The following is a 141,127-nucleotide window of genomic DNA, read 5'->3' on the forward strand; positions in this document are numbered from 1 at the left end:
CCTTGCTGAACACTAAGATTAAATTCGTACTCATCAGATTATCACTCCTACAGACGCATAGTAAGCTCTAACCCAACTTCTAAGTTCCAACGTACATGATTCATTTACAAAATCAATTAAACATTCCTACAGAAGCATAGTAAATATCCAACGATTATTGTAACGACATGTAAATTAGCTTATCCAAGATTCATATGTTGAACACAATATGAATCTCAAACTCTTTATCTGCGTTTTCACCTTTTAACCAAGTTAAAGAGACATTGTCTAAAAGACAAGATTGAATCATAAATCAGGCCGGAATTATAATTCAATGTAAAAAGCACCGTAGAAAAGATCATAAATTAATACTAATCCATAGAATCCAAAAGTCATTCACATCTTTCACACATTAGGAGCAACGTAAGAGTTTAGTTACACATCAACAACCAATAAACAAGAATCATAAAACTTATGAGATTGATGTGTAGATGGTAGCAAATCTCCTCCGGGATGATGGAAGTTGAATGTTTGCACCTCCAATTTTCCTTTCTTCCTCCTCTTTCTCTGGTAATTTTTCTCGTCCAAAACCGTCTCTCTCTCCGAATCGTCCTTTTCCTTATTTAATTCCTCAAAAACTCCCGAGAGAAAACTGCCAAAATGCAGTTAAAGCACCAAACGCCCGACCGGGCAGAAATAAAAGAGAAATTCGCCCGACCGGGCGAATAATCTGTACTCCTCATGCGTAATGACAATTGCCCGACCGGGCGTTTTTGAATCTTGGAATCGCCCGATCGAGCGAAGAATTTGACCTCCGCATGCATGCCTTCCTTCTTCTTCCTTCATTCTTTTCACCATCCGAGCTTCGTTCCTACACCATAAACATACTTTTGCAAGCATCAAACTATATAAATCATGTAAAGTTAGGGGAATAAAAATGTATAATTTGATTCACATCAGTATGGCCGGTAGCTGTTGCCCAATCCCGTGCCGCCACGTCAGCTGCTCGCTGGCGCGAGCGCGGCGGCGGCGGTGCTTCACCTTGCCAGCGGCGCGGACGGCGGTGGCGACCGTCGCCACCGTTGCGGATGCTCTAACAAGTCTACAGAAAATAATGATAAAAAAAAGTCACCACTGTGAAGCACTAAAAGTGTTGCTCCCTCCCCTACTCTATGTATATTTATATGGAGTATAATTCGTTAGAAATTTGGGCTTCCACGCTACTAATTTAATATGTATAGCTATTTTTTCAAGTGCTCAATTAAAATAATCTAATTAAAATTAAGTTTGGCCTAAAAATGTATTTATACGTTATGAAAATAAGTATAGATACCATATGAGATTTTCTATTTGATGAGGGACCGAATAGAAAATAAGAGCATCTTCAATGGCGGCGAGCGGACAGGCTAGCCGATTCCCGGCGCTGGCCGGTTCGTTCGCCGAACCATTGGAACCGGCGAGCGCCATTTGGGCGAAAAAATCGGCGACCCGACACCGATTTTCGGGCGCTGGCTGATCCGCTTGCCGGTCTGCTGGCCGCCATTGCAGGCTCCCGATCGGCGAGCGATCGGCCAGCTCAATTTTTTTTTAATTTTTCGAAACACTATATATACGCGATTTACACGTCATTTTCATTCGCACCGCTTGTTTTAACGAGTTTTCTCTCTCACTTAATTTCTGTACAAGAGCAATAAAGCAAAATGGAGAACAACAACGTGTCTACTCCAGTGACGAGCGAGTCTCAAACTCCGACGACACCCGTGGGAGGTGGATGGGGTCCGATGGCCGGGTACTACAACATGTACCCTTGGCAGCAGATGATGCCCGGGATGGCAATCGGGGGTAGTATGCCGAGATGGCAGGGGATGCAGGGCGGGCAGGGGGTACCGGGGATGCAACCCGGGATGCAGATAATGCCGGGGTGGGCAGCCGGGGATGTAGCCCGGGATGCAGGGGACGCCGGGGGGGACAATGTCTATCGCCCCAGTCTTGATTTTTTGACTGCTTCTTCGCACACATAGACCCCATCTGAGACGCAGTTCACTGGGTGCGGACACTCCCATTCAAACGGGGGAGTAGGGCGGGGTCGGGGCGCACCAAAGAAGAAGAAGGGCAAGGGGAAGGGCAAAAGGGTGGTCGACGAGTCGTCGCAGTCGGCTGATGACGACAGCCCGACACGGAGGAAGTGGACGGATGCGGAGAACGTCGCGCTGTCCAAGGCTTGGGTGAGTGTTTGCGATGATCCCCTCCATTCGAACAATCAGAGGATCGTCAACTTGTGGGCTAAAATATCAGCAGCCTACAAGGCATTTTGCCCGGAGGGGAGGCCACACAACGGGGAGGAGTGCCGGAAGGGGTGAGACAGAATCAGGGCTGCGGTCTCCCGATTTTCGAGCTTGTACACCAACGCCCTCCGCATGCAGACTAGTGGCCAAACTGACGAGGACTGCAGGAGGATAGCGGAGAAAGCCTTCCCCGTGCCCGGGCTTTATAAGGAGTTCACCTACTGGAACTGCTATGAGGTGTTGATGGACTCCGAGAAGTTTCGGGCAGGTGTCGATGCTGGCTTGCCGAAGAAGCAGCAACTGAACTATGCCGGTGATTACAGCGGTAGCAGCGGTGGTTCCCACGACCCCCCCGAGGATGTTCAGGAGTTCCCGTCCCCTCCATCGTTTACTCGCCGCACTCGCCCTGTTGGTCAAAGACGGGCACAACGGGTAGCGAAGGGGGTCGCCCAGGGGTCCCAGGAGGTCCAATCGGCATCCCCCTATTGGCAAGTCACCAACCGAGCTCGCCTTCTTCGCGCATCAACAAACGCGGGCTCAGATGCACAAGATCTTAACAGAATGGAGGGTGGCAACTGACCCCGTGGAGAAGAGGTTTCTTCACTCAATGGTCGAGAGTATGCGGGTCGATTTGGATGCCGCCTCGGCACAGTTGGGGGGCTTATACGCGGGCCCAGATGCCGCAGATTTGGGGTCCCGGATAGCGGCGACAACGGCGGAAGCGACGGCCACGGCCACGAGGAGTGAGGCGGGGGCGGGGGCTCGTGTGTGGAAGAGGGTTTTTTAATTAATGTAATTATTTTTTAATTAATGTACTTTTTTTAATTTTACTATTATTATTGAATTTTCTCGTATCTGTGTCGTAAATTTAATTCCGTATTTTGTGTGATTATTAATTATTATTTTTATATATTTGTTTATTGTGGCTAGCCTATTGCTTGTCTAGTTGCTTGTCCTGATGATGTGGCAGAAGGAGTTTTTAGTGCTGATGATGTGGCAGAAGGAGTTTGTGGCTAGCCTATGGCCATTGGAGATGCTCTAAAAGGGCTTATAATTCTGTATTCTCTCGGCAGACTATTGCAAAGAACGTCTTTGATCGTCTGGAAGACCTATAGCCGCTGCAAAGCAATTCCGCCTTTCAATTCATTATGAATCAAGGTACGCTTACGCTCTATAGTTTGTGCTCCTTCTTCGTTGTTCTGGATTAATCGTCATAGAGAGCTTTAAATAATTGTTCACTCAATTATTCCCAACATAATTTTCCTAAATTATGGAGTAATTTATATGATAATGATATTATCCTTAAGATAATAACATAATTATAATATCCCCTCAAGAGATATCAAAGGGATATATTCATTCTTCTTATATACAAAAGAAGGACGAAGCTACATGTCCAGCATTTTCAACATTTACTATATATATATATATATATTATACATTTATTATAGCATAAAGTATTGCATTCCTAGTGCAGATGATCCGATTGTTCGTTTTAAGTCTTCAGGTCCTGGTTTTGATCCTTCTCAAGGCATTCAACTATTAATTTCTTTCGCATTTTTGTGTGTGTTTTTTTTACATTTTTTATGTTCTCTATATCTCTTTTTTGTTTTATTTTTTTTAAATTTATTTTTATAAATATTTTTATTTTTCTTCTTTCTGTGTTTACCCTTTTTTTGTTTTTTTATTTATTTTATATTCTTTGCATTTTTCTTTTGTTATATTTTTTCCTACTATTATTATTCATAAAATCTATTGTTTTATACGGTACTAATTAATACTATTTCAAATACTAGTTACTATTATTATTAAATGTAATACTATTATATATGTAAAAACATAATATATCTTTGATTTATATTTTTATCAATCTTATTAAGTTTTGCATGAAGTTCTATTAGTATAGATGTGTAGGAAAAATTATTAAATGAACATTGTAAGAGTTTTCAAATTACTCATCAATTTCGTATCTTCTCACTATAATAAAACAATAATATTAGCGACAAAATTTCTGTGGGTAATTCCTATTTTTTGTGGGTAATTTACATATCGGTAATTTTTTTAGTTGCCGGTCATTCAGTCAGTCATTCTGACGTAACTATTTGCCACTGGTTATCACCGAGGGATTGCCCATTGTCGATAATTCTGTCGGTAATCCACCCTAGGGTTGGCAAATCATGCGGATTGGGTCGTTATCGGGTCAACCTGATAATGACCTAACCCAATAAGGCCTAACCTGAACCCGACATGTTAAGGAAACTGTAAATCCGAACACGAACCCGACCTGCTACCTTCAAATCCGAACACGACCTGCACCCGATACGAACCCGTTATCGACACGATATAATATGGGTTGACACGACACGATAACAACCCGAACCTGATATTGCACGATTAAAACCTAATATTACACGATTAAACCTTAATTTTAACCTAATTTACACAATTAAAATTCGTTTTTTACTATTTAAACCTAATTTATAAGAAATTAAAAAATTAAAGTAATATATATTTTTTTAAATAATAATAAAAATAATAATATTATTTCTTAATGAGTTACCCGTATCCGACCCGAAATTATCTCTTAATGGGTCAACCCGATAAGGACACGGATCCAATAAGACTTGACCCTAACCCAATAATTTCGTGCGAATTCGTGTCAGATTATCATATCGTGTCGAAAATTGCCAGCCCTAATCCACCCTTTTTTGTAGCGTCTATTGTCAGTGTTGCAAATATTTTCGGCAAATACTGATGCTATACAGTAATTTATAACACCGACTTGGACCCCTATCGTCTAAATCTTGGCTTCGATAAGTCTATTAATGTTAGACAGATTATATGGTAAAATACTTTTCGCATTTGTATTTTCGTAATTAATTCTCTATCATTCACGATATCAAATACAGTCTCCTATTTTTATATGATTACCCAAATTCGTCAAATATGAATCATATGATATTTAAATATAGTAGATTTCTCTTCTCCTTTTTTGATTCTAGCTTGATACTTACTATATTTTGCTCCAAAGTTAGATATGGTACATGAGTGAATTTGTCGAGAAACATCATCATTATCTGTGACTCATAAATCGTTTGTAGGACATGTATGTGATTTTTTTCAATGTAGCTTTTGCAATTATTTTTTAACATTTTTGTGATCGAGCTCTTACATGTTACATCAGGTCAAAAACTGATATGCGAATTTATGTACACCCGAAATATAGGAGTCGTCAATTTCATTAAACTTTTAACTTAAAATCAAAATATATTAATTGCAATTAGGAGTACTTATACATCCTATATTAAGCAATCCTCCCATGTCAACAAACATAATTTGGACTACTTGATCAATCTAGCAATTTCTTAGCAACATTAATTAATAAAATGACCTGGACCCAATTCCTATTAATGAACGATTAACTCACTAAAATATTACTCCATATTTGTTGATTATCAAGTTATCTACTGTACTATATATTCCTTGACCAAAGTCATCGTATAGTTCTTTTCTTCCACACATCGTTTTCGTTATGGTCACACGTAATAATATTTGCATTAAATCCCTCTGCCCATGTTATGTATTTCTAGAGAAAAAAAATGTTTGACTCACCCCAAATGAAAACGAAAACAGAAACAATGTGTGAAATTGCATAAACCCCATCTCCAAAGTGTGAAGTGTAATCGCAATCACAAGCCTTCATTTTGACCCATCCACACGCTTGTGTGGTCCAAAACTCACATGATCACCCACTCTCTATATACATTCTTGTCCTACCCATTACCAATTATTACGGTTAATTATTAACTGCTTTTTAATGCTTTTGCTTTTCCACATTCATCATGGCCAGCTCGGCCAGCATGGGTGATGTCAAAGATGCATATTTTCTCTCTTGAATTAGGGTTTCTTCCTTCTCTCTATGTGAGATCTCTGGGTCTCACAGAGCTTGTATTATTGAGTGAGTTTGAGAGCTTGGGAGGGTTTATACGAGTTCGTCGTTATACTCTATGGAATGAGAATGACTTTTGAAGCCAACAGGTGGCTGGCATGTCTGGACGTCATTTGAACCCATCACTGGAATAGATTGGGAATTATATATCCAAACTCTTAATAGGCTGAATATTTGTATCAATTAATGTTCAATTTTGTTGACACCAAACAAGGAATTATTGTTTCAAATTTGTGTCAACATTGAAATAGAAAGAACTAAATTTGCTCAATTTTCGCTGATAATTTGCTGAAGTACTAACATGTAGGATGATTTGAGACAAGTTGTGTAGCCCACCAAAACGAGAAACTGTCTATACTTTAACAATTGGGAAACAAATATGTTCCAAAATCCTATATGCATAAGCATACAAGTCACCTATTTCCAAGGGGTAACAACAATAAACATGTGTGTTGTAACACAAGCAAAACGTCTAAATAAAAAAAAATCGGCCTCTTCAATATTGTGTATTTGGGTCCATTTATGTCTAAAGACACTGACTAGTTAACTTAAAAAACACCACAAATTCACTGCTTAATAACACGTTGTATGACCCATAAAGGGACGATCGTACATCTTTTAGCTTATCAACAAAGCCATGATTAATGTATTAGGGATAGGACCACCAATTTGTGCAGAAGATTGAAATAATTGGAAGGAAGTTTACTGTTTGCATTTAAAGTGCATACTTTTACAACTAGATAGCAACAAACAAATGTCTAGCCCTTATTCAAACAAGCAGAGAGTTGAAGAAGACATGGATCCTTTGGTCTCATTCGTGTCTTTTCATTTTGTTGTTATAAGTGGAAAGAGTTTAAAACATGCCCACTTTTCATTGATGTGCCCTTTCTCACCTACTCATCTTCAAGTTATTTCAAGTGAACTAAATAATGATACATGATCTTTTACTTTCGCACATAAATAGTACCTGATCTTTATTTTATATCGTTTTTGGTACCCCATGACAAAAATAACCCTGGGTACCAAATATGTGATTTTTTTGTTATGGAGGATATTTTTGGAAATTTCAATTAAATAGGACCAAATATGTAATTTTTTTTCTTCCTTTCTTATTTTTTTCCTTCTTTAGTTTATTCTTCTTTCTTTTTTCTTCATTTTTTTCTTTCTTTTTAGTATTTTATCTTCCGTTCTTCTTTCTTTTTTCTCCTTAGTTTATGTTTCCTCTTTTTTCTTTTCTCTTCTTTTTCTTCTTTCTTTTTAGTATTTTATACATACATCTAATTGCACTCATAATATAAATCAATAACAAATACCTAATTAAATTAATTATTTAAAGTAATTAAATCAATTAAATATTTTTAATTAAATTATTTATACTCATTTTAGGGTTGAAACACCTAACTAAAAATATTTAACTCTTTATCATTATGAATACAATTCACAATTTTAAATTTTGATTAAGACTATATTGATTAGTTATTAATTTAATATAAAATAATAATATTATTTATTAATTACTACTAGTTTTTAGTATTATAACAATAATATTATTATAATAATTAAATAGAATTATAACTATAATTATGATTAAGTAAATTTAAATGATATTAAAAAATAAATTAATTATTAATTTATAACATCAAATAATAGTATTAATATTGATTAATAATAATAGTATTAATATTGATAATAATAATAGTATAAAGAGTGAGGAAAATAAGAGAAGATATTATAATATCACTTTTTGGTACTAGTTTTGTTAATGCTCAAAATATCATTTATGACACAAATAGAAAAATAAATTTGTTTAGAGGGTATTTTGGGGTGAAAATTGCATTAGGTACAAAAAATGTGATTTATAGGTACCAAAAACGATATAAAATAAATATCATGTATCATTTATGTGTGAAAATGAAAGATTATGTGTCATTTATGTAGTTCATTCTTTCACTTATTGATCCACTACATCACATAGGTAGCTAGTCCAATTTCTATCAAAACAATACAGCCTTTAGACCCAATTTTGTTTTATGTAACAAGAAGATTTATATATGGGCTTTGGGGAAAACGGCCCAAATGATGCAACAATTCATGTCAATCGGCCCAAGGATTCACAACAAGGCACAAATTTTGGAGACAATCATTATGGTCCAATCCACAAACTTCCATCCAACAAAATAGTCTTAGATAACAAATTCAATGCAATAAATCAAATGTTAATCATGAAGTAAAATTTCTAAGTTCAAGGCAAAAAATTTAGCATTTTCCTCGATCCTCATGTCTACTTATAATTAATATAGCTTTAATTTGTAAGTATGTCTAGAGATAAAGCTTAAAATCAATTCCAAAATGTACAAAAGTTGAGTACATATATATCACAGCAGTCGAACTTTCAACATTCGCCTTTTCTGCATGATTATTATCCTACCTCTTATCATTATTTTGGCTAACTACATATTTCACAACCAAAACAATCCCAAAAAACAAAAGGTCACTTGCTTTTCATATTTGTGACTCTTTTCCACAAACATTTTTATACAAAAGCAGTCAAGGATATATTATAAAACCTACACTTCTTGCATTTAGAAGTGCAATCAATGGCAAACTAGGTCATCACCTTCTTCCAACTCAATCCCTAGCTCAGCCATCCTCTTCTCCTTGTACACATACCTCTTTGCACAAAACAGAAATATTGCCAAATTGAACACACTCAGAATGGCCAATAGCCAATAGAAATCATAAAGCCGGCCTTCGTTAAGGTTATCCGCGAGCCACGGCTTGTTCAGAGTCACCTTGTGGATAATGGTCACCAATGTTGAGCTCAAGAAAAACCCTAGAGATAATGTGCTTAGAAACAACCCTGTGCTCATTGTTTTCATCCCTTTAGGGCACTCCCTTAAAAAGAAATCGAGTTGACCGATGTACGTGAATGCCTCCCCGGCCCCCACCAGGATAAACTGGGGGATCAGGATGAAGACTGTAAGCGGTAAAGTGGCCTCACTGTCATGTGTCAGGCCATGCGACTGCGCTACCCGAAGCCTCTTGACTTCGGTCAACGCAGCTGCCATCATGGCAATTATGGAGAGGACTAGACCGACCGCGATACGCTGGAGGGGGGTGAGGCCGTGCGGGTTCTTTAACACCTTTCGGCAGATGGGGGTGATTATGCGGTCGTAGATGGGGACGGTGATGAGGATGCTGGCGACGAAGAAAACGGTGAGGGAGGCGGCCGGGATCTCGAACGAGCCGATGTGGCGGTCTAGAGTTGAGGCTTGGGAGACGGAGAATGTGGTCATTTGAGCATACACGGTCCAAAACATTATTGTGGTGGCCCATGTTGGTAGCATTCTTATCACCATCTTAACTTCTTCCACATCGGTTAGTGTCGACATGTACCATTTCCCTTTTTGTGTCGAATCAGGATTGTTTATTGCTGCTTTGTCCAAGAAACTACAACAAAAATTAAGTAATTCCATCAACATCTGTTTAATCAAATCATGTATTTTATGTTGCAGTTAAATTATTGCACGGCTAATTCAATTGACAGAGACATCACATATTTTTCTTTATGTACCCCTAACCCTAGCTGTTGCATGAGACACCAAAAAAATTATGCATTTATAGTAATAATGACAAGGGTAAAATTTAAAATTTTGTGCTTAATTTTATCATTCATTTTGAAATACTTATACTACAATTATTTTCAATTAGGACACATGCATTTAGGAATAGGAATGGAGGCAGACAACTTAATTGTAATGTCTCCAGTGAAGTAATTACACTTGTTTATAATTGGCAAAATTTATTTTTATTTTGACTTTTCAACTTAGGCAAGTGACTCAACCGATGTGAAGACAAACTTGGTCCTTTTCAAATTTATTTTCCTCACGGCAGTTGGCTCAATTTTCTTGTTTGGACAAAATAGTCAATATAAAGTGTATCAAATTGTTGAGAACTCCAATTAGATTCTTAACTTTCTTACTTGAGATTCAAAACTCTATGTATAACAAGTTTTTTTAAAGGTTACCACTTATAAACGTATATACTAGTATAAGTTTAATTTCCTATATATATATAAACAGGATCAATCAAGAAATGGAGCTTGACCACACGTTATGTGATAAGCTGCCAACTGGTCCATCGACTCTCAACCCCCCAATATTTTGTCATCTCATGAATTATGTCATTATTTTCTGCTAATAATGCAACACTCCCTACCAAAAGAGATGACTCCTTGCCTCAACTTGATCATTACTAGATACAAATTCTGTAATTTATTGCATATCATATAAAGGGATATTTTATGCTAGACATATTGACCAAACATACATTATTTTATCCCATACTTATAATCAAATGATTATAGACCTTACAAGAAAGAGGGAACATCTCAAGTTAAAACTAAAATCATTCACTCTCTTCAACATCATTATTAACTCATTATGCCATAGACAAAATAAATTCGTTTATTTTCCCTTCCGCCAATCAAATCAAACTAATTATTCACATTCTTCTTTCAATTATGTCAAAAATCTCTTAAATTTTGTGACTATATCATGTCTCATCTGTATAAGTGTTCATAACCATCACCTTACTAGTCTTTTAAGGGTTGACTGACCCATTTCTAATAATTTAAACCTTATTATTATGTTCATATAGAGCAAATTTACTAAGCATGCTAGGAAAAGGTAAATAAATACTAATAAATAAAAAGTAGGACTAAAAAGAACTCACCGGAATTCTTTGCTGTGTGGCAACATCTGTTTCTTCTTCTTGCTTTGCGTTTCCGCGGCGGCGGGGATGTCGTCGACGTTGAAGAGCAGCGAGGGGTCGGAGGGGAGGTCGAGGCGCCTCTTCCTCCAGGCGGCGACGAAGACAGTGGCGATCTGCGTGAGCGGGCTGCCGACGAGCTTCTTGAAGCGGTAGCGGCGGGTGCCGGAGAGGAACACCACCAGCCCCAAAACAATGGCCAAGGCGCAGATCCCATACCCCCATTCTCTCCCGACGTTGTCTTGGATGTAAACAAGAACCGTCACCGCTCCGAGCGATCCCACGTTGATGAAGAAGAAGAACCAGTTGAAGAATTTGATCATCTGCTTCCTCTCCTTGTCGTCCGTCTCGTAGAACTGGTCCGACCCGAACCCGGACACGCTCGACTTGAGCCCCCCCGTGCCGAGGGCCGTCAGGTATAGGGCTAGGTAGAGGATGGAGAACTGCTTCCCGGTCGCCGGAATGCAGGCCTCGCTGCCCGGGTTGCATTTTGGCGGCCGGAGGCTCGGGATTGTGGTTGAGATTGTCAGAAGCGTCACTCCCTGATCATCAATATAGAATTTTGATTATTTGAAAATTAATCAATTCTCATCTCTATTTAATTTATTATGGCTTTTTCCGTTTTCCTCTTCGCAGGTGATGATGAAAACATGGATTTTTTTAGTAGTATATCAAATTATGAAGAAAAAAAGTTGGTCGACGAAACAAACTAGGAATGTTTTAATATTAAAAAAAAGTAAACCAGCAAGTTTCTCACCGTAGCTTGAACTGTGGCGAAGATGCCTATGGTCAAGTACCTGCAAACAAAATGAGGCATGAATGCTTTGTTAGGATTAGATAAGAAATGTCATAATAATATAAAAATAAAATGAAACGAACCTTCCGAGGAAAGTATCAGCGACAAATCCACCGAGCAAGCAGAGCATGAAGGAAGTGCCGAGGAAGTTGGTGACGTTGTTGGCGGCGGCGGCATTGCCCAGATGCATGGTTCCGGTCAAGTACGTGACGAGGTTCACCGCTATCCCCAGCGTCGTCAGCCTCTCAAAGGCCTCAACCCCTAATCACCACATCACAACATACATATATATTAAATAAATGCTACATATATAGTTGTGGTAATGCAATGGTTGTTATATACCGAGAATCATGGCGGCGCTGGTCCAGCCGCCGGAGGAGGATTTGAGAGAGGGGCGGCCCTTGTAGTCCCAGGCGTCTGGGAGCGTGTCGGCGGCGTCTAGATTTGTTTGAGGGAGTACGGACGCCATTTCTTTTGCGTCGATATTATGTAATGAGAGTTTTATCTAAGCAAAGAGATTCCTTGAGCTCTTCTCTTTGAAGATGGGTGGATTCAAAGAGTGTGGAGGTGCTTCCTTTTATAGCAGTGTTCTTGTGCATTTTTTTCTTTTTTAAAGATATTTTTCTTTCATTAATTGGCACGTCACGCTAGCTGATTAGTTGATCATAATATTTTAGTATGTATGTGAATTATCTGAGTTCATTTGGACCAATACGAATTATTGATTCCAGGAGCTGTGAATTTAGTTCGATGTTGTCTTTGGATTTATCACTTTCAAAACAGTTGTGTTGTGTGTCTTCCACGCATAATTATCCATTTCTCATTTCAACAAAATGGGGTATTTTCGCCCCCTAACTAAAAAACATAAGCTAATAAAATACTCCAGTCATTATATTTTTGACTGACACTTGTAAGTTGTAACGGTTTGGCTTGAAGGCTACAATTATAACTATATGAATCTTACAACTCTCTTGAAATTTGAATTAACCATCATGAGAAAAATTAAGAATAAAAATATTTCTCCATTTTTCCTTTGTTATCTCCAGGAAATGTAATATATCCATTTATGAATGTATAGTAAAAGCATAAATTATAGTAGCACAATTTACGGAAAATTACAGCTAGAATAGGATAATGAATTTTGTGATTTTGTCCATTAATAACACGTGATCACATGTTTCTATCATTTTCTCCGTGAAAAGATATTTTCCAGCCACTCGTTATGATACTCCTAATCTCCTACGTATGATACTCCCCCCCTTCAAAATATATATGTGAGACCTTATCTTCTTTTATTTTTAGTATTATCAGTAGTTGATAATGGTATGTATATGTGGATTAACTTTGAGCTCATTCTTTTGACATTGCGAAGATCAAGTATTTAATCTGATTTCATTAAAATGTTCCAACTTCCATGGTCTTTTTATACTCGATTTTCACCCAACGTAGTATTTCATCATCAAAATATTGAGTCAACCTAAAGCTACCCTTTTTAATTTCAAACAAAATTGGACCATTTTCGAAATTCCATCATGTTTTGGAATCAAGGGAGTCTCAATCCATCATGGATTCATGAACTATGCCAAAATTAAATGGAGTGTGCAAGTACTAGTAGTGTTCTTTAGAAAATATAGTAGTAGTACTAAATTTCATTTAAAAGTCGAATTAATTAATACACAAAAACCATTTTTTTAAAAATCAGGTATTGAAAAGACACGACTCACCTATCCTGAGATGGAGGGAGTAAAAGTTTAACCAAATAAGGTGGACTTGCGAGTATGATTAGATTGATTTATAAAACAATAATTGAGTCACACAAGCTCACGGGCAAGATATCAACAACAATTATTGCGTTCATATTTAAAAATGTAATAAGGTAAGTTGCGAATTACTATCTATTTCATCACTACAAGAATTTTGCTATTAGATTTAAATTGCAAAAACTTTGTCGTCTATAAAGATATACTACTACTCTATATGGGGTTCTAACTTCTAACGTGTTTTAGACTATATTATCTCTAGCATAGGCTCTAAAGATATTGGAGGAAAATCATTTAAAATAAATTTTTAGTATAACAAAATTTTGGGACATTTCCCCGGAAAAAACAAATACTACTATAAATAATCGAATTTTGCCAAAACGAGATTAGAGGTATTCCGTACGTAACTTAGGAGTACGGCAGTCACATTCAATTTGTTTTGCAGATTTTGTAAGTAAAATAAAATAAATCTGAAAATTAAAATTTTTGATAATGTATTCATATTCGAGCAAGTAAATGGTGAATTATATTCATGGGTGGAAAAGAAAAGGGCAGCTGCCTGTGATAAGAGAGGGATATTATTGTGTCATGCTTAAATTAAGTTGACTCATTTATTATTAAGGTAAAGCTGAAGTATTTAATAAATTGCTCAAAGTTTGATTTGATCAACTGAATTTATTACAAACACCTGGAGTATTTTTTTAGTAGAAGATAAGATATAAGAAATTATACGCATTTTACTTTGGAGTGGACTGGTGTAATTACCCTTTATTTTTCTAAATTGCGCTTCTACTTACTGCTTGTAAAGAGTATTTTCCAACTATTCTGAATTACTATCTTTGACACCTAAGGTGGTGTTCGGTTTACAAGATAAAATAGTACTTCCTCTGTCCCATTAAATATGCAACATTAGCTTTTCGACACGAGATTTTATGTAGTGTTATTTTGTGAGTTAAGGAAGAGAGAGTAAAGTAAGTGAGAAGAAAAAGTAGAGAGAGTATTGTTTCCATTTTTAGAAACTTTTCATTTTTAATGGGACAAAACAAAAAGGAAAACGTTTCATTTCTAATGGGACAGAGGGAGCACCAAGATATAATCTAGGATTGAGTTGTGAGATTATTTTAGTCATGGGGGGTTAGCAATGACTAATTATCCCATGATTATCCATCTAGGATTGAATCGTGGGATTGTATATCTTAAACCAAACACACTACAAATTTAATATCGAATACAATCTTAACCAAACACTCCCTACAAGTTTAAGGAAAGGATTGATACGCTGGAAAAAAGTTATAGACTACTACAGTATTTTAAAGTGAACGTCATTCGTGAGTATCACTTTTATTTATTCATATATGTTTATTGTCATTTATTTTGTTTAAATATTTAGTTTGATCATATTATTTTAAGATTTGTAATTGACAACATTATTTTACAAAGTATAAAAATAAATAATTTATTTTATTTATTTATTTGAAGTTATACAGAAAATGAATAAATTAAATGGCCACCTTTGTTTTTTATATTCTTTTGTAAAATTAATGATGTGAATGATAAAGAACAAAATAAATATACTAATATGGGATTGTGATCAATACCGAACCACTCTTAAACCTTAAACGCCGAACAACATCATTATATGATAACATGGATTTCATTATAATGAACTAATAACAAACCTATAATGAACTTCAGATTTCTAAATTATGCATGATGATGTCATTGTTTTTAAATCTTAGAATTCCCTATAATGAACTACAAATAAAGTTGTAATGAACTCCGCATTATTATATAATGATGTGTTTGGCGTTTAGTGTTTAAAACTAGTTTGGTATATAATACAACCCTACTAATATGGCCTAAATAAAAACGATGTTCACAGGTATAATGCTCATATCATAACATTTCTCCTACATACATGGTATACCTAAACCATTTAAATTAATATACTATTTGAAGTCATTTCAGCAATAGACATATATTAAAATCGAGGTCAAGTTGAGTTTCAAGTTGAGTTGCAAATTGAGCGTCAACTGTGCCCCTACATATTCAAATTTTAATTATTGCTATGTCATCACTCCAAACAAAAAAAATACTATAGCGATTTGAGACTTTGAGAATCGTTGCCCTCGTATATTCTTTGGCCGACTCATTTAACTTTCAATTTAATTTAATAACGTGTTTGCCTTCTTTTTCTAAATTTGACAGCTGCGAATTGAATAAAATGTCCAATATTAAAGACCTAAAACAATAATGGAGAGCAATTATCTGATGAAAGAGAGTCATAAGGGGGGACGATATTCCCAAAATTAATTCATACACTTCATCTCAAAATTCATTTTAATTAGGTTAATTAAACGTGTATGTATATATAAAGCGTTAAACTTTAAAAGCTAATTTCCTTGCAAAGTTCATTTTAATTTTAAAGCCTTTCTTTGTACAACATGACAAATAGGTAACTTTCTTATAAATAAAAATTCATATTTTCGAATCTATTGAATTGCTTTAATGTTATATCAATAATATAGTAGTAGTAATACGTCCCCTATGTTGTATTATTTGTTTTTTCTTGTGAGTACATGACAACTCGTGACTAGCAAGTTGCGATTGTGGTTGTCAATCAAGCCAACATGCTATCTATATTTTTGTAACGAGATACTTATATTCTCATCCAAATAATGCTAAAAAAATCTACACTGATATATACCCTTCCGGTGGATCTTCTTTATATCTCGAGGCACAAAATATTGTGATAATCAAGCTGCTATTCGTATAACCAACCAAGAATCAATTAGTAAGCATCTCACTAGAGAAAGAATTTAACAGTTGGATATCTATAGTCATTTGATCTCAGATCACTTTGGTGCTGGCTTTTTGGTTGTGATTGCATGTTCCTACCAATTACTAGCTTGCTGAGTGGTGGGGGACAATACAAGCACTTCTTGTCTTGGTGTCTCACACTTGCGTCTAACGAGTGGGCAACACCACGCTATGATTGGAAGAGAAGGGCGCAACGAGCGCGTTGAGAGCTGGTTCACCCGCTTTCCCTCTCTTGGCCATCGCTCGTTCCACCCCACCCCTGCAACTTTGTCTCGCTGCTCATTTTTTATGTGAGACTCCCAACACTTAAAAAAAACTAGTAGTACTATTATTCACTTTCACATGAATCTAAAATTTTGATAATCAAATTGGTTAGTGCATGAGTTCTCAATTTATAAATAGGTCGATTGATTCTAACACTATATAAGTTGGCAAGAATTGTGACTTTTGGAAATTTTTGTACTGAATCTTTTTTAGTGTTAGGGAATCAATGATCAATTACTCTACTTTAATTAAAAAAAAGTTGTTTTATACTTGAAAAGAAACTCAGCACAAAGCTTCTGATTGGACTGGAATCCATAGCTAGGGACCATGTATGCAAGAGTCAATTTTTGCTAAAGTAATTGCAAAATATCTTGTTGAAAAGTGGTACCAACATTATTAAGAATAATGAGACAAATTCGTGAAAATGAGTATAGTACTATAACTGATGGTGTCTTCGTTGAAATGAATATTCACTAAATGGACATTTATTCTTTTTCCCTATCCATAAAAATAGCTAGACAACTTTTTTCATCCTACACAAAATTTATTACTTATAGTTATTAGTATTAACCAACTAAGCATAATATTAGTTAAAGCACGTTACAACAAGAAAGTGCTATGAATTAATCTCTCAGAACACGAGTCTCAATTTTATTTTAGAATTTATACTTTTATTTTATAATTAATAAGACATGGTAGCTGGTATCATCTTTGGACATATCATATAGTATGATTCATTAAATAAGGAATCCTTTTTATATTACATAGAATATGGGAAGAATGTGAATAGAATCACGTTTTTATGGATTGGACAAGTGGCAAAAGAAGAATCATATATTTCTCTTTTCGATTTAAGAAATCAACAATGTAGAAATTTGAGATGAATTTAGGAAATCAAAGAGGAAACGATAATCTATTTAAAAAATATTGGTACAGATACATACCACACAATGTGTAGCTGCCCAACTAAAGAATCAGTTTTCCCATGGTGTTGACTTGTGACAATAATTTATAAGGTGATGTGGATTCGAGTTCTGACTTCTTATTGGTCGGTAACATCAGCACCCAATAAATCATAATCTACTTTTCCGATTATGAATCAGCTTTTCATTCATTAACTTATTCTTAAGTTAAACTCAGCATAAATATTTATGAAATTAAAGGGTTAGGGTTAAGCCTCATGCATGTCCTTATTGAATCGAACGGTTAGGAACTTGATAGTTTTGAATCTAGGTTTAGCTTTGGTTCGGATAACCCAATAAAAAAGTAATTATATTTCAAAAAAATATTTTAGTTTTATCCTTTAAGTTCATGTTAATTAAGTTTAAATCGTGTAAATCGAGTTCGTGCCATTATCCATTTTGTAATCGTGTTGTGTCAACTCAAAATATATTGTGTCGTCCACCAGTTCAGTCGTGTTCGGGTTTGAAGGTAGCAGGTTGTATTTCATGTTCAGGTTGAGAATTTCTTTAACAAGTTGAATTCAAGTTTGGCCTTATTTGACATGGTTGTTATTATATATATTGATCTGATAACGATCCAACCTGAACGATTTATCAAACCTTAAGAAAACCCTTTATGACTAACATTTACTCTTTTGTCCCCCCACACACTATATTAATTACCTCTATTAACCAATAAAAAGAATCCCAAATAATATTGCCTTCATTTTAACGATGCCACGAATTTGATTTTTATGTATATAAAAGTTGAAAACTTATCCGAAATATACCTGGTTTTCAATAAGTTCAGTTCTTTGTATCACGGACCTTAGTATTAAAATAAAGCAAAAACGAGTGGGTGATGGATACTTAGAATATTTTTGATGGAGTGACTATTACGTGCATATTCTGCCTTTTCATGCAATGCTGGCCCCCAGCAGTATCCACAGCCAACCAAAATATTTAATCAGGGTTTGAATAAATTATTTTAAATTCAAGGGTGACCATTTTTTTCTATATTGTTGAATATTTAAACTACAATGATTGGTGCAATGTCACATACTTAGATTCAAATTGGAATAGAATATTATTTCTCCGTATGCCTTGAGGATCTCCAAAAGCCAGCCTCTAAGGCTGACGTGACAACTAGACTCTGCTTAGAATCTTTAAAAAATCCCTTTGCTTTGGAGGATAATAGGATGATAATGTCATGTAAACTGGCTCTTTGATTTTCAATAGCAATAAATATGTGTTATAATTGATGAGAGAGAGTGAGAAAGTCTCTTATCCACCTTGTGAAGGAAAAAATAGATATTGTGTTAGGCCACGTTAGACGTTCGAGAAACGTTGTCATCGTAGAAAGTGAGGTTAGTACTACATTTATAATTACTCTTACTTAAATAAAGCTATAATAGTTGTTTAATATAGTTAGGTCGTGTTTGTTTTGGTCATTTGATGTATTAATTTACTAATTTATAGTACTTGGTTTGCGTTGATCTAAATAAATTCCAAACTTACCGTATAGAAACTCCGATGATCACCTTTTCCCCTTCTAAAGATTAAAAAGGCACTCAATAGTGAGCTTGGCCGCTTTACTATTTCGCTTTTTCACCTTTTCATGAATAGTTAGGTCCCCATGATCTGTCGCTTTATATTATGAAAAAAGTTTTATGATTTTATATTGTTTGATATTTATTTGATATAATATAAAAATGAGAAGTATATTATTATTCAAAATATTATAAGATATTGTTGGTATATACCGCATCTGTCATGCAATAAAAAGTTCTAATTTTGACTCTATCACCGGATTTAAGAAATAAAAAAATAAGTGAAAAAGGTTAATAGAATATGGATTTCACTTTTATATTAGTGTTAAATTAAAATATTAGTAAAATAATTAATGAAATATGCGACTTTCTTGTTATTTATAGTAGAAAAGTGAAAGGGAACTCTTGAAGTGAAATGGACCAAAATGGCAAAAGAGATGGCTGATAATTTTCGACATAACATGAAAATCTGACAGGAACATGCATGAAGATGAAGATAATGAGCTTAAATCACACCTTATTTGGTTTGGGTATTTACCGGATCGATCCAAATCAAAACCCGATGATTTCATGTTGGATCAAGTTACATTTGGATTACCTGTTAAGAAAATAACATTATTACTATTTTACTTTTTTTTATTATTTTAAAAATGTTATACTTTAATTTTATTATTTAGATTTAAATCGTGATAAAATTTTAATGATCTTGTAACAGGTTTAAATTGTGCAATATTAGATTTAATCGTGTAATATCATTACTAGATTATTATTGTGTGGTGTCAAGCTAAATTGCATCACCCTTAAAAAAGACTTTGGGGGGAGAATAATTAACTACTTCCTCCGTCCGCGAATAGGAGTTCTGTTTTGCCATATTAGTCCGTCCGCGAATATGAGTCCCGGTTCACTTTTACCATAAATGGTAATAGGGTCTCACATTCTACTAACTCATTCCACACACATTTCATTTAAAACTAATATATACAAGTGAGACTCATATTCCACTAACTTTTTTCTACCCACTTTTGTTAATATTTTTTAAAACTCGTGCCGCCCATAAATGGGACTCCTAATGGTGGACGGAGGGAGTATGTTGTAATCAGAATAAAATTTATTAGGGTGGAATAAAGTATTTTAGTTCATTGATAATTCATTAACTGATAGAAGATTGATCAGGGGCTATGTATGACTCAGTTTGATAACTTATAGTCTTGTATAATGCTTAAATATTTTTCTAGGAAGCCATTACTTGAATTATCGACGTTAGGTAACTGAATAAATCAAATTGACAAGGGTCGTCTTACTAGTGGAATAAATTATGCCATTTATTTATAAAATCAATATGAAGCTTAGAGAATTGTCACATATATATTTCGGTCCACGTAATTCCTTATCGTTACAGATTATGACTCCTTAATAATAAAATGTAAGGTAGCATGCTAGCCATTAGAATGCAATTAAAAAATTCAGTAACTTGTATTTTTATTGTAAAGGCATTGTTAAATTAGCGAAAACAAAGTCATTCAATTTTGACTTACTCGGCTTCATTTTTTTTTTGTTTTATTTTGATTTTTTTAGTTACTAAATTTAATATGTAATACGACTAAACCAACAAATGAATTGGAGCCACAAGTCGGCCGTCAGGTCCAAAACATTGCAGGCCTAGAGAAACCATACATATAACTAAAATAATTATATGTTTGATTTGTTTATCTATGGCTAATATATTATATGTGCTATATTATTTTTCTAATTATTTTAGGATGAAATTTTTAAACAGTCATTTAACTTTAAATTAAATTGAATAAACTTATTTTTCGTTTTTTTGCAATGCACTATTTTTATTAGGTTTAAAAATTGACTGCGAGTGGGCATACTAATTATAGTAATTAGTACTATAATATAAGTTAAAGATAAAGTACACGTACCGTATCAAAATAGATTGTATGAGACTCTAAATAGTAAATACCGCTACTCGGATCTCTTACGCTATCTTGTTAACAAATAAATAGGAGTTCTTATTACCGAATATTAACAAAAGGATAAAAGATAATTGAGATGGAACACTTGGAACAAAGAAATTATAGGATAAAGATTATTAATTTTCAATTACATAACCTAAACAAAGAAATTTTAGGATAAAGATTTCATTAATTTTCAATTACATAACCTATTTATTCAATGTCTAGTCACATCAAAAGTACTAGTTGATCACTTTTTTAGTTAAATCATAGACTAATGTTCCAACCGAAGTTCCTGTCTAGATTCCAAAATACACATTCAAAAAGCTTCTCATATCAATGCCCTAGACAAATTAGGCTCTCAAGTCTTTACGTGGGTCATCTGATCCCATCAACTATTGATCATGTAGCATTGTCAGTAGTGTGTACCTTCCATATCTACACGGTCACAACCTGTCACAACCGCATTTTACTAAGGATAGCGAAAGTGAGTAAACCGCGACTAATAAGGAGGATTAAAGAAGTGGGGAAAGAACAGAGGAAGAACTTGAGAATTTGCACAAATGCCAAGTCAATTGATATCATAGAATAGAAACCAAGTATGCCATTACATGGTCTTAGAAATAGAGTGAACATCACATCAATAAATCAGATTTCGATGGCGAGATTCTATAATCCTCACTTTCACAAAAACACAGCGGAATAAGTCCTTACTAAACGACTTCGTGTATGAAGACACAAATTGATTATTTAATAACATCGACTCCGATTAGTACTCCTTCTCTTGACGTTCAACCTGCACATTTACAAATACATATAGAGCTGAGTACATGAGTACTAGTGGACACTTGCCAAAAGCAAAACATACATTATATAGTTGTCATCCATCAACAGTATCACACGGGGTTTTTTCTTAAAAGGCCCGAGCATACTAAATTCTTTTGTGATCTTAAAAGTCTGATTGCAGTCTAAGTTCTTCAAAACCTCATACCATATCCGAGAATCGTGTACCGTGAAGGTGGCCACCTTCAACGGACACCATGGCCGGCCAACCTTGGATGGCTCACAGCACCTGTGCACGTTATTCCGAACAGGATTTGCGGTCCTATTGGGAACCGAATTCGTTACCTAGGTTTGGCATCGCCAAAACCCGCAGGCATCTAGCCCCTAATAGATAGGCCTCAAAACAAATATTTTATGGCATGACAACAACTTGAAAAAGATAATCACTACTCCATTTTTAGAAAAGGTAATATTTCATAACTTCACAAGTATTTGTTTTATATCCACACTATAGTGTTGGATATTAAAAGAAAGCCCACCTGATATGCTTATTTCTCAACTTAATTACTCGCTTTGGCCTCGCTTGCCCTTGAGCAATTTATCATTTGAAAATAAATAGCGTAGCACGCTAATTAGTACTTGAACTATTTCTCTTGAGAAAAGAATGTATGCGTCCCATTGGATAGCACCTATGTCTTAGTCTCGGCTTATAGGATTTTTCTTAATCCTACCTCAGGCTTCACAACTCTGCAGAATTTATTTATTCACTTAACTAACTTTGGGGAAATTCTAGTTTCTCTAAAATAACACTAGGGCACTTATTTAATACAATATGGATTCTTGGAAAATCTCTTTTTAAATACTTTTCTCCAGATATTTCTTAAGGCCGCCCATGGCGTCGCGGGGCGACGCCGGTCGGCCCTTCGCGTCTCAACTTTAATATTTCCCATCTTCGGAAACTCAATAATTTATTTGGGAATTAATTAATTAGGCTCCAATCCAAGAATATCAATTATCTACAACCAACAAAATTAATTACAAGCCCAACCGTAAGATTTTCTCGGCCCAAAATAATTAATCTCTTGGCCCAATCATAAAAAAACTTAACCCACTTCTCCAATTAAAAGATTAATTTATGGCCTCTTTTAGAAGATGGGATCGGCCCAACTATTAATCTGTAGATTATTCTAGCTAATTAAATAAGACAGCCCATTAATCAAATTGGCCCAGAAACAAATAAAGTGGCCCAATGATACTCAATTGAGGACAGGACACCCATTTGTTATTCCTCCTCCATCGGCTCCCTCGAGAATTTCCCCCAAATCACCTTTCTTCACAAAATGCAATCCCTAATTTAGGAATTTAGGAGTTGCGCCCTTTCTCCGGCGAAAACGCCGTCGGCGGCTCGCTCTCCACCGATCCTTTCCACCGGCGTCTCTCTCTCATTCTCCTTCCGCTCAACACTCTCTCTCTCTCTCGGCGACCAGCGCCGCCGCTCACTGTCGTCCGATGTTCGGAGGGGCGATTGCTGCTGTCCCGCAGTGACCGTGCAGCTATCTCCGGGCTCCGTCGTCACCCGCATGTTGCTGGGCAGCCCGTCGGTCTCAGCCTAAAGCTAAGTTCTCCTTCCCCCTTCCCCCTTCCCCTTCTACTCAATTCTTTGAGTTATTACAGTAGCTATGAGTGCATCTAAGTTTCTAAGTTGAAAGTCCTGAATATTGGTGATGTTCACACCTTGATCTTGTGGGGATTGATTATTGCTTTCGATACTTGGGTGTTCAAAGTTTGGGGATCGTACTGCTTAATTCTAGCAGCCTATATTGCCATGTAAAGAGCTTGATTCTTGATCACTGAGTCATTCTTATTGTTGCTACGAGATGAGATTCCTATTGAATTTTCTAAGTTCTTGGCTAACACTGTGGTTGTTCTACACATGATGCAAAGAGAGTGCGTTGTGAAGTTACCTTGCTTGTTAACTCGTTCTCTGTTGTGGGGCTCCTCTCGCTCCCTGCTACTACTCGCTGCACCCCTTTCCTTGTGAAACTTTGGGTGTCGAAAAGTGGGGAGGAGGAGGTGAGGAGAGGCAGCTGCTTCCATTTTGGCAGTTTGTGCCTGAAACTTGGGGACAAAGTCTCCTATTTTGGGGCTGTATCTTAGCTTCCTTTCAAGCTTTGTAAGTAGGCTATCTATGCCTTTTTGGTGTAAGTTGGGACCGCCTCTCTTGGCTGCTATCTCAGCCTCGGTTGATGGGGAAAAAGAATCTGATGTTGCCTCTAAAAGGCCTTAGGGATGAGCTCACTTCTTGCTCATTCTTGTCTTTTTCCTTTCTTGGAAGATTGATGTTGTATTGCATAGCTGACCATACTTACTATTTTGGAGAAGTCTCCAACCTTGAGTCTTTGTGAAGCCTATTTCTAATACCCTCCTTGGTGTTATTGGCTGTCAAAGAGGAGTGTTGTGGCTACATATTTCGAGAGCAAGAGGGGAAGAGAGAAGAAGACGCTTTTGACTATCATATTACTTTGTCCAATTCCACTTTTGGCTACTCCCCAGTTGCTAGGACTTTAGACATGTAGGGATAGTAGTAGCTATATTTCCAATTTTATGTAATAGTAGTCATCCTTATGTATAGTCACATTGCATGTACTATTGGTGGTGATGAATCTATTTGTGTGCTCTTGGTATTTCTATTTCCTTCGACACAAAGTGATATCTCCAAGTTTCTTTGATAAAAGTGCTTCACTAAAGCTTTTATCAATTAATAGATTTCTTGCATTTTATTTTCCAACACGAGAATACTTAACTTATTCCAAGTAGGAATTACAATGAGGAATTCCATGATTGCACGTCTTCTAAAAGGAATTGATTATGCTAATAAATCCGATTTACCTTGATAAAAGGGAATGAAAATTCGGGGCGTCACATACACATACATCTATAAAGTAATAATCCTTTTGTCCCTAAAAAATAGACAAACTTATATATATTGCACGAGTTTTAATGCGCAATTGGTAAAGTGATAGAGTTTGAAAAAAGTAAGAAAGAGAGAGGGAAAAGGTAGGGAAAATAATATTATTGGATTGTGGGCACTGGGATCCACATTATTAGTGGTGTATAATTGGTTAAAAACTTTCCATATTTAGACTTTATATAATTTTGTGGGAGGGTTGAAAATGATAAAACTAGTCTATTTTTGGTGGATAGAGGGATTACTTACTAATGCACACCCGAAGATTTCACGATCGAGCACGAGAATAATTGAAACAAAATTTGAATGGACAAGTAATAGGACTATTTTTAGTGGACACAAGGGAAATGCTAGTAATTCCCAATAAACAAGGATGCTGATAACGCAATTCCAAAGGAATATGTAAATAATGATATAACAAATCTTGTGATTCCTTAATATTATGCACTTTCCTTGTGTTGCTTGATCTTCCTAAAATTTAGGTGCAATATGTACATGGCGGTGAAATATAGTATTATGAAATTATGGAATATTATTTCTCTCATTATGCTCTAGTTCCGCAGGCATATTTGTAATGTTGGGGAATAGCTATTCGTGATAGAAATTGAGCTCTATGGGATATATTAATGATTGGCATCAAAAGAAAAGTTTATCTTTATACTTTGCTCGACCCAAATAACGGACTCGGCTGAGTCATTATGTTTCACTAAGTGACTCAGTCGAGTCATGCTCTTTTGAGTTGTTTGGCTTCTCTTCGCAATCTGATTCGGTGTAGTTAATTAGCAATGCTAAAGGAGTTAGTTGAGTCACTCTCTCTAGACTCCAAAACTTATCAATTCCAAACACTTGTCTTTTCATTCCATGGCTTGACAAACTCATTAATATACCGAATGGTTAAATTATTGGTAATAAGTTAATAACAAAGAAAAATATTGTAAATTCAAACAAACCAAGTTGAATCTAACCTTAAAAACACGCAATTTACAAGTGAATAAGACTGACATATATTTTAAGCATTTTTTCCTTTTCTTTTTTTGAGCAACACATCAAAATCTTAAACCGACCAAGTCATGCATTTAATATTCACATTTTTTATTCTCCAAGACGAACGAAAGATAGTTAAACAATATTCGATAGGAAGCACAACTAACGTGGTAAAACATCAAACAAACCCACATAAATTACTCTGCACAACAACAACAAAAATGGCTTCAAATTTCCACCACGTGACATATATGAAGAAATTGTTGGAGAACATGGTCAAACTGGAAATTGCCATTTGAATCAATAGAACAGTAAACATTGGGAAGAAAGATGAAGTAAAAGTATTTCATGTATTAATTCATTCAACTTAACTGCCGATTCCATTGTAGTATCACTATATATAATATCCTAGAGAAGAGTCTAGAATCAACTCAAACCCTAGCATGACTATGAGACAAAGTAGCTACAAGACAAATTACTTTAACTGAAAACTTAAAGCAAATTAGTTCCAAGTATACTAGGTGCCACGAGCTCTCTCCAGCTGTAAATCAAGATCCTCCAGTCAAGCTTCCTTTCCAGATCGGATTGACTAATTCAGGACTTGTGACCTTGCATGCTTCTGCATGATTCTTCTTCAGCTCCAACACATGATTAGTTGCAAGTTCTTTATTCTTCATCACTTCATTCTTTGAGCTTGAGTTGATCTCGTTAACACTTCCCCTCAATTCAAGCATGGATGAGGGACAAATGCTCATTTTGTTTCGAAGACGCGAGAAGAATTGGTATCCCAACGGTTTGGTTAGAACATCAGCAATTTGATCTGTTGTAGGAACATATCTTAGTTCCAATCTCTTTTCTTTAACTTTGTCCCTCACAAAGTGAAGATCAAGCTTAATGTGTTTAGTTCTCGCATGGATTACTTGCCAAGGCAATGGTACTCATATTATCAACCCACACTAATTCCTAAGAGTTCAACTCCCAATTCACCAAGAAGAGAAGTTATCCAAGTTACTTCACACACAGCCTGTGCCAAGCTTCTATATTCGGCTTCCGTACTGGATCTTGACACAATGGATTATTTTTTTGAACACCAAGATATCATATTCTTACCAAAATAAACACAGTAACCACTCACTGATTTTCTATCATCCATGTCAGTAGCCCAATACGAGTCAGAGAAGGCAATTAACTTGAATTCAGATTTCTGCACATGAAGGCCATAGTCCATTGTACCAGCTAAATACCTCAATATTCTTTTTACAACTTCCAAATGTGTATCAAGTGGTGAAGCCATAAATTGACCTACCTTTTATTCACACAAAAACTAATTTCTGGCCGAATTATAGTAGCATACTGCAAAGCTCCCACCGTGCTTCTGTAAAGTTTTCCATCCAAGAAAGGATCTCCTTCACTATTAGAGAGCTTGAGGTTAGTTAGCATTGGAGTGGGCAATACTTTAGAGTCAAGCATTTTGACCCTTTCCAATAGCTCTCTAAGAGCATCCACTACGCTGCCCCCACCGTCCCTTAAACTACTATTTGAGGGCCCATAACTGTCCCTTATTTCGTCCCTTAAATTACTATTCATTCAATTTCATTTTTTTTCCCAACCCAATTCAATTAAAACAAACACACTTTATTAAAATTAAAACAACATTAAAATTCAAAAAAATAGAAAATGGACATAATTAAAATTCTAAAAAAATAAAAATGACATAATTTAATTTTCTCCGCCAAAGTTTTCCCAAATGTGCTCAATTAGATCCTCTTGGAGTTGGGCGTTGGTGCTAGAGTCGCGTGTCCTTGCCCGAATAGACAACCGTTCTTGTATTGACGGATGCGCTTCACTTCGCGGCGGACTACTTGCGGTTGAGCTTCCGGGGGATTTGGGGTCGAACCAATTTCCCGCCTCGGGTCCTTCGTCTTGGACAATCATGTTGTGCAAGATTATGCACGTATACATGATGTCGACCATGCTCTCCATGAACTACGAACGATCCGGGGCTTTGATGATGTTGAAGCGCGCTTGGAGAACCCCGAACGCCCTCTCCACATCCTTGCGAGCAGCCTCCTGCTTCTGCGCAAAAAGAGCCTGCTTTGGGTTCGCAGGCCTGTTGCATGTCTTCACGAAGGTCTGCCGCTTCGGGTAAATGCCGTCGGCGAGATAGTACCCTATTTTATACAGCCGGTTGTTGGCGATGAAGTTGATGGCCGGCGTTTTACCATCCAAAACTTCGGTAAAGAGGTCGGACAGGTGGAGCACGTTTATGTCGTTGTTCGAGCCAAGGACCCCGAAGTACGCGTGCCAGATCTAAAGCCGGTAGTCGGCAACGGCCTCGAGTACAACGGTTGGGTGGGTGCCTTTGTGGCCGCTCGTGTAGGACCCCCTCCAAGCCACCGGGCAATTCTTCCATTGCCAGTGCATGCGATAGACACTGCCAAGCATCCCGGGGAATCCGTGCACTTGTTTGTGCAGGTCGAGGAGGAACTGACAATCGGTCGTGCTTGCCCTCCAAAGAAATTCGTCGGTAAAGGCTGCCCGGACGCCTTTGCAGAATTTGAGCAAGCACATGCGCCCAGTGGTGTCTCCGATGTGGAGGTATTCGTCGAACATGTCGGTCGTTTGTCCAGTCGAAAGCTGACGGATTGCTGCAGTACATTTCTGTAGCGTCGTGTGGCTGGGATGCCCGACCGCGTCGAACCCTTCTCGGAAGAACTCTCCCCGGGCCGCCAAAGTATTCGCGATGTGGAGAAATAGCGGTTTACTCATGCAGAAACGGCGACGGAAGTAGGTTTCTCCCCAAATCGGGTTATCGCAGAAGTAGTCGCGTACTAACCTTGCGGCGGCTTCCTCCCGGTTGCGATGGATGTATGTCCGAGAGCGATGTGGAGGCGGCGCGGCTTCCTCCGCCTCTCAGCGTCGATCTTCTTCAAGTGATTGTTCCATTAGTTGACGCATTTGCTCAAAAGGATCCATTTGTTTGAGTTGATTTAAGATGAAATTGGAGTGGTTATAGAGATGATTTGAGAGGAATAGATGTGTGTTTGTGTGTGAAATGAGTATGAAATATGATTATTTATAGAGTAAATAAATAAAAAAAATAAAATAAAAATAAAATAAAAAATTAACGGTAACATTACCGTTTGAAAAATAAATTTTTTTTTATTAAAATTCGATTTTTTTAAAAAAAAATGAATTATTGCGTCATCTGTGACGACTCCCACTCGCGGGCCAGGGAGTGGGCGTCACGCATGCATCGGGGGCGCGCCACGTCGCCCGGGCGCGTGACGGGCCGGCGCGTCCCTTGTCCCGCGGATACGGGCTACGGGACGGGCTGGGGACGGGCTACGGGACGGGACGAACGTTGCAACTCGTCCCGCGGCGGAACCGTCCCTCAAGGGACGGAACGCGAGCCGCGCGCGGGACGCGTAGTGGATGCTCTAATGTAGGATCCTTGGCTCAAGTGAAGGCCTTGAGCTATATAAGCAACCTCAACTCCAAGAAATTGCTTCACTTCCCCTAGATCTTTTAAGGAAAACTTATCACTAAGCTGAGAGATGACAGTCCTGATAGCAGATGGAGAGGATCCAGCGATGAGCATATCATCAACATAAATAAGTAGATATGTGATCTCTTTGCCATCGATTCTGTAAAAGAGAGATGTTTCTGCTTTTGACTGAGAAAAACCAAGAGCCAAGAGAGTTGCCTGTATTGTGAGCATATCAGCAGATCTTGGAATACAGTCAACGGTGATGATGAATGTTTTTGGCTTAAAAATTTCTGTTTTGCTTCTGGTTACCATTTGATGACATGGTTTGGCATTATGATTGGGATCAGTTGCCGGATCAAGAGGAGATGAACATGAAGATGGATGCTCATAGGGTGAATCATTTGTTGGTGAGGACTCAGAGGGTGAATCATTTGCTGGTGAGGAATTAGGAGTGATGGGGAAGATAGGTGAGTGATTAACAAGTATATTTGGAGATATATCAGGAGCAAGTGGTGTAGGGGTTGGAGATGTGCTTGAGTGAGAAGAAACAGTTTGTAGAGAAATCTCTGAAGGGACATGAGTAAGCCGAGGAGAGGCTGCAGGTGGGGGTGGTGTTGGTGATGCAGATGAGGGAGTAGGAATTGGATTTAAGGCAGGAACTTTGAATGGAAAAACATTTTCATCAAAGATTACATCTCTTGTGACTATAACTTTACTGGAGGGAAGTAACACCTTGAAACCTTTGTGAGAGAAACTAAATCCAAGAAAGGTAGAGGGACATGATCTAAAATCAAGTTTATGTTTATTGTAGAGCCTGGTGTAGGGGTAACAGAGACATCCAAATGTCTTGAGATCAAAGTAATTTGGCTTGCATCTAAAAAGAACTTCAAAGGGAGAGAGAGTTTAAGATATGAGTAGGAAAATGATTTATAATGAAAGTGGCAGTGACAAAAGCATCATCCCAAAAACGTTTAGCAAGACCAGATTGAGCTAACAATGCCAAGCCCATTTCCACTACATGTCTATGCTTCCTCTCGGCGAGGCCATTTTGCTGAGGAGTGTAGGGGCATTACACTCTGTGGATAATTCCAGATTCAAGAAGAAACTTAGATAGCCCTTGAAATTCTCCTCCCCAATCACTTTGCAAGATTTTAATCTTGGCATTCAATTAATATTCTGCCATCACTTGGAATTGCTTGAAGACATGCCCAACTTCTTTTTTTGTTTTCAACAAATACAACCAAGTGAATCTGCTAGCATGATCAATAAAGCTTACATAATATTTAAATCCATTTCTTGATGTAATGGGGAAGGGGCCCATGCATCACTATGTATAAGCTTAAGAAAATTAGAGTATTTAGTAATGGAATCCATATATGGCAATCTGTGGCTTTTAGAAACTGAGCAAGGAAGGCAAAGATTGTTTTCTTTAATAGAGTCAAAAGAAATATTACAGTGATTAAGAGTCTTATTTACTACATCAATAGCACAGTGACCAAAGTGTTTGTGCCATAGATCTAAGCTAGAAGTTGAACTAGAAGTGGAAAAAGCTGAATGAGAAACAAAACTAGACAATGATGAACTTAAGACAGGAACACTGTTTTTGTTCTTATTTTGTGGGGCTGAATAAGCTTGGGAAGTTCTTGAAGTCTTGAATCTTGAGGGTGATTTATGGAGAAAGAAGTGATAGAGACCAGCATCAAGGGTGCCCTTGAGAATGATTTCCTTGGTAACCCGATATCTCACAAAACAAAAGCAAGGATGAAACTCAAAATAAACATTATTATCTTTGGCAAATGGAGACACATTTAGCAAGTTTTTTGATATTTGAGGGACAGAGAGAAGATTATGTAAGAACAAAGATCTAGATGTACGAACAAAAGCTGGCTTGAAAACATAATTACCAATATGTGCTATATGAATTCCATTACCATCACCTAAAAGTAGAAGCTTACCTCCATTGTATTATGCGGCCACATTCAGATTAGAAAATCATTTGATATATGGTTTGTTGCTCCAGAATCAGGATACCAAGAAGAAATGGAAGATCCATCTGCTACAAACTCAGAAGGGGCAAGCTGTGAAGGTTGTTGAGTTCTGGTGTGAGCTATGTTGGCAGTATGACCATTTGAAAAAGATTGTTGGTTTTGAGCTCTCATTTGAGGTGGATTGTCATACCTATATCAACATTTGTCAACTGAATGGTTTGATTTTTGGCATAGTTGACAAATAAGTTTGTTTCCACCAGATCTGCCACCACCTCTTGCTCCCCTGCCCCTCTTCCCCTGAAGTTGGATGATTTGCCTCCACCATAATTTCTGTAGCTGTAGGTTTTGTAAAAGTGGGGGAAGTTGTGTGTGCTTTTGTGCTAGGTCAAGCTTCACAAACCAGAGAATCCGCTAGATTACGAGGTCTAGGAACTCCGAGGTTCTCAGAAGTCTCGGTCGTCGGACACACAAATTCCGCCTTCAAAACCCTCAACCCGCTATACTATGAATTAGTACGGGGAAGTATGGATCGATCCCACGAAGATGGATGCGTATGAAGGCATTTAGGTGATTCTGGAAAGGTGATTGGCTGCTGCCACGCAATTTTGGGTTAGGGAAAGCTAACTCTAGACTTAGGAATAAAATCTGACACTAGACCTAGGAAACTGAAAACATCATGCAGGCATGGAACATATTTGTAACTTCAATTCCTCAAACAAATTTCCTTGACCTAGTGAACTACTACCTAATTTAGCTAAACAGAAAGAACGCAAGCAGTGGGGACCATCTCCCTAAAACAACAAAGTACGGATCAAAGGCTGCAGATAACAAACTCTGAATTTAACTAACAACAAACTGCATCTCGTTACCTGATTTAAACACGAACATGGAGAAAACAGAGTAAATAACTAGATTCACACAGAACATACAGATTTGGACGTCGGAAACTGACGATTAATCGGAAACCAACAGATCTACTTCTACTAGACGTAGTAAACAGAACACAGAAATGAAACATTAAACTCAAGCACAATCGGACAACTCTGCTTCAGATCCACATGTCGGATGCTTAATCCACTCCGGATCCAAGCAATCAGAACCCAACCACAACCAAAATCAACTTCATAAACTCCTATTCAACAAATCTGCTCAGATCAACGACAATCCAACCCCGATTCTACTCCAATTCAACAGATCAAGTGCGAAAAGCATTCATTCAAGCAAATAACTATAAACTCAGAAACAAACATCATTCATACTCGAAATCGACATCATCATAACGGAAAATAGAAATTGCATAGATCAACGATAATTCGACAGTAACCAGAGTCAAGCTTCGAACAGCGAATCTCGGTGAAATTCACAGCAATAACGAAATAAAAGCAAATAAATTGTATCTTCGCCCTTCGTGAGGACAGTGTTACGTAACAACCAACCGAAAGTAAACCCCGAACCCCCTTGCCTATTCCCGAAAACCAAATGTGTAGAAGTGTGTGTGAGCTGAGAGCCGAAAAGGCCGAGAGTGCCAAAAAGTCCCCCCTTTTGAATTGCATGCTCTCTTCCTTATATAGATGTTGAGGTGATCTTCTAGAAGCCTTCGCAGGAAATCTCTATTCTGCCTTTCAGCTTCACGACCTCATCCGTCTGTTTATTTTCCTTCAAATTGCTCACTTTTATCGCCACATTTCCTTCGCCAAGCACTTGTCTTCCTTTTTTCCTCGGCCTGACGATATCTACTACACACCTGGCTTAAAAAGATGTGTTAGACCCCGTAAATGCATGAAATTAATCCCCTAACCAATGCATGAAATTAGCCTTATCATTTTGGCTCCATCATCTCGGTAGTTAGAGTCTCTCTTCTGATTCATCGACTTAGCAAGGTTAGCAGAAGGAAGAGAACCATCTGAATTTATGGTGCTTGAGTTTACTGTTTCAAGCACAGATTCAAAACTAAGCAGAATGGAGGATGCTTCTTGAATGGAGCAAGCTTCTGCTCTTGAAGTAATTGCCACTCTCACTGGGTGATAGTCAGGACCCAAACCAGATAAAATATGCATAATATGGTCATCCTGCATCACTCTGCAACCTGTTGCACCAAGAAGATCACAATAATTTTTAACCTTATTTAGGTAGGCCCTCATGGAGAGTCCATCCTTCTTGACCGTTTGTAGTTGCAGTTTATACTGCATAATTTTAGCTCTTGACTGACTGGAAAAATTTACCTCCGATGCTTTCCAGATGTCTTTGCTTGAGCTAAGGACAACAACTATCACCATGGTGCTTTCAGAGAGAGAGGATTGCAACCAACGGGATAAGTGTTGGTCTTACATATTCCAGCTAGAAAATATTGGGTTTGGTAAGAAAGATGAAGTAAAAGTATTTCATGTATTAATTCATTCAACTTAACGGCTGATTCCATTGTAGTATCACTATATATAATATCCTAGAGAAATCAACTCAAACCCTAACATGACTATGAGACAAAGTAGCTACAAGACAAATTACTTTAACTGAAAACTTAAAGCAAATCAGTTCTAAGTATACTAGGTGCCACGAGCTCTCTCCAGTTGTAAATCAAGATCCTCCAGTCAAGCTTCCTTTTCAGATCGGATGGACTAATTCAGGACTTGTAACCTTGCATGCTTTTGCGTGATTCTTCTTCAGCTCCAACACATGATTAGTTGCAAGTTCTTTATTCTTCATCACTTCATTCTTTGAGCTTGAGTTGATCATGTTAACAAAAACCTCAAGGGAAGCACACCCAAAAACTGTGCATTTGGAAGAACAAATGTTGCATTATGCTAATTTTTAAAATTGATGCATGTTTTCATAACACGACATATGTTCCTTAAAACACAAATTCATTTTTTAATTGACATGTTATATTTGTGTTGAGAACATAGTTTGTGATTTACATGAACGCATGATTAATTTTAGGGGTTTAAGGATACACAGTAGTGTGCATGACACTAGGGCTGTCAATATTTAGCACGACACGATAACACGACATGAACCCGCACGAAATTAATGGGTATGTGTCAAATCTTATTGGGTTCGTGTCCTTGTCGCGTCGACACGATAACGATACGAAAACTTCGTGTCGTGTTCGTATTACACGCTAAGAAATAAATTAATATATTATAATATTATTACTTTTTATTTATTTTAAAATTTTAAATTTAAATTTAAAATTTAAATTTAATATTAGAAATAACATTTATATATTATAATATTATTATTATAGTGTCGTTATTGTGTCGTGTCATATATGTGTTGTTATCGTGTCGTGTTGACCCGAAGTGGTTGTCGTTAATTGGTTCGTGTCGTGTTCGTGTATGAGGGTAGCGGGTCGTGTTCGTGTTTGTGTTTGGAGTTTTCTTAACGGGTCGTGTTCGTGCTTGTTGTTATCGTGTCGTGTTGTTATCGACACGATAACGACATAACACGCACGATTTGACACCCCTACATGACACACTAAGGTTTATTAAGGGGGTGTTCGGTTTGCAAGATTGTATCTCGGATTAAATTTGTAGTGTGTTTGGTTCATGCGATTCAACCCCACAACTCAATCATATATGAATAACCAACCCCCTATGACTAAAATAATCTCACAACTCAATCCTAGATTGTATCCCTGTATTATTTTATCTTGGAAACCGAACACCACCTAAGTGTATGACCGTGCCCATCCTTGCCCAGTCTTGTCGAGACGTATTCCACTTTGGATTTCTGTATATTTTGAATTATTAGTATTTTATGTTTGCGTATGCCTTGGACCAGCACGGGCCAAGTCGATGTTCCAACAGGGGCTTGGTCACTGGTCAGTGTTGGACCATTGGCTCCACTAGAGTTTACATGGGCACCATTCTGCAAAGTTGTGTATTTGCTGGTTTATTCATATAATATACTCCCTCCGTCCCATAGTAGATGTCTCACTTTTCTTTTTAGTTTGTCCCACAAAAGATGTCACATTTCCTCTTTTATAAAAAGTTTCCTCTCACATCAAATATAAAATTATATTTTCTCTCACCACTTAACAAACAAAACAACATCTCCTAAAATCTCGTGACATCTTCCAAGTGTGTCATCTTCTTTGGGACGGAGGGAGTAATATTTAGTGGCGTGCTTTATTGTTCAGGCCCACTTTAAGATGAAAAATTAATAATACATGGGCTTCTACAAGATTCTAGAATTAATAATATTATGGGCTTCTACAAGATTCTAAATTGATAATGTTCAGTCCAGCATGTGAAAATTATCATATTTCTTTTCCTTTCTTTATATATAAACATCAAATTTTATTTTTCTGCTTGACATATAATATATGATAAAACAATAAATAGAACATGACGTGTCCTCATAGCTAGAATTTCATTTTGAGGATTTATTTTGAGTGTATACGGATTAGTGATTTGGGCTGGTTCATTCCAAATTCAACCCATACTCAAATCCAGCCCAACGGTTAGTGATTTGGACCCAACACAATAATAATAAAAGCAAGCCCAACCCTATATCTGTACTTAGGCATCAGAACAATGAATCCGTGATTTTCATTTCTAGAAGTTCAACATCCACTAAAAAAAATCAAACAAGGACGCTTTTTTATACGGATAGGGACACTAATTTATATATTTAATTATGCCACCAATACTTTATAAATTATTCTTATTATTAGTATCCCAATCAAAATTAGGGGACACAAATAAAAATGTCCTAAAAATGCAAAAAAAATTAAAACAATTTACCATACACTTATGGACGCTTTCTTTTGCCTCCTAAATTATGACTATTTTAAAAAATTTACAAACGCAAATAATTGTGTCTCAATTTTTGGGTCGCTAAAAGCTAAGGGTTTTCATCTTCATTTCTAGAAGTTCAACATCGTCATGGTTAATTTTCTCTATATCATCAATGGCATATTTTTTACTCCATTCTATTCGTCCCTGAAAAATATGAATTATTTTTTTAGTTCATTTCTAAAATAATAATTTTTTTAATTTTAAAAATCCAATTACACTACTATTAATATGACCTCACTCAGTAACACTCTTTTCACTATCATTTCTTCATCTCTCTTATTTTTACTAATTGTGCATTCAAACTCGTGTCCAAATAAATGTTCAGATTTTTCAGGGACGAAAGGGAGTATAATCTCAAAGTTATATTACATCCTAAAATCATTTTATACTAATAAAAAAATTGTAACTAATAGAGTAATATTATTACTTGATAACTAAAATGATCCAATTTAAATTTCTCAAAAATTAAATATTTGTGTGCACTAACTAATTGATAATATAATTTGAGATAATCGTAGAATAGTAGTATAAAAGTTTGATAGAATCCACAAATATGTATCGTATGTGATCATGATTATTAATTTGATGTTGAGTATTAGTAATTTTGTTCATTTTAAAATAAGCATAATATTAATTCTTGTGTATTGACGTAGTCAAAATTTGATCTCAATAAGTAGAGTAAATTCGTTAACCTTGAATTTGGTGATACTTATTTAGTGAATAAGCGATTAAAATATGTGCCACAATTTTGCAGTCGTCGTCAACATGGTTGCTTTGCTACTAGCCTCGAATTCTTATTTCACCAAACTGAAAGAAACCTTTTTGTTTCGTCAAAAAAAAAAAAAAAACCTTTTGTATGTAAAACCCTAAAATTCGATTAACAAGTGTGTTGTGGAGAGAAATGAGCTCAGAGGCGTTGCTCAATTACGACCCTCCGGAGCTGAGTTTCCAATGTAAGTTTCATCTTTATCGCAGTTTGACCTTTTTTCGGTTTCGATTGTAGCTGCATTCTTGGGTTTGATCATCTCATGATAATCGGCTGCTGTTATCGGGTTGTTGTATTTGCTCAGTTGATCAGAACAGACAGCTATCATCTTCTGTCCGATTGTTGAATGAAACCGACGATTATGTTGCTTTCAAGGTGGGTTTATTTGTTCGTATTCCGACTAATTGTTCATGGTGTGTGATGTTTCGTTTCTTTTTGTAAAAAAACTGTAACCTAGTTGTCTCTCTTCGTGGGCTACGTGTTCAGCTCAAGTCCACTAATCCGAGATATTATGTGGTTCGACCAAGAATTGGAATTCTGTTGCCTCAATCAACTTGTGAAATCAAAGGTTCTTATTTTATTGGTTTACTATTTCTTTCCAAGATGGAGAAGAATGGATATAAGCATCAAGGAACAATTAATTTGAGATTGTTCCTTTTATTCTTGCATCATTTTGAAATAACTCAACTTGGCGCGTTTTGTAGTGACAATGCGAACCCTGAGGGAATCTCAGCACAGTCTGAGGTCCAAGGACAAGTTCATGATTGAAAGTGCAGCTGCAGCTCCTGATACAACCGTGGAAGATGCTCGGAAACTGGTAAATGCTTAATCTGATGTTCGCCTTTCTGATGCTTGTATTTTAGTAATTTTTAACGACTACATGCTTGGCCTGATTCTGATGAGTGCTTCCAAATATTTTGGTTAAAAATATGTAATATGGATAGAGATAGTTCCCTACTTCCCTGCATTATCATTAGTTGTTATTCTTTGTTACTTGTTTATTTCGCATAGAAGTGTGCTAGTAGTTTATTTTAGATGGGGCTATGTTTCATTCTTTCAGAAATATATTGAGTTCAGCATTTGCTATTGGCCTTTTTGGAGGAGGTTTATTTTGTATTGGTAGAGTACTAGAGATACTATTACTTTGATGAATTTGAATTATTTGATACAACTTAATGAAACACCTATTTCATTTAAAGATAAAAAAATGCTTTTCATGTTATATGTTAGTGAACTTTCTGGTTCATTATTTTTGTAACTTTGTTGGTTTATATGGATTATGTAGTTTGATAAGGAGTCTGGACATCCTATTCAAGAGTTCATACTACGAGTCAATTACAGTAGGCCTACAGAATCTTCACCTGACACATCTGTCATTGAAAATACAGATGTATCTGCTCCTGAGGTTGGCTTATTAAAATTTAGAGATTTACTTGATTTTCAAAGCCAGGATAACGACTTCATCTTTTTGTTGGTTACTCCAGGTTAATAGATCTCTTACGGAACCTCATGAGAACGGGTTACAGGTAAAAAATATGTTCCTCTCATGCCAATTTATTTTCCACTCCATGGGCATGATCTGGTTAGCTGGGATAGTGACTTGTGTTTTTGTTGTTATTGCAGGTCGCTAGCTCTGTCACTGACTCTCATGACAATAATTTACGGGTGAAAAGCCATTTTACTCTCACATATTGTTTTCTCCACTCACAAACATCAATGCACAAAGTGGGGATGATGACAACTTCTTTTGGGTTTATTCATAATGCAGGTCATCAACAATGTTAACGAACTTCGTACCAATGGCACACAGGTAGACATTCATTTTCTTGTACCCCTTTCATTGATTCATAGTGAAAGCTTAATCTTCGATATTTCTCTTAGTTTAATCACACCTTGTCTTAAGTTGAATGGAATAAAAAGTGGGGGGGGGGTTACATTCTGGCATGTTTGAGTACTGTGGTTGTTCCATTGAAGTCATCAACTAAATTGCTTTTGAAGTGTTATGAGGTTTCAGAAAAGATGCAATGATTCAACAATCTTCTGTTTAAACTTCTGATGAAGATTAAATCATGCATTAAGTTTTAGTTGATATATGCATATTTACTCCTCACAATAGACTAAGTGGTGAGTGAACCAGTGAATTCAATTTGTTTAACCTTTTAACTTTTGGAAGTTCTATAGCTGGAGCCTGGAACTGTTAGGTTTCATGAGTGATATATATATAATCTTCCTAGTCTTTCAATGCTGTAGAATGAAGTAGCAATTTATGTTTTTGTTCTTTTACCCATTTCTAGTTTTTCTGGTTTATTCACGAAAAAATAAAAAAAACAGGACTGAAGATGCACTCTCAGTTATGTGTCTTTAAGAGCCTTTCATGAATCTATCGACTATACATACCGAAATAAGTCCAAACATTTCTGTGTATATTGTATTTGACAAACAATACCATGCACATATGTGGTGTAGGATAGTGTTAGCAGTTAACTTCACATTATCATTCTTACTAAGTGTCTTCTGATCCTTCTGCAACACAATGTTCAATGTATCTTGCAGGAAAATGATATCACTCGTAGTGGTGACTCAATTCTCAGGCGCTTTATCAGTAATTGCACTGGTGAATCAATTCTAAGGGAGGTCATTGGTAGCTTGCTGATATTAGTATTCTTATACCTCATGAAACAGACGATATCATGGATCTGGTATTCAACTCTAAGTCTATGTTTGATTCGCATATATAACTGGGATACTATTGCCTTTATTCTGTAATATTTTGGATCTAGCTTGGCATTTCACCGAGGATTTTGCTTGGCCAGTGTTGAGTAATCTCCCGAAAGTGTTGAGCCTGTCTTCTTAGAGGGTGTTTGGCTGAACTTATAAGCTCCTAAAAACGACTTATAAACTGTTTCGGAGCTTATAAGATCTTCCAAAGTGTTTAGCAAAATAAGCTCCCCAAAAAATAAATTCCCGAACCCCAATTTAAGTTTTCATAATCTAACTATATACACTTTCAATTACATTTATATTCTATTTTTACTCTCAAACTTAATATTCACTTTCTACCTTATACGTTCAATTATCCAAACATTTTCACAACTTATAAGCTCTTTAGATATCATTATAAGCTATTTAAATAAGCTTAGCCAAACACCCAATTAGTTCTGAAACAACAGTTCACATCATTCACCTACAAACACTTCTATTTCCTTTAGAAGATAGGTTACACTGAGCACAAACTGTATTATTCTAAAAGTGACTTCTGTTGAGATCTGTGGGAAGGCACCACTATTGTCTCTGTCAAATTTGTTGGTTCTTTACATTCTTGGGTCATGCTGGATAGATGGAAACTCTCTCCCACTTCAACCATTATAAGCCTAAGTTGTAATAAGATTTGAGTTTTGTGGTTGCAGGAGTCTGGTAATGTTTGTGGTGATAATGATAATAAAGATGATAAAGAAGTTGGTGTCTGATTCTGTTGAAGACTGGATAGTGAAAACACTTATACATATCGTTATGTATATTCTATTTGGGCGCAAGGAAAACACAGGCCTTACGTAGCTCTCCGCCTTCTTGTGTCAATGATAGTGATAAACAGGGTTATGAAAGGAAGTATGTGTTCTATGTGAAGCTATGCCTGCATGTAAATTAGAAGCATTTGGAGTTTTGTACATGTTCTCTTTTAGACGGCGTATATTATTACAATGGAATGGACTACAGATAGTGATTGTAAGCATTTGCCACGAAATGAGAGACACCCCCACACTGAAAGGTGGTAGGAGTACTATTTTTGCCATCATGTTCATATTTATTACTACTATTAATATTTATTCTTCACTTGGATCATTATCCTGAAAACCATTTTATTCAAGTTTGTGCAGTTTGTTCATTCATTCATTCAAGCTCTTCTCCTGATGTTGCGTGTTGTCGAGCAGTGCAGATCAAATTGTTCGTTACTTAGTTTACAATGATGTTTGTGATATATTAAGATCGAGAAACAACACCATTCGTCGCAAAATAGCTTCATATTTGAATTCGTGTGGTTTGTTCATTCAAATGCTTATTTGAAGATCAACACCTGGAGTTACATTTTTTCTCTGAGTAGTGTGCAACCTTTTGACATAGATTCTTTTTTTGATGTGTGTGATGTTCAAGTATCAAAAGAAACTTCACTATGGTTCGTTCATGTAAACGCTGAATTGAAGTGTAATTCCGAAAGTTTGCGTTTTCTCAAGCAATACACATTCAAACTCAGCCTATCGCTACCTACCTTATTATGATGTGTCAAATGTAATACTAGCATATAAAAACAATATAATTCTCCTCAAAATAAAATCTATTTGAGATTTAAATGGTTTGTTCATTCAAACACTTATTTGAAGCATCAAAACAAGCTATAATTATATGTTCTCACCCCTTGTTACGATGTTTCAGATGTAATAGCATATAAAACAATATCGTTCTCCTCGACATACATAAAATCTATTTGAGATTTAAATGGTTTATTCATTCAAACGCTTATTTGAAACATCAAAACAAGCTATAATTATATGCTCTCACCCCGCGACCGCGTCGTTGCTTTGCTTGGGACGAGTTGAACTGAGCCGTTTGTGGAGAATTATTGTTAGAAGTGTTCATTCAGTTGGACATGTTATCCAATGCCGGGACGGGCCGGAAACAAGCGCAGCCCCAGGCCCCTCCACCATCCCGAGTCACGTCCCAGGCACCTCCCTTCCCACCTCCACCCAGCCAGGCCCCTATAGCTATGGGGATGGCCTTAGGGGTTCAAGCCTATGGGAATCCGTATCACCCGGCCCTAGAGCAGCACTACAGAAGTGTAAAGTTGTACAACTAAAAATCGCGATGCAAAAATTATTGACAAATAATCGAACTTACAAATTAAAGGGGTTACAAGTACATTTTTTTATCAGGTTCAATTCTAAGAGAAATAAAGTTTACCGTAGGAAAAATAACTAAACTAAACAAGTTCACAAAACAATACTGATTTTCTCCAATGCATACAATCTTCTTTGAATAAGATAAGGCGCCTCATCTGGACACACAGAGGTTCACAAAAATTTAATTAACTGATCTAACATCTAATAGCAAAACTATTCAATTGGAAAAGGAGAGCTGAGTTGTGATGAAAAGAGATACCGTTGAAACAGTAGCTGTTGCAACACAGGGAGGCAGACAGGTCTTTCAAAGCTACCGGCAGAGCTGCTCAACAGCCGTTACAATCTGTCCAGGTTGGACAACAGTCCACTCCTCCAACGTCCCAGCATAAGGAGTAGGGACATCCTGCGACGAGAGGCAAACAATTGGTGCGTCCAAATAGTCGTTGAAATTCTCATTTATTGCAGCGGTAAGGCTGGCCCCAATACCACCTGTTCTCATGCACTCCTCAACGATCAATACCTTGTGCGTTTTCTTAATGGAGTTTCCAATTGTGTAGAGATCAAAGGGCTTCAAGGATCTAATGTCGATCACTTCTGGGTCATAGCCTTTGTTAACCAGAGTCTTGGCAGCTTGCATGACATGGTATCGCATCCTAGAGTATGTTAAGATCGTAACATGCTCACCGGGCCTCACCATCTCTGCTTCTTCTAGTGACACTACATACTCTTCATCTGGAATTCTTTCCTTTAAGTTGTATAGGAGCACATGCTCGAACAGAACCACGGGGTTCTCACTGCGGATGGCAGCCTTCATCAGACCCTTGGCATTGTATGGGGTCGAACAGGCAACCATCTGTATTCCAGGAATTGACTGGAAGTAGGACTCAAGCCTCTGTGAATGCTCGGCCCCAAGTTGACGTCCAACTCCTCCGGGCCCTCGGATCACAGTTGGAATCGTGAATTGCCCCCCTGAGGTGTAGTGCAACATGCCACAGTTGTCAGATATTTGGTTGAATGCCAAGAGAAGAAATCCCATGTTCATGCCCTCAACGACTGGCCTTAGACCTGTCATAGCTGCCCCAACGGCCATGCCAGTGAAAGAGTTTTCAGCAATGGGTGTATCTAGCACCCTCAGATCTCCATACTTGTCAGCAAGACCCTTGCTGACCTTGTACGAACCACCATAATGTCCCACATCTTCACCAAATATACAAACTCGAGGATCCCTCTCCATTTCTTCCTCCAGTCCTTCTCTAAGGGCTTCAAACAACAGCACTTCATGCCTAGAAATATCCAAAATCAAAAGTTAATTGACATATTTCAGGTATCACCCACAATGCATCATTCAAGTATTTGTGATTGATCATCAGAGAATAATATGAAACACAATTGCAAATTAAAGAGATAAACATGATTGTGTCACCATATATAGATGTCTCCCAACACTGCAACAGCTTGAGTATAGAATCTCAAATGTGCTCACACAATTCCACCAATTGATTTAAAATTATAATTAGAAATTTATATTACATCGATTAGAAGATCTTTAATGTTTAAAAGAAAACATGCACTTCAATGGAAAAATATTGCCACCCAAACTAAGGCCATTTTTAAACTTTGCAACCTAAGTTGTAAGTTGTTTTGTTGCAATATGTGTGGCCTGAACTTTTCAAAACGTAATGCTTAACAACCAGCAGCCAAAATATTCATTAGATGACTATTATTAACTCTATCTTTGTCTTGTTAGAAGTTAAAGCTAATTCTTTTCTCACATGAAGTGCTCACAGTTGAATAAAATGTGCACATAATTGAGCTATACTCAGGTGATGGCGACTTATATACTAACTATTCAAATTCTCAATTAAGCACAATTAACATAAGTTAAAATAAACAGGCACCAACTACCACTCATAACAACAAAAATTGCAAATTTAGGGTTTAGCCATATCTGAATGCTTGATTGCAGTAAAATACTAATGTATATATGTGTAAAAGACTCCTAGTTGTAATTTTTGAATTCAATCTATCAAGCTACTGCACTTTTCAATAATTAACAATCTCTTAAAGACCAAACCATAGCAAAGTCTGCATCCATGATTCAACCTTGTAGACAATCAAGCTAGGACATTATCAATTTATCATTCACGTGATAAGATTATACAACACAAACAAACTCATGATAGGCTTGTATTTTTCTATAACAATCACATGTACTACATCCATAATGCTGGAGCAGGATACAAATTCCAAATACATACTATCATATAGTGAGTATGAATCAGGCATGACTCCAGTCTCACATCACTGCAAATTTCCAAAGATAATTGAACTTTCGGTTTTGTGTTGTGCAAGCAATGTAGTATCAATCAACAAATATTATTTATATGCTGGCTCTTAACGAAAAAATGAAAAGGCTTAGCCACTCCATATACATTAAGAAGCCTATCTTTAGGGGTGGCAAATCGTGCGTGTCGTGTCGTTATCGTGTCGACACGATAACGACACGACACGATAACAACAAACACGAACACAACCCGCTACCCTCAGACACGAACACGACACGAACCACTTCGGGTCAATACGACACGATAACAACACATATATGACACGACACAATAACGACACTATAATAATAATATTATTATAATGTATAAATATTATTTCTAATATTAAATTTTAAAATAAATAAATAAATAATAATAATATTATAATATATTAATATTATTTCTTAACGTGTAACACGAACACGACACAAAGTTTTCGTGTTCGTTATCGTGTCGACACGATAAGGACACGAACCCAATAAGCTTTGACACATACCCATTAATTTCGTGCAGGTTCGTGTCGTGCCAAAAATTGACAGCCCTACCTATCTTTGATTAACATGGAAATTAATAACTATAGCCAGCACATGACTGACATTGTGCCAAAGGGGAGAAACAGAAGCCATATGCAAAGTTAACAACTAAAAACCTTACCCTGGTTTGGAAGCCGCTGATGCAGGATTTTCAGCCTGTGCCTGAATACCAAGTAAAAACCAAATAATTGCATTCTATGTAATGAAGAAAATGAACCAACAAGAAGTCCAACTACACAACATAATACTAACCGCAACTGCCTTGGTAGTGATTTTCCCAGCCTTGCGGGATTTATTAACTCGACAGGAGATCGGCCTCGCCTCAGATCTGATGACTGTGAAACCAACACAACGTGAACAGCGGAATACAATGTGGAATCCTCAATGATTTAAAAAATAACCAGACGCACTTTCGCAGGATCAAATTAATATATCTGACAATTTCCAATCATCATAACAGTATTCAAATTATACATGAGCAAAACAAAAATTTCAGCTAAAAAATCTAATAATTTCAGTTACTATAGTATTTGAACTTTTATATGAGCAAAATAAGATTCACAGAGGGAGAGGTGATATACCTGGAAGAGAAGGAGGAGAGAGCGCAGGCGATTTGACGGCGTTGGCAGCTGCGGCCGATGAAACTCCAAATGAAGCTGCCATTGAAGCTTCTGTCTCTACAAATGTAGTATGCGTTTGAAGTTGTGAGCGTAGAGAGAGATCAGAAGCAGGGTGGTTTGGCGAAAAAGTGGTTATATAAGGGGGGAGAGAAATTGGGGAGGCGGCGATACAAATGCAAATAGGTAGAGTCCCCCTAATCTATCTGATCTAAGTTCTATTTATACATTGAACTAAGATCGTGGCTTGCATCACCACTAATGATGGTTGTGGATGTCGTGGAGGTCATGCGATCCTGCATGGGCCCACTATCCTGCATGAGTTAATGACTGCTTGACACCACTAAATAGATCGTGGGTGTAGTGGAGATCGTGGAGGTTCTGACATGAGTTGACTATCTCCCAGTTCGGTCAAATACTGAGACCGAACTGCTGAACTATTGCCGAGCAGCTTTTGCCGGTCTGAGAGTAGAGCTTGATTGGTCGGCTTTTACCGAGCTGTAGGCTGGGGCCGAACTCTTTGGTAATGCCGAACTGATTGGTTGGCTTTTACCGAGCTGTAGGCTGGGGCCGAACTCTTTGGTAATGCCGATCTGATACTCTTCCTTGGGCTTTGGGCTGATGGGCCGTCACTGCTGTTGGGCTTGTTTAGTCCGTACTCCATCACTACCCCCCCCGAAAAGCGAAGTGAATTACTTCGGCGAAGCGAGTCACTTCGGCATTCTGGATAAAGGTACGGGGTAAGTTGATGTTTGTCTTTGGTCTGATGAAATAAACATCTTTGACCGGACTCGTCTTTGGTCTGATGAAATAAACATCTTTGACCGGACTCGTCTTTGGTCTGATGAAATAAACATCTTTGACCGGACTCGTCTTTGGTCTGATGAAATAAACATCTTTGACCGGACTCGTCTTTGGTCTGATGAAATAAACATCTTTGACCGGACTCGTCTTTGGTCGGATGAAATAAACATCTTTGACCGGACTCGTCTTTGGTCGGATGAAATAAACATCTTTGACCGGACTCGTCTTTGGTCGGATGAAATAAACATCTTTGACCGGACTCGTCTTTGGTCTGATGAAATAAACATCTTTGACCGGACTCGTCTTTGGTCTGATGAAATAAACATCTTTGACCGGACTCGTCTTTGGTCTGATGAAATAAACATCTTTGACCGGACTCGTCTTTGGTCTGATGAAATAAACATCTTTGACCGGACTCGTCTTTGGTCTGATGAAATAAACATCTTTGACCGGACTCGTCTTTGGTCGGATGAAATAAACATCTTTGACCGGACTCGTCTTTGGTCGGATGAAATAAACATCTTTGACCGGACTCGTCTTTGGTCGGATGAAATAAACATCTTTGACCGGACTCGTCTTTGGTCTGATGAAATAAACATCTTTGACCGGACTCGTCTTTGGTCTGATGAAATAAACATCTTTGACCGGACTCGTCTTTGGTCTGATGAAATAAACATCTTTGACCGGACTCGTCTTTGGTCTGATGAAATAAACATCTTTGACCGGACTCGTCTTTGGTCTGATGAAATAAACATCTTTGACCGGACTCGTCTTTGGTCTGATGAAATAAACATCTTTGACCGGACTCGTCTTTGGTCGGATGAAATAAACATCTTTGACCGGACTCGTCTTTGGTCGGATGAAATAAACATCTTTGACCGGACTCGTCTTTGGTCGGATGAAATAAACATCTTTGACCGGACTCGTCTTTGGTCTGATGAAATAAACATCTTTGACCGGACTCGTCTTTGGTCTGATGAAATAAACATCTTTGACCGAACTCGTCTTTGGTCTGATGAAATAAACATCTTTGACCGGACTCGTCTTTGGTCTGATGAAATAAACATCTTTGACCGGACTCGTCTTTGGTCTGATGAAATAAACATCTTTGACCGGACTCGTCTTTGGTCGGATGAAATAAACATCTTTGACCGGACTCGTCTTTGGTCGGATGAAATAAACATCTTTGACCGGACTCGTCTTTGGTCGGATGAAATAAACATCTTTGACCGGACTCGTCTTTGGTCTGATGAAATAAACATCTTTGACCGGACTAAGCTTGTGTCCTAATTTGGCGAGTTTTATCGCTTGGATCGGACTTTCCCTTGTCCTAATTCGGGGATCGGACTTTCCCTTGTCCTAATTCGGCGAGTTTTATCGCGTGGATCGGACTTTCCCTTGTCCTAATTCAGGCAAGTTTTATCGCGTGAATCGGACTTTTGTTGCAGTTCGTTTCAGACGACGTGCTTGATTCTTAAGCTGAATTGTGGTCTTGTATCCTCTTTAGAAGCTTGGACTTCACAATCGTTGGCTTATTGCAGTTCGTTTTAGACGAACTGCTTGTTTAAGCTGAATTGTGGTCTTGTATCCTCTTTAGAAGCTTGGACTTCACAATCGTTGGCTTATTGCAGTTCGTTTCAGACGAACTGACATCTCTTCGGTACGGAGGAGATGGAGTTCTCCTGTGGTTCCGGTACCGAGGAGGAACAGGAACATGTCGGGGTTGAGGATTCTTCTTTCCGGAAGACACGGCACTACTGCGGTAGTGACTTTCATGTCTGGAGGAGGAAGGAGAATCCACCCTTTTCGTCTTCGGCTCTTGGCTCTTTTGCAGGAAGGCTAAGAACTCATCCTGCTTCTCAGCCAAGAACAGCTTGACAGCCTCATGCAAATCAGGCTGCTGGGAAGACTCGGTGTGTGGACCTTTTGAGCGGCTTGTTCCTTCTCCGTGAGAACTGGAAGTAGATTTTTCACGAGGCTGCTTTCCAGACCTATGGGCTGCTGGATTAGCTTCCTCATGGTTATCACGGACGGAGGCACGGGTGTTATGTGATCTGGTATGCATTTTTTTTGGTAGAAGAGGATCAAAAACTCGCTTTATCACAAATTTGGTTCTCTGTTTCCCACAGACGGCGCCAGTGATGAATCCGCGAATTTCTGATGTTAGTGAATGCAGGAAAATACAGATCACGACACAAAGAATTTACGTGGTTCGATTTACTGAAGTAAATCTACGTCCACGGGAAGAAAAGAGGGCAGAGTTGTATTGCTTGATCTGTTTTCTACAGCTTACAAATACAAACTTGCTATTTGATATTTTATCTCTAGAGAGCGAGAGAGAGAGTCCCCTTAATCTATCTGATCTAAGTTCTATTTATACATTGAACTAAGATCGTGGCTTGCATCACCACTAATGATGGTTGTGGATGTCGTGGAGGTCATGCGATCCTGCATGGGCCCACTATCCTGCATGAGTTAATGACTGCTTGACACCACTAAATAGATCGTGGGTGTAGTGGAGATCGTGGAGGTTCTGACATGAGTTGACTATCTCCCAGTTCGGTCAAATACTGAGACCGAACTGCTGAGAGTAGAGCTTGATTGGTCGGCTTTTACCGAGCTGTAGGCTGGGGCCGAACTCTTTGGTAATGCCGAACTGATTGGTTGGCTTTTACCGAGCTGTAGGCTGGGGCCGAACTCTTTGGTAATGCCGATCTGATACTCTTCCTTGGGCTTTGGGCTGATGGGCCGTCACTACTGTTGGGCTTGTTTAGTCCGTACTCCATCAGTGGCCAGATTTGAGCAGAGATTCAATGCATATAGCAATGACGGTGATTCCAATGACGATCCATCTGTATTTTCTTGCTCTTTGATTTTTATGTTAGCGGCATAGCGATATCACTGTGTATGCGTAAGAAATTGTAGTAGGTCAAATCAAAATATCAAAATTTTGGATTTAATTGTCATTATTCAATGACTTAAAAATTTTAATTTGTTAAGTGCTACTGCTATGTATTGTTGATATTTTACCCATCAAAGATGTCGTTTTCGTTATAAATATACATTATTTAACTCATCGGTAGAGACAATGAGACATCTATGTATAATTTTTCAGCTATCAATTTAAATACAATTTCATACAAAAAAATTCAGAATAATTATAAAAAGTTCAAAGTTCTTAATTTTTTTTAGTTGCGTGACAACAAAAAGTTTAGGCAATTTTTTCAATAATTTTCCCTCTTTTAAATCTTGAATATATCAAAGGTAACAACTCAAATATTTTGATGGTATACTTTTATAAAAGTTATTGACATTTTTAATTTACAAAATTTATATAAATCAAAGTTTAATTTATTATTTTACATATTTATTTAATCAGTTATAAAGAAAACGAAGAAATCGATTTATGAATTTTATAAATTTAAACATGTCAATATCATTATTTATTATACTAGAATCAAATTAAATATATAAAAGAAGATAAATAACACTAAAACGAGCATCAAACACGGGTGATGCTCACATAAAGTATGTACATACTTCCTCCGTCCAAGATAGTTTGTACCATTTTTTACATTTCGGTCCGTCTCATTTAACTTTTTACCATTTTTTATAGTGGATCATATATTCCACTAACTAATTTCTATTCACATTTTATTATAAAACTAATATTATATAAAAGTAGAACTCAAATTCCACAAACTTTTTCAAATTTCCTTTCATTACATTCCTTCAAATCTGTATCCGGTCAAAGTGAGATAAATGGAAGGAGTATAATTTATCTAATGCACATTTTGATTTGACTTTTTAGATTCATTTAATGATATTTTGTTATGACATATCACTAATAAACTCACCTGTTATTTACCTAACTTTTAAAATAATTATCTTAGTTCACTACTTTTTCATGTCTCTAGAACTGAGTCCTCTCCAATTTCAGTTTTCGGAGCTCAATTTTGTTAAAATTGTGTTCCAACATTAACACCAAGGCAAAACTTTATGCGAAATCAATTTTAATTTACAAGAAAAGGGTAAGCTAATGACCTAAAAATGAATTTGTAAACTGAAATTTCGATCGATCAGCCCAGCCAATTTATCACATTCAGATTCAGAATATTTCTATTGTCTTTTATCTTATTATATTAATTATTCACTACTTTTATCTTATTGATAATAGCAAAATTTTCACTATTCAAACTTGACATCTTGATTAATATCGAGATATACTTAGTATTTTTATTGCATTGAATTTTTTCATGAAAATAACAAATAAATTATATTAAAAAAAGGTTTTCGTCCATAAAGCATGACCAGTTGGATTTATTTCAAAAATAGACTACTAGTATTTAAACTCCATTATCTTTTATTATCCAACAAACATAAAATGAAATCCATCAGTGAGGAGAATGAGAGAAGATATCATAATATCACTTTTGGTACTAATTTTGTGTATGCATAAAATATCCTCTATGATATAAACGGAAAAATGTATTTGTTTAGATAGTATTTTGGGGTGAAAATTGTACAAGGTACCAAAAATAATATAAAATAATGATCAGGTACCACTTACGTGCGAAAGTGAAAGATCAGGTACCATTTATGTAGTTCACTCAAAATAATATAAACTATAGGAGCTTAAAAATGAAGCTTCTAGGCCCGTCTATGCAATTTGTTGCATTTCCTCAATTATTGGGATTCGTCACTCTATTATTGAAATATTTTGACACAAAAAAAAATTATTTAGTTAATTAAATTAAGAATAGAATAGATAAATAAATTAAAAAAATATTTAAATAGTTAAATAAATTAAGAATAAAATAGATAAATAAAGAGATAGTAATAAAATATGAAAAAGATCAAACAAAATAATTAAAGAGAGAAAATTAAGTGAGAATAAGTAAAAATTAAGTGTGGTATGTTTGCTATAAAAAAGAATAGTAGTATGATCCAATTATAATGAGATGAATGGAAAATTTATATAAGGTCACCACACATAATAAATCAAATGAATAAATCACATGAACTAAAAGAAAATAAAATTTTAATTCTCTTTTAATTTTATAAATTAATTAATGAATATGCTAACAAACAAGCCTATTATTCATCCAAACTACTTAATTTTTTTAAGTTAAATGATATGTCAAACAAACAAGCCCAGTATTTATCCAAAACCCAAAACTTGATAGAAGCTTCTAGACCCCCTTCGATAGAAATGTATAGCTCATTTTCTTTGCTCTCTACAACAAGACTCTCTCTCCGTTTGTAATCAGCAAAGCTAGAATTTTTATCCAAGTAGCTGCGCAAAGAGTTCGGTACTGCGACCATGGATTCATCAAAAGTAAAACAACTGAAGCAATTTATCGAACAGTGCAAGGCAAATCCGTCCATTCTCTCCGATCCATCTCTCTCTTTTTTCCGGGATTACGTTGAGAGGTAGTATTATTTATGAAGTAGAATTTGTTCGTGTATTATCTCTTTCCTTAGAAAAATTTGTGCTTGAAAATGCTGTGGTGAATTCAGTTAAGGATTTGTATTTAGATGATTCGGTTAGTAATTCCAATTTTAATTCGAATTTTTCTGGTCAATTAAATGTAATTGTTTCGATGGTGTTCAGTCTCGGAGGCGAGATTCCGTCGTCTGCAAGAGCTTCTGAAGCGGTATGTTCAAGTTCACTCAGATTTTGTGTCTCGTCTTTTCAAATTTTGTTTCATTTCCTTTGGTTTGATTCGTACTGGTGAATATGGGCTGGATTAATCTAGTGGAGAATAATTCAATGATGAGGAATAATATCTGTAATTTTTCTTTGATTCCATATGTTGTGCACGTCTTTTTGTTTTTCATTGTTGAGAGATATGACTCAAGTTTATTTTGTAAATGACGGACCACAGAAGTCTCATGTGGCACATGATAGTGATGAGGATATGGACAACACTGAGTATGAGAGACAGCCACCTCAGGAAGAAGAGGAGCCTGAGATAGTTGAATCTGATATTGAACTCGATGATTCTGATGTTGTGGAGCCTGACAATGATCCTCCACAGAAGGTCTGCACAACCCATTTTTGCCCGTTTTCTTTATTTCATCACTTCTGTGAAATTTTTAGCTGTAAATAAGTGTTTTTATGATAAAATTCTCTAGATGGGTGATGCCACTGTTGAGGTTACTGAGGAAAACAGAGATGCTTCTCAGGAGGCTAAAATGCAGGCAATGGAAGCAATTTCTGAAGGTACTTTGCTGCTATGAACATAATCTTTGGTAAGTATTACTAATCGCTTTGTGCCATTTAGTAACTTTTTCTTTTTATTAAATAGGCAAACATGATGAAGCTATCGAGAGTCTCACCAAGGCTATCATGCTGAACCCTACTTCTGCAATTATGTATGCAACCCGAGGTGTATTGCCATATCCCTTTCTTTTGTATTCTTAAACGTGTTACATCATAAATGCTTAGCTAATATGTGAATTTCATTTTTAACTTGCAGCTAGTGTCTATATTAAAATGAAAAAACCAAATGCTGCTATTCGGGATGCTACTGCGGCGTTAGAGGTATATGTCTTATGTTGTTTGAGATATGTAACTGTTAGCGGAGTAAAGGCAGTAAAGTTGAGTCGGGCACGAGTTGTACCACTTTGGTTGTAATCACCACACGCACACACTCACAGTAATGTTTGTAGGGAAATTTGCGGACTTTATTGATAGAAATCAAGACTCAAAAGACAATCCTCACTACGGAGGCCTACGACAATCCGTCGTCCAAAACAAGTGATCACTATCCGAGATAATTATTCTCACTAGAGTCGCTATATTTATAGACTATGGATATAAGAAGAAATAATTGAATCACAATAAAATAGGAACAAACTAACAAACTAGCCGCTTCCCTTTTTCCTTCGATTCCCTCCTTATTTTCCTCCGCAGGCCGCACCTGCCGCGCCTGCTTCCTCACTCTTCTCCACCGGCCCAACTACCCCCCGATTTCCTCGGCGGTAGACCCTCCATGCTCCTGTCGTATCAACTGCCCCACCCGTCGAACAGCCTTGTCCGCAAGGCTGAAGAAAGGAAATTGGCCTTGCACGTCTGCCGCGTCCATCCATGTGGACTCATCGTTGTCCATCCCTTGCCACTTGATGAGGACTTGGCTGTGCACCTCACCATCCCGCTGGTCAGTTCGAGTGTCCAGTACTTTTTCGGGCAGAAAAGGAGGGTCGCCTCCGCTCAGGCCATCTGGTAGATTGGCCTCCGCCGTGGCCTCCCCTATGGCCCGTTTGAGCAGCGATACGTGGAACACGGGGTGTATGCGCGTCGACTCGGGGAGCTGAAGGCGATAGGCCGTTGCCCCGATGCGGGACTCTATTCGAAATGGCCCGAAGAAACGGGGCGCCATCTTCCTGTTGCGCGAGGAAAACAGGGTGGATTGCCTGTGTGGTCGGAACCGGACATAGACCATATCCCCTACGGTAAACTCCACATCCCGCCGTTTCCTGTTGGCCGAGGCAGTCATTCGGTCCTGTCGCCCGTAGACCACCTCGAAGGGCGTCATCCCCGAGGCGGAGTGGACGCTGGTGTTATAGCAGTACTCCGCCCAAGCCAGCCATTTATTCCATTGCTTTGGTCGGTCCGACGAGAAACAACGCAAGTATGTCTGCAAACATCGGTTTAGTACCTCGGTTTGGCCGTCCGTTTCCGGGTGATATGCAGAGCTCATCTTTAGTTTAGTTCCTGTGGCGCGGAAAAGCTCCTTCCAGAACGAGCTCAAAAATATGGGGTTGCGGTCGGATACGATGGACCGGGGTATACCGTGGAGGCGAACTACCTCGTTGGTAAACAGCTCCGCTACTTGCCTGGCCATGAAGGGGTGCCGTAATCCGATGAAGTGCCCATACTTGGATAGGCGGTCGACCACGAAGATGCAATCGAATCCTCCGGCTCGAGGCAAACCCGAAATGAAGTCCATGCTTACATCCTCCCAAACTCGAGCTGGAATTGGGAGTGGCTGCAGCAGGCCCGCTGGCGATCTTGTGTCGGACTTGTGCTTCTGGCACGTTGCACATGCCGCGACGAACTGGGAGACCCTCTTCATCATGCCTGGCCAATAGACGTTGGAGGCCAACCGGCGATAGGTGCGGTACGCCCCCGAGTGTCCCCCCGTTGGTGTCACGTGGAACTCGGCGAGGAGTCTAGGTATCCACGGGGAGTGGGGGGGAACGACGATCCTCCCTTTGTAGAAAAGGGTGCCGTGCACCAGCTCGTAGTGTCGGGCGGCTGGCCGGCCTGCCTCTAGGGCCGTCTTGATGTCTAGGAGCGCGGGGTCTGCGGCTAAGTCACTCTGGACGGTTGACCACTCCGGCCAAGCTGGGAGGGACAAAGCCGCGAATTCCAAAGGCTCGTCGTCCCGCCGAGAGAGGGCATCGGCCGCCCGGTTCAGTTTTCCCTCCTTATAGACGATCGTGAAGTCGTATCCTAGCAGCTTTGCCGCCCAATTTTGTTGAGCCGGGGTCGCCAAGGGGTGGGCTAGGAGTTGCCGCAAGCTGCGTTGGTCGGTGTGGACCACAAATCGGCGGCCTAGCAAGTATGGCCGCCAATGATGAATGGCGAGGACGAGAGCCATAAGCTCCTCGTAAGCGGACTTGGCTAACCAGCGGCCGGCCAGGTTCTTGCTGAAGTATGCAATCGGTTGACGATCTTGCATTAGGACTGCTCCTAGGCCGCGGCCCAAGGCATCGCACTCGATCACGAATTCCTTGGAAAAATCTGGCATTTTGAGGAGGGGGGCTGATGTCAAAGCCGTCTTGAGTGCCTCAAATGCCGAGGCTGCCGCCGGTGGCCAAGCCCATGGTCTCTTCGGGGTTGCGGGCTGCGGTATTTTTAATAGATCAGTGAGGGGCGCTGCAATTTTGCCGTAGTCTCGGATGAAACGGCGGTAATACCCGGTTAGGCCAAGGAACCCGCGCACGCCCTTCAGCGAAGATGGGGTGGGCCAGCGGAGGACTGCTGAGATCTTGGTCGGGTCCATCTTAACGCTGTTGAAGGACACGATGTTGCCTAAATATTCGACGCTATCGCGGCCCAGGAGGCACTTCTTTGAGTTCACCACGAGTGAGTGAGTCTGCAGGGCCGTGAAAACCAAATGGAGGTGGCGCAGATGGTCGGGCCACGAGGTGCTGTAGACGAGGATATCGTCGAAAAAAACCAACACGTATTTCCGTAACGCCGGCCTGAAAATATCATTCATGAGGCTTTGGAAGGTAGCCGGGGCGTTGGTGAGGCCGAACGGCATTACCAAGAACTCGTAATGGCCTGAGTGGGTTCGGAAAGCGGTCTTTGGGACGTCCTCGGTTGGTGGTACCCCGCCTTCAAGTCGATCTTGCTGAACCAGCGGGCCCCATGTAGCTCGTCCAACAGCTCATGTATCACCGGAATAGGGTACTTGTCCGGAACCGTCCTTTTGTTCAACTTCCGGTAGTCCACGCAGAACCTCCAAGAGCCATCCTTTTTGCGAACGAGGAGTATCGGGCTGGAGAATGGACTCGTGCTGGGCTGGATTACGCCTGACTCCAGCATTTCTGCCACGAGCTTTTCCATTTCGTCCTTCTGTAGATGATTGTAACGATATGGACGAACGGAGACGGGTTCCGTACCGGGTCGAAGTGGTATTCTGTGGTCAGTCTGGCGGCGGGGCGGTAGGTCGGATGCGGACACCGTGATTGCGGGGAATTGGTTGATCAGGTGCCGCAATTGGTCTGCGGCCTCGGCCGACAGGGCCGGGTCGATGCCAAAAAGGGACGCTGACGGCGTGGTGTCTATTGCGTGGAGGATCCATCCGCAGTCGCCTTCCTCCAGGCGACGGAGGTCCCCGGTGGAGCAGGCACGCCGCATGAGGGATGGGTTCCCCTTGAGGGCCACGGGTCTGCCGTGGACCGAGAAATCCATTGAGGAGTGTTGCCAATTGACCATGACGTATCCCAGGGAGGCGAGCCACGAGACTCCCAAAATGATGTCGATGTTGCGAAGGGGGAACACATAGCAAGATATGGTGAAGTCCTCGTTTGCCATTGTAACCGTGACCCCTTTGCAGATTCCAGCCGCACGCCGCGTGGATCCGTCCCCTAATACGACTGAGTAGGGCGACGTTGGGGTGATCCGCAGTTGGAGCTGTTGGGCGCATTGCTCGAAGATGAAACAGTAGTTTGCCCCGCTATCCACCATTATCTTGACCTGTTGCTGACCCACATGGCCGAACAACTTCATGGTATTTGCTGTGTCCAAGCCATGTAGGGATAAAACGGAGAGTTCCGGTTTACTCATATCTTCCAGCTCCGTAGGGTCCTCGAGCTCCAGGTCCTCCGCTGGCAGCTCGTCTTCGTCGCAGATGAGGACATTGAGGGTCTTGGGCGGGCACTTGTGAGTCGGGCTAAACTTGAGACCGCACTTGACACACGTGCCAGCCGCGATGTGCCTCCTATACTCCTCCGGTGAAATATTCCGGAAGCGTTTGGACACCGGCCGGGATGACCCAGTGGAGGAGAACTGAGATGGAGGGTTCGAGTAGCCGGTTGCTGCTGGGCGGCGTTGCTGGCCGACGTAGGGGTGAGACACACCGTGGGATGGGGAAGGAGCTGTCCGGGCGGCTGCTGTGAAGCGAGCAGGTCGATGTCCAGTGCCAACTCCACAGCGTCCTCATACGACGTAATCTTGGCGGATTTCATCTGGAGGCGCACTTCGGGACGGAGGGCTGCCATGAAGAATCCGAGGTACTGGTGGCAGGCTATATCCGGAACCTGTGCGAGGCGAGCCTCGAAGGCTGCTACATATTCCGCGAGGGAGCCCATGTGCCGGACTGCTGCAAAGGCCTCGTACTCGTCCAGGGCCCCATTTCCCCCGAAACGCTTCATCAACTCACGAGCAAACCTGGCCCAGGAGAGGTCTGGATCCCGTCTCCGCAGAAGCTGATACCAGGGGAGGGCGGCGCCAGCCAACGCCACCATGGCTACGCCCACCCGCTTCTCGGGCGCCGTATCCGAAATCAGGAAGTATTGCTCCGCCCTTGCCAGCCATGCGAGGGCGTCAGTGCCGTCAAACGTCGGCATAGGGGATGGGGGATTGTTGCCGGTTGAAACTGAATTTGATTCCCGGTTCTCGGAGGAAGCCTCGTCCGCCGGAGGGACCTTGGCACCGGGGTGAGGGACGCGAATCCTGCGCGCATCTCGACCAAGAAGGAGTCGAGCTTGGACTCCAATGATGTGACCCGTTCGTTGAGTTCCTCGTTTGCCTTCTCCACCGCGTCAAGGCGAGAATCACCTCGAGAGTTCACCATCGTTCACCGCACCAATTGTTAGCGGAGTAAAGGCAGTAAAGTTGAGTCGGGCACGAGTTGTACCACTTTGGTTGTAATCACCACACGCACACACACTCACAGTAATGTTTGTAGGGAAATTTGCGGACTTTATTGATAGAAATCAAGACTCAAAAGACAATCCTCACTACGGAGGCCTACGACAATCCGTCGTCCAAAACAAGTGATCACTATCCGAGATAATTATTCTCACTAGAGTCGCTATATTTATAGACTATGGATATAAGAAGAAATAATTGAATCACAATAAAATAGGAACAAACTAACAAACTAGCCGCTTCCCTTTTTCCTTCGATTCCCTCCTTATTTTCCTCCGCAGGCCGCACCTGCCGCGCCTGCTTCCTCACTCTTCTCCACCGGCCAAACTACCCCCCGATTTCCTCAGCGGTAGACCCTCCATGCTCCTGTCGTATCAGTAACAATTGTCATTCCACATTTTGTCAATACATACTACTTTCTGCTGGTTCTATTAATTTCTGAATCTTTCTTGATGATAACATGGTATCTTGCAAGTTGCAACATGACTGCATATGGCATTCATGGATTGCAGTCAGCTACAACCATCCAAATTAGTAAAGAAATATTGCATCAGGGTGTTCTTTACATCTGTAATTTCTGTTGCTTGCAGTCTGTTTGGCTTTTCCATAGTGATATATCTTTTGAACTAAGCATATCTGCTTGTTTTGGTTTAGGCAGTTCTGAATCCTCATGTTGTATTAACATTGTTCCATCAGCATCTATCTTTTCAAATTAAGTTTTTTGGGAAATATCTGTGTTACACCCTTCTGTGGCCAATGAAAGTCATACAGAATTACAGATAACTTCTTCTGCAGATCAATCCAGACTCTGCCAAAGGGTACAAGTCACGTGGTATAGCACAGGCCATGCTTGGGAAATGGGAAGAAGCAGCCAAGGATCTTCACCTGGCCTCAAAACTTGACTATGATGAGGAAATCAGTGCTGTGCTAAAGAAGGTTGGCTTTTGTGTCCTTTTCTGCAGTAAAGCTGTCATGGTATAATAGTAATAGCAACCTCTTACTATTGAATGTTTGTTAGGTTGAGCCAAATGCTCATAAGATTGAGGAACATCATAGAAAATATGATAGGCTTCGCAAAGAGAGAGAAGATAGGAAGAATGAACGCGAGAGACAACGGCGCCGTGCTGAAGCACATGTGACGCATCTTTCATGTATCACTCGTGTTCTCTTTTACTCCCTAAGCATAAACCTATTTTCCATATTTCTTTTTGAAGGCTGCATATGAAAAAGCTAAGAGACAAGAGGAATCATCATCAAGTAGAGGAGCTGGGGGCATGCCCGGTGGATTTCCTGGTGGAATGCCAGGAGGTTTTCCTGGGGGCATGCCCGGAGGTTTTCCTGGGGGCATGCCAGGTGGATTTCCTGGAGGTATGCCCGGAATGGGGGGAGGTATGCCCGGCATGGGGCAAGGTATGCCCGGCATGGGGCAAGGTATGCCCGGGAATGTTGACTACAGCAAGATACTGAATGTGAGTTGTTTGTTCAGATCAGTTTTATCTTGTGGACATGGCTATTTAAGAGATACATGATAATAATTTTTGTATATTTTCATGACATCATCTGTGTTGTTTTCATCAGTTACATTGTTTGCTATTTCAAAAGTCGGATTCTAACAGCTTGCAATTTATTGTAATGTGACAGGATCCTGAATTGATGTCAGCGTTCAAAGATCCTGAAGTCATGGCTGCACTCCAAGATGGTATATATTTTCTGGCTCAACTATCCAATTATAATTTTCTAATTTTTTGCTGGTTGATATTCACATTTCACGCTTTCTACTTTTACTTTTCAAATTCTTTTTAGAAGATAGTTACTATGTTGGCATCATTTGCAATATATCATTATGCGTTATTGAAAGTAATTGGGCTCAGTATCTTCTTATGGCGTTCTTCATCGTTACGTATTCTTGTTTTTTGTTATTAACTTAAATTGATTTTTTTGTAATGGATAACTTTAGTTACTTGTGGAGTTGTGGTTAACTATCAGATATCTAGAATTTTAGGGATTTGACCAAAATTTCCAGCTGAATGATCAAATGTTTAGAGTTCCAAACTTCCAATGCCTTCTCATAAATAGTTAAAAAGACAATGAAAAAAAGGAATAAAGTTTCCATAGCCTTGCTTTTATCGGTTGGTTTCTATGTATTTAATGTTTGTCAGGTTAAATGTAGAGTGAACTATATATTATCCCTTCAGTTGCTTATGTGGAACATGACCGTTGCTTTTAGCTCATTCACTGGTGTGCTATTGTTTCCCTATGTATTATTGAAAGTAAATTGATCCAACATTCACCTGCATGATTTGTTTTGTATGTTTATTGGGATCTTTAATTTCGAATGACATACTTTGCTTTGCTGAGAATAAGCAGTGTTTCTCATGAGGGCCTTATAGAGCTCAAGATTATGCCCTATATTTTCTGATTTTCTATTCTTCTTGGTTTTTATTCAGTTATGAAGAACCCTGCTAACCTGGCCAAACATCAATCGAACCCAAAGGTAGCTCCAATTATAGCAAAAATGATGGGTAAATTTGCTGGTTCACAGTGAGTAGTGATTGCTGGCTCCCATTTTGGCATTACTGGAGGTTTCTATTATTTTGAAGGGCGTCTACATGTTTTCGGAACATGCTTTAAAAACTGTGTTTTAGACAGGAAATGTGTCTTTACAGTCTAAGTTCACATATGATATGGTGCAATTTACCTCGGAATATGGCAACTTGTGAAGATCATGGTCCACGGATTTGTTACGTATGTATCTTATAAGTAATCATTTGGGGATGCTAAAATTTGTTTTATGCTGTACAAACTTGAAGACTAATATATCTCCCTTTGTTGACGATGTGGTTTGCTCTGGTTTACACGTACAAATCAGTGCCATGTAAAGCAATACCTATTGGAGAAAGTGAATTGTTCCAAAATATTAAGGCCATCAATGATACTCCTATAATGGAATGTTGGAAAAAAGGAATCATGTTTTCTCATAGTATTACTTTTTCTTAGTCACTATTTCTACTTTCATTTCATCTATAATTGTATTATCCATTTCATTCTATTTCTTATAATTTTAGGTTTTGACAAAATTATACATGCATTATCCCTCTATTTCATGTTACTTGCATTTTTCTATTTCAATTTATCTCAAACTATTTACACTATTTCTATTTAAATAAGAATTAGGATAATATATTAGAGTTAATTAAGTATTTTCTTATTCAGGGATATCTCATTATACTTCAAGTACTAATCAGTAATTTCAAATTAATGATTGAAAATGCGAGTGAATTGGACGGAGGGAGTATTATATTGGTGGCTAGGGTAAAATTGCAATTGATTCTTATTTAGTTTTTTTTTAATAAGAACTGAAAAAAATGAGGGTTGTATTTAGATATAGTAGGACCAAAGTGTGACAATTAATTGAACCCATAACTAGAATAAGAAGGCGTATAGAAAAACGGTTCACAAGCTGAAAGTAAATTGAAAAAGCCGCAAGATGAGGGAAGTAGAGGTGAGCAGTGGGCCCACACGCTGCCGCTGGAACAGGTGTCGCTCCCTTCTTCTGCATGCCTGAGCACGCCGCTTTTAATAAGACTACCAAACGCCTACGCCATTTCATTTGTGCATTTCTGGATGGCTCTTACTCGGATTTTTGTGCTGTTCATGTTTATCGCAGCGGCGGTGGCAAGGCGGCAGAGTGTGTGGGATCCCATTATCCGGCTGCCCACGGAGGAGAATGCCACCAGGTGGGCGGTGCTTGTAGCGGGTTCTAATGGCTTTGGAAATTATCGCCATCAGGTTTATTTCCTAAACCGATTTTATTGCTAAATTTGTCTATTAAATTTTTTCCTATGTTTTTGTTTATTAGATATAAGATATATATAAAAATGTTTTGTATGTCTTAATTTCTTCAAAGTACTAATTTTTTATACTTTATATTGTATTCACTTGTCTCTATGTAGTAGGAGTATCATATTTATACTTTCTGAATGAAAGAAGAGCGCCCCAAATTATATGTATTTTTTGTGAGAATGTGAAAATAATGTTATGAACACATACAATAACTATGTGGAGTCCCAAAACTATGTCTAATCTTTTTTTTCGACTGCAAAAAAACTCCATTATCAGCTTTACTTTATTGAAATATTAGCATGTTTTTGTGGATTGATGGAATATATTCTTTTAAATAATTTTATGAGTAGTATAGTCTCAACTTCTTCGCTACCATTTTGCTGGATCATGTTGAAGCTTGGTAACTAATCAGAGGGTAATATGCATTTTGTGTATAAAAAGAAGTTTGATTTGAGTGAGGAAGTGCAGCAGCACCTGAATATGAACTATGCCTCATCAAGGATGAGTAGGCGTTTTGTGTTCCTTTCAATTGACACATAAACCAAATAATGCAACCAAATTATGGTTTTGGATGTGCTACGGGCTACAGCTTTTGTTACATATGTTTCATTACAACTTCTACAATTAAATCGCATAGACATGAAGATCTTCTACATATATATGATAGATTGTTGTGTACTCGTACATGAAAAATTACTGCAGGCTGACGTTTGCCATGCATACCAAATACTCAAAAAAGGAGGCATCAAAGATGAGAACATTATAGTTTTCATGTATGATGACATCGCAATGAATGATCTAAATCCTCGAAAAGGAGTTTTGATCAATCACCCAACAGGCGAGGACGTCTATGCTGGTGTTCCAAAGGTAAATTGTGACATTTATGAATGTCAATATTATTCTCTGAAATTATTATTTCAATCTCCAAGACTCTATCGGTGAGGGACTTGACAGTTTGATTATTTTGGCATCTATGTTAGAATTAACTTGGCATGATGGTTTCTAGATATATTCTAAACCTGCTTTATTGATTTCTTATTGAAGGACTATACCGGTGAGCAAGTCACAACGGAGAATTTCTATGCTGTAATCCTAGGCAATACAAGTGCTGTAACAGGTGGAAGTGGTAAAGTTGTTGACAGTAAACCAGGAGACACGATATTTATTTACTATTCCGACCATGGCGGCCCTGGAGTGCTTGGTGAGTAAATAGTATCCTGCGGACATTCTCTGAATTGGAAGTCCATTTAGCATTGTAACACAGCCCATGACGTAAGACTCGTTATAATCCTCAGGGATGCCGAATATGCCATATCTGTATGGAAAAGATTTCATTGACGTTCTAAAGAAGAAGCATGAATCTGGCACCTACAAAGAAATGGTGAGGCCTTCGTGTACTGTTTTGAAGGCCTACTGAGTTGTTTTTGGTATTTGATGTCGTCTGTGTTCATGCAGGTGATATATATTGAAGCATGTGAGAGTGGAAGTGTATTTGAAGGAATGATGCCTGATGATCTGGACGTCTATGTGACCACGGCATCAAATGCTGAAGAGAGTAGCTGGGGAACTTACTGTCCTGGGATGGATCCCCCGCCTCCTCCCGAGTACATGACATGTTTGGGAGATTTGTATAGCGTTGCTTGGATGGAAGACAGGTACTTCTGACTATGCTAGTGAACCATTAGTCCTACACATTCTGTTCTTATGTGGTGCATTTGAAATTACGACGTGCCTAGCTGACATAGGAGCTCCTGAGTTGTACGATTTTGATTAATATTTTTTTTCAAATCTCAAGTGTGACATGTTTCCCATCCTTTTCTTTTCAAACTGAAATTTTGTCATTGTTATGATTATATTGGAACACTTGATAGCTTAAATCGTAGTAGTAATATTTGGACATTATGTTTCAAGTGGGACGTATTTTCCATTGCTATCTTATACACTGGAACGTGCCATTAATTGCCAGGATTATATGTTAGTTTGATCATAGCTACATTTAAACATCGGTTTCATCTTCTCTGCTTCTGCCTTTGCTTTTAGATGGGCTTGCTGATACTTATATTGTATGCTTGTCTTTCGAGTGCAGCGAGTCCCACAACCTCAAACGAGAAACGGTACAGCAACAATACGATCAGGTATAAATCCGACTGATGGCTTGTAAGGTGGATGGCTATTTTGAATTCGCAGTACCTTTGCAACTTATTGTAGGTCAAGGAACGAACATCTAACTACAACACATACAATGCTGGATCTCATGTTATGGAATACGGGAACAAAAGCATCAAATCTGAGAAGCTGTATCTGTTCCAAGGATTTGATCCGGCGACTGAGAACCTTCCACCGAATCAATTCAATGCCAAAGCTAACATGGGTGTTGTCAACCAGAGGGATGCCGATATTCTCTCTCTGTGGGAAATGGTAAGTCGATGCACCGTGCAGTTTTCTCACCAGAGTTGATGAGATCCCTCTTATGAACTTGGATTGCATTTTCTGTGTCTGGTTCAGTACAACAGGTCGAACGATGATACAGAAAAGAAGGCACAACTGCTGAAGCTGATTACGAGCACGATGCTGCACCGGAAGCATCTTGATGGTAGCTTGGACATTATCGGCGTTGTCTTATTCGGCCCAGCGAAGTCTCCTGCTGTCCTTAAATCAAGAAGAGGAGGTGGTTTGCCCCTTGTGGATGACTGGGACTGTTTGAAATCAATGGTTTGTTTTCTTAATTGTGTTTTATTATGCCGAGCTGTATAGATAGTGGTTAATGTCTGAAGTCGAAGGTTGAAATGGTTATTTTTGAAATTTTGTGTGTTTCTGACATATATGACCGATGAGCAGGTTCATGTATTTGAAGCTGAGTGTGGCCCATTGGCGCAGTATGGAATGAAACACATGCGATCATTTGCGAATATTTGTAACGCCGGGGTTTCCGTAAGCAGAATGGAAGAAGCATGTATGGCGGCTTGTGGTGCTACATCTACCCCGCTGCTGCCTGCTGCGTAAATATGTACGAATTGTGGAAATTACTGTCGAAGTTGTGCAATGTGGTGTGTTTAGATTGTGTTTGTTGCAAGATACAGGACGATGATCAATGAATAACATAATTTATAGATATGCTAATGATTGAGATATCATGAAGGGATGATACATGATGAGGAGAAATGTGTTTTAACGTGGATCTCAAATTTGTAGAAATTCATACATTGGGATTGATAAATGGATCAACAAAAGTATTTATAGGCCTTTTTCGGAGGGGAGGAGCAAAAGAGGAGACATTTAATATTTATAGGCTGGAATGGATCCATGAAATAGAATTTGTGGGAGTGGATATTGCAGTCAGTCTCCCGATACATAAAATGCAAATCTTTGTACTATGCATGGCACTAATTTTTATTACTTCGTTTAGATAGATATTTTTAGATGAAAGAAATTGATAGCTTTAATTTGTTACTAGTAGTATTTAACGATACTTTATTTTCGAATTTAATGGCCGAGATTAGCACTTACAGTTAACCATCGCGGAAATTGTGATTGAAATTAGACTAGTTTTACTTTAAAATGGAAATGGTCTTATTTTGAGTCCATTACTATTTAGCGTGAACTACATAAAAAGTCTTTGACGTTTTCATTGGTTGCACTGCCGACCCCTGACAAAAAAAAAATATCACCACAATTCTCTAACCTTAAACATAATCACATATTATATTTTTTCTGACTAAAATACCTTTTAGCCCTAAAAGGGCATTATGGGTATATCAAATGGAAATCTGCAGTGGCGGTCTGTAAACTGCACTGCATGTACTGCTAATTACCTTTGACTTAGTCTTCTTGCACATCTAAACCATGTCCCTTCGATTTTAATATGGTTGGAATAATATTCCGTACTTTCAAAATAACATAATTAAAAATTGTAACTAAACCTTGCTCAGAATTATTGGGTGCTTTTAACTTCGCGACAATGATTTCGACTTAAACCCACGAGATTATTAAATAATTAGACTTAAACCCATGAGATTATTAAATAATTACATATAGTCCTATATAAATATGTATAGTAGTATAGAATAAAAATCATTATAGGGCTCGTGTAAGTTGTGGAGTAACAAACTCAGAAATTGATTTTATTTTAATAATCTCCAAAGACAATATGATACTACTAAAAAATAAATAATGCAAGAAGAAACGGGTGTTTCGACATATTGAGATTTGAATAAGTTAGAAGAATCTTGGGGTCAAATTAATGGTCTACGCCATTAGGTAACGCCATAAGTCCGCTGTCAAAAGCACATTTTGATTAGCTTTTTTGGACTTATTAGCATTAAAACTTGTAAACATTTGTTAGCGTTATGGCACTAAAATTTTTCAGCGTTAGCGACAAAAATATAAAAAGGAAAATCACCAAATATACAATTTACTTATTAAAACAGAAAAGGCATTTACCTATTACTCCATAGAGATCACTTCTTTAAATTCAAGAATATGATATCCAAGTTTAGATTTTTTTTATATATAATCAAGATTTACTGAATTATTATAACTCAAACTTTCTGTTTTGAAATACTCCACGCACTAAAATTTCTTACGCCAAATATGAGTTGATGATATCTTGGGCCTTACGTCCTACAATGGTTCACCCAACCAATTTAATTTCAAACACTTAAAATATAGAGGGAAGTACACAGGGAACATCAACTTTGATTTGACAAAAGTGCAGAGCTAATGTCTTCAAAAGTGCAGCTATGTACAGAGTAGGCCTGCAAGACAGGGTAATATGTCTGAAATGCCCTGCAAGGCATTTGGGTATTTTGGTCCGAAAATTGGCTACAAAAATATGATATGTGATTATGTTTAAGGTCAGAGTCTTGTGGTGATATTTTTTTTGTCAGGGGTCTGCAGTGTAACAAATGGAAACGTCAGAGATTTTTTATGTAGTTCACTCTACTATTTATTGTGTGATCAATATTTCTGAAGTCACACATAAATATTTATTGCATGTACAAAACTTAAGCGTAATTTGCTATAGTAGAAATTTGAAGAAGCCACGAGAGCATCTTCAACCATTTACACTAAACTCAAACTCATTTGAGTGTAAATATCCCATTAAATATGATTTTGCTTCAATCATTTACACTAAACTCAAACTTAAAAGAATATTCTCTATATTATGTTTTTTTTACTCATAAAATTTAAAAAACTTTTGAGTTTGAGTTTTGTGTAAACCTAAAGATAGGTATTTTTTTTTCAAAAATAAAAAATGAGATTGGTTTTGGAGTACTATTGGAGCTATTTACATACCTCATTTCAAGTTTATGTTTTAGTGTATCTTTGTAGATGCTATTTACCTGCCCATTTATGTTTTAGTGTATCTTTGTAGATGCTATTTACGTGTCCATTTCAGGTTTTTTTTTCTTTATTTTAAAAAGGAGGATCAACAATGATTCCCCATCTACCCCCGAAGTGACTCGGACCCCCGGCCTAACGGTCGGAGGTGAAGCGTCTTACAATCGAGATGCGCTTCGTTGTCGGGTTGGGAAGGAACCAGTCTGTATAACCAACCTCCCCCAAGCACGGATCCAGGCGACGCCATGAACAGGCTACCTCCCCCAGCGCCTGGGTCCAGGCCAGTGACTCAAGAACCCTCCCAGGGGAAATTAATCCCCAAGATGGGCCATCAAAGATCGAATACGTGACCTCCAGGATGGCGCAGTATCCTTACCCTCAACCACTTGAGCTAAGGGGCTTGGATCCCATTTCAGGTTTAGGTTTGAGGGTATCTTTGTAGATGGTCACAAAGATATTTAAATAGGAAACATATACCAAACCTACAGATAATGAAATGTGGCGTCGTGGCGAGGATGATGGTATCTCTGACTAAAGCAATTTTCAAAAATTCCCAACTAAAATTTGAAAACACATAGTAAGTCAATATGAAAATAATTAGTCAAATGTAGACATTAAAAACTGCTAGAAAGGATGTAGATGCTAGACTGGGCTTCCACACCATTTCATGGAGTATGTTATTTCAACGGGAAAACCATCTACTACTCCCTATGCTTTACTAATTCAACATCCCGTTTTCACACGCTATCAAATTCAATAAATATGAGTTCTCAACGACCCCACCCCACCCCACCCTCCTTTTAAGTTCGGCCGATCTATCAATTTCAATGGCGATTAGGTCCTCTACGATCGCGGCGGTGATGACGGTGGCGGTGCTGTTGGCCGCTGGAAGAGTGGCGGAGGGGCAGTCGTCGGATTGCGCCTCTAAGCTGGAGCCCTGCGTGGACTACTTGAACTCGAGGAAACCCTCAGCGGAGTGCTGCGACGCCATGAGAACTGTGATAACTACTCAGCTCCCTTGTCTGTGCGGATTGATTAGAAACCCAGCCGCTCTCCCCGTCAATATCACTCAAGCTCTTGAGCTCCCTAAGCATTGCAACCTCCCTGGTGATACCAGTGCTTGCAACGGTATCTGCACATTCTCTCTCTCAACCTCTTCATTTCTTCAATTTTTGGCTAATTCTTTGCTTTTTAGCTTGCTCCGATTATTTTGTTGGTGTGACATAGAGGAGTATGTGACTCACAGAGTTAACGACTCGTCACGAGTTACTCCTACCGTCCACCAATATATTTTCATTTTGCTATTTTCGTCAGTATATCAATATAAGTCTCATTTATATTTTACTACTATTTTTGGAATAGACTCCACGTTTCACTAACTTTATTCCACTCACATTTTATTACTCCACAAAACTAGTACTCCTTATGTCTTATTAAAAATGAAACGTTTTCCTTTTTGGATTGTCTCATTAAAAATAAAACGATTCCTAAAATAGTAACACTAGTATCACTATTTTTCATCTCTTTTCATTAACTCATAAAACAACGCTACATAAAAACCCATTCCGATTTTCAAAGTTGCATATTTGTATATAAAAGTAAGACCTAAATTCCATTAATTTTTTCTCAATTAATTTCTATTAGTACATTTCTTGAAATTTTGTCCAGCCTTATAACAGTGGACGGAGGTAACTTACTGTTTATATTCGGGATTAAATATTTACCTAAAAAGTTGAATTGATGTTTGAACTTTGAACTAAGATTTGTGTGAATAGTATGAATGGTAAAACAGTGGAAAATAGAAATACGCATGTTGTCTTTATGAATGGCCTGCTAATACACATAATGAATTTGGTTTGTGTCAACAGCAATTGCTGACGCTCCAGGCTCCTCATCTCTCCCACCTCCAGGTAACTTAATTATGCCTCTTCTTTTACTAATACTAATCAATCTACTAATTTTAATTTAGCATTCCCCTACCCAAAGTTGAAAAATAAATAAAGTATTAATTGTCAAATTAAATTCATAAAACTCATTACATCCCGAGACTCAATCCTCATTCGTTAGATTAATATACTATGTAAAAGTCCCCTCACCCATGTTACATTTTTGTTTAGTAATATTACACATAATTGATAGCAAAGATTAATAGACACATGAATATTACAAATTAATCATGCTCGTTATTTTATTGGGGTATTAATTATACTAACACACTATTCAGAGATATACACATATGTAAATATTAAATACTACTATAATGGTTAAATTTATGATTGTTCACAACAATACTGCCTAAAAACTGACTAACTCAGAATACAAGGCTAACTTTCACCATCACCTTAATGTTGTTGATTCGTAACATTTGTCAGTTGAAGTTTCGCTAGCCAATTAATTAGGTTTTGGATTACTAGAAGCTCTCTAAAGGTTGTGTATTTGGAATTAAACAAAGAAAAAGAAGGAAGCATCTTTTGGTAATTAATAAGTATAGCGATTACCAAATCAAATAGATGGATTATCATAGATTTGACTTTTATTATAAGGTCCATGATTTGATCAGTGCACCTACAGTGGCCAAATTTACGCTGTTTCCGAGCTGCTAAATGTTGACCCACGTGGCCGACCAACTATTCAAACACCCAATAATATACACCTAATAGTTTGTCCAAATTGAATTGCATCTGTTTGTTTGTTTTCACTTTACATTAGCAACCAATAATGGTCTTAAAAGTCATCTTATCACTGGTTCCAATTTCCAAACATTTATGGGTGTTTGAGAATACAATATTTTTATCTCTATTTATTTATTTATATCAAAGTTTGGCACGCTATGTATTTAAATAGCGACACTGTTAAGGGTAGCCTTCCTTAACGTTCGAATTCCACACAATCAAGAAACCGAAGCCGTGGTCGTCGAGCGCCCAAGAGGTTTGGGTCGGCAAAGACGTCCGGCAGAGGGGGTGCTGGGCGCGAGAGAGGTTCTCGTCGGCAGCGATAGAGAATTAGAGTTTTGTGATTCAAGCCAAGTTGGGCGAAATATTGATTTCATTAACTGGTTGAATGAATAAAATGATAACAACCTATCCCTATTTATAATACTAGAATACTAGCTTATGGAACAAGAAAACAATATAGGAAAATATACTATGAATCAAAAGATAACTAAATAAAAGATATGGAAGATATGACATTAATGTCTCGTATCAGACACCCGGTGGCAACGGCGGTAACGGTGCTGGTGCACTCACACAGATGGGGATGCCGGCTCTCCTTATGGCCTCAGCTTTCACCTTCTTCTATTAGTTGAAGAAATCGAGATATATACCCATTTCTATGTATGATTTATTTTGTTTTGATGGTAGAGGAGGTTAATAAGTTTGGATGTTGTTGCTATTACTACACTGCGTGATTTTTATTTATAGTTTGGATCCTGAATTGCGATTTCTAATTTTCAGTTGTGAACTTGTGAGTACAGTTAAGATTAATCTAAATACTATGAAAATAATATGCATCATTGATTAATAAATTATTAATCTTATCACTTCAACATATCACTCCGCCACTGCGCCACATACGTTTTGAACAATGTTACTATCAATGATAAATTCGGAGAATTACAACATAGGACTAAGTTTATTGACAAAGATTGTGATTACTCTTTGTCAGTGTCATTGTGACCCTATCACATAACTTAAAATATTAGTTATATACTTATGATAGTATAACTATTTGACTATTTCTTATAATGAAACTTTTCTTAAAATAAATTAAACTTTTGCGTACGTCAAAGTGATGCAATGAATACTATTTATACCATTCAAGTCATGTTTTTATAAGGAGAACGAGACATTTTGTTAGATAAAATGAATATCCAACCACATAATAGCATCATTCGGCTGTAAAAAATGTCCGGACCGACAGGCCGAACCTAATAGCCCAAGTATAAAGTGGAAAAGCCCAAAATTTAAAAAGTTCGACTAGCTAGCCTGAGCCCAAAATATCCCGAAACTAACACGGTTTGCCTAGATACCAAATGGATTGTTCTAAATTCTAATTAACCAAAACTGACTTATTGCTTTATTCTTCAATTTTTGTAATAAGATTATGATAATTGAAAAATGTGTTTTGATTTTCTTTATAACCTAATAAAAATATTTATGACATAAAAATTTAAGAACGATACTATATTTATGTTGCATGTGTGTCACTATTTTTTTTAAAAAAATTAGCGTTTAAGTATTACTCCATCCGTTTCGCGGTAGTGGAGCGTTTCTTTTCGGCACGCGATTTAAGAAAAATTGTGTTAAGTAGGAACAATAAAGTAGGAAATGAAAAATGTAGAGAGAGACGAAGAAAGAATAAAGTAAGATAAAGTAAAGTAAGTTAGACAAAATGTGTTGACTTTTATAAAAATAGGAAATGACTCCACTACTATGGAAATACTTACCAAAATGATAAAATGCCCCCACTATTATGAAACAGAGGGTGTACTTGCATGTATCTAATACTCAATCTGTCTTAAGTTTATTGAGATGATTTAAGTAAAGAGAATATAAAGTGAAGTGGATAAAGTAGAAAGAGAAATAAAATAAGACAAATAAAATGCTTATTTTTTTCTTAAAAAAGAAAAGAAAATGGTCCTTTTTAACTTGAAACATCTAGTAAAAGAGTATAAACTTTAATGGTGTTATTGAGTAGCATAAGGTTAGTCTATTCTTAACTAAATGGTTACAGGATTTAACATTATTTTAGATCAATTGTCTATCCTTCAAGTTGTTTACAAATTAGTACTCCATCCGTCCCACCGAAGATGATTCACTTTTCTTTATGATTTGTCTCAAACAATATGACTCATTATTAAAAATGGAAACACATGTATCTCTATTTTTTCCATCTCTCTTACTTTACTCTCTCCACCTAACACACAAAATAAAAGTGCATAAAATCTCGTGCCGCCTAAGGAATGGGTCATCTTCCTTGAGACGGAGGGAGTAATCACTCAATTTTATCAATAGGTATCCTTTAATCTAGTACTCCCTCCGTTCCTCTATAGTTGAGTCGTTTTTTCATTTCGGGAAGTTCTTCCATAGTTGAGTCGTTTCTAAAAATGGAAAAAATCAGCATATTTAATGGTGATTTAGTTGGTTTAATTAACACCCCTTATCACAATTAATTAAGTTAATCACACACTTAAAAAAACTATCCCCAACCTTAATTCTCCCTATCACACGCCGCATTCCCTATCTCTCTCTAAAACAAAAAACGTCCCCCTTCTCTCTTCTTCATCTCCTTCATCCTTAAAACCCTAGATCTAAAATCCATCGCTGCCTCTGAAATTCGAATACCAAATCAAGGTTCCGCCCTCCTATTCTCACTCGCAACGTCGATTGTACTCTTCTCTCTCAACTCACGCGTCGTCTATTCTCTCATTTCGCCGACCCCAAACAATGCACCGGTCGCACATCGCCAACGCAGGCGATCGGAGACAGCCACGCAGCCCCCTCGCCTATGGAGACGGCTGGATTAACCCTCACATCATTCGTATTCCAGTAGCGTCGCGTGGTAGAGGGCGTATTTCGGCCGCTTCTCGGGGAAGAGGTCGTATTTCAGCCGCTTCTCGGGGTAGAGGTCGTATTTCGGCCGGTTCCCGCCGTAGATCTCGAGAATCAGCCTGAGATGATGAAGGGTTAATTTACCATCTATGGTCGAACATCTGTCGTTCCTCCATAGGCGAGCCCGCCGGCAGCGTTGGCGACTCTCCCCCGACTGGAGGTGTAATTGGCGGTGAAGGGGGTGCCACCCCGACCAGATACATTGCTGGCGGTGAAGGCGGCGCCTCCCCGACTGGAGGCCTAGCTGGTGGTGAAGGCGATGCCACCTTAATGTCGGATGAAGAATTTAAACGGAGATATGTCGTCACCGAGGCTGGCAAGGCGTTGTGGGAGAAATGCGAGGTTGGCGATGAAGGAGATACAACCTTAATGTCGGATGAAGAGTGTGTAAGGAGATATGTCGTCACCAAGGCTGGAAAGGCATTGTGGGAGAAATGCATGAATCCGTGATATGGGTGAGATCTTTCTATATGCTTCATTTAATAGAATTGATTTCCAATTGTGATATGTGATCTGTGATTACTGTAGTATGGGCTGTTAGTGTGTGTCATTGTTGATGGTGGATGTTTTGAATTTGGTTGGTGATGTTTTAACTTTGGTTGGTGATGTTGTGAATTTGGTTGGTGATGTTGTGACTTTGGTTGATGATGTTGTGAATTTGGTTGGTGATGTTGTGACTTTGGTTGGTGATGTTGTGAATTTCTATTTGTCAACTGTCATTGTTGCATCATTCACAACCTTAACACAAAATGCATCATTGTTGCACATTTACATCCTTTTACAAAACACAAATTGCATCATAGTTGCACATTTACATCCTTTTAAAAACACAAAATGCATCATTGTTGCATAGTGACAGTCAATTCAAAACACAAAAAACTAGCATAATATGTGCATTCATGTTCCTTCAATAAATGCATCATTCATGCACATTGACAGTCTATCCAAAAAACACAAAAGCTTCTTCTATACCTTCCTAATCCTAAGGCTTGGGAAATTGTCTCCAATCCTTGGTTGCTCCCCTGGTCTCGCAGATAAGCAATTGCTTGCATAGCCAGCTCCACTGGAACTTCTAGATTCTGTGGAAGTTGATTTGTCCTCCTTAAATGTGTTTTCCCCATGTGGGGCAGCTTGTATCTGTTCTGACCCTGGACTTTCATAATTTCCATGTAACAGCATTGAAGACTTAGGAAAACATTATCCAAAGTCTCTGGTTGTAATTCATGGAATGATTTCTCAACTGCATTGACTAAATCATCCACATTATTGCATGCAGTCTGAGTTTGTAGTGACTGTATTGCTCTGAACCAACCCAAATCATTCACATTGGTGTCAGGTGAGTTAGGTGGTTGTTGCACAATTGATATTGAGAAACCACTTTGTTGTGCAGCTTCTCTGAAAACTGGGTCATTGTCTTTGATGTGTGGTCTCGTGTTATCTTGTTGTATCTTGAGAACTTTAGTTGCCCCATCTGGCCACTTGGCTATGATGGCAGACAATATCTGTTCTCAATAATGTGGCATGCATAAAATCATCATTTGCACAACATTACACCATTTATTAACAGTGTGTCATGAGAATGTAGGCTCAATGGTATGTAATGGCTGATGTGCATAAATTAAATGCATTAAAGAGATGCAAACATTACCTTATTGATCAAGCAATCCCTCACCACATCTGTTGTGATACTCTCTATGGGTTTTGTCTCCATAGTGCCCGCCTGCCCGTTTTTACTTGATCTCTTGGCTGCAACTTGTTTGGTAAAAGGAAAAATTCCAATTTTTCCATCTAACAACACTTCACCATGAACACCAAACAATGGCCTACAAACTGCACACATGAACATTATTTTTGATATGAACTTCTTATTTTTACATGTTCTATGAGGTTCTTGCTCTCCTGGAGCAAGATAGAATCTCTGAGCTCCTTTAGTCATGTAGAACCACTTTTCATCGATATGTATAGTGTTGTGCATATTTCTGAACCTAATTTTGTTCAGGATTCTGTCAAGTTCTAATGATTCAACTGTGAATCTCAGCCGCAACAGCTTGTTTGCAGCTGTTAGATTGGGCATAATGGCCGATGTGTGTGGTATAATTAGGTCATCCTTAACCCACCTCCATACTATTGTTTTTGAACAACCTAAACCCACTGCCACACTCAAGAGGTTGCACCTTTTGGAGAAATGCATACTCTTTAATAGATCAACATCCAGATGCAACCTTTTGGGGTAAGGCCTCACTTTTTTTACACTTACCAATTGAACTGATGTTCCTCGTTGTTGCTGTTTCTTTGCAGCATTCCACCACCTTGTACAGGTGTGCCGGGAGATTGTAAACTTCAGTTGTGCTTCCTTAAGTGTGCCACGAGGAGGTACACCGCCCACACACCTTCCGATGATGAATTGGACCACTTGGTTTTTGAATTCTGAGAAATACTCTTGGTGCCCCATTTATGAACATTTAAAAGACTTCAATAGCTAAGGAAAGCATTTACTCCATTTGTTGGTTGAGATTTTTAATGTTTGAAGTTGGTGGAGGAGTATTTATAGCAATGACTAGAATATGGCGCCAGATTTCCCCCTATCAATTTTTTTTTTCAATTTCATGTACTGTTACAGCTCCTTTAGTGCAATTAATGTGAAGGGGCGCCAGTTTCAATTTAATTCCCCCATTTGTAAATTTAATGTACTGTTACAACACCAATGGATCAATAAAAAAAGACTTTTCTTTCTACTCTTCTCTCTAGCATATGTGTACTCTGCTCTCTCTCTTAAATTCAAAATTTAATTTTGAAGTTTTTGTTAATTAACAAAAGAATAAACAATTTTCAAAATTGAATTTGTAACATAAATTGTGTTTACTTTAAATAAAAATTTCAAATCAAAAATGAAATTCAAAAAGTCCAATTACTTTTTTTATTTTATTACCTAACTACTTAATCCACTAAACATCATTTTCTTAGACTCTGTGCCCAAAAGTTCCGCCTCAACCGTAGAGGAACGGAGGGAGTAGTAACTAAAAAAACGACTATGGATCGATTAATTTGGAATAGAAGAATAGAAAATTATACTATCGCAATTTTGAGAAAAGTCCAATGGACCAAAAATAAATAAATACTGTACCAAAATTGAATGGACTGATCAATGATCAAACACCAATCAGTTAACACGTGGGATTGTTAATCTAATTTTGCCACGTGCAAATTTTATTTCAGCAGGTCCCACCTATAACCATTTCTCGTAATCATATTTTGGATTTAAATTTATCCAAATATTCTCGCTAAAATCACAGTGCTTCACTATCTTCATCCATAAACATTGATACATTCACCACATTTAGCTGTTTCCCATCATTATCCATTGTCAATTATGTCATCTACTTTGCATTCTCCGCTATCCTCCACTCTCTCTCCAACTTCATCTCTCCAGGCAAATCCCAAACTCTCACACCTTTCTTTGTACATGTATGTATGCTTTAATTACCTGGTGGCGATTGATATGTGTGTATGTGTGTGTAATGTTCCCGGTAGGTGAAGAGACTGCGGATTCCAGCTCGCTCGGTAGATTCGGCTGTCGTTTTCAAGCCTCGGCGGTTTTACCCTTCGATTCGAGCTGCTGCTAACTTCTCTTCGTCGGTCGACACCGGTGCATTTTTCGTTATTTCTTTGTTTTGATTTTTTTTCTTGTTTTGTTACATTTTATTAGTGGATTCCGGTCTTGGAATTAGGTTTGAGCACCGAATTGGATGCCGTTACGAGTTACAGCGAAATTGTTCCGGACACGGTCGTTTTTGATGATTTCGAGAGGTGGGGTTTCAAAATCGTGAAATGAATAGCTACAAAAATCTCGATTTACATTTATGTTTACGTGTAATGTGTGTATTGGTGTTTCTTTTTGTTATACTGTTCCTAATTTACTGATTATATCTTAAAATCTACAGGTTTCCTCCTACCGCTGCCACTGTTAGTTCCTCTTTACTCCTGGGTATTTGTAGCCTTCCCGATACTAAATTCAGGGTAATTATCCAGATTTTATTTCAGTAAACTGATAAACTTGGCTGGTAGTAGTACTTTTTATTACTTTGCCTCTTTCTTAATTTTTTCAGGTTAAATTCTATTTAGGTAGATATAAACTCTTCTAGTTTACATGTTGAACTAAGAATTAGGTACAAGTCCACTAGCGAAAACCTTCCTTCCGTAACAATATTGCTTTACTAAATTTAATTTTCAGTGAGGACTTCAGCTATCTCCTTGTTTCCTCGTTCCAATCACGTCGATTAACCATTCCTGTGTCAGCTTGCTCCATTTATAGACTGTCCATTTGGATAACCAATTCCTGTATCTGCTCCCATTTAAAGACTGTCCATTTGGAGAACCAATTCCTGTATCAGCTCCCATTTAAAGACTTTACATATTAAGCTCCATATAAAAGATAGCTCTGTTCCTACCACTATATAATCATAGGAGTAAAAGAAAACTCAAAGAGTTAACAGTGGATTTGGTTAGGGTTAGGGATGAGTAACATTACGTGTATATTTGTATCTAAAAAAACTTGAGTCACTTACTTGTACTCTAGCAAAAAGGTCACTTTTCCCGATAATATATGAGAACATAAGGAAGAAGATAATAAATGCGTTATGGTACATTTTAGTAAAGGATGCTCATACTTTTAAATTCCTCGTTTTTACTTTTATTTGAGAAACATAGGAATTTTGAGACTAAGAAACACTTAAACTCTCATTGCTAAATAGATGAAATTCAGTTTATTCTTTCATTTTATAGAGCGCTGTTGATACTGCATTGGCTGATTCAGAGTGTTATGCCTTTGAAAAATCTGATGATCGAATATCTTGCTTCGTCAACAAGGTAGGTCCTGTAAATTGCACATGCAGTTAATAGCATGAATTTTGTATGAGGTTATGAACATGTTACTGCATGCATTATTTGGGTGTGTATTTAATCATTGTTGTGTTATGATAGGCTTTTGTGAATGTTGGAGGTGATCTTGCAAAGCTTGTGCCTGGTCGCGTTTCTACTGAAGTTGATGCTCGTCTTGCATATGACACTCAAGCCATTGTTCAAAAGGTTACATTTGATTGATTATTCATTTTGGTCTTATGTCTTCTGCCTCTCAACTTGCTAAGCTATAATGTTGCTCAACCATATAATAGTAATTTAATAGCACTTTATTTACTGTTGCATAGTATAATATAGCTTATAAATATTTTCACCAACGTTACCTAAATATATAATCTCACAAACCTTCTTTTATTTGCATACATGATCTCACCAGAAGGTTCGTTGATCAACAGTTTGAATTTGCTTTTTCAGGTACATGACCTTTCGAAATTATATAACAAGATTGGTGTATCTTCCGAGCGTTTGTTGTTCAAAATTCCTGCGACTTGGCAAGTTAGTGTTTCCTACTTTAATATAGTGATTTCACTTCTTAGAACAGCTGAATAGTTGAACCAAAATTGAGTTATTATTTCTGATCATGTCTACCTGTTTTATCACTTTGCTTTATGCTTTTCTAGGGAATTGAAGCATCAAGGATATTGGAGTTGGAAGGCATTCAGACACATATGACTTTTGTCTACAGGTATTGAGCATATCGCTACATAACTTTGAAACTATAGCATTTAAAAGATTCTAGAGAAAATAACTACACTAACTATGGACACCTTAAAAGTTCTAGTGATGGAAGACTAGTTTATTAGGAGTATCAAATAAGAAAGGAAACCCCGGAAACCCTGTGTACCTTCTCCCTAGCAACTGTACTGATTACAAGATTAATCGAAACATTACCCTAACTTAAAACTTCTGCCTACCTAATAGCAACATGCATTGATAACATCCCATCATATGACTGGCCCTAGAGGCACTTGAGATAATTGAAACAACATAATTAAATAGTACATCGTCCTCTTACTGTGTTAAACAATGTACAACACATGCTGATTATATTCTGCACTACGATGTTCAATGATAAACTAGGATTGACCGATCATTATCTACACCATCCTTATGCGCGAAACAACTTTACTCTTAAGACAGAAATGTGGAAATTGGCCTTAAAACTCCCAACGATGTAGCCCTATCAACTTATCAATCCCACAGCTTAATAAAGACTTGGACCACACGTTCATCCTCCCGCGAAGATTTTGTCTACATATCACACACTGATTCTTTTACCAGCAAATCTGATGACGACGATTCGACGAATACGGACCTCATTATTCTCATCCAGTACCTTCAACTGGGAGACGTGGTAAAAACGTAAAATTAGACGAAGACGAGTCAACACAGGTAACTGAAACCGATAAGCTACAGCACTCACTCTGCCAATAACCTTAAAAGGACAAAAGTAGTAGGAGCAAGCTTGATATTTATCTGCTGAAAATGTGACTCATCTTGTGGGGTGTTATTTCATAAAAACCTTATCTCATATTGAAATTGGATATTCCAACATTGTTTGTTGGCAGCCTAACAAATGAATGTTTCAAGATTTTGTCCCTCTATAAGAGATCACAGGTGGGAGTTTTTACTCAAATTTCTCTAGGAAAAAAATGAAGTATAGTCAGGTGAACAACCATATGCCACCTCAAATGTTTGTTGTCCCTGAGTGAAAACTCATACTCCCTCCGTTCCCTTATAGTTGAGCCATTTTTCCATTTCGGGAAGTTCCTTCATAGTTGAGTGATGTGTAATTTTCGAGCTTTTATATTAATGGATTATTAACACACAAGTTTAATAAAATAGCTCTAATATTACAATCTATCTGCAAGAGTACAGAGTTGACTGTAGTACTTCGAGTGTCGAACCAGAGGCGTAGGTTATTTAATAAGAATTTACAAAATTAATAAACTAAATTTACAAACTAAGGTACGAAAATGGAGAAAGATGTCACTCCAAGTTGCTCACGAGGCTTGTATTATTCTACACCTTTAACAATGAAACATACGAAGGGATTAAAACATCAACCTAATCGCGTGCACTGAACATGTTTGCGACGTATAATTCACAGTCAGCTGAACACTTGTTCCATGAATTAATTTTCAATGATATTAAATTCCTGCGGAAGCGCGGGAATAAAAGATCATCTACTATAGTCACCTACTTAATCCACTATCAAATTATCCTCTGAACAATTCTAATTTGATAGCAATCCAACAATCAATCAATCCTAAACTATGTTAAAGAGACAATAGCAAAGGACCAAAACAACACTACATTATTAGCCAAAAACATAGTGAATGATATTAAGCTCATTGTTGGAAACAATCACATGAGATCAATGGCGTAAAAACATCCATACAAGCCTAGATTACAACTTGGAGCAACAAAGGAAGCTTAGCCTAAACACATGGTGAATTTGCAATTAAAACCGTAGGATTCAAGCTCTTGATGAGTGGAGTTGGGATTTGGAGTCGGATCGTCGGAGAGTAGGCCGGACCTTCCTCCTCCCTTTTCTCTCCTCTCCCGTCGTCTATCCCCCTCTCTCTCTCCAATCCCCCTCCTTTTTTTTCCAGAACCATCACATCACCTTTTCTTTTTCTAATCCATTCCTCTCTCCTCCCTTTTTCCCTTTTTCCATGCCTTTCTGCCTTTTTTTCTTCTTGGAAAAGGAAACTGCCGTATGAAACTGCCAATTTGCAGTTCAAATCACCTACCCGGCCGGGTAGATTTTTGCAGCTGAAATTTGACCCGGCCGGGTGGCCATCTTTGAGACGTTGCTGGAATTTTCGTGCCTCGCGAAAATCACCCGGCCGGGTGTATTATTGGGCATGAAATTAACCCGGCCGGGTGGCCAATTTTGAGAGCTTTCTGGACAGCTTTTTCACAATCCGAGCTTCATTCTTTGTTTCACCATTTATTCTTCCTACACCACAAAACATACTTTTGAAAGCATCAAACTATATAAATCATGTAAAGTTAGGGGAATAAAAATGTACAATTTGATTCACATCATTGAGTCATTTCCATATATAGTAACCTTTTTCTCTTTCTTACTTTACTCTCTCTTACTTTATTTTCTCCATTTTATTCACTTTTTACTTTATTCTCTCTACTTTTTTCCCCTCTCTTACTTATTTATCTATTTATTTAACACACTCAACATCCTTTCTTAAATTCCATGCCGAAAAGTTTCGCCTCAACTATGAGGGAACGGAGGGAGTATTAAAGCAACTTTGGCCCTTAAAAGCAAAGTGCTCTATCACATCAGCTGTTTTGAAGAAAACCAAGACACATAAGCAATGTTAACTCATTCCTAATGACCTCAAGGACTGCTGAACCTGATGATTGATTTCTGATTTCTCTAGGTAGTACCTAAAACCTGTGCCCCTCAAGGACAACCCTACATATGAATGGCATAAGAGCCACTTGACAGTAATTGGAAAGTAACATATTTGATTAAAGTCCAGCATCTTTCCATGCTAAAGACAAGTACTACATAGGTGAAGTCGCCTGATGATGCTAAACTTGGAATTTTTAGATCTCTATTCATTATGTTTTTATGACAAAACTTTCAAATTCATAATATTGTATGTGATTCAAAAGTTATCTGTTTTATTTTTTATTTTTTTGAATTTATTTTCTTGTACTTATACTAAAAAAAGTAAGGTAGTGTCGATTAAAGCTTCTGTGGATTTTTTATTAACCAGTAACCACTTAAGAGTTAAGTCAATAATAAAATTATACAACTTGGGGGGTGAAGGTGGGGGGGGGGGGGTCTATATCTAGTTTCTGTAGCTATCTTATTTCTTTTAGCAGGGGCAGTCGTATGTACAAGTTCTTATTTGATCGCCTATTAGCCATACTCAATCCCATCGAGGAGTTGCTATTTCTATGTTTCTCCAGAAAGGACTGCTGCCTAACGGCTACACCAGCACATTAGCCTCTCTTGTTCCTTGTAGCCAGAATACATCTAAATCAGCCATGCCCTTGCCGCAGCCTCCTTTTATTTCCTTGATGCTGCTGCCTGCTTCTCTTGTTGATAGATTTGCTTTGGTGGCTTCTACTCCTCTGACTCAGAAAACTGAGGCTCACCTTGTAGCAAGGGGATTGGGGAATATGGATCTGCTGATCAATATATAACTTGAACGAGTTTCAAACATTTGATCTCTTCAATATCAGACAGCCACACAAAAAGGCTCATGTCCGCAAGCAATGACTATGACCTCCCTCCTAAAATGACAATGATGATTATGAAGTGACACATACAACAGAAGTTATGGGTCCTGTTGAACTCCATATATTTTATGTGCCGGCATTCTCCACTTACAACAGCATGCCTCTTTCTTGTAAAATATCTCACAACCGCATTAATGTGTATCAACAGTTTTTGCCAGGCTGCTGCTGCAGCTCAAGCCGGAGCTTCCATCATTCAAATTTTTGTCGGTCGCCTTAGGGTAATTCATTCTTGAATTAATTTGTGCTCAATTGTAATTTATTTACTATGGTTAAATAAGTGACTCTGTTCTTTATTAGGACTGGGCCCGCAACCATACTGGTGATTCTGAAGTAGAAGCTGCTCTCAGTAAAGGAGAAGATCCTGGGTTGGCTTTGGTCAGTTTTTCCTGTTGCAAAACCTATACCAACTAGACTATCTTGAATTTTCTGAATTTGCTGCCAGTTTTTCCTGATTAATTAAGTTTTTCCACATCTGGTCACAAGTTCCATTGTTGTAACTTGTAAATATCATTTAATTAAACACAGTTTGAGTTTTCTGTTAAAAATAGTGATATTTTTGTTCAAAATTTTTTTAGCTGGAGAATATGATTACTATTCTGTATAAATTGAAACATTTTTGTTAAAAGGTTAATAGTCATGATTTCTGATTTGTTGTCAATAACTTCTACTTTATTCTTAGTTCATTGTTGCATTTATTTAATATGAGAAGGGAAAGGTCGAACTTTTATTGGTACTATCATGATTTCAGGTTACAAAGACCTATAATTATATTCATAAATATGGACACAAGTCGAAATTGATGGCAGCCGCAATTCGTAACAAGCAAGACGTGTTTAATCTATTAGGGTAATATTCCTGTCACGAGCTTGTAGTTATCAGTTAGTTGTATATGACGGTTTCTCTTTTGCAGGGTTGATTACATTATCTGCCCATTGAAGATATTGCAGGTGCTTAAGGAATCAGTGACACCTCCTGATGAGAAATATTCTCTTATAAGGAGGCTATCACCACAAACTGCAGTCTCCTATAATTTTAGCAATGAAGAGGTTTGCTTGCTTTAATGCTGTTTATATAATATAGATATACTACTATAAGAAAAGACTTGAACCTTGAAACACTAAGCGGGCGTTTACTTTGAGTGCTATGATTAAATGTTAAAAATAATCCAAGCTACTTGTTTGACCATCTTATCGTTCAGATACTCAATCCTATATTTTATCAATCTATCCCATCACTCAAAGTAAATGCCCCCTAAAAGAAAAGAAAAAACTTTATTTTACTCACATCAGGTGTCAGTGAGTTCTCTGAATGCATTTTACCCTACATGAGTTCCAATTTTTTAGGCAAACCTTGTTTCATCTTTGCTCATGTGTGACTGTTACAGTTGTCATGGATATATCCTTGTTTTTAGACATTAAAAAGCTTTATCTCTCCCTTCCTAATAAAAATGTATCTATAGGGCATTCTTGACTAAATTCAAAATTGTTCCTCTGCCTCCCCCCCCCCCCCCCGAATCTTTTGTTTTATTTGAGGTGGCAAGAATCAATGCCGCATATTTCTTTCCAACAGTAACATAATAATTCTTGTACCAAAATGAGTTGCTGGACATTTTTGTGACTTTTGTGGAACGCTGGGTATATGATTATGTAATTAGTTAAACACTGGTACATTTTTTTAAAAAGTGATCACTGATTAAAATCTGGACATTATGCTATTTTTACCCAAAATAATTGAACCACTAGGTTTTGGTCTCCTGTGTAGATTATGGTTGTTCCTTCATAGGAAATTTGAGATTTGGGGTAAGAAACCATAAGCCTAAACAACATTTACACACCACACAGGAGTCTTTCTTTAGCCTATCCTCTGGATCTGGTCATGGAACCATCAAACAAGAATTGGAATAAATGGTTTATATTGGTATATGTTTAGTGTAGTGGTGGAAATTATAACATGGCCTGGGAAATGCATGGGATCAATCTGTGACTATCTTTAGACGTAATGAGCTTGAGATGTCTTTAGATGTTTGTTGGGGAAGATAACCTCAGAGCTCCTCTCTCTGTCCTTATCCTAGAAGATTAAGTCGATATACAAAGTGGAACCGAACCTTGCACTCATTCTTTATTGCTCTATTCAATGCACAATTAACACAAAATTCAAAGCTTTCCAGTGTTTAAAAATAATGCTGTTATAATTAGTTATTTCAGATATTCTGGCCTTGTACATATGTTTCCTACCTTTTGAAAATTCCTTTTTCTTCTGTACCTGAAGATTAACCTAATCATGCTCAAATGGCAAATCAATTTTCAGCTTGTCAACTGGGACGAGAATAGCTTTGCCTCTGCTTTGGGACCTGCAGCGATGGGGCTTCTAACAGCTGGAATGGATGGGTATGCTAGCCAATCGACGCGGGTTGAAGAATTATTCGACAAAATCTGGCCACCCCCTAATGTGTAAAGGTATCATGAAGTAGAAGATTTTCAGTGGTGGAATTAAGGTGGTAAAGAGAGTTAGCTGCGAGATCTTTTGTTATAAATCTTTTTACTCTGGTGAATTTGGCTGTGAAGTTCCTCAAACTGTCTCTCCAAAATCCACGGGATATTTAACTAATTTTGTGGATCGGTATCTTCAGCTCTTCTCTTCGCATAATTCAGTCGTGCTTGATACTTTTTAGGTGCAGATTTTTGGTAAGGAAGCAGTATAATCAACCGTATTTTGGAGCAATGACAATTGACAACTTTACTAAGACCATCTCCAACCATACTCCAAAATGAGTTTTGGTGTAGAAATCTTCTCTAATGAGTTTTGGTGTAGAAATCTTCTCCAACCATACACTACACTCAAATCCATTTTTGGTGTTTTTTGTGAAACAACACCGAATATGGTGTTACAACAAAAAAATTATGAGACAAAAACTAAAAAATGGTGTAAGTTTTGAATTTGGTGTAAATGATTGGACTAAAACTACTTTTTGGTGTGACGTATATTCAAAAATGGGTTTGAGTTTGGGGTAAATAGGTGGAGATGATTTAACTGAAATGTTTAATAAGATTAAATTTAAGTAATATTTTTTAAAATTCAAATGTTAAAAATTAAATAAAAGACGGACACAATTCATGCCTCCACTATTTTTTAAATTATTTTATTTTGTTTCATTGGTTCGTTGTTGAAAAATAGTTTTATTTTTTAAATTTATTGACAATAAATTACTCCGTTATTTTATTTACAACTTATATTTTTTCAATTAAACATAACTAAACAATATTAATGATATGGATTTGACTTCTAACTAATATTTTAACTATTTCCCACTTTCTATTACTAGTTTAAAAGACTGATGGAGTTATAAATATGAACAATATAAGTAATATACGATCAAGATATAAATGAATAATGAACAATATAAGTGCTTTAAATTTAAGTACCTATACATGGAGAACTATATGCTACATACCTTATATGAGCTCCTTATGCGATCACTAATCTCGTTTAACGCACTTTTAGTATTGTTCATTTTTATTTATATATTTAGTTTGATTCAAATACATTAAAAATGTTATTGAAAATTTTAATTTCATATAATTCATAAAAATCAAAGTTCGATTTGCTCGTTTTCTCTACAATTTTAAATAAATTAATAAAATAATAAATCAAGCTTTAATTTTTATGAATTTTGTGAAATAAAAAATAATAATATTTTTAATGTATTATGATCAAACTAAATATATACTAAATCAAAACGAACAATGATAAAGGTGTGTCAAACGAGAGTGATGCTCATATAAAAATAAAGTATGTAGCATATCATTCGTCATTATACATGTATACAAAATACAAATGCTGGTAAATATATAAATATAGTGTGTGTACAGTGTGTGCACAAGTTTTTCAAAATTAATTTCATACCAATTAGTACTTCATTTTACCAAATAGAAGGTTTGAAATTGAATTAGAATTCAATTCGTTGTAATTTAATATCATAAAATACTAATTCCAGTTCACTTCCATTCTAATTTCGTGTACTAAAAAAGAGCCTAAGAGCATCTTCAAATAGGAAAAGTAAATAAAAGAGGTATATCCTTTATTTATCTTCTCAAAAAGTGAAATATACCTTTTTAAAAATCAGGACATTCCAAAGAGAAGGTACATAGAAAGGTAAATTATTTTCTAAAATAAAATAATAGTACAACGTGCATTCCAAAACATAAATGTGTAATACCTCTCAAATACCTTTCTCTTTGGAGAATGGTTTTTCAGGAAAAGAAACAAATATGGTAGTTATAGGATTTTACCTCTCAATTGATGGAGAGGTAAAGATATCTCCTCAAAATGAAAAAAAATGTATATTACCTTCTCAAATACTCTCCCTTTCTAGAATGGTTTTTTAATTAAAAAAAAGGATAAGTGTGCTAGTTATATAAATTATCTATTCATTTCCATCCACAACGTTGTTGTTATACCGTTCCTTAAACTACTATTTGCGGACCCCACTATACTTTTTTACTCCATTTCTTAACTAAGGAACATAACCTGCAACCCTCCGTTCCTTATCCGTTCCTTATATTACTATTCATTCAATTTCATTTTTTATTTTTATTTCCAACCCAATTCAATTGAAACAAATACACCTCATTAAAAAACACACAACATAAAAAAAATACAACTTAAAATTTAAAAAAATAAAAAACACACAATTAAAATCCTAAAAATTAAACGTTGCATAATTTAAAATATAAATTTAAAGAAAAAAAAACTACTCCGCCGGCGAATCATCCCCCGAAGGCGGTGGAGGTGCAATAGGAGGCGGAAGGCCAAGTTGTGCTGCCATATACACAATTCCGTTCCACCAGGCTTGGTATTGGGAGGGCGAGAAGCGGGAAGTGTCCGCCATTGTGGCAGTCATGTACACCGCCATAAGGGTGTTCGAGCCTCCCCCGAGCCCGATCCCGAGCCCGCCTGGCTTGATTCGCCTCGACCCTACCTCGCTCTAGCCGCTTTCGCCGCCTTCGTCCCTTGAGGCTGACGGCGACCATGGCTGGATACCACGGCATCGCTGGCCGTGCCCGCAAACTCCTGCGGTGCACCCTCTTGTGCGCCGCTGCCCTCACCGGTGTCACCAGACGAGTATTGGCCACTCGCCGTGTGCTTCATGCGCTTTGAGGTTGAGCCCGAGCTGGAGCGGACACCGCCGGCCCACCTTTCTTCGTCCTTGACGACCTGCCAAATATCAACATATTTGAATTGTTTACCGGTGTCCTGGTTGTAGACGTGCAAAGCCGCCCTCAGAATGTTGGCTCCCGAAGCTCCGCTTTGGTAGTGCGCCGCTTCAGTCGAGTAGATGCCGCAGAATTTTTTGACCTGTTTGTCGACTCGGCCAAAGTGAGAGCGGAACATCTTATATGTGCGCTTCCGGGACCCTTTCGGCTTAATCTGGTGGTAGATCTCGGTGACCTTTTCTCAGAAGCACTTGTTGGGTTGTTGATTCCCGACGACAGGATCGTACGAGACGGTGATCCAGGCGTTGTACACCGTTATCGTTTCGTTGTTGCTGTACGGATGCCGACCTAGATCCTCCTCTTCCTCCTTCTCCTCCTCCTCCTCCTCGCCCGCCTCCGACTCTTCCCTGGAGCTTTCATCGCCTCGACCTCCTCCCCCTCCTCGGCCTACTCCCAGAGTGGGTTCAACGGGGAAAATCCTCCTGAATCTGGGATAATCCATGCGAATACCGCGTGGCGGAGGGACGAGCGTATGCATCCACGTCAAAAGTGGGTGGTTGGTACCCACCCGATGTCGCCGAACCCTGGGTGCTCGGCGTCGACGAATCGGAACCACCCAGTGTGTTGTACATGGTCTCCCAATCGTTAAACGTGTTGAAATCCCACTCGCCGGAGCCGCCACCGCCGTAGTTGCCGTCGCCGGACATTTTATGATGAGATGTTAGATAAAAATTGGAGAGGAAATGAAGTTGATTTAGGAATAATAGATATGAATTTTTTTAAAAAAAATTCGTTAATTAATTTTAAATAATGATAAAAAATAAAAAAAATTATTTTCCAAATCCCAAAAATATGGCCATTTTTTTGCCCGTTTTTCTGATTTTTTTTTTTATTTTTTCCCCAAAATCATCCATAAATACACACATTCATCATCCATTTATCACATCAAATCATCTCTCATTCATAATTCTCATACAAACTATCAACACATTCATCCCTCACTCAAAACCTCAAATGGATTTCACCTATATTATGGCGGAAGCGGAGCGCGAAGAACAAGAATACTACGAACAACATCGTGCCGCTTACGAAGCATATGTCGCGGCGAATACCCCCGCTCCTCCTCAACGAACTAGATCAAATCGCCGCTACATCCATCGTGACCGGGAGGGAGCCCACGAAAAGCTCGTTGCCGACTACTTTGCCGACCAGCCGCGGTTTCCGGCAGATTACTTCAGGCGCCGTTTTCGCATGTCAAAGCGCTTGTTCATGCGAATTGTCAACACATTGTCCGCACGTGTTGAATTCTTCCAAACAGGTCCAGATGCAGTCGGCCGACAAAGTATCACGCCGTTGCAGAAGTGTACGTGTGCCATCTGACAACTCGATACTGGGCAAACAGCCGAAATCTTCGACGAGTATTTGCATATCGGTGAGTCCACTGGAATCCTTTGTCTAAAGAATTTTTGCGAGGGCGTTCGTTCAGCTTTCGGGGATGAATTCCTTCGGGCACCCAGCACCGATGATTGCCAACGGTTGCTTCGTCTTCACGAATCAGTCCATGCCTTTCCCGGAATGCTTGGCAGCATTGACTGCATGCATTGGAGGTGGAAGAATTGCCCGAATGCTTGGAGGGGGCAACACTTAAGCGGTCACAAAGGCGGCGGCCCAACACTTATCCTTGAGGCGGTCGCCGACTACCGCCTATGGATTTGACATGCATATTTCGGCGTTGCCGGAGCCAACAACAACTTGAACGTGCTCTATTCTTCACCACTCTTCAATGATGTGATGAATGGTGTAGCACCGGCGATCGACTTCACCATCAACGGAAATACATACCACATGAGTTACTATCTCGCCGATGGTATCTACCCAAGGTGGTCGACGTTCGTGAAGACGCTCCACAACCCGCACGACACGAGACGGGTTCTTTTTGCTCAGCGTCAAGAGTCCGCGCGGAAAGACGTCGAAAGAGCCTTCGGGGTCCTTCAAGCCCGATTCAACATTGTGAAGGCCCTGGCTCGGCTGTGGTACGTGAATAATATCGCCGACATCATGTTCACGTGTATTATCTTACACAACATGATTATAGCCGACGAAGGGCCGATGACGGCTAGCTTCTACGACGAGGATGAAGCCGGAAGCTCAACAGCGAGGTCTCCCCCACGCCGAGGTGAGCATACGACGGTTGGCCAGAGGATCGAGACAAGACACACAATGCGCGATACCCGAACCCACATTCAGTTACAAGAAGACCTAATCAACCACATGTGGATGAAATTCGGCAACGAGTAGTGGTTTTTTTTAATTTTTAGTATTTTAATTATGTAATTTTTAATTTTTAGGCTTTTAATTATGTCATTTTTATTTTATTTGTCATTTGTAATTTTATTTAGGTTTTTTAATGAATTTTATTATTATGGAAATGTTATTGTTTAATTGAATTTTAAATTAATTGTGCTCGTCCTTGTGGAAGAGCACATCTGTGGGTGTTGTGCTCTTGCCAGGGAGCAGGCAGAAAAAGTGGGGCCGGACCCATAACCGTGGCGCTGGCAAGAGCACGGCTGTGGATGCTCTGAAGTTTAACTGTTTTTGACATCTTTGATGTTTCCGGTTTCCCAATGCGTGCGCCAGCACAATCATGGGTCCCCCACCACCACGTGGACCGCCCATTTCGTTGTTTCTGCTCCTCGTCAAACCCAATGAATCGGTATTAACCAATTCTCTCCCTAAATCTTGCAAAGGCAAGGAAAAAAAGCAGCAAACACCCATCAAAATCACAAATCCCAAGCTAATTAAAGGTGCAATATTGCTCTTTAGAATCAATCTCATACAACATTAGATGCGTTAAAATCGGCAATGAAAGGCTCATTTTCAGTGCCCGGCGACTACATCTACTTCAAGTCTCAGGTTCCTTTACACAAAATCCCGGTAAGCTCTGATTTCCTTCCTCCTTTTGGGGATTTAAATATAGATTCAGTATGAAACTGTATTCACTTATCTGTCTGATTTGCTTGATTGCTCAATTGGGGAATTTTTTGTTTCTGTTCTAATCTTAATTTTGGTGGTGAAGTAGTGTTTTGAATTTTTTGGATCGTCTATGATCACTGGTCTGAAGTTCTCTTTACGTGTTATTATTGAAGTTGAGATCTTTGCTTTATTAATTGTCGTTTTGTCGAATGTGTGATGCCATCAGTTTATGAACGGAATAGATTCGAGTTAATGGAATCATGTACATGCTAGTAAGGTTTGGTATTGTCCATATTTAAGTAGAATTAGGGTTGTTCTCTTTCTGTGCGGATTTGCCACAAGCAAAGAAGGGATAAGAAAAGGTGAACAAATTTGATCACATTTTGGTGGGTGGTGGTTCCCATATTTTTATCTCATGCTCTTAAGGTTGAAATCATGGGAAAAATATCATCACATCAACACCCAATGATAACATTATCATGAATTGGAGTAAAAAGGTAGAAACAGGGACTGTCCAAATCCTCTTTCCATGTATAGAACGTGTGAAAAGAGTGCCCTTTTCAATCAAAGAGAAAAAACCCTTAATGAGTAACAAAGGCGCTGTTGGGATGAAGCTTCATATGAAGTTGTTCTTCTCGGGATCTATTGTTCAATGGGAGGGGGGCACATTCAGCACAACCTTTATGATATTGGAATATTCAGAATGAAGTATAGGATATAACCATGCTTAAAAATCTTCGTCTATTTGGCAGTTTTTTACTTTCTAATTCCTTTAGTGATGTTGGGTAATTATACAGCATGATGACAAATGCTCCTATATGTGATATGGAGGCACATTCACCCGTGTCATTTTCCATAACTGATGAGCATCTGTGAAGGACTACTATCTTGTTACTTATTAAGGCTAGCATATGCTATGCTTTTCTGATTTTCTTATAGTTGACATTATTCATGAGAAGAATGAACTTTGTATTGGGGCAACAGAAGTTATAGTTTCTCAAATTTTCAATGTAGATTGGCTCAAAGCAATGGAGATATTACGATTTTGGTCCAAAATACGTGCCTCCTTTAATCTGCCTGCCTGGTATAGCTGGAACTGCAGATGTGTACTACAAACAAATCATGTCACTATCAAATAAGGTAATGAGCTCCAGATTACTCAAATATCAAACTAGTTTATGGTTGCTTGCGGACACTTAAGTGTTTTATTGAACGGATGCTGGACTCGGAAAACTGTGACATAAGATGAGTGGCCGCAGTTCAATGAAGTACTTGTTAATCGTTGTACTTCACATCTGTGCTATTTAGATAAAAGGACCCCCATACCTATATGATTTTATTACAAATTTGAATCATTCTTCGTCGGTTCATCCATTATTTATTCATACATTATACATCTATGAGCATTTGCTTGGTGTTAAACTTTCCCTTGTTGGCTGTCTTCCAGTCACATAATATACAGTGTGACCTAGGCGCTTGACTTTCATTACAATATCCACTTTAAACTACTCCTATAAGAATGGTATTCCCTTCACAAGGTCCTATGTATACAGAGACTTCCTGATACCAATTTGCTTTCTCTTTCATGGTAACTGCACAGAACTTCCAGTGAATTTGCGTTTGCTACTTATGTAGGTGTCTATTTGCTATCTCTGTATTCAAACAATATCTCTTACTTTAACTGTTTAGCATTCACTTATTTTCTATATAAAGAAAAGAAACATGGATTAGAATTGGAGGCAAGAAAAGTCAGAATCAAGAGCCATTTGGAAAAGAAAGCACGCCGTACCCAATGGGTTCCCATGTCTGGATATCTCTTTGTTACTCGATCGTCTTAGTTTACAAGTCTTTAAGTTGTGACTTCGAGAATGTTAGCAAAAATGATGAGACAAGTTGACGAATATTGTGCTAATTTTATTTCAAGATACACTTCAATGTTTCAGATCTATTATTGTGAGATGGTCTTCCAATGCACTCCTGAAGCACATTTTGACTACAAACTACAATTATAGTAATAGGAAATTCAACACTTAAACCTGCATTATTAATTGATTATATGTCTCCATCATTCTATCTCACTGAAGTCAATAAAAGCCTATTGAATTTACCCTTTTGAGATGTTTCTATTATTCCATGTTTATTTTTCAAAATGTCTAGCTAATTCTCTCTCTCTCTCTCCCCCCCCCCCCCTCCCGAAAATGCATCTAATTAGACACCTGACATTCTGAAAACTGTCTGTTTCTTAAATCACTAAAATTTCTGTTGGCAAACAGTGCCCACAAAATTTGGGTAACCTCTATGCATGAACTGTTGGGAGTAATGTACTATTGTACTGCAGAGATTGTATACTGCATCATCAACGTGCATATTTAACTTTGTTAATGCACAACTTTCCAGCCTAGCTCCAGCTTAATTCCCGTATTTATTCTAGGGTTTAACTTCTGAGCAGAGAGATGTTATGCCTGTTTTTCCCATTGTTGATGCAGTTGTCTCTCCTTTTGAATTCTGTTGTGTGGTATTTACTTATTGGAATTTGAAGGTGATATTCATTTGAGATGGTTTCTACGATGTTCTTTCACTTGGCTTAAAGTAAAATAACTTGTTCTTGATAAGGCCATTGATTTGATTTACTAATGTCTCAGGGTTATCGAGTCATATCAGTTGATATTCCCCGTGTATGGAATAATCAAGAGTGGATCCAAGCATTTGAGAAGTTTTTGGATGTTATTGATGTCCATCATGTAAGATGTCCTTAAAAATTGCACTCAATGGGCATTAGCATCCTTATGTTAATATAGATGAAAGGACAGAGATTCTGTCATACTTATATTAGGTTGCAAGCCTATATTTTATGCTATGCTTGTGTTGAATATCATTTTGTACATAATGAGTTGTTGGCTAGAGTATTTCTCCTCTGGTTTCTTGTTTGCTTTCCCTACTTTTTTCTTGCTCATCATGAAGGGAAGAGTTTTCTTCTTGATCTCCAGATACATCTGTACGGCACATCACTTGGAGGGTTCCTGGCTCAACTTTTTGCTCAGCATCGTCCACGGAGAGTTAAATCATTGGTACTCTCAAACACATTCTTGGAGACAAGTAATTTCTCGGCAGCCATGCCTTGGGCTCCCATGTATGTCATTAATGATGCTTAGATCCTTTTCGCTTGACAAGCTAGATCTAATATAATATTTGTTTGTTTTATGTTGCATTACTTCTCCTTAATATTTCAGTTTCTGAAATGTTTCTATCTGAATTCTGAACCGGGTCTGTAATAATCTGGGCCTTAAAAGACCATTGTTGTCTACAAAAATCTATTTTAGGTGTTTCAATGTTTTTGGGTTAGGGTAAGGTTGGGGTATCAACCATTATATTTATAAGTACCAGTTTTGACATTTTTTTTATCAAATGAGGCACATTAACAGGTGTCAGTTGAAATGCTAATTCTGTAATTAGATTGTGACCTTTGCCTAGTATATCTTTTTTATCAATTGGCTTTATTTGCACTCCCACTTGGTGAAACTGCTGTATTGTCATTGTCACTACACATGCTTCTTCATTTTCCATGTGCTGTCTGTTGTCCGTAACCTTATTATAATTTATGGAAAACTTAATTTTTGACAGTGTAGGCTGGGCCCCTTCGTTTTTACTGAAACGGTATGTTCTTACTGGAATCCGTGATGGTCCTCATGAACCTTTCATTGCAGATTCAGTGGATTTTGTTGTTGCGCAGGTGAATTATTTTTAAAAGAATATGACAACTCGCGATGTCTTTTTGCTTGTAGCTTCAACTGTTGCTCTAATTTGTAACTTCTTATGCAAAACCTGTATGTGCTTGCTGGTTTCAGTTTGTGTTTGTTTTGGCACGTATTTTTAATGATTATGTATGTCCAGATGTTATAGATGTATTTTCTCCCTCAGTCTAAATTTACTCAAATAGTTCCATTGGACTTGTGTAGAAAAATTGGCTATCAAATAGTAATTGGGTTACTAGGCATTCCTAGAATAATAAATACACTTCATGTTAATGGACAACCAACCTTGATAAAGGGAATATGTGAACAAGAATACCAAAGATTCACGATTTGGTCGCTTTAATCTTTATCATCCAGGCATATGAACAGCAACTTCTTTACTAAGGTGCGTACATTGACTTCCATGCAGGTTGAGACCCTTTCTAAAGATGACTTGGCCTCAAGGTTGAGTTTAACGGTTGATTCAGCATCAGTTGGACCACTTCGGCTTTCAGATACTTTTATAACAATAATGGATGTAAGTATACTGTCATTTGGTGTGTCTAGCGATGAAGACAAGCATGTGGTTGATTTTCAAGGATGGTTCTTTATCCATAGAAATCTTTCTAACAAATAATTTCTGACAGAAAACTTGTCTAATCTTACCAATCCAAATCTTATTATTACACGGAAGAGGAGGCAATTCTCTTTTATCTCTTCTAAACAGATGTAGCAAATTTTAGCCATCTAGGCTCACCTCACATCCAGGGTATGATATGATTGAAGAGACACTAAAGAAACCAAATCTCCGTATACTTTGTTTCAAAGGAATACAGAGCGAATGCTAGATTGAATATGCGGAGGAACATGTTAACATCATGATTTTCAACTACATCGTGGAAGTTTTTAATATTTTGCTAATTGGCAGTTTTTCACATATACTTTGTTCGAACAAAACTGGTGCCAGGGGTTTCGGGATATAATTTTAAAAAATGTAGACTTATTCTAGTGATTTTATAAATTCTGTACTTCCAGTAACATAATCTAAGCTAATTTTACTTTCCAAGCATCATTTAGTAGTATCATCTTTTCCATATTCATTCTTTACTCCTATCTTTTTCAAATTCATTAACATATTATCAAGATCACTGTATCACTTTTACATTCTCTCTTTTATCTTAACAATTCTTGCTTCTTATAGTTATTTTCAGTTTCTCTTCATTGGTTTTGCCTTGAGTGTTTTAACATTTATGGCATGTTTACTCGAGGATTAGTCTAGATAGATAAAATTAGTGTAGGCTAATCCCTTGTTTACTAAGATGAATTGGAACTTTGAGATATCCCCACAGCTCTTGAATTATGATTAATATCTATCATTTGAGCTTAAATTTGCTGGATCCATATCCCATGAAAGGATGGAGTGGATAAAACCTAGTAATGAGAATTAAAATACTGATTTACTATATCTTATCAATCATGAAAAGTAAATGTCACCTTAGAATCTATTTCAATCATGAAATTAAATTCTAGTCTTCTTAGCTATTTATTTGTTTCTTGCTAAACCCTAATCAATTAGGGTAATATTGCAAACTTTATTCGAATTGTTATATTATTATATTTACTGTTTGGAATTACATTCTTTTCCAAGTTGTATTTTCATATTTCCCCTTCATAATGATTCATGGAATTAGGCAAGCATTCTTTAAATGTAGAGTATCATAAAAAATTTCCACCAAGGTTGTTATTTACTTGTGTGTCCATGACAATCGGTCTGTCCATCCCAAGCGAGTGTCACCCAGCTCTGCTGCATTGTAACGCCAGCTGATTCAGTGTGGCTGCAGCATAGAGTTGGCAAACTCTGAAAATCCAACATAAGATGCAATAAATTGTATTGTGGTTATATTTTCAGCTTTATAGCTTTTGCTGTATCGGATCACGAATCAACTTGTACTTGTGTACACCATGAAAAAAGACAACTTTTCCTGAAATCATTATTATTTCTTGTTTTGTTGAAGACCAATGACTTTTGTGCGGTTCCTCAAGAACTCAAGGATCAAGTGATCGAACGATATCCTGGTGCCAGACTAGCGAATCTCAAGTCTGGTGGAGATTTTCCTTTTCTTTCACGGCCAGATGAAGTAAATCTTCATCTTCAGGTACATACTAAATTTTGCTTATTCCATCCATACCAAATCACGACTTTCGAGACTATTTTACACTCTGGTCATAGCGATTGCATTTTGCAAAACTAATCGAGCATTAACTTGATTAATCACAGCTACATCTGAGACGAGTTGGTGTTGAAGCCCAGCCAGAATATGTCCAAGGCACCAGTAGGGATGGTGCTGGTGAGAGTTCAAGTGACCAAAACAATGAACGAGGTGGTGTGGATGATGAATCAAAAGACGAGACGAGGGACTACATTGGTGCCACAAATGAAAACAGTGGCGCCACAAATGAAAACGAATCACCTCTGGCTTTGGAAACTCCTTTTCTGGGTAATTTTGATAATGAGATTCTCAGGAATGTGCATCTATCTAATGATGAGTGATCGATGCACATGACCACTTATGCTGAAAGCTATGGCAACGAATCAGACCTTTCGTATGAATATATCATTCTTAAAATTGCTCCATTTTGCATAGATTGTACATTTATAGGATACCAGTGTTGGGAATTTAAGCATTATTTGATGTATTATTTTGTACATTAATATTGAAGTTTTCTGGATAGGGGATGTTTGTCTTGAATTTTTATCATCCATTTTCTGTGTGAGAAACCAACATTTTCCTTTGTATAATCGTATTGTGCTCCTCTGCAATTTTCTAAGTAAGCATGTTGCCATGATGGAAAACAATCCTCTCTCACACAAGACCTATACAGAGTAGTGGATTTATTATTAAAAATTCATAACCAAAATAATTGATTTAAGTGTGTATATATATTTTGAATGCAATAAGTATTTCAAACAATCTTAATGGTTGATATTATATTAGTACAAAATTTGTCCTTGAAACAATGAAAGGGAGTATAACAAAAGAAAATGAGAGTTAGGGTAAATCCACATTAATGATAGATATTTCTTTCATATTAGTTCAACACTTAATTTGTAAGGTTGAAATGATCAAATTATAAAAATGAAAAATAAAGGAAAGAAAGAGCCAAGAAAAAGGCCGAGCCGGATATAAGAAAATTCACCAAATAGGGGTGGAACAGTCAAACCCACGCAAAACCCGAATTAAATGCCATTTCTGTCTTCCCTCCTTCTATGAAAGCATCTGTTTCTCTATCTCTCTCAACAATCAAATCAGGATCAACAACGTTATTTCGGGACTCTGATTGATCTCTCACAGAAGGAAGCAGTCTCGCCCTTAGAAACTATCGCCATGTCGATCTCTGATTCTGATACGTCGTCGCAGGGGAGCGAGTATAAGAATTTTCGCCAAATTAGCCGAGATAGTAAGTCAATTTTGCATCGCTGTGCCTATTTTCTACGACCTATGTGTATTTTCCGGAGAGTGTGTTAAAATTAGCTGGTTTGTGCATGTGATTGGGTTGAGTGTGGTTCTTCTTTCGAGATTGATGCTTGTTACTAAATCTTGCAGGAATTATTTTCAGTTTTCTTTCCATTATTGTATTGGTGCCTTTGATTTTGTGGTATTTGTTATTGTGTATGACTTGATCTCGATGTAGTTGTATAGTTTGATGTTGGATTTACTGATCTTGTAACATCACTTAAATTATTTGGGAGGCGAAAATTGTTGTTGAATTTGAGGCTTGAAAACTGATTTAGATCAACTGAAGAAAACCGCCGCAAGTTTCCTGTGCTAATGATTGATGGATATATTCCTAAGATTATACTTAGCTTATAATTCTGCTTAGAGTTTCACTTGAGTCAGCTTGTTAAGGGCACCAAATTTCCTCAGTTTCTTTAAAAAATGTGGTCGTTTTCAGATACTACTAGATATGGCTCTGTGATACTTATCGTAAACAGTCTTAGCACGGCTCTATTGTTAATTATCTTTTTCAAGTTTGAGTATGCCACCGTAACACTTTAACAAATGAGTTAGGATCTAGTATGCTATAGTTATGCTGTATCATTGGCAATGTTTCTTGTATTATCAGCACTCTTGATCATGAAGATTGAAGATACCTTGATAAGTAATGCAGGTCCCAAATTAGTTCACAACTTAAGTGTTATGTCTTACCTTTAGACAATTAATTGAGACTTTGAGAGTTTTCTAATACTATGTTGATAGTTTTTAGATGTCAGCATCTCCTGTTATTCAAGATCATTACTTTCTGACACAAAAGGATATATTCATGAATTTTTTTTTTGTTCAATACTTTTCTATGATCAGAAAGAGTGTAAATTGATTACGGAAGGCATGGAAACCAAATAACCAGTTGACATGGTAGAGCAGGATCTTTCCTGTAGCACACCATAGTATATTAGAAAAGCACCTTTCTCAGAAAAAAAGTATCGACAGAAGAGGAGGCCTTTCCGGAAGAAATCCTGAATAACCTAATAAGATAGAACATTTAATTCTCTTATATTTCATAAGGTGATGCATAGATGAAGAATGTCATTGAGAACCAGAACTTGAAAAGCTTTATCAAGGTCCAGTCTGAATCAGTTTTTTTGTGCTGGTCACTTGTAGGAACCAGTGTTGTGAAAATCGCGCTTGGGGCGCGCTTGGGGCGTGGGGCGGTCAGGGCGCGGCTGTAGTCGCCCCAGCCACCCTGGGCCGAACGATATTCATGGGGCGGGCTGGGGCGCGACTGGGGCGGGCTGGGGCGAGCCGGGGCGGTTGGGGCGGCTGAGGCGACGGTGGAGCGACGGTGGAGCGACGAAATTTCTGTGTAAAGAGAGAGGAAGAGAGAGGAAGCTGATCCTTTCTTTTTATTAATATTTTAATACAATGAAACTTCATTTGATAAAACCTAGTCACAAGCCACCGCCTCTTTTTACCACCACTCGTTCAGCTTTTACTTTTCCACTATTCTATAATATTAATTTGTTATTACTACCAACTTTTCAACTTTCCTCAAAATAAATTAATTATAAAATTCATTTTAATTATCAAAACAACTAAATAGACTATAATTCCTTTAATAATTATTTTTTAGCCAATATAAACATTGAAATTTAATTTTTTTTCTTCCTATTATGTAAGTATAATTATTTATATATTAGTGAATTATATTTAATCATTATTATTACTAATATATAAATAATAAATAATTTTGCGCCCCGATTCGTGGGTCCCTCGCCCCAGCGCCCCATCGCCCCGCGACCCGGGGTCCAGCCTCAGCGCCCCGGACCGACCCGCGACCCTAACAACACTGGTAGGAACTGGTGGGTTGCTATGCAATTTCTAATAAAACACCACTAGTAAAATGGCCAACTGAACCTCTCTATGGTTTTTAGTGTCTGTTGATACATTGATTGCAGAATTGAATACTAGGATTTGAATACCTTCCAAGCTTCAATCTGTTTCAATCTTTTTAATGATTACTTGTAGCAACTGTTGATACTATAAAATCCCTGTTTAAGCACCACTTTTAAGATCCAATTCAAGCACCATTTCTTTTTGCACGTCTGTTGATGCATTGGTTAAAGAATATCATTAAGCACCAGAAGTTAAAAAGCTTCAGAGGCTCCAGTCTGTATCAGTTTCTTTCTACTATCTACTTTTAGAAACAGTTGATCGCTAAAAATTTCCTGTTAAAAACAACCAATAGGTTGGAAAGTTGGAATTCAATCTTCCTACGGATCTAACACCTGTTGATGCATACATTAATGATCATTGAGCTTCTGTCTGTATCAGTTTTCTTACAACTGGTACATATTAACTGATTAAAGTAGTTTAGACTATTTTGTAGTTCATAATATCTGGTCCAGAAGTCAATTTTCCAATCTCCTTTATCAGTTTCTTATGACTGGTGTTGTGCTTGCTGATGTAATGGTGTGAGTCGTAGTTTGTTCTCTGCAAATATTTCTTAGTGGTGGTTATTTTTGAAGGATTGCATTTATATATTTTTTGTCTTCTGTAAGTTCTCTAAAATTGCTAATTTCTGCTATGCCATATACAGGATTGTTATATGAAATGCTCCGATCAGCCAAAACAGGGGACTCAAAGTCAAGTTGGAAGGTAGAAAAGAATAAACATTTCTCTTGCATTCAGAAAATTAATTAGATTTTAGGCGTGGGTAGTTGGGTTGGAGGATTACTAGGACTTCTCCTCTCCATCAATCCCTTTCATCTTGCATATATGTATATCGCCTAAGGCATCAAGTTTTTGAAATTAATCTATCATGTGATGCCCCTTTATCCCTAATTTTCTACAAGTTTGTCACCTCCATGTTCTGATACATTGACACGTAGGTACTCATTATGGACAAAATAACTGTTAAAATAATGTCTTACGCGTGCAAGATGGCAGATATCACAGAGGAAGGAGTTTCATGTAAGAAATACCCAACACTATTGTTTTCTTGTTGCTCTCATACATCTATGCCATGATCTTATCTTTATCATTGCAAGGTGTTATTGTTCATAGTGTATTTATTAACGTGAGTGCTTGTATGTTGCTTGTTAAATGTTTCAATAATATGCATGTAACCCCTGTATAAAACTCAGTACAAGACCAATATTTGATACTTTGATAATTTAATAATCTAACAACAACAACTACATTACTACCACTACTGTTTCAGCCAATGATTTGAACATTTATATTGTCAACTCTCATTGGAAAGATAGAGAATATAAATATTGATTATGATATTCACAGAACAAAACCTGTTGAAACTTACCTTCTTATGAAAGCAACTTCAAATCCATATTATTTACTGTTTAAACGTCTAACCAAATACTTCAGGTACTAAATGTCTCTTTGTGCTAGCTATTTGGTGAGTTACTTTACTGTTTGCCCTTTATAATTTACATGCCTGTCAGCATGTACCATCCTTGTACCTTTATGTAGTTTCTCTATTTGTGCATTTAATACCATTTTATAAGAACATATTTTATGGCTTGCTATGAAAACAGTCGGACGTATTATCTGTATGCTTAGACCAATAGAAAAGCTTTGGGTGTGTAGAGGTCCTTTGGTCCATGCAGTTTTGATTTATTATAAGTTGGTGGAAGCATTATATCTGGACTCCATGTCTAGTGTAATCTTTAACTTCATTTTTCTGGAAAGAAGAAACATGTATTTGATTGATTCCTAATTGCAATTCACTTCTTTTAGTAGTACTATTTTTTATGGAACAAAAAGTAGCATATGATTGTCTAATGTTTGAAAGATTCACTTTGATACAAATAAATGCAATAAATTCTTTAGATAGAGGAGTAACAATTTCTCTGAACTGTTGCAGTGGTGGAAGATATACACAAACGAAGGCAACCTTTGCCCTCCATGGATGCCATATATTTCATCCAACCAACCAAAGAAAAGTGCGCGTGTTCACTTTTTTTTATCATCTGACTTTGGTTTTGGCATCACCCTGATAGTTACCGGACTCAGAGCATCCTTAAATGAATGTTATTCATCATATATCAATTATCCTTTTTCATCTTCTGCTTCTAACTATTATCCATGCTACTGAGTGACAATGAATTAACATGTAGATTTATAACATTTTGTAGCTTTGTAGTGCATGATTTTGTTAGCAGCAATTATAGAATTGCTGATCTAAAAGCAGGCCGTTTGATGCCACTGTGGCATGTGGTGCTCGTCTTTCTATCGATGGTCATCCTTCAGTATATTTCGGAGAAATCTACCAATTTCTTCCATTTTGTCTTGCCTTAGATCATAATGCATTTGTGCTGCCTTCAGTTAGGATAGCAAGTATGAAAGTTACGGTTCTGAGCTAGTAGCATCGTAATATCTTGTTTGTTTGATGATAGTATTGAGTTCTAGGTGCAGTAGTTTTAAAAATATGGAAGTAGCAGCACTTTGGTTGCCTTCTAATACCACTAGTCTGATATAGTAGTCGCTCATATTTGGAAGATAAATGTTGGAGTACTAGATAGTAGATACCATTATCTTTTACCATATGATAAGTGTTGCACATTAAAGCAGGAAGGGTTAGGTTACTGAACTTAATCTGGTTTTATGACTATGAGTCATGACTTATGTGAGATATCATGCTTCCTGCTGGGGTGAAAACGAAAGCAACTAAGAAAAGTCACATCGTAAATTGTAGGTGCACCATGCAATTTGCTCTAGCTAAATTGTAAAGAACACCAAAATCATCTAGGTGGGCATTTTGAGTGAGTGCATAAGATATGCAACCTCCTTGCATTTAATCACAATATGTCCATATAGAAAGAGATTTTTCTCACAGATTGAGACACTTGAACAAATTTCTATTTGATATTCTTTTTCATCAATCACTGAGAATGCAATGATGCTAGGAGTATTATGTAAATACAAGGTGGTACGGTAGTGTTTATAACAGTAGGGGCAAGTGCTGACCCTATTAGGCCCCTTGACAAGGTAAAAATGCCAAAATCTTGTGTATCCTAAACAAGCTTCAGGTCTTCCATTCTCGGTTTAAACCTGCCAAGATGTGATATTCTTTTGTATTTTTCTTGTAATATGGCCTATGTACAAAGAGCTGAGAGGTTGCATTTTCTAATTTCTACCCACTAATATTATTGTAGTAGGTTCTCTACCTTTTCCAATATTTATTGCCCAATGCGGTAGTTATCAGCACTGCAATGTTGTTTACGCATGTAAAGAGTTTTTTAGTTTTTACATAGGCTATTTGGAGGTTGCCCAAGCTGGAAGATCATAACTACATCCAGAACTTTTTTCAGGAGAGACGCATGATATAGGCAACTTTTAATTCCTTGCTTGGCCCTTCACAAATAGCGCTTTTTTTCCTCGTTGAATTTGGATAACTAATGTACTTTTATGTGGTTTAAAATGTGTTAGTGCTTGGTGCGAGGCACCCAGAAATTGCTCTTGAGCACCTCACCTTGTTCGAACTGGGCGGATGCCTCAAACCTGCTGAGGCACACCTGCATTTTTCTTCTTCCTTTTTTTTCCTGGTTTTGAAGGGCGAAAATTGAATGGGCTTTTCTCTTTCCTCAATTTGAAGGGGGCTGTTAAAACAGCCTCAATAAACAAATTAAAAGTAAAAAAGTAAGTTCCTGAACGCTAAACCTAAAGAAAATGAGAGAACTGGGACGAAATCTCTCTATCGATGCATCGTGGACATTTGATTATGGATAATAATTATTTAACCTTTTAGATTTTGAAGCATTAGTAGTCATGAGCTTATATGTTTTACTCCCTCTGTCCACCAATAAACGTCCCATTTTACCATTTTCGTCCGTCCACCAATAAAAGTCTCATTTGCTATTTTACGACTTTTGGTAATGGACCCCACATTCCACTAACTTTATTTCACTCACATTTCATTATAAAACCAATATATAAAAGTAAGACTCACATTTCAATAACCCTTTACATTCACTTTCCACAACATTTCTTAAAACCCATGCCCAGTCAAACTTGGCCTTATATTGGTGGACGGAGGGAGTATTGTTTTTCTCATATATTTGCTGTACATAGTTTTGTTCTATTAGGCATAATTTTCATGTGTATCACGATTTCTGCCTTGGTGTTACGCTTTGGACTGCCTCGAGGCTTATGCCGCGCGGGTTCGCTGGAAAATGTCTGGGGACTTAAAACCTTGGTACTTTGGCTATATTGATAGGAAACACTCAAGTGTTTTTATTAGTTTGCATTTTGTGGTAAAATGCTCCGTGAGCTTTGTTACTTTGTATATCAAAGCTCTGCAGTTCAAGCCTGGGGAGGGTTGGTAATTACTTGCTCTTTGGAATTTCATACTTCTGATGCTAATTACACAGTAAATGTTGTGGCTGCTAGCATTGTCCATACAGTTCCCTCCTAGTTTTTTTGAATGTTTTTGCTTACAAAGTTCTTCTAGATAACTCTTAGTTAATGTTTTCTTTTCTTTATATGTCTCTAGTTATTGCTCTTATCCTTCATTTTCTTGATGGTGCAGCATCGTCATCTTCCTGTCTGATATGTCTGGAAAATCGCCATTGTACAGAAAGTATGTCAACTGTTCCATTTTTATTTCATTAGGTGTTCCTCTACTGTTTTATGGATTCCTTCCAACTAACATTTGTGGAGTTATCTGTGTCTATTGCTATAGAAAAAATATTGGCCTCATCATCTCTCTGTTTTATCTAATTTATTTTTTTCTGCCTTCAGGGCATTTGTCTTCTTCAGTTCACCTGTTTCCCGCGAATTGGTGGCCCAAATAAAGAAGGATGGAAGTGTTTTATCTCGCATTGGTGCCTTAAGAGAGGTTACCCGATTTTCGTCTTTTCTTTTCTCTCTCTGTGTCCATACAAATTACTAACGGTAGATCTAGTATTTGTTCATATTTGAATCTGAAATGTGCAGATGAACTTGGAATATTTCGCTATAGACAGCCAGGTATATAATCATTTATACTTTTGTGTTGGTTCTTCTAAAATAAGTCATGCTATATCAGAGGGGGCATTCAGATCCGTGCATTTTAAACTGTTCCTACTGCATGGTGATAACTACAACATTAAATGGAACGGATTCATTTAACAATTGGCTAATACAAATGCTTCAGGGTTTCATCACTGACAATGAGAGAGCTCTTGAGGATCTCTTCGGGGATGAAGAAAACTCTCGCAGAGGTGATGCATGTTTGAATGTGATGGGGTCACGAATAGCTACAGTATTTGCTTCTTTGAGGGTACGTCATCTTAAACCTAAACGTTGGCCCACTTCATTAGCAATTTCAGAGTGAACACCTCTATTATATTGTGATGTGACAGGAGTTTCCATATGTGCGTTACCGTGCTGCTAAATCCCTCGATCCTAATACAATGACCACTTTTCGTGATCTAATTCCGACAAAGCTTGCTGCTTCTGTATGGAATAATCTGATGAAATATAAAGCCAATCTTCCTAACTTTCCCCAGTTAGAGACATGCGAGCTGCTAATCTTAGATAGATCAATAGACCAGGTTTGTAGCTATCTATTTCCTTCCCTATATCTCAATTACTCTCTAATCCAGTTTACTTTTTCATGTATGACATGCTTATGATTCTGTTCAGATTGCTCCTATTATACATGAATGGACATATGATGCCATGTGCCATGATTTACTGAATATGGACGGAAATAAATACATCCATGAGGTAGTGTTTCTGAGGTCTTACCAGTCTGTTATATTACAACTCGGAAGTTCCTCAGCCATGTTAAGTAATCATATTGGTCAGGTTCCAAGCAAGACAGGTGGTCGCCCTGAGAAGAAGGAGGTTCTTTTAGAGGATCACGACCCTATCTGGTTAGAGCTCCGACATACACATATAGCTGATGTATGTATGAAGAATCCTCCTTCTATATATTTTATGATAAGTTTTGCAGAGATCTCACTTGCTATATTTACTTTTATCAATTATCAGGCAAGTGAGCGGCTGCATGAGAAAATGACAAACTTCGTGTCTAAAAATAAGGCTGCACAAATTCATGGTTCAAGGTTGGTTAATATATATTTTGGCTGCTTTCTGAAAAATTTGGTCCATCGAACCAATGTCAACTTTTAATTTGAAAAAGTCTTAGATCACCGACAATTTACTTGTTGGGGAGTTCAATATTTAATCTGTCAACTTATCATTAAATATATTAGATGTCTTACTACTTTACTAGGGACTTTTAACCTACGTTTATGTTCTGCTGCCTGTTTCGGTACTTATCTTTTTAATGTTGTAAATATATATGGCTATACTTAGGTCTGGGTAGCTATTTCAATGCGAATATCTAAGACTATTGTTTTAGCTAGGATTTAACCTTAAACATTACATGGCTGACATTTTCAATGATGTTGTCTTATGTCAACTGGAACTATTAACCTCGGTCCCTTGTAACCCCCCCCCTCTCCTTATGATTTGAATGTGGATTAAAAGTGTCTTGGTGTTCTTGGTTGAATTAAAGAGCTGAGGGTTTTGCATATCTTTGTTTTTTCTATTTAAAGTTATGTTGTGCTGTGTGTGTATGAGTTTGTCATGTTATCACTTAAAGTTGTACCAATGTGTAGCAGGACAGGACATAACACTGCTCTGAGACTTTGAACCATCCAAGTATAGAAAAAAGTGAACACATTCAGTTATATGGTTATATTTACATTTACCTAACAACCTTAATAATCCTAAAAGTTATTGTCTTTCTTTTTCATGCTTCTGTATTGTGGTAATGATATAAAAATATATATGTCCTGCCCTGGTATTATGTATATCTATTATGCGAGTTAAATATGCAGATCTGGTGGTGAATTGTCTACTCGGGACTTGCAAAAGATGGTTCAAGCTTTGCCTCAGTATAGTGAACAAATTGAAAAGCTCTCCCTCCATGTTGATGTGAGTCACAGTGCATTCCTAACAGATACTCCCTCCGTCCCAAGGAAGATGACCCCTTCCTTGAGTGGCACGGGAATTTATGCAACATTATTTTGTTTGTGAAGTGGAAAGAGTAAAGTGAGAGAGATGGAATAAAGTAGAGAGAAATGTGTTTCCATTTTTAACAATGAGTCATCTTAGTTGGGACAAACCAAAAAAGAAAGTAGGTCATCTTTAATTGGACGGAGGGAGTACTTTTTAATGCTTTTACTTGACCATGTTGTGACACGAGATGAGTCTGACCATCTCCTAAGATCTTATTTTTTGAAAGATAGTTGTGATGTACTTCTTCCATCCCTTAAAAATAGACAACATTTGAAACGGCACGGGTTTTAATGTAGTAAGAGAGATAGAAAGAAAAAGTGATTGGAGTATTGTTAGTGGAGAATGGGACCCACCTCATTAGAGAGAATAGTTTCTTTAAATAGAATTGGTCTATTTTTAAGGGACATCCCAAAATGGCAAATATGGGTCTATTTTTAAGGGAATGAGGGAGTATATTTTATCATCTTCTGTCATCGTCACTCAAGTCCACATGTATGACTTTGGCAGAAAGTGTTGCTAATGAGTACTGGTTAAAGCTAAGTGGCATATGTTTGGTCGTTTTGATTGCATTTTGAAGCTCGACAAAAAAAATATGTAATCCGATTCTTGGAGAAGCAAATAAGTTACAGAAAAATTACTTCTATATTTCTATTTTTGTTTCTGGGTTAAATCAAAATACTTCTGTTTTTGTTTCTGGGTTGACTAGTTTCTTATGTGTTTCGTCAGATTGCAGGAAAAATTAACAAAATTATCAGGGAATCTGGGCTTAAAGATGTTGGTCAACTAGAGCAGGATCTTGTTTTTGGAGATGCAGGAACCAAGGATATTATTAATTTTCTTAGAACAAAAGAGGTGAGTTGCATTTTATACTTTCTGCTGAAAATGTGAAGAACCTTAGCTGTTGTTGACGGATTGTAATTTATATTGGTCAATTGTTGCAGGATGTGTCGCGTGAATATAAATTGCGATTATTGATGATTTATGCTGCCGTATATCCTGAGAAGTTTGATGATGATAAAATCTCAAAATTAATGGAGGTTAGTGCTAAGTTCGAATTTTTATTTCAACAGTCCAGGGGCAGTGACATGTGCCTTATAACCTTGTGGATGTGAACTCTTAATTGTTAATCTTAGATTCTTAACTGCAGCAGATGGTATCACACTCCAGTGGTTGTTAATTTCTTTCGTGTAGGGATAACCTTCTTATTAAGTTTATGTTCACATGCATGTTTACATATGGATCACCTGTGTGTTCATTTTTGCATGAGAAATATTGCATGTTCTACATAAACATGCATTTTCTTGAGATGAAAAAAGAAGTCTGGTGACCCTAAAATCCCAGGGACATGCCTTGACAACATAGTTCGCCTTCCCAACCAAAGGTGATTTCTTAGTAAGGATCTTTTAGACCTTCAGCAAAAAACGGCTAAAGAGTTTACTTACATATGTTGATGGCTAATATATGCATTTAGCTTTTCATATGTAACCTTGATAAATGTAATGCCTTAGCCTTAAATAATTTTCTTATAAGGAACCTGGAATCATGATACAAGTATAGAAACAACTACTGTCTCAAAAATGATCTGTACCATCTTTCTCACTATGCACATCATCAAGAATTAGTCTCGAAAACTCATGCTGTTACTTTGAGAGACCTACTTTTAGGTCACCTTTTTTCAACTGTTGAAAAACATTATGAAGGCTGAATTAGTGCTGCTTCAAATCTTCCCTTTAGCATAAGATACTATAAAAATTTCTGGACTTGACTTTGTATTTTGCTTTAATTTTCATATTCTTGCTTCTTGCTCTTTTTATTTTTATTTTTATTTTATTTTATTTTATTTTGTTATATACAGGTAGCTGTATGTTTTTAAGTCTATATACATTCCTAGAGGTGGTTCTTGTGGCTGAAGCTATCAAGCAATTTGGTAAAGCTTTAATATGAAAACTAATATCATGTTACACAAAATGCAGATGGCTAAACTACCACCAGATGATGCGACTGCGGTTTATAATATGAGATTGCTAGAATCATCTTCAGATCCCAAAAAGAGCTCACTTGCACCATTTTCTCTTAAGTTTGATGTCCACAAGGTAGTGAATACAAAAGTTGTTGTGCTTTAGTATCCATGCATATCATAGTGAAGTTAATTTCATATTTCCTTGTTTGCAGAAGAAGCATGCTGCTCGAAAAGACAGAGCTGGTGAAGAAGTGACATGGCAATTATCACGTTTTTACCCGGTTATAGAGGTAAAATTACAGTTTACGAATGCCACTGTTTTCTTCGAACAAGCTAATATAAAACAAATGAACAATTATAGGAACCTCTCTCTCTTTTGAGCCTTCTATTGGTAGAATGGACCATCACTGTGGTAACTCAATGACTTGCCTCAGCCAGTTATACTGCTTACTTAATGAGCTTCAAAATTCCATGAATTCTTATAGCAACCTGCTTGTTAGAATGGATTCAAATGTACTTATCTCAGACTAATATGTTGAATTGGTTTAAATTTCAATAACAATATGAAGATTATATGTATTCAGGGCCATAATTGGTTGATTTATTCTCTCATAATTATGATTAAAGTTTGCAAAGAAATAAGGACCTGACCCTGTCATGCTCTGGTAGCTTGAATTAAAAATTGCAATATAGTAATTTGTAGCAACCTATTAAAAATTGCTCTGGTTTGTGTATGCATTATAAGGTGTCTGGTGATGAAAACTAGTGGTAATATATGTTGGAGTGCCATGTGAAGTGTATTGTAACCATATTGTCTGACTAATTTGTTCCCAATGCCGTGCAGGAGCTTGTAGAAAACCTTAGTAAAGGCAAACTACCTAGGAATGATTTTCCCTGTATGAATGAACCTAGTCCTACTATTCATGGATCCTCTCATGCTGTAACAGCAAGGTCAGGTAGCATGCCAACACCTCATTCAAAGAGATCAAGAAGAACAGCTACATGGGCTCGTCCACGAAACTCTGATGATGGGTATTCAAGGTATCTACGGAGTCTTGGTTTTGTTAATTGACTCAGTTTGTCTCCTGTGGTTTTCGTAATATAAAAGTGGGCTTTATTGGTTTCTGAAAAATGTCTAGTGCTGTATTTTAAATTTAAAAAAAACTTGCGCATTTTGCCTTTCAACTTTTTTTGCTCTGCCTGATGCTTACCCATCATTTCACCTTGAAATTATATTGTTTGACGTGCCTTTTTTTTCTGTAGTGATTCAATTTTAAGGCATGCTTCTAGTGATTTCAAGAAGATGGGTCAGCGGATTTTTGTGTTTATTGTAGGTGGGGCAACCCGTTCTGAGGTAATATATAAGTTGTGCTGTGTGTGTGTGTGTGTGTGTGTGTGTTTCTGGGTCCCTCTCTTGTTTCTGAAATTTGTTTCGGCAGTTACGAGCTTGTCACAAATTATCAGCAAAGTTGCAGAGAGAAATTGTTCTAGGATCATCCAGTCTCGATGATCCCCCGCAATTTATCACGGTAAAAGACTTCATTCTTTACTATTATGCATTCATCTCCTATTTTTTTGTGTTACTACATTCACCGGGAATGTGTATTGAATTCGTGAGACAATGAATCTACTCCTAGGTCTGGTGTCTGATTCTTAGATGAGTCCTTGGCTAGCATGTTTTGTTTGTAGAATTGAATAGTCGATATGCTAGGAATATATGCATAGGATTGAATTCACAATATAAGTTGCGCTGAAGTGGATGATTGTTTGGGTTCCTTGTTCATGATTTCTATGTCAGTAGATTAACTAATTATTTACGAACAGACTTTGCATTCTGCATTCGCTTCGCTTTGGTTTTAAACCCGTTGAAGTGATTGCAACTGTGTCTATTAGAAGAGTGCAGATTTACTATATAAATCAACATGATTGTTAAGCTGAAGTAGAATGCCCTGATTCCATTCTCTATTTTACAGAAGCTAAAGTTGGTGAATGCAAATGAGTTGTCGTTGGACGATCTCCAGATCTAGATATTTTAAGCTGACCTGCTTTGCATTTGTAATCATATAACAAAGTACTATGATGCAGCGTTCCACAATTCTTCTATTTTACTCTCACCGTGTACAAAATGGGTCCGTAGCAGTTGTGTTGTACTAATTTATTTGTTGAGGCTTTCTGGAAATCCATGGCGTATGACAGAGCGTAAGTATACATTCTTTTCGCGCCAGAGTGGAGAATATCGCAATTTCTGATTGCCTATGAATGTCACTCTTTTTCTCTAGCTAATTATTTACACTTAACCACAAACAATAGCAACCTCTTCATAATTGAAACTCTGTTGTCCAAGTAAGTATGTGAGTTTCGGTCATCCCACATCCCTTGCTTTGTTCACCTACGATTCAATATTATCCATAATCAATTATCACTCAGAAATTGAGAACTAACTTTTTTCTATTGTTCTTTTTTTTATTATAACCACTAATTAAATTTACAAATTAACAAAAAATTACTAATTTTTTCATTAAATAAGTAATTTATAAGTAAAAGATAGGAGTAAAACTTTATAATTAGTGAGTTTGCATTCTGCCGTCACTAGAAATAAATTACTACTATCAGTAATCTATAAACTTATCTTCAAGTCTTTTTACACTATTTGAGATGTAAATACTATTATTGTCCCTTCTTCTTTCTCTTCACCTACACACTTCTATTTATTTCATTTTTCTTTATCTCTCACGCCTCACCTCTAAGCCGCTAACCATCTTTCAGCTTAGAGCATCCACAATGGCTTTCGCCCAGTAATAGTACAACCATAGTCCAGCCACAAACTCTTCCTGCCATATCATCAGCACTAAAAATCCTCCTGCCACATCATCAGGACAAACAAATAGCCCAGCAATAGCCTAGCCACATCACTCCTAATTATATAAAACAAATAATTGACAATCACACAAAATACGGAATTAAATTTACGACACAGATACGGAAAAATTCAATAATATTATTTAAATTAAAAAAATACATTAATTTTAAAAAAAAATACATTAATTTTAAAAAAATTACATTATTTAAAAAAAAAACCCGACCTCCGCCTCACTCCTCGTCTCCGTCGCTGCCGGTACCCCCCGTGCCCCCCCGGTCTTCAAATCGTCACGCATGCTCACGAGCAATGCGTGAAGAAAGCTCTTCTCCTCGGGGTCCTCTGCCGCCTTCCAATCAGCTAAGATCTTGACCATCTGAGCACGCGTTTGTTGACGCGCGAAGAATTTGAGATCCATTGTCTACTGGCCAAGGGGGGATGCCGACTGGACCTCCTGGGACCCCCCGGCGCCCCCCCTCGCCTCCCGTTGCGCCCGCCTTTGACCAATCGGGCGAGTTCGGCGAGCGAACGATGGAGGGGACGGGAGCTCCTGAGCACCCTCGGGGAGGTCGTGGGAACCACAGCTGCTGCCGCTGTAATCACCGGTATAGTTCAGTCGTTCCTTCTTCGGCCAGTCAACGTCGACACTTGCCCGGAACTTCTCGGAGTCGTTCAGCACCTCATAGCAGTTCCAGTAGGTGAACTCCTTATACAACCCGGGCTGGGGGAAGGCTTTCTCCGCTATCCTCCTGCAGTCATCCTCCGTTTGGCTACTGCTCTGCATGAGGAGGGCGTTGGCATACAAGCCCAAAAATCGGGGGACCCCAGCCCTGATTCGGTCCCACGCCTTCCGGCACTCCTCCCCGTTGCGCGGCCTCCCCTCCGGGCAAAATGCCTTATAGACTGCTGCTATTTTGGCCCATATGTTGACGATCCTCTGATTATTCGAAGTGAGGAGATCATCGCAAACACTCACCCACGCCTTGGACAGCGCGACGTTCTCCGCATCTGTCCACCTCCTCCGTACCGAGCAGTCGTCCTCAACCGGCTGCGACGACTCGCCGACCCTCTTGCCCTTCCCCTTGCCCTTCTTCTTTGGGGGGCCCCGACCCCTCCCTACTCTTCCCGTTTGAACGGGAGTTTTCGGAACACCGAGAAGATCAAACCCCAACTCCTCTAAGGAGAAAGTGTCATATTGCGTGAACTGCGCCTCCGCTGGGGTCGATGTGTGCGAAGAAACAGTCGAAAAATTAAAACTGGGGCGATAAACGTCCCCCCCGGCGTCCCCTGCGTCGCCGGTACCCCCCTCCCCGGTGTCCCCTGCGTCGCCGGTACCCCTCCCGGCATCATCTGTATCCCGGGTGACCACCCCGGCATCATCTGTATACCGGGTGCCCACCCCGGCATACTCCCCCCGGTTGCCATCCCAGGCATCATCTGCTGCCACGGGTACATGTTGTAGTACCCGGGCATCGGACCCCATACACCTCCCACGGGTATCAAGGGAGTTTGAGACCCGCTCGTCATTGGAGTACCTTCGTTGTTGTTCTCCATTTCACGTTGTTGATCTTGTACAGAAATTAAGATAGAGAGAGTACTCGTTAAAACAAGTGGTGCGAATGAAAATGACGTGCAAATCGCGTATATATAGTGTTTCGAAAATAAATAAAAAAAGAAAATTTCGCTCGCCAATCGCTCGCCGGTCCGGAGCCTGCAATGGCGGCGAGCGGACCGGCAAGCGCATCGCCCAGCGCTCGCGAATCGGCGTGCGCTCGCCGATTTTTTTGCCGAAATGGCGCTCGTCGGTTACAATGGTTCGATGAGCGAACCGGCGAGCACCGGAGATCAGCTAGCCGGTCCGCTCGTTGCCATCGTGGATGCTCTAGTCTTACCTAGTTTGCTCCGTCTCTCGGGACCAACAAAGCGTAGTAAAGTAATATTCCAAATTAGCGCGATGTTTCTTTCCTATTTTGTCGTTGTGATCTTTTTTTTTTATTTTATTTAGTGCATAATCGAGCATGCCTTGGTCGTATAAAAAGTGCGTAAAGAGAAACAATAACATATAAAAAAGAGTAGGAGTATTGACAAAATAATTAGATTGTATCTAAACAATAAATTAAAGTAACTTTACAAGTTATAGATCAAATAAAAGAGATTAGTGTTTATTTATTACTACTACTCCATCCGTCCGTGAATAAGGGTCTCATTTTCCATTTTAGTCCTTCCACGAATAAGAGTCTCGGTTCACTTTTACCATAAATGGTAATAGGGTATCACATTCCACTATCTCATTCCACCCACATTTCATTTAAAACTAATATATACAAGTGAGACTCATATTCTACTAACTTTTTTCCACTCTCTTTTCTTCACATTTCTTAAAACCCGTGTCGCCAAGAAATGAGACTTCTAATAATGGCGGACGGAGGGAGTACTAATTTTTTTTGGGCCGAGACAATCTTAGTTGACAAATTCCAAGCCGCCAAGTGTCCAACCAGCCACTTTCCCCTCCCATACAAAGATCCTAATATCTCGGTGTTCGGTTTTCTAGATAAACTGATAACATAATATAATTTAGGATTAAATTAAGATTATTTAGTAAAAAAGGGGTCGGGTATGACTAATTATCACATGACTATTCATCTAGGATTAAGTTATGATATTCAATTTTATGAACCAAACATAATACAAATTTAATCATGGAATATAATCTTGCAAACCGAAAACCCCATAATACTACAAAACAAATTGTGGTGCCACTTTTAGCCATTTTTAGGAATGCACGCCACCAAAATGACAATCGATTTATCTTTATAACCATCTTCACTTGAATCACTTCCAAGCAAAACTCACACCCAAAACAATTACTAGTACTACCCAAATGGAGGAGATCTGCTGTATGGGAATTTAATCTTCAGCACTACAGAAATTTCTCCCCATCTAGGACTCTAGGAGGTACTTTCCTCAAATTCTTAGCAAGTGTGGTCTTTTTGCTTTGAACAAGAATCTTTTCCAAACAATATTCTAGACTTGTTTCACTAGACTAATTCAACGAGTCACAAAATGTACTCCCACTTATCATGCTCTACAGGGAAAAAATGTAACTCACTCTTTTTCAAAAAGAAAAGAGTAACTCGTTTTCTAACCAATGTTTACATTAATCAAGTCACATTCTCACTTCCGCTTCGTGCACCACTGCTCAGTCAAATAATCATTAATAATTTCATTTTTGTATGAAAAAGTTATAGGAGTAAGTAATTGAAAAGGTAAGATAAAAAAAACATTATCTGAAAATCAAGTAAATATTCATACCATCTTGGTGTGCGTGATGCAACCAACTATCACAACATATTTGGGTGCGCCAATTGGTTTAGGTTGATTTGTAAAGATGATTGTTCCAATTGCAAACAAGGTTGGAATTAGGGTTTCGACGAGGATAGATACTTGCCGCAGCTCTCTCTTCTGCAGCAAGAATTCCTCCGTCTCTCTTCATCCCATTAACGTTGCTGACACAGTGTTGATGGATATTCAAAATTCCGGCATTATTGCTTGCCTTCGCGCCAAAAGGTCCACCATTCTTTTTTTAAATTTAGGGTTTGGAGTTTCTTACTTACATACATCTCGATTTCTCTTTCTTTTTAGTGCAGAGTTAGCAGTGGAGGCTGCGCGTGCAGCACTCCGGGGTGGAATTTCCGTTGTAAGTTGTAGCCGTTCCTCAAATCCTCTACTTTCAGTCTTTAACTTTTGAATTTCATGCAATTAGAAAAGATAATAATTTTTCTGCTGATTTAGGTTGTAAAAGTATCGAATCTGTTGGTTATATTCTTAAAAAAACTTATCTCAGATCAATTGTGTTTCAGTTGGAAATCACAATGTCAACTCCGGGTGTTTTTGAGGTAAGTGTTGAATTCAAACTTGATACACCTTGTTTGCAGCTCCATTACGAAATCTTGTGTTTTTTTTTCCACAGGCGTTGCAGTGTCTGGTCCAAGAATATCCTTCAGCATCAATAGGAGTAAGTGCCATTTGGTAGAATATTTCAAATTCTTGGGTTCTCGTTTGGTCTTTGACAAGGATTGTTATGCTTATTATGTCCATGGTTTGTGATTTTGAGGGTTCAAATGAGAATTAATCTAACTAGCCTTACTTTTTGGATTGCAGGTTGGAACTGTTTTAGATAGACGAGAGGCGAAAGAAGCAGTAGATCTTGGAGCTAAGTTTCTTATGAGTCCTGCAATGGTGAAGGTATCATTCATATTAGGGGCCTCAAATTTATGAAAAGAAATCTTTGTATTCAGATTGATTCTATTTGGTGGTATCAGGGAATTCTAAGCGATGTTGCAGAGGGCCAAGCTCTGTATATACCAGGAGCAACAACCCCTACAGAGGTATTATCTGCATCGACTGATGGTGCCAAAATCATCACGGTAAGCGAGCCCTTTTCACCGCTTTTTGTACTTGAGAGATTAAGCATATGCTAAGCTGAGTATGTTCTTGATTTGTTATCAAAATCTGCACTATACTCATGGAGTATTTATTATTGTAGGTGTATCCAGTCTCTGTATCAGGTGGAGTTGAGTATTTAGCAGCATTAAAGAAGCCATTCCCCCATATCCCACTGGTTGCATCACAAGGCATGGGATTAGGTCAGGAATTGCTATTTTTCTTATTTTTTCTTGACCACATAGAATCAACCAAAACAAAAGAAGACATTGTTAACCATGTCTGCAGTTAACTGATACAGATACAGTTGGAGCATATATATGTGAGGGAGCAACAGCTGTTGTTTTATCAGATGCCATATTTGACAAAAAGGCTATGGCCGAAAGAAATTTTCTTCGAATACATCACTTGGCATGCTCTGCCGCAACCGAGGGGAATCAAGCTGTGAGGTTAGAACCTCTCTCTCTCTCTCTCTCTCTCTCTCTCTCTCTCTCTCTCTCTCATGTCAGCTTGCCTAAATACCTTAATTAATGTGCAGGAAAACTAAGTGTATGGATGAATGAAATTGTTATGATGCATTTTCGGAAATGAAAGGCAGCAACTATGGTTCTTGAAAATCATCTTTGTTCTTGGAAAATGTTATACATGGCTTTCTTGGTTGTGGGAGAAGATGAAAGTTTTTCGTAGTCCTAGTCTCGTAGTTGTAGTCTGTAGACAATGCCCCAATGTGTTGCAGTTGGGACTTTCAACTAATTCAGCAACCACATGATGTAAACATGTAGGAGGTAGTAACAGTTTTAGGGGAGTACATCATAAAGCCAATGGTATTTGATTAAGGAACAGTTTTTATCTGAGTTAGTTCATGTTCAGTTTTAGGGGATTGCTCTTTCTTCATAATAGGGAACAATGGGTGCTTTTGCCTTGGGTCATTGAAAATTTTCTCAAACATATGATAATTGGTGTAAAAGTAAAATAGAACTTTTCTTGTTTCTATCAAGGTACATTCCTAGAAATTAAAATTGACATTTTTCACTCATGTGGCTCAGTCTGTTATGCCAATGCCATAACAAAATTTTGAACATTTAGACTTCCGTTTGAGAAATGGAGGCGCATTAGTAAAAACTACTCAGCTACTACATTTATTATATTTTGTTGTACTAATATTTTTAATTCAAGTACTAAAATGTGAAAACGGAAAAAAATTAGGTCTACTGGATTCAGAGTCCAATGTCCTAACCACTAGACCATGGGACCATTTCATGCTTAAACTACATCCATCTTTATTAATATCGTCAAATGTAATGCTTTCCTTTCCAAACCATAAAACCTTTCTTTTGGGCCAACGCCAAAACGTGGCAATATTTTTGTTGTTTAATTAATTGTTGAATCCACATTGAAGTACGTATAACTTAATCTTCCTTTTAGAATAGGTGTATTCTTTTTTCAGCTTTATCTTTTTTTTAGTTGACAGAGAATTTTCTTTTGCCTATAAATCGGCCTTTGCATTGTATAGTTTTTTAGGGAGCCCTATTTAATGATTCAATATATTATACCTTTTGTCAAACTCTCTTTTGCATTTCTTCCTAGCATAATTCTATCCAACTCATCAAACGACCTTATTACAGTCACAGTGATATTAAAAGAACTAATTGCGATTTTACTTAAAATACTTATTAATTTTTGGAAGATTTAAACGAATAAATAAATTGAGTGTGCCATTACAGCTACATATTTTGCTTGTTCTAATCTTTTACACCTATCGATGAATAGGTAAATTTTTTATAAGAGATATTAACAAAATATCACTGCAATAATAATAAAATTCTTAAAAAAAGGCTGAACAAAATTTTGATCTTCTTTTATACGTAGCCTAGTTCCACTAAAACTCCTCAAGGCTCAACATATATTGCAATCGTACCTAAGGATACAAAGTTTATTTACGAAAGTTAATCTTCTTAATAAAAAGATGAAATTTGAAAAGAGCAGAATGCGCTTAATTGGTTCTTACCAATAACTACTGCTTATATCTCATTCTCATCTGCACCCACATTCCACTTTTCTTCTCCACGCGTGGACTTGTGAGATTAAAGTCGGGCACAACCTCAACGTTCCTGTCGGGCTTTTTAACACCCGATGATGACCATTAAATCGAGGTTTGAGTATACAATTAATGTTGCAATAAGAGACGAGTACCTGCCACAGCTGGAGCAGTCGCCACAACAGAAAATCGATTATCATGACCATGCAGAAGAGCTTTCCTGCCCATGCACCACAAGACAGGTACCTAGAAAATAAAGTTATCAACAGCTCTGCTCTTTCCAATTGTGCAGTCGTAACTTATGTCTTTGTGAGAGTATACCTGGGTAAACGATCTATGAGAGACTGATTGGAGCATTTGAGAGCACGATCGTACACAATCTCAGTCCTTTTGGCAACGTCATGCCAACTGTATAGTTTTTTAATCTGCATTCAAATGATTTCAGAAAGTCAATTACGTGGTGCTTATTTGTCAAGCATGAACTTATTGGAAACCATATTTGACACAGTTCATAAATTACTAGGAAAGAACTTTTGTTACATCTGTTGTGCCTAGCTTTGAGGTAAATAAATGATAAAAAGAATTGGAGCTTTTGGCCATAGTTTTACAGTGACTCATTACTCGCATTGTAGTGCAAATGAAGTTCATGTATGTCAGAGAACACTCACACGGTTGTGCATTTCTTCTGGATCAATCTGGGGAAGCAAATCTATAGCTTTTGTGATTGCCATTACCATGTCATTTGGATCTGGCTCCGCAAGAACAATAATGTCATCTGGAAGAACCTAGAAAATAGAGGTGAACTATCAGAAACCCGAATATAAACTAACATTTGTAAAAATGTTCAAGGCAGTGATGCTGGAAATCTCATCCCTATTTAACGTTAGCAAGAAAGGCTGTTCTCATCAAATTTAGCAAATGTAAGTGAACACGTTAAATGACCATGCCTCTGGGACACCACCGACTCGTGTACTGACAGTCAGCAATCCACAACTAGCTGCTTCCAATATCGCTATACAGAACGCTTCTGTTAAGGAACTGTTGAAATGCACATTTATCATGTCAACAAGATTGATACAGAGTGGTGGTGGCACAAAAACTGCCCACCATAGGCTTCAGCTCTTTGGTCAGATGCTAAAAGTTTAAAATATATACTCAATGCATATTGCCTACGCTGTAATTATTTATAGCCTGGATGGGATGATAACTTAGCTTTACAGGGTCAATTGAAGATGATTTTATGGTTATGCTAAGTGGTCTTCCAGTCTTTAGGTTATCTGTTTCACTGATTTTCTTTCACAATCGGCCTATTATAGTTTCCAAGACATAGTATATAATATATTCATTCTAGAACTTAACCAAATGATGTAGTTAATGATCTGTGATTACATACATTCTCAAGGGAATTTCAGATCCTTAGAACTAGCAATGTATAGTTCTCTGCTGATGGTGCTTAAAGGTTTATGATGAAAGAATGTCAATCTCAATCTAGCAGGTGAATAGTACCTATTTAAGAAGATATGTCCTGTAACCAAAACAGACTGTACTTTAGCATGTGGGACAGCACCCAACATATCAACCCGATCTTGAATAGAGTGCTTTTCCCTCATCTCTTCCAGCCGCACTCTTTTAGGTCCATCGCCACCGATTATGAACCTTACCTGAAGGAATGTTCCAACAAGATATAGGTAAAGAAAGTCACACAGACAGTGATGGAATAAACAAACTTACATAGCAGCTTAAAATCTATTCAACACCCTAACAACGACATTTGCAGCAATAGAATTAAAAGAGTATCTAGCATGCTATAATACTTTTTTGTGAAAAACAAATATGGATAGCTACTAATTATTTTATTTACCTTTTAAAAATAAAGTCAGATACATAGGAAATATTGAAACTAAGTGCTCACATTTTGATGCAAACGACAAACTTCAGGGATGACTTCAACAAGTAAATCAGCCCCTTTTCGGTAGACCAACCGACTTATCACAACGATAACAATTTCATGATTGCTGAGTCGCAATGGAGCAGGCTTGAACATTGCCGTATCCACAGCATTTGGAATAACAAAAACCCTTTCAGGTGGCAGTCCAGACCTCAGCACTGTATTTTCCTTACTCGTATGTGATACACATATAGCCTGGCTGACATCGGCTAGAGTAAATTGTAAAACCTTGTTCATGTGAATACTTCCCACATCAGCAAAGCCATAAAGGGAATGATCAGTAAATACAACTTTGTATCCCATTGTGCGTGCATGCATCAGAGCTTCATGACACAGAGTAGAAAAGGCTTGGTGTCCATGCACTAATGTTATTCTCTCTCGAATCAGTATTGTTCTTATGATTGGAAGTGTTCCATAAAATGTAGGCAATGTATTCTGCATTAAAAATGGCTTCCATGGGACGTAATAAACTTTCAAACCACCAGTCATGTATCGCACTCCAGAACGATTTCCATAAGCATGGGTCATAACTATCACCTAGAAGATATATCAATCCATGCTTATTCTATTTGTAATATCTAAGGTTCAGTCAGTTACAGAAACGAACAGAATCATAATTGAGATAACGTAATTTCAACAGTAGACGAACCTTGTGGCCAAGTTTCATCAAACACTGAGATAGATAATAAATGTGATTCTCTACTCCACCGAAGTTGGGGTAGAAAAAGTCAGATACCATTAAGATTCTATGTTTTCCTTGGTGGCTCATTTTATCTTCAGGTCTCATAGCCTACAACCATGAAAAGAATGCGACTTCAAAACTCTTGTAATGAACATATGTGCAAAAAAAGTATGGAAAATCACTAAACTCAGCAGTAAACATCATACTGTCCTAATACATATTTTCCATCAAGACAGGCTCATACAAACAGCCATAACACTAAATTAAAATTCATATGGTTTCTCACAAAGAAAATTAACAAATTATGCAAAAAAAAACCACCCAATATAATTTGATCAGCACATACAGACATGCCTATTAGTCCACTTCTGATATTGCTCGTCTTCCTTATCAGAAAATCAATCTATTCAACAAATAAATCCACCTGCATTTATTATAGCTTCCGAGAAATAGCGGCAGGAGATGAGCAATCATTTGGAGGTCACTATCAAGACATTTGGATCATTTTCCTCACAAGCACAACAGTGCAATACCATTAGAACACTCTTTCTCTATGATAAATCTAAAACTTCATTTCTATTTGAGATTATTTTACTGGTTAAAAAAAAAGAGCTGCGTTGAAAGGATGCAAGTTAGGGATCAGAAAGAGGGGAAACCAACATACTCCAACTAATATACTTAGAATCAAAAATAAAGAGCTCTGAATCTAACCTCGAATTACAGTATTTTGGATGTTGGGTTGATGTGGTTTTGAAATTCAATTTCTGAAATGGAGAGAGACTAATGGGGATTGGGACTTGGGGTAAGATGCGTGGGCTTCCGGCGACGTCGCCGGCAATTTCGGGGCGGCAGCGTGCCCTGAACGGAGAGAGCGGGGTGGCGCCGTGGCGGTGGAGATTACATAGAGAGATGTTGATTCATCTGATTCAATCCTTTTCCTTACTTTTCTATTTTCTAGAAGTATTTCTCTTGTTTCTAATACTATTGGTTTGTTATATTGCTAATTCATAATTAAATTACTAACTATAAGAGCATCCGCAGCGGCGAGCGGGACGCTGTTCGTCCGTCCGTGCCAGCGGCACGGCACCGCTGTCCGCCGCTGCACTCTTGCCGCTGGCGCGGCGCTGCTCGATGCATTGAGCACGTCCGTGCCAGCGAGCAGCTGGCGTGGCGCGTTCTGATTGGCTAACGGCATTTCCGTTGGAAATTCAATTTTTTTTAAAAAAAAATCGAAAATAATACCAAAAATTAAAAATATATATTTTCAAAATCCCAAAAATCTGGCAGTTTTTTACCGTTTTTCTAGATTTTTTTTATTTTGATTATCCCCAAAATCATCTGTAAATACACACATTCATCATTCACTTTTCACATCAAATCATCTCTCATTTATCTCTCATTCATATTTTTTCATACAACTTATATCTACATCTTCCTCTCTCACTCAAACCCTCAAATGGATTTCACCCATCTCATTGCGGAAGCGGAGCGCGAAGAACAAGAATACTATGAACAACATCGTGCCGCCTGTGAAGCCTATGTCGCAGCGAGGTGTGCATACGACGGTGGGTGAGAGGATCAAAACAAGGCACACAATGCACGATACCCGAACCCACGTTGAGCTACAAGAAGGCCTAATCAAACACATTTTGGCGAAATTCGGCCACGAGTAGTGGGTTTTTTTAAATTTTATGAATTTAATTATGTAATTTTTAATTTTTTAGATTTAAATTATGTAATTTTTAATTTTTAAGACTTTAATTATGAAAATTTTAATTTTTAGGATTTTAATTATGTAATTTTTAATATTTTTGTAATTTGTAATATTATTCCGGTTATTTTTAATGTATTTTAATATTATGGAAATGTTTTTATTTAAATTGAATAATAGAATGGTGGGACCCTTGAGCTTGTCCTTGTGGAAGAGCACGGATGTGGGTGTTGTGCTCTTGCCTAATAGCATGGAGTAAAAGTGGGTCCGGACCCACATCCGTGCTCGTTGGCAAGAGCACGGATGTGGATGCTTTAACTAAATGATGTACATTAGATCTTTATCAAAGGCTAATATCATTCAACTCGGAGTATCAATAGAGCGAACGGAAAATGTCAATTAGGGTATTTATGTCAATGTTAAACAAAATAGTTATAACTAACTTTTAAAAAATATCTCAAAACTTTAAATATATATAAACTATCTCAATTTAAATTAATTTTTTCATACAACATGTATCAAATTAAGATAATTTTATAAGGATTCCAACGAGATCCTACATGCATATGTTTCGAAGTCAAAATTTGATTTTTTTTTTTTAGTTTTCATATTTTTGAAGACACAGGTTATATCAATACAACTTACATAATACTCCCTCCGTCCCGTGCTACTCGCACGTTTGCTTTCGGCTCGTCACAAAGTCCTTACACTATTTATAATTTTAAGTTAGAATTAATGCATTTAATTAATATGTTAGTTTAAGTTAAGAGCTCTTTTATTAAGTGATGTCCTCATTACACCCTAAAATTCTTTTTTAATTACACCAAAAAATCAATCCCAAATTTACGGCCTAAAATGAAAAGTGCGAGTAGCATGGGACGGAGGGAGTATGTCAATATAATGCTTGTAAAATGTCAATATGAAATTGTGTTGACATTCTCATGGCTTCGTGTTGATGTATTTCATACACTTTATTGACATTGTGTTCCTAAACCCTAAATTTGATAGTTGTTATTATTTTTTTAATATTAAAATACTAAAAACGAAATTACACATGGCAAATTATAGACCACAAGATTTCTAAAATCTTATTGATCTTAAATTAGTTGTAGTTAGCAATTAAATGATGAGTTTATCAATTGATCACATCTCATAACGTATATATATAAAAGCTCACTATATAATAAATTATAATTTATACATATACTCCATAAAAGAAGAATTTTAGAGAAATTTACACAAATATTATTTTACTTAAAAATTTATTTATTAATTAAAATATTTTTTATTACTAGGTTATGTGATATAGATATCACTTAATTTTTATAAATTTTAATTTCTACGTAACAAATTAATGATATGCGCATTGTACAGGTGTTACACTAGTTCTAAATTCTAACATTTAAAATTTAGAATTTTACAACTTTTCTCCACTTAAAAATTTCTATCTCCAAAATTGAAACTTGAATGGAATGGGTAGGGGTATTGTCATCTCATCACGTTCTCTGCTCGCAAGTACCTTTTATAACATTGTGACTTCACCACGATACTTTGACAAGTGATGTTCTTTTATTTCAAAATTCTTTGATCCATCTCGCTAAAATCTTAATTGGTTCTTCCTCGTGTGTCAAGTTTGGTTGTATAGTCAAGTTTGGATAATATGAGAAGGATCTGACCTATACCTCATCGACATTGACACGTGGAACACATTATGAATCTTTTATAACTCGGGACTCAGGTGGTAATGCGAGTTGGTATGCCATTAGACCAACACACTCCAAAATCTCATATGAGTAAATAAATTTTGGGCTCAACTTACCTTTCTTGCCAAATCGAAATACTTTCGTCTAGGAAGATGCTTTTAAAAACACTTTCTCAATAATACAGGATTCAATGTCTTTTCTCTTCAAATGTGCATATGATTTTTGTGCATCTGCAGTTTTTTTTCAGTTGGTTTCGCATTAATCAATTATTTTCTTCTCTCTCTTGTATAAGTTACGCGTAGTTGAGAACCCAAGTGTTCTTGAAACTTCTTCAAGAATCATGAAGTAATCGTTGATGTCTGATGGAGATTATTGAGATAGATACTAGATATGTATAACTCAATTAGTGAAATAGATGATGAAAAATATGTTAATTATGTCTTTTAATTCTTCCGATTGTTATTATATTTAATTTTCATACTACTAGTTGTTTATTTATTATAACTATAGGCGTAGGATTATTAAAAATATGTTAATTGTCATGTATAGATTTGAGCTCAATTAGCATAATAGACTAGCTCAAAATCAAAATCCGTAGTTGGAATTTTTTTAATCGTAATAAATTACGTCTACAGCATAATTAATCCGCACCTGCAATCCGAGTAAAGTCCAATGGGTATGGGTTGATCAAGCCTTATTGACACCCTACTTATGAGTGGAAGAAACTCATATTTAATGATTTTGACTAACCTTGCAAATTTTTGATTGAATAAGGGCAATTGTAGCAAGTAGGAAACTGGTAAATACAAGTGTGACAAATATTAAATACCTTAAAAGAGGACATAAAGACAGAAGACTTTAACAAGAAGTTGAAAGGAAGACCAAACTTCTGCCAATGCTTCACAGCCCACGAAAACAGAAAAATATTCCAGTAAATAATATGTGAACCATGTGAATCAACAGTATATTAATCTAACATCTCCCTTAATAAACAATATGTAGTAAGTATTAATTAAATACGTATGGAATGTCACATATTTATTGTTTATATCTAAAGTCTTGGCTATTTAATTTTCAATTAGAGTTTAAGTAGTAGTACTACTATTCAATAATACATTTGGACCACTGCTATAAGTAGTCTACATATTCTGAAAAGGAGTGGTACAAGGACCAAACTATAAATACGTATAGCTAAATAATTCTATTCCAAAATTACCTATTAGCCCTTATGATTTGACACGTTTAACTTTTAATTCTTATATCGATTCAAACTATAAAATTAATTTTTAGTACCAAAGTTTACTTGTACAATTGACAGAGAATAGTTGTCCTATCAGTATGATCAATTATGCTGAAAACACGAGACAACTATAATTATGAAGATTGTACATGACAACTACCCATTAACTCTAATACTTACCTAAAAAGAATAATAGCTTTATCTCAGCCAATCATAAAAAATGTCACATAATGATTGAATTTATATACTACTATAAATAATTAAGGGTGATGCTAAATAGTCATAATATGATCAGCTATAAAACTAAAAAAATAATAAAATATTGTACAATTAATGCTAAATCAATGAAGTTAGTGCATCTAAAAAGTATCAATATTTTAAAGATTAATATATCCTTAAATATGCAATACTCCATCTTAATATTGTTTTTGTATTTTCATATAAAAATGCATTTGTATCTAACCAACAATCTGATAATTCGGACTTCAAACTCAATTCTCCATTTTCGACTTATACCAGAAAATTATTATAAACATGCTTTTAGGTTTATAATTAATATTAAGCTCCTATACCTTCATTTCATTTAATATTGCGAGATTATATATGGAATCATAGAATAAGCTAGGACCACTATTTAATTTGTTGGTATATAATTGAAGGAGTAATAAATAAGAGCAATTAATTGGTGAGTAGAATATATTATCCACACTTAACCCTTGCTAACACGCAGACGCAGGAGTTTCAAGTGTAATTTTGGCTAGCTTAACCCAAAACTACAATGGTCCACCTCTTTATTTGTTTTTAATTAATTATTGAAGGTTAATTACCGTATTCTAATTTATACAAATATTATAACACAGTTTATAAATTATTTCAATTTGGAACGGTACTGTGAAAGTGCCTAAAAATAAATAAATTAGGATAACTAATGGTTAAACTTATACGTCAAATCCCCACTCGGACCCATTCCCCACACACCAATTCCCATTACTCAAACTCCATTGAAGAATTTAATGCTCCATTAATTTTATTAGTAAAGGGTTATTTTGTAAAGATACATGAACAATAAATAGACTTATTAATTTATTAATTGTTTGTTACGTAGCATTTCCCAATAATTAAATATTATAATGTGACGAATAAAAAAGAAGAGTGATGCTAAATTGACATAATGTGGCCGGCCATAAAGAGTTAATTTAGTCCATTTAATGTATAAAAAAATTAGAATTACCGATATAAACTTATATGTGTGTGAATGAACTTGTGAGTTGATACTTATCTTTGAATTCCATTACGTAAAATACATTAATATCACGAATTACTGTATACGTTGAGCAACAATCAAGAAATGACAGTAGTAATAAGTTGAGCAAAAACTACGAAAGAGCAACACTAACATGTTGAGCAACATATAATGAAGATGATATAAAAGTAAAATCAAGTAATATTAAACCAAAAATTTGAAAAAAAAACAATTTTTGTTTGTTATTTAATTAATTTATGGCTGGCCATAATGTGGCCGCATAGCATTATTCTTTTTAATATTAGGAGTAGCATTATTTACCTTGGAGGAAAATGTTGAACATAGGAAGGGGAAAGATTCTTGGAGAAAGATTGTCGTCCTACATTAATAATGATTATACCCACTTTATCTTTTTTGTCAGAGCTTAGAGAGGGAGAGAAGCATATTTATGTATACTGGTGAAATTGTACAAACCTCTAGAAAAAGTATAAGTGTATAATTTGGAGTAGGTGAGCAGTCGGTATTACTAAGCTCTTTTCCTGTTTGAAAAACAATGTAACTAATCGCTGCCGACAAGAATTTGTGTCTCTCCACTAATTCTGTAATTAGATGACATAAAAGGCAAAGCTACCATAATACTTTACTCCATTAATTTATTCTACTTTTCTACTCTCTCTCACTAGCACCCAACCAAAAAGTTAACCAATAATTGATTTCTCTGTTTTCTCACCCTCCACTCCCCTTCTTGGTGGGTAGATAGATGAATCTCTAGTGAAATTCCCATCATTTCACTAACTATGCATACATGTATGTGTCAATGAGTACATAGACAGTGAGAGTTGACGCCAATATCATCTTTGTAGTTAATACTTCATAAATCTATTAGTATTTCATTTTTTTGTGTGACATAAGATAAGAAGCTATCTATTATTGGAAATGTTGAATATCCATATTGCATGGCTTCAATAAACTTAATTCTTGTTTTCTCCTTTAATTTGAAATACCCATAATTCTTGTTTACTCCATTATTTATTCTTCCCAAAACATGATTTGACACCTAAAATAAAATACTACTGTACTCCCCTACTACTACTATGGTTTTTTTTACAATTCTTGATGATTTCAACTATGACTGTAAAATGAAGATATAAGTGTAGATGATATTTTTAATTAATGTAAATTCGGGTTTAAAAAGAGGTTATACTTCATTTTCACTTTTCAGTATTCAAACTCCATTTCGATTTTATTTTTTTTATAATAAACCACCTGTTATGTATTTCGACAAGGCTAAATGGCTGATACTTATCTTAAATAGACAAATAAACCAGTAAGAGCATGATATAAAAATTGTGTCAACTATACTTTTTCATACTACAATACATAGCATGTTTTTATTACGTAGTACTTTTTCATTACGCATGAAATATGAAAAATAATAAGAGGATAGAATATTGAGTCTCATTATAAAATGTAGTAATAAAGCATGTCTTGTTAGTTTGGTCCTCACGTAACTCTTGGCAATACATTCGCTTCACAAACAAGAACACTCATCTTGATGTGCCTCGTTGACAACCAACATAGTATTATATAATAATGGTAAAGAAAAACACAAATATACTATACTAAAATATTAAAACTTGATTTCTAACAATACATTGATGGTGTAATCAAATGAAATGAGAAAGTGGAAGAATAATAATTCATGAATAAGCAAAGCAAACACAAAAAAGGAAAAGTAGAGAAGCACATGAAAAATGGTGGAGAATGATAAGTTTGCATCTACAATTAGTCAAATCTTGGTTATGCAATCACTGTCGACAATTTTGATCAACTTTGGGTCCCCTTTATGCGATGATGGGGGGCATCACCCAACGAATCTGCATGAACATCACCACCTTTCCAATGTTTAAAACTTAACCATGATTCCAATAAAGCCTTCTCTCCAACAACCAAAATTTGGAGTAGACTCCCACTTTGCTTTGCTCTTGGTGGGCCATCCTCACATTCACCCTTGCTCTCTTCATCTTTGTCATTTTGTCAACTAGATGCTTCTGCCATAACAATTCCATCAGTTGCAATTCTCTTCCAATAACAAGCATGCTTTTCTAGTCTACAAATTTTGATATCATGAAAACAAGTGTGGTTTGGTTTGTGAGATCATTTCAATTGCACAAACAAGGAAGCTATGCTTAAAGGGCAATCAAGTGAGCCAACCTTTCATTTCATTTACTAAATCTAATACCAAAAAATGATCTCCTTTTCAACCAATACACTAACCACAAGAATTCAAACAAAACTCAAATAAAATAATGAAAAAACCAGCAAAACTATAATACAAAGATGTTAATAAAAAAAAGTGGAAATCTTACACAGAGGAAGTATCAACAAAAACCTCATTGAGCACATCGTCCTCACCATTTGCCAATCCGAAAAGCTCGTTCTCCTTGTCGTCGCTGTCATCGCCAAACTCCCGCTTCGAATGTGCAGATATGAACATCAACTTGTGAGCCCTGTCCAACCCCACCCTCGAATGTGAATGAGCACTCACCCATCTCAGCAACGACGAGTTGCGTTTGTAGCCAGACGACGACGTAGCATGGAGGAAGATAAGCCTAACCGCCACCTTCCCCAACGACTTGAGCTCCGTTAGATGCGCCTCCCACACAAGCCTACTACTCTGTGGGTTGGCAATCCTCATCTTCCCCGTACTCGGATCCCTCTGCTTCAGCTGCACAGCTTGCGCGTACACTGGATCCAGCCCTTCCGTCCGCCACTTCATCAGCTCCATGAGCGCAATGTGCGCCTCCTCCCTTGAAACGAGCCGCATTATAAGCTTGTCCACGTCCTTTTCCTGCTCGTGGCTCAAGCATTTGAAGGGCGGCAAGTACTTCCCGCTAGCATCCCTTATCAAGTAGAGCGGGTCGAGGATGAACGCAGCCGCCCATGCCGGATGGTAGTTCTTCTTGAACCTCGATTCGATCACCTTCTCCACAGGTGCTACCATAATGTTGAACTTAGAGCACCAGTCCTTCACCTTGAGTTTAAGCTCCTCCCATAAAGGCAGGCATTGCCCGATCCGCGGCTTCTCTGTCTCGATGTCTTGAGCCATTGTCTTGATCAGCTTCACTAAAGAGTGCACGGCTTCTAACTCGTTCCAGAAATGAGGATTCCTCATCGTCTCCGCGACTTCCCTAGCGATCGGCTCCTCTATTTTGTAGGATTCATCTGACAGCACCAAATGCAGGGCACGAGCAGAGCTCAGAATATCCTCAACGAGCGCGTAAACAGCCCAAAAATCCGAGGCATCGAACGGAACCCTCAACAAGCCAGCGTGGCCGTATTCCTGCAGCTGGAATTTCTGAAAGCTGTGGCGAATTTGGGATTTGTTGTTGACGAAAGCCGCAAGCTTCATGCAGTTATTTGCTACGTTCTTGAACAGGACAAGCTCTTTTCCTAAATCCTTGATCAAACTAGTGAAGCCTTGATACTGACAGCAGAGGTTCACCATCCACGGATGCTGACTCTCGAGATTCGCCAATGCTTTGGCCTTGAACTTGTCGGAAACGACTCCCACGCATTGGCGCACATTAGAATCGCAAATGTCGGTTATGGTATCCCAGAGAACCTCCTCGGCGTAGTTGGAGTGGACGTACCCGGTCGTGAAAACGGCCCTTCTGAAGACGCTGGTGCAGTTGGGGAGATTGACGGCTAAATTCACCAAATTGCCATCGCGAGTGAAGTCGTGCGGCTTCCACCCGTCGGACGCGATTTGGAAGAACATGGCGTCGCGGATTTTGGCCTCGCATTTGGACTTGACCTCCTCGTACTTGGCGTCTAATCGGGAGCCGGCAAAGTCGGGCTTGGAGATAGCGGGGAGGCCTACTTGATTGAGGAAGGCTTTGAATTTGGGGTGGTCGAGGCTGGAGAAGGAGACGGAGCCGCAGCATTCGTAGACCCAATCGGCGAGGGAGTCGAGGGCGGAATCGACCTGGGCCTTGCTCAATGCCGGCGACGGAGAGGCTTTGGGGCTCTTGAGGCGCTTCACGCTATCTTCCAGCACTGCTAGAGCGCCCAGATCCTCTTTTCCGCCTGAGAGGACTAATTGCTGCTGATGGCCGTACAGGCCGGAGGGGCTCGCGCCGCCGGAGGTCACAATCAGGCTCGTGCTCGGCGGCGGGTAAGCTAAATCCACTGTGAATCTCGAGGGGTCCACGATTGCTAGGGGAGGGATGACGGCGGAGGTGCCGTTGCCGCCGCCGGAGGAGGAGGAGGAGGCGCGTTTGCGGTGGTTGTGGGAGGTGGGAGAGAGAGTGGCGGAGGCGGGGGCGGAGATGGAGGAGGAAGAAGGGGGGAGGGAGGAGATGGGCTTGGGGGCGGAGGCGAAGTTGGGGCAGGTGCCGCGCTTGAGGTGCTCGGAGGCGGTGCGGGAGGGGTTGGAGGCGGAGAAGACGGCGTCGCAGAGGGAGCAGCGGAGCTTGACGGCTTTGGGGAGGCCGGTGTCGGAGTTGTTGACGAGAATTGGCTCGAGGTGGGCCCAGTACCAAGCGCCCTTCCCTTTAATCGCCTTGGTCCGTACCATCACCAGCCCCTCGTACCGCTTGCTCACCGTCTTCGCGGCCAGCTCCTCGGATGGGGCGGAGGTCGACTCCAGCGGCGGCGTCGCGGCGGCGGCATTAGTTGCGGCCATTGTGTGTGGGAAAACTGTGGTTTAATACGTTGAGGCACAGGACGAAATTAATTAGGTAGTGTGATTTATTATATGTGGAGGATTTTGATGGTGTTGAACGTGGAGTTGACTAGGTCGTGACGGTGGTCGTGGCCGTGGGTGCATTATATATCGGCGGGGGTGAGTGTGAAAGGGAGGCGGAGGGTGGAGGTTGTGGGCGGAGGCCGGTGAGGGGGGTTTTGGGAATGAGTTAGTGCAGAGAGAGAGAAATAGGAATATGGTGTGTAGTTGAAATGAGTTTGGCTGCTAAGAGCAGAACTGTTACTTCAAACGCGCGCGTGTCTACTGTTGATGAATAGAAGCTTCTAAGACCTCCGTCACATCGTCAAACCTTTATATTCATCTGATATTTTAACTAGTCCCTTTCTCTATTTATATTAATATAATACTAATAATTAAAGTATTCTTGGATATCTTAGGGTGTCCACTATAAGGTGGACACGCCCAATAGCCCCGCCCCAGTTTTTTGTCCATAGCCCCGGATTTTTGTCCATAGCCCCAAAATTCTATTTCCGCCACTATAGTGGACACCTCCAATAGCCCCCAAATTTTATAATCAATTTTCATTTTATTAATGTTTCAAGTAATTACGAACAAATTTATCGGGATATACGTACGTAGAAGAAGTCGACTATACGAATTAAAAATAAAAATAAAATTTCACTTTAAATTAAAATACAAATTAAAATAAAAATTTGTATTTAAACACACTAATTTCAAAATTAAAATTAAAATTACACACTACATTGAATCTAATACAAATCACTACCAAGTTTACACAACGCCACCACCTCCCCTACGTGCCCACACTTCTTCAATCAAATCCGCCTGCAGTGTGTTATGTGATGTGGTCCTGCGCATATCCGCGAAGCGTTGGATCAAATATTCATTGCTCCGTGGTACGCCCATCTGGATGGGCGCGGAGGCGACACCGTGACTTGTACTTGCGCCCTCTTCCGGTGCCCATCGCTCTGCCGCAAATCCTTCATCTTCTATTATCATATTATGCAATATGATACAAGCTAACATAATATTGGCGACATCATCTTCGTGCCAAACTCGTGCCGGACACCGTATAATAGCCCACCGCGATTGGAGGACACCAAAAGCCCGCTCAACGTCCTTCCTAGCACTCTCTTGTTTGTGCGCGAAATATTGTTTCTTCGGTCCTACTGGCTGGCGGACAGTCTTCACGAATACGGGCCACCGAGGATATATTCCATCTGCCAAATAGTAGCCCCTACTGTACTGCGTACCGTTGGCTACGAAGCTGATATCTGGTCCCTCACCCCGGCACTCCTCGTTGAAGAGCGGCGACGACTGAAGAACATTGATGTCGTTGTTCGAACCCGCCACGCCGAAATACGCATGCCAGATCTTCATACGGTAGTCCGCAATGGCTTCCAGTATCATCGTTGGATGTTTGCTTTTGAATCCAGTAGTGAACTGGCCTTTCCATGCCACGGGGCAGTTCCTCCACTCCCAATGCATGCAATCGATACTTCCTAACATTCCTGGGAAGCCGTGCACCGCCCCGTGCATATCCAGTAGGCGCTGACACTCATCCGGTTTGGGCTTCCGTAGAAACTCCCCACCGAAAATTTCCCGGATCCCCTTACAGAACTGCCTAAGCACTGTGAGGCTAGTCGTCTCACCCATCTGTAGGTATTCATCGAACATGTCCGCTGGTCCGGCGTAGGCAAGCTGTCGGATTGCAGCGGTGCACTTCTGTTGTGTGGACAGCCCGATCCGGCCAGCCGCATCACGCCGGAGAGTGAAGCATCGGTAATGCTCAGCCAAATTCGTCGCTATATAGTTGAACAGCCGCTGTGACATCCTGAATCTCCGGCGGAATATCTCGGGTGGATAACGGGGGTTATCCACAAAGTAATCATCCATTAAACGTTGGTGAGCACCGACGTGGTCTCGTGGGATTGTCCGCCGCTGAGTAATGGTGCGAGGGATCGGATCCTCCGCAGCCTCCGCCTCGTCTGCAAAATCGGCCGCTACCTGCTGGGCGGCCTGGTGTTGCATCTGTTGAAGCAGAGCATTCCAGTTGTCTCTCCACATATTGTTCATTTCCGTCCCAAATTTGTAGTGAGAGAAATTTGTATAGATGTTGTATTGGAATGGTGTGAAAATAATGAATGGAGTGGGGTGTATTTATAGGTGAATTGAAGTGTAAAAAAAAAAAAATTAAAAAATCGGAAAATCGCCAGCCGCGGCGGTTGTCCTCCGCTATAGGAGGCGCGCCTATAGGCGCGGCTATAGGGACGCCCGCCGCGTCCTCGCCCCGCACGCGGCTATCCCGCATCCGCCGCCTCCCTCCCCCCTCGCCGCGTCCACCTCCGAGGCGGACACCCCCTTCACTATGATAGCCGCGCCTTCCTTCTCCCTCCGCCCTCCTTCACGCCGACCGCCCCGCCTTACCCATAGTGGACACCCTTAGGGCATCATTAACCCGTCCCCATTTCCGGCCCCAAGTCCCCTCCACGTCATCATTCCTCTACAGTTGCGGCCCAGGCCCCAATTGCTGTAACCCTGCAGGTTGCGGCCCGAGCCGCAACTAATAAATGACACTATTCACAACTCCAACCTATTTAACTCGTAAAATAAAAAACGCTGGAAATTTATAAAACGGAAAATTTAATTTCATCGAATACTGCAAAAGTACAACATAGAAATTTTAAAACTGAAAATACATCCGGGTACGTGGTACCCGGGTTTATTGTTCGTTCCAAGCTTGAATAACAGCTTGGTAGCGTTCAACTTCGTTGTTGATTTCTTCTTGGATTGCCGGTAGCGCCTCTGCTAACGACCGGGACATTTGATCTTCGAATATACTTTGACGTGGAGGCATTTTTTTCGAATTCTAGGAAGAGATTTGAAGTTGAATATGAAGTTGAATGTGTATGAAAATGGAGTAGTATTTATAGAAAAAATTTTCGAATTAAAAAAAAAAATTGGTTGCGGCCCGGCCCGAAGAGCGTGTAACGCTGGGCCGGGACTCTACAGTTGCGGCCCGTCACCGTGCAACGCCGTCCCAGGCCGGGACGCGGGACGCGCGACAGGCCGGGAACGCGGCAACGGGACGGGCCTGGGCCGTGACTCTCCTCCGTGCAACGCTCGGGACGGGCCGGGACTCGCGAGATGCGGCCCGGCCCCTTGCGTTACAGATGCTTAGGGCATCATTAACCCCGTCCCCATTTCCGGCCCCAAGTCCCCTCCACGTCATCATTCCTCTACAGTTGCGGCCCAGGCCCCAACTGCTGTAACCCTGCAGGTTGCGGCCCGGGCCGCAACTAATAAATGACACTATTCACAACTTCAACCTATTTTATTCGTAAATGCAATACGTTGAACAATTCAAACCGGGAAAATACATTGTTCAGTCGAAAAAAGAAAATTACAAATCCTAGAAAAAAAATACAAATCCTAGAGAAAAAAATTACAAATCCTAAAAAAAAAATATTAAATCCTAAAAATAAAAATTACACGTCCTAGAAAAATATTGAAATAATTTAGAGGATAGAAATGGAGAAATTGGTGGAAGAATATTGAAGAAATGGGTATAAATGGACAAAAAAATAAAAAAAAAATACATTTTGGGGGTTTGCGGCCCGTCCCGCACCGTGTAACCCTAGGCCGGGCCGGGCCGCGGGATGCTCATCAGGCCGGGAACGCGGCCCCGGGAGCGGCCTGGGCCGTGACTCGCCTCCGTGTAACGCATGGGACGGGCCGGGACTCGCGATTTGCGGCCCGGCCCCTAGCGTTACCGATGCTCTTAGGACTACAACCAAGAACACTATAGTATTTATGAATTGAACGAATTACATAAAAAGTCTGTAACGTTTCCATTTATGACACTGCAGGTTCCTAAAAAAATATCACCACAAGACTTTAACATTAAACATAATCACATATCTTATATTTGTAGCCAATTTTCAGACCAAAATACTCTAATGCCTTGAAGGGCATTTCAGTCATATTACCGCAACTTGCAGGCCTACTCTACACACACCTACACGACTTGCAGACATTAGCCAGACACTTTTGTCAAATCAAAGTTGATCTTTCCCAAGCTGTGTACTTCCCTCTATATTTTAAGGGTTTGAAATTCATTTATCTTATCTAACTTCAATTCATCCTCACATTTTCTTTCGTCTAATGCGTGTGCTCCCTACCGTCGTATACTCAATTTTCAATTCATTCTCTATAGTTGAGCTTGAGATCGCAATTTAGGTAACTTGCACTCTAACCGATTTGGGTCAATTTTGTAGCTGAATTTGGGTAGATTTTGCAACTGAATTTGGTTGTATTCAATTTAGGGTTTATGTGTGTTAGGCTGTGTTCAATTTAGGGTCGATTTTGTAGCTGAATTTGGGTGGATTTTGCAGCTGAATTTGGTTGTATTCAATTTAGGGTTTATGTGTGTTAGGCTGTGTAGTGCAATTTTTTGGGGATTTCATTTCATAAATAATGACGTATAAGTTTTTAATATGTTTTGGGTTTTAATTTTCAATTCAGGTCCTTGTTGCAATGTCTTCTTCTAGTTCTCAGTCGTTCGGGTCAAGTTTCAATTGGGATTGGTCTCGTCCACAGATTGCGAACTGTAATCATGATCTTGATGCTGAGCTAGTGATATCTAGGACGGCTGCTAATCCTGGTCGACGTTACTATCGTTGTCTAATATGGAAGGAATATGATTGCAGATTCTTTCGTTGGTTTGATGCGGGTCTATAGCCAAGCCAAGACACTTACTTTCAAAGAATCAAGCTCGAATGAGACAAGTTTGAAGAACAACTCCGATGCAAGAATGTTGTGGAAGGTGTTCTTGAAGATAAATTGCGCATGAAAAGTGACGAATGTGAAGATCTGAAGTTAAAATTGAGCATGAAGACTGAGGAGTGTGTACGTCTTAATTTAGAAATTGTTAAAACCACCAAATTGTCCTGAAATATGAAGATTGTAATATTGTTGTTATGCGATGTAATTATTTTCCTAATGTAATGGTAACACTTTTCTTCTTCAATCAATAAGAGGAGATTTTTTAGTACTAAACCTTTAAAGTTCCACTGTAAGTATAAGGGGTAAATAAGTGACACTTTAATTATTGTACACGAATGAAGTTTTACAATCACGAATGAAGTTCTCGAATGAAGTTTTATAATCACGAATGAAGTACCTTAAATACAATAGGTACATTAAACTAACACTCTGAAGTTTTATAATCACGAATGAAGTACCTATATTTTGGTGAAATACCGCCCTACGTAAAAAACTTTTTGTTGAATAACACCCGACGTACAAAACTTTTTGTGAAATAACACCCTACGTACAAAGTTAAAATATGCAGTACTCAATTAATAAAATACGTATAGGTAGTTATCAACAAACAAGAAGGGCCTTCCCATAGACCATACACAAAAGTATAGTCATAAAATACAGACAAAAAATGCAGTTAACTACAACTACATACAAGAGCCTTCTCATAAAGCATAGACAAAAACATAGTCATAATGTTTGATAAAAAAGGCAGTTAACTACATACAAGGGCCTTCCCAAGATGATCCCTAACCAACATAGTCATAATATAATATATGCATAATGTTTGACAAAAAAAGGCTTCAAGACACTAACAAAAACCAACACTATTGTTTAGACTTTTCAGGTTCCCAAACTTGATCACCGCGATTATTCAATCCTGATCCCCGCGACGGCCACAACGTTGCGGCTGAGTCCTGGTCCAACATGTGACAGCCCTTGGACCAGTGGGATTGGTCTACAACAAACAACAAACTGGTCAAATTGACTGTCAATGTTTAGGAAATGAAAAGTGAAAAATTGATACCGAATACTACCTCTTGGTTTGGCCGCGTAGACCGACGTGTGCTAGGTCGTCCCCGACGAGGTAGATTGGTCTGTAACAAACAAACCATTAAAATACAGGCCAACGGGTAGGGGATTCATATAATCGTACTGAATAGTACCTCTTGATTTTGAAACACGTTAGACGACTCAGCCATGTCACCGTCATCCGTCGTGGGTGGCTCACTGGGCTGTGAACTCTGTCCAACTTCGGTTCGAGCATCTACACGAGGATCATTGGTGCATGTTCTCTTGTTATGACCATCTTGTCCGCATCGACGACATCTGAGTACAAAGGTTCGCCGTAGTGACTCAAATCCAATCTCATGTTGACGAACCTGGGGCTCTTCACGCCTCAGTTTCTTTGGCCAATTATCCATCCCATTGGGCCAATTATCCTCGGGGGTGCCAGTTCAAATCCAATGTCAGAAGTCTTGGGCCAATTATCCATCCCATTAATTGGGTACAAAACATTCTCGTACAAAATCGACATTGTGGACCGTAAATAATAGCGGGAGACATAGTCTGATACATCCTTCTCATTCTTGTTGATTGTAGCGATGGCGTGAGTGCACAGGATCCCAGTCAGCTGCCATGATCTGCACGAGCAAGTAAATTCATGCATGTTCACTACATACTGGCCTGACGGTCCCGACACTTGGTACGAATCCTCTCCGTTCCATGTTGATCTCCAGGAAGAACCCCTCACGTACAACTTATCCACAATCTCTTTGATAACGGGCGGCAGTGCGTGATCGTATGTCTTGATCCACTGGCCTCTAATCTGAATCCTCTCCATTTGACTCGTCCGGATCACAACTAAAGTATTATTATTATTTATAAAATCACAATTATAGTATACACTTTTTACTGAAATCACATTACTCTTACCTTTTGCTGATCAGACATGAAGACGTATCTTGGGGCATTCTCATGTATGTGAAGGTCCTCTGATAGGTAGGCGAGAAACCATTTCCACTGATCATAGCTCTTTGCCTCAGTCACCGCCCACGCAATAGGCCACCAACCGTTGTTTGGATCAATTTCTGTGGCCGTTATAAGTTGGCCTCAGTACATACCTCTCAAGAAACAGGCATCCAAGAAGATAATTGGACGGCAAAAATGCATCCAACCATTTTTCAAAGGCCCGAGGCAACAATAAAACCTCAAGAATCTCGGGCCTACAGCTTCAGGATCCCTGAAGTTCTCGTAGTGTATATGCACACTCAAATCAATGTGTGTCCGTTCCAATTCAGATTTGTAGTAGAACAGTCTCCGGTATTGGAGTCCCGCCTTGCTAAAGATACCTTCTAATGCGCGATATGCCTTCATCCTACCAACTTTCAGCCCGAACTCCTCATCCATACACTGTCGTATAGCTGCCAATGGAATATAGGGATTTGCTTTGATTTTCTCCATGTAACGCTCAGCTAGCCACTTGGACGTGAGTCATCTCTGATCCAACACTTGCAAGCACGTGTGAGCATGATCTCTCTGCATATTCATTACCACATAATCGGTATTGTTGTGGGTTTCGATCTTCCTTGCATCACATACCATTCACATGCCTTGCCTTTACAAATGGCACGAAGTCTCTTGCCATCATTTTTGGATACATGTACACGTCGTCTGGTCATTATCGCGTACTTGCGAATGACCTGATAGAAGAAATCTCGATCCTTAAAAATATCACCAGGCTTCCAAACTGGAAGCTCATTGGTCAACTTGAATGGGGTGTACTTTATACCCTTCTTCTTTAACCCCTCCAAATCTTCAAGATCTTTTAGATCTTGTAGCTCATCCAATGTTTCTTGCTCGCATTGTGGGTTTGTATCCGTCGAGTTCTTTTGTTCCACAACATGGGAATACTTACGCCGTTTCTTGGACCCTCCACTGCCCTCACCATTCTGCTGTCCAGACCCTTGTGGTTCGGTCTCTGGCTCCGTACTCCACTGTTGTCCCGCTTCCTGTTCCGGTTGTTGTTGCCGACATAACGACTGGTAGTATGAGGTAAACAATTGTTCATCTCGACACATGTTGGCTAATGAGATAAAATGGCCGACCTCATCAGCATCATCATCTTCAGTCGTATATCCCTCATTATGAAGATGACATCCGTCGGGAACATACTCGAAAGAAGAACAATAAACATCATCTTGGACAACTTGTTGGGGTACTTCTCCCACAACTGGTACGGGTTCTTCAGACGCTGCTTCAGTTGGAGCTGACTTTTGCACATGGGTGTCAGCTTCGGACATGAACAATTAATGGGTAATGTCCTCAACGATCGGAAAGAATTCATTGTCTACCCGTATGTCCGGCTGTGGTTAACAACCACCGTCCATGACCGGTTGGTACACGTCTTCATCTACAAATGCTTCTACCCTGTCCGAATCAGGTTAGTGAACTACAGATTCAGATTCAGTTGCAGGTTCATCAACATGGACACTTGGACCAATCAGATTGGAATGGTCAACACATGAAGGTCTAGGTACATCCTACAATACACAAATGTACACAAAATCACAAATGAGGTAATAAATCAATTATGTAAATCACAACTCATTACCTCTGGTACGTGTGCATGGGAGTCTTCTCCACCAACTTTTCCTACTTCTCCAACATATCCTCCTCCAACTTCTGCTATAGATTCAACTTTTGTGGTACCAGTACTGGTACTTCTCCAACCTCAGAGACCGGAGCTTCAGATGGTACTGATTCGGATGATACCGCTTCAAATGCTTTCTCCAAATTTTGACGAGCTAACTCCTCCTCCCTCTTCCTCTGAGCACGAGCATCTTCTAAACTCTTTGTAAGATATTGCTCGAACTCAACATCCTAATCATACCAGCCAATCATCAAAGGCTTACTCCGGTGCCCTTGCAACTGATCCCCCTGCCTCTTCGTTCTGGGTTTTTGCTTTGCCATATTTGGCTCGGTTTCTTCAATCTCTTCAATAATGACTCCTGGGGGTTTCGACGCCCTGAATCTGAGAAGCTCTTGCGCTTCCTCTTTCATCTTTTTCAGTATAGCGGCAGCCCGGGTTATCTACACAACGTAAATGTGAACTAACTTTGTCGTAGTAGCCGCCACTTTGAGGAAATCCTTTAGATGTGTAACTTCAACAATGGGCATCAAAGGGCCGCCTATTAAAACTCCCTCGCAGTCATGACTGTACTTTGGATCACAACAATAGAACTCACATATCATCTTCCTATCATACTTCAACTTTAACACCATACTCGAGATGTCTATGAGCTCGAATTGGTTTATGTTACAGAAATCGAAGAATGTCAAATACCCACCAACATACTTTTTCTCATCTTTGATAAAGAAGAATGAACCTCCATGATTGAAAGCAACTGAAAACTTTCCAGGTTCTTCCCCTGTTAAGGAAAACAAAAATCGGACAATCAAAAATCAAACCAAAACATCCAAAATAAATTCACAAAAAAATCAATTTCCGGAGCCCTAAATCACAAACTGAGGATTAAAAATCATTTTCTATCACTGAAAGCCCAATGTACGGATGGAATTAAAAACATAACTTACTATATTCATCTTTGGGGATGAAAAAATCCAGGCGAGGATCTCGGAAATCCCAGGTTTCTTCATCCACATCTATGACCACCGGTGCATGTCTCGGTGGTCGTCGTGGTGGTGGCGATGGCGGTGGTGTGGGTTCTTTTTTACAACGAGACGAATTTCGTGATGACGATGCGCCTAAGGATCCAACGCGCTTCCGTTTTGGCGCCATTCATGCAAGAGAGATTTTTACAGAGGGGAGCAGAGAGAATGAAGAGTGAAATTAAAGTTTGTGAAATTTTTAGGCGGGGTGGGAGAGTGAAGAGTGAAAATAAAGTTTGTGAAAATTTTGAAATTTATTTGATAAATAACAAATGGAGTATTGTATATGGTGCGTGTATATGTGGTGTATATTGTAGCATACAAACCGACGCCTGACGGCTGACGCACAGACGTCAAATCTCGACAGGTGAATAGTAATTAGCAGTAGATGCAGTGCAACATGCAGGCTGCCACTGCAGATTTCCATTTGATATGATCATAATGCCCTTTTAAGGCTGAAGGGTCTTTTAGTCAAAAAAACATGATATGTGATTATATTTAAGATTAGAGTCTTGTGGCAATATTTTTTTTATTAGGGACCTACAATATCACAACTGGAAACGTTAGACTTTTTATGTAGTTCACTCTTATGAATTTTACATTTGTTATCACTTAATACTCACAATGTCATTTACTAGAAAAGTTTCGTTAGGTATCATTATTTACGTACCATCTCCTTTTATTTTATAAAATAGTATAATTGTAATTTCGTATATTTATATATCATAATTATTTTGATACGAGCATAATAAAAACAAATTACACTAACATTTTAAGAACAAATAATAAAATCAAAACTGATAGTATGTGATTTAAAAAATTACAACTACATTATAAGACACTCAATTCTCATAAGTCATTTTAATTAATGGTGCGTTTGCAAATGTTCCTCATCCGTGTAAGGGCACCCACAGTGGGCGGACGATGGACGATGCGTCGTCATCGCTCGACAGATAGTCCGCAGAGCAAGCGCGGGCAATAGGGCATCGTTCGCGCCATCGTCAACCCACTATGGGCGACGGACGATGGCGCGGACGATGCAACACGTTTTTATTTTTTATTTTTAAAATTCAAAAAATTCATTTATATAAATACCCCCTACCCCATCTTCATTTGTAACATTTTCATTCGTACCAGTCCATGTACGACGACTTCAAGCATTTCAATGTTTGGGCGCTCTTGAAGGACGAGCAGAAGTTTAAAGGAGGGATTCTGCACACCGGTGCGACAAA

At 38.2% G+C, this 141,127-nt stretch overlaps 13 protein-coding genes across 28 annotated transcripts; 8 read left to right on the forward strand and 5 right to left on the reverse strand.

Annotated features, from left to right (window-relative positions):
• Positions 1-8,533: 8,533 nt before the first annotated feature.
• Positions 8,534-12,330, reverse strand: LOC121767292 (protein NRT1/ PTR FAMILY 6.3-like). The gene is made up of 5 exons (XM_042163533.1): positions 12,122-12,330; positions 11,863-12,040; positions 11,741-11,780; positions 10,948-11,525; positions 8,534-9,663 (listed from the first exon to the last, which is right to left on the reverse strand). The coding sequence occupies exons 1-5, from the start codon at positions 12,246-12,248 to the stop codon at positions 8,808-8,810; spliced, it is 1,779 nt and encodes a 592-aa protein (XP_042019467.1). The 5' UTR covers positions 12,249-12,330; the 3' UTR covers positions 8,534-8,807.
• Positions 12,331-36,878: 24,548 nt separating this feature from the next.
• LOC121768995 (vesicle-associated protein 1-2-like) lies at positions 36,879-40,690 on the forward strand. Its single transcript, XM_042165631.1, has 10 exons — positions 36,879-37,037; positions 37,155-37,225; positions 37,337-37,418; positions 37,555-37,667; positions 38,136-38,255; positions 38,335-38,376; positions 38,474-38,515; positions 38,619-38,660; positions 39,404-39,549; positions 40,258-40,690. Exons 1-10 carry the CDS (start codon positions 36,986-36,988, stop codon positions 40,403-40,405), a joined length of 858 nt encoding a protein of 285 aa, XP_042021565.1. The 5' UTR covers positions 36,879-36,985; the 3' UTR covers positions 40,406-40,690.
• A 1,026-nt stretch (positions 40,691-41,716) lies between these two features.
• Positions 41,717-45,382, reverse strand: LOC121768005 (pyruvate dehydrogenase E1 component subunit beta-like). 2 transcript variants are annotated; one of them, XR_006043260.1, is made up of 5 exons: positions 45,181-45,380; positions 44,852-44,934; positions 44,721-44,761; positions 42,002-43,025; positions 41,717-41,897 (listed from the first exon to the last, which is right to left on the reverse strand). XR_006043260.1 is itself a non-coding variant. In XM_042164342.1 (4 exons), exons 1-4 carry the CDS (start codon positions 45,260-45,262, stop codon positions 42,053-42,055), a joined length of 1,179 nt encoding a protein of 392 aa, XP_042020276.1. In that variant the 5' UTR covers positions 45,263-45,382; the 3' UTR covers positions 41,717-42,052. The 2 variants fall into 2 exon arrangements, 1 of the variants encoding a protein (XP_042020276.1); XM_042164342.1 differs by having other exon boundaries at positions 41,717-43,025; positions 45,181-45,382.
• Positions 45,383-51,230: 5,848 nt separating this feature from the next.
• On the forward strand, positions 51,231-60,245 carry LOC121768454 (FAM10 family protein At4g22670-like). Its single transcript, XM_042164975.1, has 11 exons — positions 51,231-51,453; positions 51,635-51,677; positions 51,909-52,064; positions 52,159-52,246; positions 52,332-52,412; positions 52,503-52,567; positions 58,208-58,348; positions 58,431-58,547; positions 58,627-58,881; positions 59,054-59,111; positions 59,860-60,245. The coding sequence occupies exons 1-11, from the start codon at positions 51,344-51,346 to the stop codon at positions 59,955-59,957; spliced, it is 1,212 nt and encodes a 403-aa protein (XP_042020909.1). The 5' UTR covers positions 51,231-51,343; the 3' UTR covers positions 59,958-60,245.
• Positions 60,246-60,398: 153 nt separating this feature from the next.
• Positions 60,399-64,417, forward strand: LOC121768453 (vacuolar-processing enzyme-like). Its single transcript, XM_042164974.1, has 9 exons — positions 60,399-61,201; positions 61,958-62,122; positions 62,300-62,456; positions 62,551-62,636; positions 62,711-62,910; positions 63,342-63,390; positions 63,464-63,673; positions 63,761-63,967; positions 64,094-64,417. The coding sequence occupies exons 1-9, from the start codon at positions 61,037-61,039 to the stop codon at positions 64,256-64,258; spliced, it is 1,404 nt and encodes a 467-aa protein (XP_042020908.1). The 5' UTR covers positions 60,399-61,036; the 3' UTR covers positions 64,259-64,417.
• Positions 64,418-67,240: 2,823 nt separating this feature from the next.
• On the forward strand, positions 67,241-70,016 carry LOC121766559 (non-specific lipid transfer protein GPI-anchored 7-like). Of its 2 annotated transcripts, XM_042162828.1 has the most exons (3): positions 67,241-67,723; positions 68,464-68,505; positions 69,803-70,016. In XM_042162828.1, the coding sequence occupies exons 1-3, from the start codon at positions 67,423-67,425 to the stop codon at positions 69,823-69,825; spliced, it is 366 nt and encodes a 121-aa protein (XP_042018762.1). In that variant the 5' UTR covers positions 67,241-67,422; the 3' UTR covers positions 69,826-70,016. The 2 variants fall into 2 exon arrangements, with proteins under 2 accessions (XP_042018762.1, XP_042018761.1); XM_042162827.1 differs by lacking the exon at positions 69,803-70,016 and having other exon boundaries at positions 67,242-67,723; positions 68,464-68,769.
• A 2,114-nt stretch (positions 70,017-72,130) lies between these two features.
• Positions 72,131-74,659, reverse strand: LOC121766721. Its single transcript, XM_042162981.1, has 3 exons — positions 73,856-74,659; positions 73,180-73,709; positions 72,131-72,266 (listed from the first exon to the last, which is right to left on the reverse strand). The coding sequence occupies exons 1-3, from the start codon at positions 74,657-74,659 to the stop codon at positions 72,131-72,133; spliced, it is 1,470 nt and encodes a 489-aa protein (XP_042018915.1).
• An 833-nt stretch (positions 74,660-75,492) lies between these two features.
• On the forward strand, positions 75,493-84,024 carry LOC121768749 (transaldolase-like). 2 transcript variants are annotated; one of them, XM_042165290.1, is made up of 13 exons: positions 75,493-75,637; positions 75,739-75,853; positions 75,936-76,014; positions 76,149-76,224; positions 76,990-77,073; positions 77,188-77,292; positions 77,539-77,619; positions 77,745-77,809; positions 81,551-81,620; positions 81,700-81,777; positions 82,151-82,248; positions 82,313-82,448; positions 83,710-84,024. In XM_042165290.1, exons 1-13 carry the CDS (start codon positions 75,578-75,580, stop codon positions 83,854-83,856), a joined length of 1,194 nt encoding a protein of 397 aa, XP_042021224.1. In that variant the 5' UTR covers positions 75,493-75,577; the 3' UTR covers positions 83,857-84,024. The 2 variants fall into 2 exon arrangements, with proteins under 2 accessions (XP_042021224.1, XP_042021225.1); XM_042165291.1 differs by lacking the exon at positions 76,990-77,073.
• Positions 84,025-89,269: 5,245 nt separating this feature from the next.
• Positions 89,270-96,116, forward strand: LOC121767173 (maspardin-like). Of its 2 annotated transcripts, none has more exons than XM_042163384.1 (8): positions 89,270-89,549; positions 90,603-90,728; positions 92,231-92,329; positions 92,576-92,718; positions 93,215-93,318; positions 93,750-93,857; positions 95,335-95,475; positions 95,598-96,116. In XM_042163384.1, exons 2-8 carry the CDS (start codon positions 90,691-90,693, stop codon positions 95,868-95,870), a joined length of 906 nt encoding a protein of 301 aa, XP_042019318.1. In that variant the 5' UTR covers positions 89,270-89,549; positions 90,603-90,690; the 3' UTR covers positions 95,871-96,116. The 2 variants fall into 2 exon arrangements, with proteins under 2 accessions (XP_042019318.1, XP_042019317.1); XM_042163383.1 differs by having other exon boundaries at positions 89,274-89,549; positions 93,210-93,318.
• A 414-nt stretch (positions 96,117-96,530) lies between these two features.
• Positions 96,531-109,988, forward strand: LOC121767563 (SNARE-interacting protein KEULE-like). 4 transcript variants are annotated; one of them, XM_042163862.1, is made up of 21 exons: positions 96,531-96,778; positions 99,416-99,474; positions 99,708-99,789; positions 100,703-100,781; positions 103,367-103,417; positions 103,579-103,675; positions 103,774-103,806; positions 103,973-104,098; positions 104,181-104,372; positions 104,464-104,547; positions 104,629-104,727; positions 104,815-104,888; positions 105,669-105,765; positions 106,576-106,701; positions 106,791-106,886; positions 107,823-107,942; positions 108,022-108,099; positions 108,654-108,850; positions 109,073-109,163; positions 109,249-109,338; positions 109,783-109,988. In XM_042163862.1, exons 1-21 carry the CDS (start codon positions 96,706-96,708, stop codon positions 109,834-109,836), a joined length of 1,998 nt encoding a protein of 665 aa, XP_042019796.1. In that variant the 5' UTR covers positions 96,531-96,705; the 3' UTR covers positions 109,837-109,988. The 4 variants fall into 4 exon arrangements, with proteins under 4 accessions (XP_042019796.1, XP_042019798.1, XP_042019797.1 ...); XM_042163864.1 differs by lacking the exons at positions 99,708-99,789; positions 100,703-100,781; XM_042163863.1 differs by lacking the exons at positions 96,531-96,778; positions 99,416-99,474 and having other exon boundaries at positions 99,720-99,789; positions 100,703-103,159.
• Positions 109,989-113,925: 3,937 nt separating this feature from the next.
• Positions 113,926-115,984, forward strand: LOC121767156 (KHG/KDPG aldolase-like). 4 transcript variants are annotated; one of them, XM_042163361.1, is made up of 9 exons: positions 113,926-114,233; positions 114,314-114,363; positions 114,459-114,562; positions 114,637-114,681; positions 114,828-114,911; positions 114,989-115,093; positions 115,213-115,312; positions 115,411-115,558; positions 115,648-115,984. In XM_042163361.1, the coding sequence occupies exons 1-9, from the start codon at positions 114,055-114,057 to the stop codon at positions 115,670-115,672; spliced, it is 840 nt and encodes a 279-aa protein (XP_042019295.1). In that variant the 5' UTR covers positions 113,926-114,054; the 3' UTR covers positions 115,673-115,984. The 4 variants fall into 4 exon arrangements, with proteins under 4 accessions (XP_042019295.1, XP_042019297.1, XP_042019296.1 ...); XM_042163362.1 differs by having other exon boundaries at positions 113,928-114,233; positions 114,309-114,363; positions 114,527-114,562; XM_042163363.1 differs by lacking the exon at positions 115,648-115,984 and having other exon boundaries at positions 115,398-115,537.
• Positions 115,985-116,900: 916 nt separating this feature from the next.
• Positions 116,901-120,738, reverse strand: LOC121767298 (phosphatidylinositol N-acetylglucosaminyltransferase subunit A-like). Of its 3 annotated transcripts, none has more exons than XR_006043064.1 (10): positions 120,489-120,738; positions 119,745-119,885; positions 119,060-119,632; positions 118,654-118,808; positions 118,095-118,185; positions 117,816-117,932; positions 117,469-117,572; positions 117,303-117,393; positions 117,118-117,220; positions 116,901-117,027 (listed from the first exon to the last, which is right to left on the reverse strand). XR_006043064.1 is itself a non-coding variant. In XM_042163540.1 (10 exons), the coding sequence occupies exons 2-9, from the start codon at positions 119,880-119,882 to the stop codon at positions 117,124-117,126; spliced, it is 1,374 nt and encodes a 457-aa protein (XP_042019474.1). In that variant the 5' UTR covers positions 119,883-119,885; positions 120,489-120,738; the 3' UTR covers positions 116,901-117,027; positions 117,118-117,123. The 3 variants fall into 3 exon arrangements, 2 of the variants coding, with proteins under 2 accessions (XP_042019474.1, XP_042019475.1); XM_042163540.1 differs by having other exon boundaries at positions 117,118-117,228; XM_042163541.1 differs by having other exon boundaries at positions 116,901-117,220.
• Positions 120,739-127,262: 6,524 nt separating this feature from the next.
• On the reverse strand, positions 127,263-130,713 carry LOC121769216. 4 transcript variants are annotated; one of them, XM_042165951.1, is made up of 2 exons: positions 128,090-130,713; positions 127,263-127,725 (listed from the first exon to the last, which is right to left on the reverse strand). In XM_042165951.1, the coding sequence occupies exons 1-2, from the start codon at positions 130,359-130,361 to the stop codon at positions 127,712-127,714; spliced, it is 2,286 nt and encodes a 761-aa protein (XP_042021885.1). In that variant the 5' UTR covers positions 130,362-130,713; the 3' UTR covers positions 127,263-127,711. The 4 variants fall into 4 exon arrangements, with proteins under 4 accessions (XP_042021885.1, XP_042021882.1, XP_042021881.1 ...); XM_042165948.1 differs by having other exon boundaries at positions 127,263-127,722; positions 128,044-130,713; XM_042165947.1 differs by having other exon boundaries at positions 128,044-130,713.
• Between the last annotated feature and the right edge of the window lie 10,414 nt (positions 130,714-141,127).

The sequence above is a fragment of the Salvia splendens genome, chromosome 15 (genome assembly GCF_004379255.2).
Source record: "Salvia splendens isolate huo1 chromosome 15, SspV2, whole genome shotgun sequence".
In the NCBI taxonomy this organism is placed as follows: Eukaryota; Viridiplantae; Streptophyta; class Magnoliopsida; order Lamiales; family Lamiaceae; genus Salvia; species Salvia splendens.

Excerpts from the sequence above, each read along its gene's own strand:
- LOC121767563 (XM_042163862.1), top strand. The coding sequence starts at position 96,706 with ATGTCGATCTCTGATTCTGATACGTCGTCGCAGGGGAGCGAGTATAAG. Across the intron at positions 104,548-104,628 it reads GAAATAAATACATCCATGAG|GTTCCAAGCAAGACAGGTGG; the intron begins GTAGTGTTTCTG and ends CATATTGGTCAG. Across the intron at positions 109,339-109,782 it reads ATCCCCCGCAATTTATCACG|AAGCTAAAGTTGGTGAATGC; the intron begins GTAAAAGACTTC and ends TCTATTTTACAG.
- LOC121767298 (XM_042163540.1), bottom strand. The coding sequence starts at position 119,882 with ATGAGACCTGAAGATAAAATGAGCCACCAAGGAAAACATAGAATCTTA. Across the intron at positions 117,573-117,815 it reads CAGAAGAAATGCACAACCGT|ATTAAAAAACTATACAGTTG; the intron begins GTGAGTGTTCTC and ends ATTTGAATGCAG. Across the intron at positions 117,229-117,302 it reads GACTGCTCCAGCTGTGGCAG|CCCGACAGGAACGTTGAGGT; the intron begins GTACTCGTCTCT and ends GGTGTTAAAAAG.
- LOC121768005 (XM_042164342.1), bottom strand. The coding sequence starts at position 45,262 with ATGGCAGCTTCATTTGGAGTTTCATCGGCCGCAGCTGCCAACGCCGTC. Across the intron at positions 44,762-44,851 it reads TCACTACCAAGGCAGTTGCG|GCACAGGCTGAAAATCCTGC; the intron begins GTTAGTATTATG and ends CTTGGTATTCAG. Across the intron at positions 43,026-44,720 it reads TCAGCGGCTTCCAAACCAGG|GCATGAAGTGCTGTTGTTTG; the intron begins GTAAGGTTTTTA and ends GGATATTTCTAG.
- LOC121768995 (XM_042165631.1), top strand. The coding sequence starts at position 36,986 with ATGAGCTCAGAGGCGTTGCTCAATTACGACCCTCCGGAGCTGAGTTTC. Across the intron at positions 37,419-37,554 it reads ATCAACTTGTGAAATCAAAG|TGACAATGCGAACCCTGAGG; the intron begins GTTCTTATTTTA and ends CGCGTTTTGTAG. Across the intron at positions 38,661-39,403 it reads TTCGTACCAATGGCACACAG|GAAAATGATATCACTCGTAG; the intron begins GTAGACATTCAT and ends TGTATCTTGCAG.
- LOC121768453 (XM_042164974.1), top strand. The coding sequence starts at position 61,037 with ATGGCTCTTACTCGGATTTTTGTGCTGTTCATGTTTATCGCAGCGGCG. Across the intron at positions 63,391-63,463 it reads TACAGCAACAATACGATCAG|GTCAAGGAACGAACATCTAA; the intron begins GTATAAATCCGA and ends AACTTATTGTAG. Across the intron at positions 63,674-63,760 it reads TTCTCTCTCTGTGGGAAATG|TACAACAGGTCGAACGATGA; the intron begins GTAAGTCGATGC and ends TGTCTGGTTCAG.
- LOC121767156 (XM_042163361.1), top strand. The coding sequence starts at position 114,055 with ATGATTGTTCCAATTGCAAACAAGGTTGGAATTAGGGTTTCGACGAGG. Across the intron at positions 114,364-114,458 it reads TCCGGGGTGGAATTTCCGTT|GTTGTAAAAGTATCGAATCT; the intron begins GTAAGTTGTAGC and ends CTGCTGATTTAG. Across the intron at positions 114,912-114,988 it reads TGAGTCCTGCAATGGTGAAG|GGAATTCTAAGCGATGTTGC; the intron begins GTATCATTCATA and ends TGGTGGTATCAG.
- LOC121767173 (XM_042163383.1), top strand. The coding sequence starts at position 89,478 with ATGAAAGGCTCATTTTCAGTGCCCGGCGACTACATCTACTTCAAGTCT. Across the intron at positions 89,550-90,602 it reads TTCCTTTACACAAAATCCCG|ATTGGCTCAAAGCAATGGAG; the intron begins GTAAGCTCTGAT and ends TTTTCAATGTAG. Across the intron at positions 95,476-95,597 it reads AAGTAAATCTTCATCTTCAG|CTACATCTGAGACGAGTTGG; the intron begins GTACATACTAAA and ends GATTAATCACAG.
- LOC121769216 (XM_042165947.1), bottom strand. The coding sequence starts at position 130,361 with ATGGCCGCAACTAATGCCGCCGCCGCGACGCCGCCGCTGGAGTCGACC.
- LOC121768454 (XM_042164975.1), top strand. The coding sequence starts at position 51,344 with ATGGATTCATCAAAAGTAAAACAACTGAAGCAATTTATCGAACAGTGC. Across the intron at positions 52,247-52,331 it reads AATGGAAGCAATTTCTGAAG|GCAAACATGATGAAGCTATC; the intron begins GTACTTTGCTGC and ends TTTATTAAATAG. Across the intron at positions 58,548-58,626 it reads GGCGCCGTGCTGAAGCACAT|GCTGCATATGAAAAAGCTAA; the intron begins GTGACGCATCTT and ends TTCTTTTTGAAG.
- LOC121766559 (XM_042162827.1), top strand. The coding sequence starts at position 67,423 with ATGGCGATTAGGTCCTCTACGATCGCGGCGGTGATGACGGTGGCGGTG. Across the intron at positions 67,724-68,463 it reads TGATACCAGTGCTTGCAACG|CAATTGCTGACGCTCCAGGC; the intron begins GTATCTGCACAT and ends TTGTGTCAACAG.
- LOC121766721 (XM_042162981.1), bottom strand. The coding sequence starts at position 74,659 with ATGGGGCACCAAGAGTATTTCTCAGAATTCAAAAACCAAGTGGTCCAA. Across the intron at positions 73,710-73,855 it reads GGGATTGCTTGATCAATAAG|ATATTGTCTGCCATCATAGC; the intron begins GTAATGTTTGCA and ends TATTGAGAACAG. Across the intron at positions 72,267-73,179 it reads CAAGCCTTAGGATTAGGAAG|GCTGATTCTCGAGATCTACG; the intron begins GTATAGAAGAAG and ends TCATCATCTCAG.
- LOC121767292 (XM_042163533.1), bottom strand. The coding sequence starts at position 12,248 with ATGGCGTCCGTACTCCCTCAAACAAATCTAGACGCCGCCGACACGCTC. Across the intron at positions 12,041-12,121 it reads CAGCGCCGCCATGATTCTCG|GGGTTGAGGCCTTTGAGAGG; the intron begins GTATATAACAAC and ends TGTGGTGATTAG. Across the intron at positions 9,664-10,947 it reads CCACACAGCAAAGAATTCCG|TTTCTTGGACAAAGCAGCAA; the intron begins GTGAGTTCTTTT and ends TTTTTGTTGTAG.
- LOC121768749 (XM_042165290.1), top strand. The coding sequence starts at position 75,578 with ATGTCATCTACTTTGCATTCTCCGCTATCCTCCACTCTCTCTCCAACT. Across the intron at positions 75,638-75,738 it reads CTCCAACTTCATCTCTCCAG|GTGAAGAGACTGCGGATTCC; the intron begins GCAAATCCCAAA and ends TGTTCCCGGTAG. Across the intron at positions 77,620-77,744 it reads AAATTCCTGCGACTTGGCAA|GGAATTGAAGCATCAAGGAT; the intron begins GTTAGTGTTTCC and ends ATGCTTTTCTAG.